Consider the following 140,317-nt stretch of genomic DNA (forward strand, 5'->3'; position numbering starts at 1 on the left):
ATGTCTTGACTATTGTATATAATGCTATTATGAGCATGGGGGTGCAGATATATTTTTGAGTTATTGTTTTTGTTTCCTTTGGATATGTTCCCAGAGGTGGAATTGCTGGATCATATGGTGGCTGTATTTTAATATTTTGAGGAACCTCCATACTGTTTTCCACAGTGGACGTGACAATTTACAATGCCACCAACAATACACAAGGGTTTCCTTTTCTCCATATCATGACTAGCATTTATTATCTCTCAACTTTTTGACGATGGTTTTTCTAACAGGTGTGAGGTGATATTTTAGTGTGGTTTTAATTTGCATTTCCTTAATGACTAATGATGTTGAGCCGTTTGTATATCTTCTTTGGAAAAATGTCTCTTCAGGTCCTTTGCTGCTTTTTAAAATGGATTATTTATTTTTAACTCTTATTGTATGAGTTCTTTATATATTTTAGATATTAACCCCTTATCAGATATATGGTTTGCAAGTATTTTTTTCCCATTTCATAGGTTGCCTTTTCACTTTGTTGATGGTTTCTCTTACCGTGCAGAAGCTTTTCAGTTTGGTATAGTTCCACTAACTTACTTTTTATTTTGTTGCTTGTGCTTTAGGTGTGATTTCCGAAAAATCGTTACTAAGACCCATGTCAAGGGGCTTTTTTCTTATATTTTCTTCTAGGAGTTTCATGGTTTCAGGTCTTACATTTGTCCACTTGTCCCTAATTCATATTGAGTTATTTTTTGTGAGTGATGTACAATAGGCGTTTTTATTCTTTTACATGTGAATATCCAATTTTCCCAGCACCATTTATTGAAAAGACTGTCTTCTCTCCATTGAGTATGGCTCCTTTTCAAATATTAGTTGACTGTACATGTTGGGGTTTATTTCTGGTCTCTCAATTCGATTTCATTGTTTTATTTGTTTGTCTTTATGCCAGAACCATACTATTTTGATTACTGTAGCTTTGCAATAAAATTTGAAGTCAGGAAGTGTGATGCCTCCAGCTTTGTTCTTCTTGCTCAAAATTCCTTTGGCTGTTTTTAGTCTTTCTTGTTTTCATACATGAATTTTAGGTTTTTTTCCCCTATTTTTGTGAAGAATTTCCTTGGCTTTTTGACAGGAATTGCACTGAATCTGTTGATTGCTTTGGGTAGTATGGCATTTTGACGATATTAATTCTTCCAATCCATGAACACAGGATGTCTTTCCATTTATAGCTTTTAAAATTTCTTTCATCAACGTTTCATACTTTTCAGTATACAAGTCTTTCACCTCCTTGATCAAGTTTATTCCTAAGTACTTTATTCTTTTTGATGCTAATGTAAATGAGATTGTTTTCTTGATTTCCTTTTTGGATTGTTCATTGTTAGTGCATAGAAACAGCTGAAATTTGTATCCTGTAACTTTACTGAATTTGTTTATGAGTCCTAACAGTTTTCTGATGGAATTTTTAGGGTTTTCTAGATGATCTATAAGATAAAGTCATCTACAAACAAATAATTTTATTTCTCCCTTTCTAATTGAAAGCCTTTTTTTTTTTCTTTTTCTTTCCGAATTACTCTGAGGAGAACTTCCAGTACTATGTTGAACAGTAGTGGTAAGAGTAGAAATAATTGCCTTGCTTTGGATCTTAGAGGAAAAGTTTTCAGCTTTTTACCCTTGAATATAATATTAGTTGTGGGCTTTTCAAAATGACTTTTGTTGTATTGAGGTACATTCCTTCTATATGTAACTTATTGAGAATTTTTTTTCTTAAAGGGTGTTGAATTTTGTCAAATGCATTTCTTGCATCTATTGAGTTGATCCTGAAATTTTTATCCTTCATTCTATTAACCTGGTGTATCACACTGATTGACTTTCATATGTTGAACCATCCTTGCATCACAGGGATAATTCCCCCTTGTTCCTGATGTATGATCCAGAGTTAGTTAAAATTAATTAGTTAATTTCCAGTTATGTCTCTTAGTCCTCTGAGGGTCATCATTGTCTAGCTCATTATAGAACTAGTACTTGTGGCAATATTAAAAATGATTCAAAAAAGAAATCACTGCATTGTGTATATCTCACCCCCTTGCTCCTAATTAGTGAAAACCTCCTGTGCAGGTGAACATTTAGGTCCAGAGTGAAATTTTCCATCACTGCTGCTGAATGCAGAACTGGAAAGTTTAGTATCTGCCAAGCAAACAAGCCCTTTATCTGTTCCACAGTCACTAGGAACACACCAAGAATGAACGTTCACTACCTTTCATTCACCGTGATGCTTGCATCGGGTATCCCCTGCTTTTGCTGAGTCCATCAGTGTGGGAACTGCCCTGTACACTTGGAACTCACAACTCATCCATTTTCCCAACTGCTTTGAATTCTTGCGTGGTACACAGGCCTACTCTGCTACTATTTGTGGACAGAAAGTGCACCTGCAAACATGTTTGCGGGGACATAGGCTCTTTCTGGAAGGTTACTCATGAAACTAGAAGCAGTGGCTGACTCTAGGGAGAGAAGCCGGAGGCTTGGGAACCCCTGTGAATTTCACATCATGCGCTCCTTTCCCTGGGACACATAAATGAATTAATTGAAATGGAAGAAAAGGAAGAAAGATGGAGAATTATATCATGGGTTGATCAACAGTGACTTAATGGGTGAAAACTGAGTCCATGAGGGTGACTGTACCTTTTATGGCATCTGAAAGGTCTAAGAGATCACTGAGTGTTGACCTCTATAGTAAAAAAGAAATAAAAAATTGAAGACCCATATTTTGACTGAGGCAGATTACATTGGTGTGCTACTCTGTGCTTATCCGATTGCATGAGTGTTATCGTGTTCATTTATTCACTCATCCAACAAAAACTCGTTGTGGTTTACTATGTTCCGCACACTGGGCTGGGTGTTTAGGATAGACAAAAGACAGAATAAAAAATTTAATAAAACAATCTTTGTCCTCAAATAGCTTATAAGATGGGGTAATCCTGACAAAGCAGAGACTTCATGAAGACTGAGGGGATGGAGAAGTATGTCCTCCCAAGGCGCCAGCCCTCTCCCCTCTGGGCCCCTGCACATCCTCTTCCTGCTACGTTCTCCTAAAGCCCTAGAGCTCTCCCACATCCCACCTCTTACTGTTTTCCTATCTCGCTCCTTTCAGCTCTCAGCTGAGAAGATGTTTCTTTAGAGCAGAATTCCTAACCTCTCAAGTCCAAGGAGATGTCTTTTCACATGTGGCCCAGGGCCCCTGCTTACTCCTACCAAACACATGACACTGATGGTAACACAGCTGGTTTATGATGTTAGACCCTGAGCTCTGCTCTTTGCTAAATGTCAGGATCTGGCACAATTTCTGACCCTTAAATATTAACAGAAAGAAGGAATCAATGGTGGCTATTCAGCTTGGACAACAGAACCCTTGCAGGACCAAGGAGTCAGGTGATCTTGCCTTAAACTTGTGAAGTCCTGTCATGGGCTTTGCGGCAGGAGGCAGAATCAAACTGATGGGTGGAAATTCAAAAAGGCAGAGTTTGCCTTTGTATCTGGAATGTTGTCATAATCAGAACTAACCAACTATACAGTAGGATGTACGAGGGAAGTAGAAGTCTTTCATCACAGGCATTTTTAAAGTAAAGCCAAGAAATGGATGGTGCCAAGGGTGTGTTCAATGTTTGCTGATGCCAGAAATACAGTTATGGTTGATCAGTTAAATCTACTGGAAAGTTCATGGCAGGTTTTTTTTTTTCATATTTGTTTTAAAATACAAGAGTAACACCAGTCCATACTGAAGAATTTGAAAATCATATAACATTAAAAAGAGAAAAATGACAACAACTGATAAGCCTATTAACAAGGATAAACTCTCTCAAATTTTGGTTGATTTCTTTCCTATCTTTCTTTATATGTTTATAGTCAATGTAATAATGTAATGTAATAATAATTTTAAAGTTATCTGATTTTTTCACTCAACAATATACGTTTTTCTTATGTCATTCTTTTTAGTTACGATTATCAATTTTAGTGAGTATTACTATTTAAAAGAACCATATGCTTTCCCCTCACCATTCTTTTTTTGAATTCTTGGCTAGTATTTAATTTTTCCCTAATATAAATAATGCTGAGATGAACAGAATATGCAGATTTCTAGTCATTTTTAAATGAATGTCATGTAAGTAATGCTTAAAGAATGTTACAGTCATAATTAGCCAATACAAGGCTTAAAGGGATTATTTTTGAACATTCCTTCTTAAATGTGTTCTCTAGGAGGTTTTCCTGATAAATTATTGTTAAATTGAAAAGGTGACTCTTTCTGACCTTGTCTGATAATCACAACTGGTGAGGAAAATGGAAAAATCCAAGAAATTCTTTGCCTTTAAGTGCAGGGAAAGAGTACCTTACAGCGACCAAATAGAAAATAAAAAAATAAATTAAAGCCCCAGCCTTTGTAACGATCGCATGTCTTCCTCTAGTGGTCAAAGTGGGTAAGTGCAACTTCTCCAAACACAAGCACCAATATTGCTTAATTTATATTTACAGACTCACGAGATGAAGAATTAGGAGGAATCCTAGCGAGTACGTAGTTCAATTTCCTCATTTACAAAGGAGCAAAGCAAGTTTCGTAAGAAGGAAGTGACTTGAGCAAGGCCATACAGACGTTAGGAACTGAGCTCAGAACAGAACTCTCGTTTCCAAATGCCGTGGTTGATGCTTCCGGACGGTCCAGCCCTACTCCAGATGCTGCAACTCTGTCTGGTTTCCTCCTCACCACTCTTTCTGGACCTGAGAGGTAGGTGTGTGTGTGAGTGTGTGTGTGTGTGTGTGTGTGTGTGTGTGTGTGTGTGTGTGTGTAGCAAGGAGGGTAGGCATTAGGAGTCCTTCCTTGTCAATAATCTGAGCATAGTATAAATAAGCTGCTACCTGCATATATGCAGCTTTCCTAGCTACACCCCACCCACAACTTCCCCCAACGCAACTTCTTCTCCTGATATTGTATTGGGACTCTCATACAATCTGAAAACAAATGTTGCCGCAGGGTCTTATGGTCCTTCCCACGGAATATGACCTGAGCACCAGGCCCTCCCCCTCCCCTCCACCCCCGCTTCCACCAGCATGAGGAAACCTCAGCGGGGCTCCTGGTGCCTCATTCTCACCTGGGCTGCAGGGGTGCTCTCCAGAGGTAGGGTCTCACAAAATGAGTTGTGCATTCATTTCTCATACCTTTAAACTCTGAAAAGCTCACGTAACTTATGGCAAGACAGGATTCTAGAGGACCAGGATCTTATTCTTCACAAAGATCATTTCTATTGGGTATTAATAAATCATAATGGGAGACTTTTCCTAGGCCGCAGTTTCCCTGGGAACAGCAGGGCTGAGGTTAATTTTGGAGGATCATGGGTTCCTACACAGAGTTCCAGGTGGATCCTTTGCTGGATCACAAGCACACTCTATATTTAATGGAGCTTTCGCATATGCAAGTCGACTGGGCAGAGGAAGAAAGAAAGAGAGCTGAGGAGAGAGTCCAGACGTGCCAACATTTAAAGGGAGAGCAGAAAAATGTATTCAGTAAAAGACAGCTAGAGCCATCAGAGAGGAAGTAGGAGAGTTAAGAGAGAAGAGACTCACCCAAACAAAAGGAGAGGATTTGAAGGGGGGATGAGCAACAGTGTCTGATGCTGCAAGCGGAGCAGGTAAGAGGAGGGCTAAGACATTGGAATTGGTGGTTGCGTGGCCATCGAGGATTTGGCAATGGTGATTTTGCAGTTTCAGTGACGTGGTGAGGGCGGCATTCAGTAGCAGCTTGAGGAGTGAGAGGATGGTGAGGGACTGGAGGCAGTGTAGACAAGGCTTTCAAAAAATGCTCTTTTTTTCCAGTTTATATATATATATATTTAAATTAATTTTTATTGGAGCACAGTTGATCTACAATGTAGTGCTAGTTTCTGCTGTACAGCAAAGCGAATCAGTTACGTCCACTCTTTTTTAGATTTTATTCCCCTATAGGTCATTACAGCGTATTGAGTAGAGCTCCCTGTGCTGTACAGCAGGTCCTTATCAGTTGTCTATTTTATGTACAGTTGTGTGTATATGTCCATCCCAATCTCCCAGTGTATCCCTCCCCTCCCCTTTCCCCCTTGGTAACTATAAGTTTGTTTTCTCTATCTGTGGGTCTATTTCTGTTTTGTAAATAGTTTCATTTTTTTTAGATTTCACATATAAGTGATACCACAAGATATTTGTCCTTGTCTGACTTACTTCACTCAGTATGACAATCTCTAGGTCCATCCATGTTGCTGCAAATGGCATTGTCTCGTTCTTTTTTATGGATGAGTAATATTTCGTTGTATATGTGTACCACATCTTCTTTACCGATTCTTCTGTCAATAGACATTGAGGTTGCTTCCACATCTGGCTACTGTAAATGGTGCTGCAATGAGCACTGTGGTGCATGTATCTCTTCGAATTATGGTTTTCTCTGGATATATGCCCAAGAGTGGGATTGCTGGATCCTGTGGTAGCTCTATATTTATTTTTTTAAGGAGTCTCCATATCTCCATAGTGGCTGTACTAATTTACATTCCCACCAACGGTTTAGGAGGGTTCCCTTTTCTCCACACCCTCTCCAGCATTTATTGTCTGTAGATTTTTTTGATGATGGCCATTCTGACCATGTGAGGTGATATCTCCCTGTAGTTTTGATTTGCATTTCTCTGATAATTAGTGATGTTGAGCAATGCTCTTAACTTAGAAAGTAAAGGGAGAGAAAGAAAAAAAGTGTGGTAGCCACAGGGAATCACAAATCCAGGGCAAGCAGGCTGATATTTGAGCATTTTGTTTAGCTTAGGAGGAGAGGTCAGTGAGGGGACGGTTGAAGATGCTGCAAAAAGGGGGACAGTGGATAAGGTAGATCTGGAGGGGCAACGGTGGAGGGACAGCCTTCTTGTGAAACCAGAGAATGGTTGGGGGCACTTCCTCTTCTCTTAGAATCTTCCATACTCACTTTCCTCACGCAGGACCCAGAGCAGCGGGATACAGGAAGCTCATCTGAGTCTCCACGTCTGTGCTGTTATGTGCCTGAGGCTGATACCTGGCCAGCTGGGCCAGCAAGGATGAGTAGGAGGAAACCAAATAGCCCTTCCCCTACCCCTTAGCTTCTAGTCGGGTGTGAATTGTGTAGACTAAAGAAATCATTCTTTGATCCTGCTGGTTTAGGTCTCAATTTGCCTCCTCAGCTGAGAAATCTGTTTCCACTCAATGCTATTAACTAATTCATCTCAACTTTGGGGGTCTCATTGTATGGAATTTATCTTTATTAAGTACTTTCACAGGTCAGCATGTTGGTGAGGGATATCATTCTATTTTTCAGGTGATGCTTTCTTCCAGAATATGTTCTGTCTGTATTTGGTAAGCATCCTTCTTTTCTTACAGTATGTTTCAAAGTTGCATTTAAAAAACTGGCATAGAGTGAAGTAAGTCAGAAAGAAAACATCAAATATCGTATATTAACGAATATATGTGGAATCTAGAAAAATGGTATAGATGACCTTATTTGCAAGGAAGAAATAGAGACACAGACGTAGAGAACAAACTTATGGATACCAAGGGAAAAGGGGGGGGGTGGGATGAATTGGGAGATTGGTATTGACATAAATACACTATTGATACTGCGTAAAAAATAACTGATGAGAACCTACAGGATAACTCAGGGAACCCTACTCAATGCTCTGTGGTGGCCTAAACAGGAACGAAATCCAAAAAAGAGGGGATATAGGTATATGTATAGCTGATTCACTTTGCTGTACAGTAGAAACTAACACAACATTGTAAAGCAACTATACTCCAATAAAAATTTAAAAAATATATATGCACATATATGTATATTACACTTCCTATCTATTTTTATTTTTATTATTTTTTCTTTTTTGTGGTACGCGGGCCTCTCACTGTTGTGGCCTCTCCCGTTGCGGAGCACAGGCTCCGGACGCGCAGGCTCAGCGGCCATGGCCCACGGGCCCAGCCGCTCCGCGACATGTGGGATCTTCCTGGACCGGGGCACGAACCCGCGTCCCCTGCATTGGCAGGTGGACTCTCAACCACTGCGCCACCAGGGAAGCCCTACACTTCCTCTATTTAAAAAAAAACCTGGTATAGCTCTTTCTAATGACTCTCTTGGCTCTGATGCAGCAAATCTTCTTGAATCCCTTTCTGTTATATCTGGATCATTCCTTCCTTTCTAAGTTAAGGTTTGAACTCTGACTATTGGATTCTGGACAGGTTTCTGTCACTTGATGGCATGGGGACAGGGGAGAGTTCTCATACAACCTTGGTCTGGGGACCCAAGAGTTGCTTTCCTTTCTCTGTCTGTATGTGGGTTCACACAACCTATGTGGTTACGAGAACTGCTCCAATAGAAGGATATCCCTGGGGTTCAGATTATTACCTCAAAATCACTTTGGACCTGGAAATTCTCACTTCTACAAGAGGCACACTCCTGACAGTTGGAGTTATAAGTTTCACCAATTTTCCTTTATCACCCATGTCTTGTTTTCATGAATTTTTCTTTCATCACCCATGTTTTGTTAAAGAAGAATCAGAACTGGGCAGTAGTTAAGTGATAAAAACAGGTTTTGTCCAGGACAATGGCAATAGGGGAAAAGAGACCTCAGTGCGGAGGTTCAGCTCTGAATACAGACAGCATGGACAAGAAGTGTGGCTACAAACTCTGTGGATGAAAAATTACTAAGAGGAAACATCAGGGGTAAGGGGATGGGATGGTCTGGCTAAATCACCCTAACAGAAGTCTTGTTGAAGGAGTCTTGATGAAGACATCACCTGGGGGACGGTGGAAGATGAGGAACCTGATTAGGTACTGGGGATGGAGGATGGGGGATTCTTGCTAAAATTGGATAATGCAGAGACAAACATGGAATCTAAAAGTCTGTATAGCACAGGGAACTGTACTCAGTACCGTGTAATAACTTAAAATGGAAAAGAATCTGAAAAAGAAGATATATATGTATAACTGAATCACTTTGCAGTACGCTTGAAACTAACAACATTGTAAATTAACTATACTTCAATCAAAAAAGAGTTTTTGCAGAAAAACAAAAACAAAACAAATAATCAGGGCCTATTTGAAGAAGGGTTCAGGGGAGCCTGAGTAGAGTTTGGACAAGGAGAGAACCTTAGTTAGTTAGTTACTTAGCTAATTTTATTTCCTATCAGGTTCACTGGGGAGAGTGCTGTGCCAGGTGAGGACAGGGGACCTCTCTCAGCTGCAGGGGAGGAGCAGGGATTGGGGGTGGGGAGACCTGTGATCCGCTTGATCGGTGAGATATAAGGTGAGTGAGGGTGCAGTCAGTGTTTCCCTAAAGAATTGTGAACCCTCATAAAAAGACAAGAGGTGAAGAGCAAAGCCCTGCCTTTAATCCTGGGAGAGTTATGAGAGTACATGATGCCCAGAGCCACTGCAGCCCTCTTGAGTCCATGAGGTACTAAGCCCAAGATCAAAACACCAATGAGGTGAAGGTGGCCAAGCAAACATATAGAAAGAAACGAGGACGTTTCTGCTGTCACTGAGCTGCTGCATCAACTCTACAAGCTCCAAACCTCAGGCTTCTTGTTATTGCTTAAACTTTGGTTATCGTTTTTTAATTTGCTTCTAAATTTATTCTAATTTATACAGAAAGGCAGGTAAAAGGAAGAGGCTGGCGGGACCTTAGATCTACTCTTTAGTAGAGAAGAGTCATTATCAACATGTGTGTGAGTGCTGGTGGGGATTTGGAGGCATAAAGGCAGGAAACATAAGTAATGCTCTCCCAGGCATGTCATGCTATGCCCATGGCTAGAGAAACCCAAACCACTCTGAAGAGTTCATGAATTCTACTCTTTCCCTATCTTTATTTCTCTTCTTATATCTTTAGGATGAAACAGCCTCTTGTTCTCCTTAATCCCTCCATCCTCCAGGGGTCATTCAAATAGAATTGTGGTCAAGAAACAGGAAAAGTTGGAAAAGACCAAGTCTGTGGGATATATGAGTCTCTTCAACACCAAAATTGTGTTCCAGGTTTTCCCTCCATTCTCAGCTGTTCCTGCAGGGGAGATGCTGACTCATCCTGCCATTTCCTATCAGGGTGCAATCTGAGGATTTACAAAGAAAAATGAATGCTCGATTCCTGGGATGGGGAGCGGGAAGATGGTTCTGGATTTAGGATTCATAGCATGGAGGAGTCCAGAGTGAATTCTGAGAGGGGCTATGCATGTGGGAAGAAAGAACTTAGACCCCAGACCTACGGCCACAGCCTTAGGAGCTGGAAGGTGAGGCCACTGGTCAAAGAGCCTCGGGGATCTGAGTTGGTTCTCATCAGGAAGTCCATTTCAACAGTGGACATGCCTGCTTGTCTCTCTTGATCGATGCCTCCACATGGTCCCCGAAACAATGGCTGTCAGGTCCCTCAGTGGAGGTTGGATGGATCTCTCTGGACGAAATAGGCTTTACCCAGGGGTGTGTGTGAGCTTGAAAGTGAGACCCCATTCAGAAAGCAGATGGGTTGCTGGTCAATAGAATAAAATAACAGATGAGCATAGGAATTCCTCAAGAGTTTATACCCATTGTACTGACATCTTCTAAACTTCAGGAGTTTCCCACTTACAGTCAATCTACTCTGTAGCTGTTGAAATCTAACATCTTGTGTGATTCTGGGCTGGCTAAGAAGAAAAGTATCACAGGAGAGCTAGTTCTTGCCTTTTTCTCCAAGTGTGGTTAGGATAGAAAAGTTCCCTCCTAAATAATCTGTTTTCTTTACAAGGGTTCCGGCCCCCATCTCAGATCAGAAACCCCACAGCCACAGAGGGCTATCTGAATCCTTTCTTTGGTGCCTCTTCTTTTGCATCCCTCCCCTGTCTGCTACACCAGCACACCCTCTGCCCAGTCTCTCTGTATGGGTCTGATGCACTCCCCAGTCTCTGAGCACTTCCTACCAGGATGTTACTGCGGACTTAGGGGCAGCTCCTCTGGAGCCTGGCTTTCTGGATAGCAGGTCAGCAGGGAGGCTGTGGGGCGAGACCAGATTAGTAAACCCTCTCTCTTAAGTGAACACGCATGCTCTGTGCATGTCCCCTGCTGTGCACCATGAATGCCACTTTATTATTTTAATTTGTAGCAGTGAGTGGAGACATCATCCTGACCCAGATGCCCAGACATCAGGACAGAGAGTCACCATTTCCTATCAAGCCAGTGCCAATGTATACAGAGAAATACCTGGATCCGAATAAAATGTGGACAAAGGTTTGAGCCCTTTATATCTCACATCTCTACCTTGGCCCCTGCTGTCCCAGCCCAGCAAAGCAGCAGGGGAAGTAGAACCTACTAAGCCTTTAGCATCAGCGCCCTGGAGCCTGGGGACTCCGGGCAGTGTTACTGCAGGCATGACTGCAGGTAGCCAAACCACAGTGGTGCAGCCTGTGCAAAAACACTCCTGCTGCCTTAGGGCCTGAGTTTCTAAGGAACCTGCCTGCCGCTAGGCAGCCAGTATCCTGTACCAGAGAGATGCAGCTCACATGGAGCTCCTGAGTGAAAATACACATTCTTTTGCAGGTGGATGTAGAAGTTGCTGTTGGTACCCTCAGGCTTTCCACTTCCGTGCGCCTCTGCTGACTTCCTAAACCCCATCTGTGCCTCACTGCTCACGCTGAATAAGGGGGAAACAGCTGTGCCTGCATGTGTCGCAGGTCAGAGGGCCTTGGAATGAGCACCTCCTAGGACAGCCCTCAACAGAAGGAGGTGCGTAAATACCTCAGCGCCCTCACATCTCAGGTGGAATAACTCAGGGACATTCACCTTGTTTCCACGGTGGGGTTGAGGTCCAGTCAGCCTCAACAGCAACAGGCCTGCTGATGTGTGCTGTCACGGTCCATCTTCTCTTCCCTCCTCCCCTGGCAGTGCTCCCTGCACCTCTCACATATGCTGCCTGCACGGACATCCTTGCCGCTGGCGACTCAGCCTGACCATGGGCAAGTTCTTAATCTTGGAAGGCATCTCTGCTCTGGATTTTTTCCATTTCTCCTTTACTGATGAATAGGAAAACTTAGGAAACATTTAACTTCCCCTTACCAATCTCTCTTAGATTAGGTTTAAGTAGCACATTTTTTCTTCTGTGGCACTAAATCAGAGGAACCTCTGCACAGACGGTTATGCCCTGTGAATTCCTCACTAGAGGAGTCTCTCAATCCCTAAGACCCACAGACCAGAGGGCCCCTGAGTCTCAGATTCCTCCCAGCTTTATGGCTTCACATATCTGTGTATTGCTCCCCGTTCTCTCTTCCTCCTACCCATGTGCTTTACGATGTTCATTTAGGGGAGAACTAATTTATGTTCTGGCGATATTAGAGGGGTTGATGATCTGAATTATGTCACCCCGCAGTTGCCAAAGATGTCCACATCCAAATCTCTGGAACTTGTGAATGTCACCTTCTATGGCAAAAGGATCTTCGCAGCTGTGATTAAGTTAAAGATCTAAGGGGATATTACGCTGCATTACCTGGTGAGGTGGCGCTAAGTGATCACAGGGGTCTTTATAATAGGGATGTTGGAGGGTTAGAGTTATGGAGAGGAGAAATGATGGAAAGAAAGGCCAGAGGGATGTGAGGAAAAGGCCATGGGCCAAGGAAAGAGAGTGGCATCTAAAAGCTGGAAAAGGCTGGGAACAGATCATTCCATTTCGCTGCCACAAGGAACACAGTGCTGTCGGCCCCTGATTGCCAACCAGGGAGACCCCACCAGACTTCCCACTCACAGAACTGCAAGGTAATAAGCTTCAATTATTTGAAGCCAATAAGGTCGTGGTGATTTTTTATAGCAGGGAATTTATATGAGGAGAGGGAACATCTACTGCATCTCTGGGTGGATAGATATTCTCTGTTCTCCCAAAAATTTCTGACTTTTTATCATTTGGTGTCAATTTTGATAAGAGATGGAGAACATTTTACTGCAGGAGAAGCAGAATTTCTCTTAGGGAGAAAAGTCTCTTGGATAAGATGCCTTGCTTAGCTCTTGTACAACCTGGGTATCTGAGAGCCTGGGGTTAGCTCCCAAAGCACATGTGAAAAGGGGGAAGTTGTTGTTATCTTTTTTTATTTATTTTTATATTATGCTGGATTATCTGGGGAGGTTGAATTTTTTTATAGGACACAATCTTAGCAGGGAGAGACAGAGGTGGAGAAATGGGAAGGACACGTGGAGATGAGGAATCGAGGCAATGCAAGAAGTGCCTCTTCTCACAATCTGGAATAATGTCACTGAGAGTTTGCAAAGGTTTGGAGAGAGTTGTGCTTTATAGGAGAAACCGCTGAGGGCTGAGTTTAAGGTGAAGGTCAGCATGGTGTGGGGCAGGAGCCCCAGGGAGCTGTAATCTAACAAGGTCCTTCTGGTTTTGTCTTTTCTCCTACTTTATAGGCCATGAGCTCATTTATGGGTTGGATGTGGCCTCATGGAAGGAACAGATTTAATGTCACACAGATCTGACTTCGAATTCCAGCCCAGCACCCGCTGACCATGTGACATTGGCCAAACCACACATGCGCTCTGATGAACTCTTCTCTTATCTGTGAAATAGATCACTACACATGTAAAGGGGTGTTGTGAGGGTTAACCAGATGATGCACCATGATATGTGTGTGTGTGTGAAGAGTACCCAGGTGGTCTATTTTACGCACCCTTGAATATTTTAGAATGAGGGTGCTATGGAAGATATTACTAGCCATATATTATCATTTCTACTGAAAGTCATCAATATTATTCCACAAAATAAATACATCCCTCACTGTAGCCTGTGACATTTCATGTGCATTTTTTCTACCGTAAAATCTCTTTTCCAGAGATTTTTCTTTTCTTTATTTTTAATGAGGAAAAGGGATTTTGAGGGAAGGAGGTGGGGAAGACAATTAGCTTTCCCAGGCAGCAGATGGGGCAGTGAACTTCCCTCTTCCCTAGAGCATCACAGGACCCTTCTTCCCCTCGCCTCCAGAGCCAGGGGTGAGGCTCCCACAAGAATCACCCAAGGGGCAAGCTCCAAGGGGCACACTGAACTCCCTTTTTAGGCCTCTGTTTTCTAGGCTTTGCCAAACTTTGGAAAAAGTCTGACTCTGCTTTGAATGCTAGGGAATTCCTCAATTTAGATAGATGAGAATCTCAGTTTCCAGTGCTCAGGGCATTTCTTATCAAGAAGGGGATAATTACTGAGGAGCTGTCACCAGACCACAGGCACTGTGTGTAAACCCAGCCTTCACCCTCCTATCCTGTGTCCTGCAGAGCCTGTCCCATTCCCTGCAGGGCTGGTAGTCTCAGAGCAGTGAGCTTGGTTCACTGACCTCATATCTGGTGGTCAGTGTTGGCTGTTGGCTGAGGGGCCTCAGTTCTCTTCCACATGGCCTCTCATCCTCCAATAGGCTAGATCAGCTTTCTTATATCCAAGAGGGAAGGTGGAAGCTGCAAGGTACTTGAGACCTAGACTCCAGAACTGGCACAGGGCTCCTGTCATCACATTCTGTTTGTCAAAGTGAGACCCTAGACCCAACTTGATTCAAGACATGATGAATTAGACTGCAGTCTCAATCGGAGTAACATATTTTCTGATCTACCATAATCGTCTTATAACTTTAATTATTAATTATAAGTTTAACAAACATAAAAGACCCCAAATAGCCAAAGCAACCTTCAGAAAGAAAAACATGGAGCTGGAGGAATTAGGCTCCCTGACTTCAGACTATACTACAAAGTTACAGTCAGCAAAACAGTATGGTACTGACATAAAAAACAGACACATAGATCAGTGGAACAGGATAGAAAGCCCAGAAATAAACCTATGCAACCATGGTCAATTAATCTATGACAAAGGAGGCAAGAACATACAATGAAGAAAAGACAGTCTCTTCAATAAGTGGTCCTGGGAAAACTGGACAGCTACATGGAAAAGAATAATACTAGAGCATTCTCTAACACCAAACAGAAAAATAAACTCAAAATTGATTCATGACCTAAATGTAAGACCAGATACTATAAAACTCGTAGAGGAAAACATAGGCAGATCACTCTTTGACATAAATTGCACTATCTTTTTTGATCCACCTCCTAGAATAATGAAAATAAAAACAAAAATAAACAAACGGGGCCTAATTAAACTTAAAAGCTTCTGCACAGCAAAGGAAACCATCAACAAAACAAAAAGACAACTTTCAGAATGGGAGACAATATTTGAAAATGAAGCGACTGACAAGAGATTAATCTCCAAAATATTCAATCTACTCATGCAGTTCTATGTCAAAAAAACAAACGTCCCAATCAAAAAATGGGCAGAAGAAAACGGGGGTGGAGGGAGGGAGGGAGGGAAATTTAAAAAAAAAAAAAAATGGGCAGAAGATCTAAATAGACATTTTTCCAAAGAAGACATACAGATGGCCAAAAAGCACATGAAAACATACTCAACATCACTAATTATCAGAGAAATCCAAATGAAAACTACAAGTTATCACCTCACACCAGTCAGAATGGCCATCATCAAAAAGTCTACAAACAATAAATACTGGAGAGGGTGTGGAGAAAAGGGAACCCTCCTACACTTTTGGTGGGAAAGTAAATTAGTACAACCATTATGGAGAACAGTATGAAGGTTCCTTAAAAAACTAAACAGAGAACTACCATGTGATCCAGCAATCCCACTCCCGGGCATATACCCAGAGAAAACCATAATCCAAAAATATGTATGCACCCCAGTGTTCATTGCAGCAGTGTTTACAATAGCCAGGACATGGAAGCAACCTAAATGTCCATCAAAAGAGTAATGGATAAAGAAGAAGTGGTACCTATATACAATGGAACATTACTTAGTCATGAAAAAGAATGAAATAATGTCATTTGCATCAACATGGATGGACCTAGAGATTATCATACTAAGTGAAGTAATTCAGACAGAGAAAGACAAATATCACATGATATCGCTTATATGTGGAACCTCAAAAAATGGTACGAATGAACTTATTTACAAAACAGAAATAGAGTCATGGATATAGAATATAAAAGTAGCTTTAATATTTATAACAATTTCTCCATTTTGCTTCATATTTGTTTGTATTTCTTTCAGGTGCTTATCTTTTGACTTCTTTCACTACATGGTTGATTAGAGGGCTGGAATTTCAGGATAGGAGCCTGCTACCTAGTAGAAACACCTATTTGTCTTGGTACCTTCATAAGCCAGGAGTAATACCCAGAATCTTTTTGCTACCATCATTAAAAAAAAAAAAAAAACAGGTCAAGGAAAGCAAAAACTTTAAGAAATAGATAAAATGAAAGAGGAAATAATATTTTGAACAGTGAAATATGGAACACATGTAATTCTACTTGTACCTCTACACCATGGCTGATCTCCGTTAACGAGATTATTGCCATAGGGTTCAGAGTTTAAAGATGAACATAATTTTTGCTCGGTTATTTTTTCAGCATTGTTTCAAGATTTTATTCTTGAATATTTCCCAGAGAATATTCAGACCAGATGTTCTTGTGGAATCTTACATAGTATCGTATTAGTTAATTTGTCTTGGTCGATTAAGTCTGACTTTGGATTTAAATTATCCAAACTTTAATAAGATGGCAAAGTCAAATTTTTCAATTTCTCCAAGGTTTTATTTTCAAGACAAAAGCAATTTGACATTGGCACTATGTTTCAGGAGCTGTTCAATTCAACATGACCTGCACCAGGCTGACACATGAGAATAGTCGTGTTGTTTTCCTATTTAATGAAAGCTGGTGTGACAGACTGATGCCCTGAGCAGTGGTGGTCTGGAACTGTGTTCCATAATGACCATTCTTAAATAAAAGCCCAGGAATGTGTCAATGATAGACATAGGCTGCACTGAGACGTTAAAATAAAGGATCCAGGGCTTCCCTGGTGACGCAGTGGTTGAGAGTCCACCTGCCGATGCAGGGGACACGGGTTTGTGCCCCGGTCCGGGAAGATCCCACATGCCGTGGAGCGGCTGGGCCCGTGAGCCATGGCCGCTGAGCCTGAGCGTCTGACGCCTGTGCTCCGCAATGGGAGAGGCCACAACAGTGAGAGGCCCGCGTACGGCAAAAAAGGAAAAATAAATAAATAAATAAAAATAAATAAAGGATCCAGTCATTGCTTTTCTCAGAAAGGGCATCTCCTTTTGAAATGTAGACTCATGGCTGTGGCTTCCTACATAATGGCTAGTGAGAACCTTAGGTCCTCACACAGAGCTGACAAGACCCAGGAAACCCTGCAGGACCTGGTTCTACCAGGTGAGAAAGAGTCAACAGGAGATGAGTTTTTCTAAGCACCACTCAGAAAAAATAATATAAAATCGTTGTTTTTTCATTATGTTCCATCATCCCAAGTGAATTTTTTCCTTTGATTAATCTGACATGTATATGTGTATATATATGTGTGTGTGTGTGTGTATGTACAAAACATATATATATATAGAGAGAGAGAGAGACAGAGAGACAGAGACAGAGAGAGAGAGGGACAGAGACAGAGACAGAAAGAGACAGAGAGAGATAGAGAGACAGAGAGAGACATAGAACTATGATAGATTATTCACCAGAGTAAAACAACTGGTTTTCAGGTATTTCATTTTACTGTCAAGTTCCTGTGATTTAAGTGGTCTTTGAAATATAATTCATGAGGTCTCAGGAAAAGACCAGTTCTAACACCTGTTTCTAACATTCTTAAACAGGTAACCTGGGAACTGCACTTACCTGACGGCTCTTGAAACAGCTTGACTCTATGCAGTTATTTGGAGAAAGTTCTGATGGTCAGTACTAGTGGGGAAGGAGCTGTTCTCTTATCTAGATCAGCCTGGAAGAATCAGAGCAAGATGACTGTTCCCCTCCCGGATATTGACCCTGGACACACATGTCTACACCTCAGGGTCTCTGATGCTTTCTTAGAGCCGCAGGCCACGTACACTGGGTTCTTGCAATCAATCCGGACTTTCACAGTGGAATTCTTCTTCCCACTATTCCAAGAAGTATGGATTTTAGGTGTTCATTTTATTCCAAACACAGAAGGCCTTTATTTCACTTTGCTCAAAGTTGGGCCCCTCCCTCCCTCCCCCTGGCTCTTTCCACACAGCTGCCCCCCTCCCCCACCAGGGGATTTGCATCTTGTTCCCGAGGGAGGACCTTCCCCTGCAAGTGTGAGATAAAAGCTCAGCTCCAGTCTTGCTCTGACTTATCAGGACTCATCAATTCCAGCTTCTGAAAATGGGGTTCCCTGCTCAGCTCTTGGGCCTCCTTATGCTCTGGGTCCCAGGTAAGGACGGAGGGGAGATGAGAAGGAGGGTGGGAAGGTGAGCTCTGGGGGCACCACTGCTTTTCATGTGTCTTTGTCCACATGTTAGATGCATACCATACCCTCTGCAAAAGACATGTGATGTTTAGTGATATGAGAATGAGGATGAATCTGGAAGGAACAAGCAGTGTCTGTCCTCTGGTGAAGATGGTGGCATAGAAAGAGCGGTCAAGTGTACATGACGTCTAGAGAACTCTTTGCATCGTAAATCTTGGGTTCTTTTTGAAATTGGGTATTTTGGGTATTCTTCGGAATCAAAAAGAAAAAAAAAAATAGCCTGACGTCAATAACAGAAGACAAATTCTGAAACTGTTTCATAAATTTTGTCCAGAACTTTGTTGTTTTCTTTCATTATTTTAGGATCCAAGGGGGATATTGTGCTGACCCAGACTCCACTCTCCCTGTCTGTCATCCCTGGAGACCCGGCCTCCATCTCCTGCAGATCCAGTCAGAGCCTCCAAGATAGTGATGGAGACACTTACTTGAATTGGTACCTGCAGAAACCAGGCCAGTCTCCACAGCTTCTGATCTATGGAGCTTCCAACCGGGCCTCTGGGGTCCCAGACAGGTTCACTGGCAGTGGGTCAGGGACAGATTTCACACTAAAAATCAGCAGGGTGGAGGCTGAGGACGCTGGAGTTTATTACTGCCAGCAAGGCATGGAAGATCCTCCCACAGTGGTACAGCCCTGAACACAAACACCCCTCTCCGAGTGGCCCAGCTGCCCACATATGTTGATTGTCTGGGGAGCAGGCAGGCAGATTCTCTGAGTCAGTGTAAGAGGAAGATGTTAGAGAATCAGAGGAGTAGTTTGAAGCTGAGGCCTCTGGACCATGAAAGCCTCCTCTACTCCTCACAGACACCACAGGTTAAGGCCCCATCAGCTGCAGAGCCTTGCCTGACAGAACCAGCAGAAGAACGGAAGGGTCTAAGTGCCCTCTGAGCAAACAGACCTGAGGAAGGAGAGGTGAGTGAAAGTTCATCCTACTTCTCCCTCCCTCATGTACAGGTAGGTGTCAAATAAATGTAGTCAGTGTAACAGGTGGACAACTGAGGCAGATTTATAGCAACATAATGGGTTTAGCAGTTTTTGATATATTTTTTAAGATAACATGTCATAATATTCAAGAATATTTTTCCCCACTTTCCCCACTTTCTGATTCTCCTTTTTACTACATATCTTCCTACTTGTTTACCATGTTCTAGACAGCTGTCTTCAGGGGGAGTTAGCTGAGAACATCAGTAAGACTTTGGGGTTACGAGTGTCTAAATAGTCGATTGTAAATCCATAGTCCATAAAATAGCCTAATGCTAAACATATCTGATTTGTCTCAATTACCTTTCACAGAAAGAAAATGTGAGATATTAAAATTCCAAAAGTAGGGATTAAAAAGTAAATAAACTGTAGGGCATAGAATTTACCCTGTAGAACACTGGAAGAATACAGAATGATATGAGGTGTTTTTTTTCCACAAAAGTTAAGAATTTTAAAGTGTGGGAAGACTGCAGGAATGGAAACACAAAGAGAATCTAGTTGACACACACACAGTTGCTCTTTGGCTTCTATGTGGTGGGATTAAAAATGGTGGTGAGGGCTTCCCTGGTGGCGCAGTGGTTGAGAGTCCGCCTGCCGATGCAGGGGACACGGGTTCGTGCCCCGGTCCGGGAAGATCCCACATGCCGCGGAGCGGCTGGGCCCGTGAGCCATGGACGCTGAGCCTGCGCATCCGGAGCCTGTGCTCCGCAACGGGAGAGGCCACAGCAGTGAGAGGCCCACGTACCGCAAAAAAAGAAAAAAGAAAATTACCAGATTATAATGGAAAACTCAATCACGAAGCTACTTCACTTCCAAGGCTGTATCTAGCAAGCATCCCTGACATTCTGAGAGCTGATTTTTTAACATTGTATAGTTCTTTTTTTAAATTTCCTGAGGGTGGCACGGTCTTGCCCTAGAACCCTAGAAATCTATGATGTGAGCTCTATACAGTTTATAGAATGTACACACAATATCCTTATCTATCACAGATGTATCATGCAACAACATATGTACTGGATCGTATGGCCCAAGTGACACAGCCACTTATATATCATGACCTGAACCTGATGCACAGACCTCTCCTCCCTGCGCCAACTCAGACCTGGCAGCTTTCTGTGTGAGCCACAAATGGGTGGTGTCTTGTACCCAAGTGTGGAATGTATTGTGTCAACATTCCACCGAGCCCACAAACGCTCTGCCTCACCCTCGGTGGTAGGAGGACAAGGTTCAATTTCTTGTTCTTTACCCTGGATAACGTGTGCCAGTCTGAGATGCCTCAGGCATCTGGACCCCTGCCATATCCACTGATTGGCAGCCCATGAATTTTGGTAGGATTTACATCGCATTGTCTGGAGCACGTATATATATATATATATTTTTTTTTTTTTTGGAGCACGTATATTTTTACCAGTCATTTACTGTCCTGGCAATTTCTTGCCCGTCAAGTCTAATGAACGTGATGCCATCAATCCAGTCCTGCATTATACGACACACTGCGGAATGTCCAGACAATCAAAGTTTCTTCAGCCTTCACTGTGACAGAGAAAAAGAGAATTAACACTGTCCTGGGGGAGAACTGAGGATGCGAACTGCTTTTACTCTAGATAAACACAAACTATACCAGAAGACTGTATTCGTTTGTGTGTTTTTATTCTCCTGCTCAGCTCTGCATGTGATCAAGCATGGACAAACCTTTTCAAAATAATGAGTATAAAGTCTCAGCTTTGAGATGAGTGAGATCCAGTGAGCTGCCGTACAGCTCAGTGCCTAAAGTGACAGGACCATATAATGAACTGAATTGTTAGGAGGGGAGATTTCAGTATTATCATTAAAAATGAATAAATAAAATAAAATGTAAAATCCTAAACAACAACATACCCAACGGGATGTGATGAAAATTTTGAAATTTTCAAAATATGTCTAAAACTTTGATTGTGGTAAAGATTTCATGAGTGTATATATCCAGACTCACCGAATTGTCTACACTGAACACGTGCGGTTTATTGTGTATAAATAAAGGTTGTAGAAAAAATCTTAACGTGTCTCAACTCTAGATCACCAGCAGAGGGAGACATAATTCACTCAGAGACAGGACAAGGGCAGGTGCTCTCCTGACAAGCACTCCTGACTATTTAATCCAACATGAAATACCCATAATCTGCATGTATCCTTCCTCTTACCTCTGCCTCTCAGAAGAAGGTGAGAAATCATGATAGATACATAGATAGACACATAAATATAGATATAGATAAGAGCTCTTATTTCTCCCATTGTACCAAGTCAGCCATAGTTAACATTTATAACTTTATATTATCCACTACCCATGTTCCCACTGCCATATACAACAACCCCTTCGGTGTATAGTAACTCAAATCTTTTACTCATTAATGGATTAACCAATTTGACGTTTATGTATTGTGTTACTGTAATCTTCTATTAACTGTTAAATTTTACTTCTGTACCTGAAAATACTAAGGGGCACTCCAAGAAATGTGCCCAGCCCAAAAGATGCATTTGAAAACTCTGCTTTAGATCTACTTCTCACCAACCTTGCAGTCATGGTTAATCCAATCTTCTGACCATTTGGCCAAACTGTTAATCACTGCTCTTGAATTAGTAAAGACCTCTGACACAGGTTATCTCTGTGCAAGGCAAAGTGGATTAGAGCACATAACCCCAAGTCCTGCCCACTGAGATATTTTCTTCCTGCTCCGTCTTACCCCACTATTCTTAAAGTAGGCTTCAATGCTATAAAAATCTACTTTGAAAAGATGAAAGCATATATGACATAAATTTGATCTGAATTATTTTCTTCTTCCATCAGTTTGCTAAAAGGAATCCACAGAAGTCTGTAGGTACAGCATGAGAGAAAAGGGGGAATTCTGCAAGTGTTGGTGCCAAGAGAGTTTGAACAACCTACAATGGGTAAATCCTGTGTGCCTGGGGGACAGAATCAAGCCCTGGCCTTAATATCCCACTTCTACCTGATGATAGAATGCTCTTTTGTATGCATATGTTTATAGACTAGTGGGTCAGTTACCACTCAATTCAGAAAGAGCAACTCAGGTCTGGGCTCCTTTTGGGCCTATAGACAGCATGTAGTCTCTACAAGGAATTAATAGCAAATCAGAACCTATATCAAAATAAGGGAACTGGGGGCTTCCCTGGTGGCGCATTGGTTGAGAGTTCGCCTGCCGATGCAGGGGACGCGGGTTCATGCCCCGGTCCGGGAGGATCCCACATGCCGCGGAGCTGCAGGGCCCGTGAGCCGTGGCCGCTGGGCCTGCGTGTCCGGAGCCTGTGCTCCGCAACGGGAGAGGCCACGGCAGTGAGAGGCAAAAAAAAAAAAAAAAAAAAAAGGGAATCGGTATCTTCAGAAGGGATTATGGCATTATTCCAATACTCTGGAGATCTGAACTGTGCTTCTCCCGTGCTTTCTGCAGCCTCCATACACTGTCCCTATCTAAGCCCAGGCACTTTAGCTTCACTGGTCCACTAGGTCATAAAGTCCACTGCAGGTTGTACTTAGTGCAGAGTCTTCTCTTCTGGGACTCGCTCAGAAATGGCAACCTTACAAGTTATTAAGTAATCAGTCAGACCACTGACTCCAAAATATACATGTAACTTTCAGAACCCAAAGAAGAGTAACTAGTGTTGACTCTATTTTTTTGTTATGAGTGCTGTGTTTTCATTTTGAAGATAATTTCTTGATATTCCCCCAGCCATTCAGATGCTAGAAACTTATTTGCAACTACAGCCAGGACCCCAGAGGGAGCGGTGGGTAAGTTGTGTGCTTTTTCTCAGCCTTCTGCAAATTCAACCACTGAATTCAGGTTTTCGCCTGATCTTGATTTTTAATTATTGAAGCCCTGGCTGTGATTCTTTTTAACGTGGAAAACTGTAGACAATATTTTCTCAGATATTCTTTTGTACTCCTGTCCCTACTTCTTCCTCTCAAGACTTTAATTATACACACAATAGATTGCTTGAAATTGGCTTGCAGCTCACTAATGCTTTGCTCATTTTATTGTATTTTTTCTCCTCGTGCTCGATTGTGGATACTTTATATTGAGAAAGTCACTAATCTTTTCTTCAGCAATATCTAACCTTGTTGGCTGAAACTGTTTGAGTCTAATGGATTTTGCTTTTAATCTTTATTAGGAAAGACCTGAATGGCATCGAGGATACAGATAATTTTGCCCTCTACTGGCACAAAGCCTTTTGGAACATGCAACCTGACGTCTCTCAAATGATGAGACTTTGTGCTCTGCCTGGTGGAAACAACTAATCTTGGCTCTGTGTGAGCTCTGCAGGTATTTTCCCTATAATAAGTTCAGAGAAATTTTTGTACAACATCGGTAGACCCTGCACATTCTGCACGTGTCTGGGTCTGGCGCATCGTTAAATACGGATGGGAAACGTTGTGGTTACCCTATGCTCTAGCTCTCTAATAATAATTTATCACTCCAAAAGCATCAGGGAATCAGGTCAACAGAGAAGACATTCTAGCTTCAATGATATCCCCGGGTACCAAATGCAGAGATCGTGTAAAAATTCTTGCAGCTTCTTGAAGTATATCATCCACGAGAGAACCCATATTAGATGGAAAGGTAGCAAAAAAAAAAAAAAAATCGTGTTATGAACATTGGAAAGAACAAAAGAACAGTAGAGTAATTCAAGTCTCTGGCCTCCAGGGAGAAAAGCATTGTCTGCAGTTAAATCTGAGCTGCTCTGATCAGACTTGGGCATCTGGGAGACACGGCCCCTGTGCGATGTTATTGAGATTGGCCATCCCTGCAGCTGTGCCCAGCTCTGCCCCATCCGCTACTGATTTGCATGTTACTGGAGAACAACCCACTGCCCTGGAGACTTATTAATGCTCTGATCATATCTTGTGCAGAAATCAGTCCCAGTCAGGACACAGAGTGAACATGAGGGTCCCCACTCAGCTCCTCAGCTTCCTGCTGCTCTGGCTCCCAGGTAAGGACGGAGAGCTCTAGGAATTTACTCTGCCTGTGTGGTCATTACTGCCTGGTCCTACAGGGCAGTCCTCTTATAACTTAGTAATAACATGGATATTTGTTTTTTGTGTTTCCAATCTCAGGTGCCAGGTGTGACATCCAGATGACCCAGTCTCCATCCTCTGTGTCTGCATCTCTAAGAGAAAGAGTCACCATCTCTTGCCGGGCCAGTCAAAGCATTAGCAAATATTTAGCCTGGTATCAGCAGAAACCAGGGGAAGCTCCTAAGCTCCTGGTCTATGGTGCGTCCAGTTTGGAAACTGGGGTCCCATCCCGGTTCAGTGGCAGTGGATCTGGGACAGATTTCACCCTCACCATCAACAGCCTAGAGGCTCAAGATGCTGCAACTTATTACTGTCAACAGTATGACGAAACACCTCCCACAGTGTTACAAACCAGAACATAAACCACTAGGGGATGCAGATGTGTGAGGCTTGACTGCCCCAGCTGCTCTTGCCGCCTCCATCCACTGGGAACATTTCTGAGATGCGCCCACTTTTTGAATGTGGCTAGAAGTTTTGGTAGAAGTGGCAGGAACAGCACTCTTAACTCTCCTGCCCCTCTTCAGTGCCAGTGGCACAGACATGATGATGCCTCTTCTGATTTATATAGGACAGATGATTATACCTGAGGACTTTGGTTGGAGGTCTTTCAGCAAAAGAAAACCAAGTCTACATCTTGCAAGCAAGGATTTTTTTTTTAATACATGGAATGTGAGTCTAAACTATACCCTTTTAAAGTCTGGGGAGTGTGATACTAAGTGAAGCACTATTAGAAATAAGTGATGCCCTGGTGTTCCCACAGAAGCTTGAACATATCTGCCACTGGAGATACAGGCTGTAACCAAACCATGTGGCCTGTCTGTGATGCCCAGGGGTGGGTGTGCTGATGTTGCAAGCTGCCTGCAGCACCTCAGACGATTCTCAAGGTCTTGCCTGTGGCCATGCATGGAGCTGGAGGAATCAGGCTCCCTGACTTCAGACTATACAACAAAGCTACAGTAATTAAGACAGTACGGTGCTGGCACAAAAACAGAAATATAGATCAATGGAACAGGATAGAAAGCCCAGAGGGAAACCCATGCACCTATGGTCAACTAATCTATGACAATGGAGGCAAGAATATACAATGGAGAAATGACAGTCTTTTCAATAAGTGGTGCTGCAAAAACTGGACAGCTACAGGTAAAAGAATGAAATTAGAACCCTCCCTAACACCATACACAAAAGTAAAGTCAAAATGGGTGAAAGACCTAAATGTAAGATTGGACACTATAAAACTCTTAGAGAAAGACATAGGAAGAACACTATTGGACATAAATCACAGCAAGACCTTTTTTGACCCACCTACTAAAGCAATGGAAATAAAAACAAAAATAAACAAATGGGACCTAATGAAACCTAAAAGCTTCTGGGCAGCAAAGAAAACCATAAACAAGATGAAAAGACAACACTCAGAATGGGAGAAAGTATTTGCAAATGAATCAACAGACAAAGGATTAATCTCCAAAATATATAAAGAGCTCATGCATCTCAGTATTAAAGAAACAACCAATCCAGAAATGGAGAGAAGACCTAAATAGACATTTCTCCAAAGAAGACATACAGATGGCCAAGAAGCACATGAAAAGCTGCTCAACATCACTAATTATTAGAGAAATGCAAATCAAAACTACAATGAGGTATTACCTCACACCAGTTAGAATGGGCATCATCAGAAAATCTACAAACAACAAATGCTGGAGAGGGTGTGGAGAAAAGGGAACCCTCTTGCCCTGTTGGTGGGAATGTAAATTGATACAGCCACTCTGGAGAACAATATAGAGGTTCTTTAAAAAACTAAAAATAGAATTACCATATGATCCAGCAATCCCACTACTGGGCATATACTCAGAGGAAACCATAATTCAAAAAGACACATGCACCCCGGTGTTCATTGCAGCACTGTTTACAATAGCCAGGTCATGGAAGCAACCTAAATGCCCATCGACAGAAGAATGGATAAAGAAGTTTTGGTACATATGTACAATGGAATATTACTCAGCCATAAAGAGGAACGAAATTGAGTCATTTGTTGAGACATGGATGTATCTAGAGACTGTCATACAGAGTGAAGTAAGTCAGAAAGAGAAAAACAAATATCATATATTAACGGATGTATGTGGAACCTAGAAAAATGGTACAGGTGAACTGGTTTGCAGGGCAGAAGTTGAGACACAGATGTAGAGAACAAACGTATGGACACCAAGGGGGGAAAACCGTGGTGGGGTGGGGATGGTGGTGTGCTGAGTTGGGCGATTGGGATTGACATGTATACACTGATGTGTATAAAATTGATGACTAATAAGAACCTCCAGAATAAACAAACAAACAAAAAACAACTAATACTAAACTTTCTTTGGGTTATTTGTTTGGAAATATGTGAATATAAATGTTTCAGACATTACATGAAATTTCTAAAAATCTTATATGGTCTGGTATAATAAGTCATAATTCTAGTTATTACTTTAAAATGTGTATCTCAGAAATAACTAAATTTCCTTGTCAATTGCATTATTATGAACTTTCATCAAATCTTTAACCGTGGTCATTTTTAAGTCTTTTGTCATTTACAGACAGTTCTGGGTGTACTCTGATGCTTTTGCAAAAATGTTCCTATAAAAGGGTTTCATCTTCAAGGAATTCATGGAAAAGACTCTGACAAGCACAGGTTTCTGGTAACTGACTACACTGCTGAACTGAATGAATAAGTATTTTCAGAACTCTAGTTGAAAACTGATGAATTTATAAAAGTGCTAACAAAAGATCAAGGTAAAAAAAATTAATTACATGGGACTGAGTGAACAGATGAGGATGATTATAATTTTTGTGACTTTCTGTTTGAATAAAAAACAAATCCCACAAGGACTCAGAGGCAAAAAAATATACAAATCAATTTTCACTGCAAAGTAAAGGAGGTGTTACAGTAGAGGATTACTGGACTGAATGTCAATATTATGACATAGTATGAGTGTTTCGTGTTTGGTAATTGCAATCATTGTTGCTTTTGTTGTGGTCATCCATTTACAATGCTTGGTGTCAGTTTGTTTATCTCTTGTAAAAATAAAATACAGTGTTTGTGTGTGGGAAAAAAAAGAGTCATGTAAAACAAACAAACAAAAAAGAATCTGCCTGGCAATACAGGGGACATGGGTTTGAGCCCTGGTCCGGGAAGATCCCACATGCCGTGGAGCAACTAAGCCCGCGTGCCACAACTACTGAGCCTCCGTGCTACAACTACGGGAACCCGTGAACCTAGAGCCCGTGCTCCGCAACAAGAGAAGCCACTGCAATGAGAAGCCCTCGCACCACAACGAAGAGTAGCCCCCGCTCGCCGCCAACTAGAGAAAGCCCACACGCAGCAATGAAGACCCAACACAGCCAAAAATAAATAAAATTTAAAAATATATTTAATAAAATAATAAAAAATATAAACACATTTCTTTAAAAATAAAATAAAAATGAATGTTAAAAAAAAAAAAAAAAGACACATATTCAACACCGTAGAAGGGGATGTACATCCCCGTCCTGTTTATGAGGCACGTGCGACAGCTCTCTTACCAATGGGGGAAAATTTTTCCGTGTTATTTGGTGCCAGCTGTTTTGTGCCAGAAATATAATCTGGACAGCAACTCCAATAAAGGGAAATCAACCACAGGCAACAACCAGAATGTCACCCGACAGCCCCAAAAGTGTCCCCAACTCATTTCAGATGTCTTGGTTTCACACGATTTCTGGACTGGTGCTCCAGTCAGGAGGGCTTAAATGGAGATTATTATCTGTACTTGTACCTGCTTTCACCTGGTGAAAGAGTGGCGTGGACTTATATATACTACCAAATGTAAAATAGATAGCTAGTGGGAAGCAGCCACATGGCACAGGGAGATCAGCTCGCTGCTTTGTGACCACTACAGGGATGGGATAGAGAGGGTGGGACGGAGATGCAAGAGGGAGGAGATATGGGGATATATGTATATGCATAGCTGATTCACTTTGTTATAAAGCAGAAACTAACATACCATTGTAAAGCAATTATACTCCAATGAAGAGGTTTAAAAATAAGGACACTAGGGGGCAGTCAAGTCAAATTCTTAATACACATACATGTCTATCCTGTTGCGAGTTCTGGTCCTAAGTTTGTCTTTATTTGCCTATCACCTTGAAGATTTTGATGGTGGGAGGATGGTAATTCATATTATGGTTCCTCTCTCCTTCTCTCTCTCTCTCTAAATCTCTGTCTGTTCTCGTTTTTCTCTGCAAATGTTAACAGAGACAAATTTTGTAACATGTTTTTCATCCTCTCTTCTTTTTTCTACATGTTCTGAGTGTAGCGAACTCCTGTTATGACCAACATTAGAAGTTTAGTTTATATGAAGACAAATAATTTTACTGAATCTTGAAACATTATTATTCAGTCCCAAACAAAAAGGTGTTGTAAGTTGAGGAGTATTCAGGATTATTGTGACCAGCAATTATTTGCTTTATTTTAAAAATAGAATCAAAGAGTTCTCCTCTTTACATTTATAAAATAATAAAATATTTTGGTGCAATTCCCTGGAATAATATAGTTCTATACTTTCTAATAACGGCCTCAAATTTCACGTAAGGCTGTGAGGATTCCAGAATAGAGAGCCAATCTGTGGGTTGAGGATGTTCCCAGTTGACCAAGATAAGGATATGTAATGTAAGTAAGATCTGCGCAAGCACGTTTCCAGTCATTTATCATGGCCTATAGTTCCTTCTTAAACTTATAATATCTTCCTGTCTCCTCCGAGGAACTCAGATATTATCTAATTTTTTATTTTTTATTCATGTATTTATTTTTAATATCTGACCCTTAATCTCTGCTTGGTCTAGTCATTGCTTTAGAAGAGTCAACATGCAAATTTCTGGAAGCAGTAAAAGATGAGGGCATTGATTCTTCAAAGAGCATTTGTACTTTGAGTGATCCCTCGCTCTTGGTCAACAGTGACTAAGTGGACATGAAGCTTACTACCGTGAGGCCAACACTTCCTTAAGGCAGAAAATCACCATTTTCCCTTACTGATGCAGACAGTGTATTTTTATTCTAAGATAAGGAATAGCTACTAAACACTTCATTCATCCCTTGCGTTTCTCATGTTCTGAATTTTCCATTTATGTTAACGATAGGTGAAAAGGACTGGTTACAGAGAATTCAGTTGATTTTAGATATCAGTTTACGTGATTCAATTTGATGTTTTTTTCCAGAGGCTATGGAATATCTCTTTTTCAAAATTATACGAATTTCGAGAATCCTGAACTTGTTGAATAGGTAAGAAAAGCATTGAATTTGAGAATTCTCAGCTTAGAGTCTCCATTTTTTTCAGTTACACCTCCTTATCTATATAAAAAATTGGAGAAAATTATATCCTTTGAGATCTTGGATTACCATGCAGCCACATGGCACAGGGAGATCAGCTCGCTGCTTTGTGACCACTACAGAGATGGGATAGAGAGGGTGGGAGGGAGATGCAAGAGGGAGGAGATATGGGGATATATGTATATGCATAGCTGATTCACTTTGTTATAAAGCAGAAACTAACATACCATTGTAAAGCAATTATACTCCAATGAAGAGGTTTAAAATTTGCATGTTGACTCTTCTAAACTCTTATCCAAAGGCAGCTTCAACTAAAATTTAATAGACTAGAATCTTTCATTTGGTGCTCGGAATCTTCTTCTGTTCTCCACTCCCCACTTCTCAAGTGACCTAGACTTTCTTACAAGGTCAAACCAAAAAAAACCTCACATGTAGACAGTGGAAAAAATTATTAAACACCCAGAAAAGCTATGCCTTGTAAGGAAACCATCTTTGGAGTGCAAGGGTGAGCTCTGAGTGAAGATCCCAGAGGAGGTGAAGAACTTACAGGGCAGTGAGAGCTCAGGCAGGCAAATCAATGAAATTATTGCCTTACTTTGTCCAGTTAGTCTGTGGGTGAGTGTGATACAGAACATAGTTTAACATTTACAGACAAAAGTCTTCATCTCCAGCACACGATTTTCCCACTCATCTTATTGATCAGTTATATTTAACTATGGGATTTTTATCTTTATTCCAAGAGAAAGGAAACAAAAACGAGCCAAACATTTAGATACAGACTCTGTCATGAACATGGAGAGTAAGGTCTTGATTCAGAAAAGTCAGGCAGGGAATCAAACCTGCTTCTCCAGGTTGGGATAAATACATTCACAGAGCCATTCCTGAGGTCCTTATGAGCCAAAATGCTTTTCCATGGACTTTGCCCTCTGTTGGGTGAGAACTTGCTATTAGTTTTGAAAGGTAACCAGCTCCAATCACAGGTGCCTCAGGGCTCAGGATCCAGTCCAGCCCACCTTCAGCCGGAGAACTCCCTCTACTGAGTGGGCTGATCTCAACTCTCCCTTAAGGACAAACTCTCTCCTGTTAACACAGAGAACAGCCCTTTGGATCCAGGAGGTGAACAGGCCTCCGTGTGTCTCTAATCTTGTCCAAAGCACCATGGGTTTGGGCTGTTTGGGTGGCAACGTCTATGGAACACCCTGCACTGAGTGTGTAACAGTATCACAGTCTCCATCCCGCAGAGAAAGGACAGCAGGAAAACAAACTCAAACACCAACAAGACAGTCTTCCCAGGCCACGAATATCAGACACTGGCTTTCACTTTTAAGGACCTCAAGCTAATAGTATCTGACAAGAGACAAAAGTACAGTGAAGTTGCCTGCCTAAGACCTTCCTCGTTCAGTTGACTGTGGTCAAAATTAGAGACTCACAGAGGTCTGCTCCCCACCTGGAAGTCATGGAGGTCACTCATTCAACCCTGAAACACTCTTATTATTGGTGCGTGGTGTGCAGTGATTAGTGCTGGCTGCTCGTTAGTTTTGTTTACAGGCCTCAACATGGTTTTGTCACATACATGGGACAGAGAGCCTCTTTTAGAATCAGAAGTCTTATCATTTCTGTCTGAAGGGAGGAAAGGAATATTTCAAAGACTTTCCTGACCAAGAATGAGTTTTTAAGAGATTTTACATTTTCTGTATATTTTAGGACAGTTGGTCATAATACAACAAATAATAATTGGAGATTTTTTAAAGTTTTCTGGTAATTTCACAAAAGAGACAAATTCTCTTTGAAATTCATCCATCTTAAAGAATATTTTTAAAAAGGGGTTTCTGGAAAATTGATTTGTAACAAAAGAAAACACAACAGAATTCTCACTTTCACTTTTTCCCACAGTTTACGTTTCCATGTTCATTATTGGGTTTATTTGTTTCTTAAGGCTTCTGTAAGAAAGTACTAGGAATTCGGTGGCCTAAAACAACAGAAATGAATCCTTTCTCAGGACTGCAAACTTGAAGTATGAATTTAAGGTGTTGTCCAGGCCAGGCCCTCTCTGAAACCTGTAGGTAAGGACCCCTCCTTGCCTTTTTTTCACCTTCTGGTGGCCCCAGGTCTTCCCGAACTAGTGGTATCGTAAGTCCAATCACTTGTCTTCACGTGGTCTCTTCTGTGTATTGCTGTCTTTGTGTCCTTTCTCCTCTTCTTGTAAGGCCACCTGTCATATTCATTAAAGGCCCACCATACTGCAGTATGACCAGATTTTAATTACCTAATTATATCGACAATGAATATTTTCCAAATAATGTCACATTCTGAGGTCCTAGAGTCTAAAACTTCATTATAATTTTTAGGGGAACAGAATTCATTCAGTAAGAGTGCCTAAAAACAATTCCTAATTTAATACTTGTTAAAAGAATCGTATAAAACTAGCTTTAGTATTTATAATACCTTCTCCATTTTGCTTCATATTTGTTTGTTTTTTCAGATGTTTATCTTTTGACTTCTTTCACTGTATGGTTAATTAAAGGGCTGGAGTCTTCAGGACAGCAGCCTGCTACCTAGTGGAAACCCCTATTTGTCTTGGTACCTTCAGAAGCCAGAAGTAAGACCCAGAATCTATTTGCTAGCATCATGAAAGAGACCAGGTCAAAGATAGCAAAAACTTAAAGAAATAGAATAAAATAAAAAGGTAAATAATATTTTGACTAGTGAGATATGGAACATAACGTACTTCTGCATGTCCTTCTACACCACGATTTTTCTCAGAAAATGATATTATTGCCATAAAGTTCTGAGTTTAAAGGTGAACATAATTTTTGCTCAGTTATCTTTTCAGCATTGTTTCAAAATCTTATTCTTGAGTATTTCCCAGAGAATATGCACACCAAACATTCTTGTAGAATCTTACTAGTTAATTGTCTAGTTAATTTGTTAATTTGTCTTCATGGTCAACTAAGTCTAGCTTGGATTGCAATTACCCCAACTTGAATAGGACAACAAAGTCTACTCTTTCAACTTCTCCAGATTCTATTTTCAGGACAAAAGCAATTTGACGTCGGCACTATTTTTCAGGAGCCGTTCAATTCACCACGACCTGCACCGGGCTGACGTGTGAGAATGTCACATTGTTTTCCTATTTGATGAAAGCTGGTGTAACAGACTGACCCTCTGAGCAGTGGTGGCCTGGAACCATGTTCCCTATGGACCGTTCTTAAATAAAGGCCCAGGAAGGTGTCAATGACAGACACAGGCTACCCTGAGACATTAAAATAAAGGATCCATCATTGCTCTTCGCACAGACTGCATCTTCTTTTGAACCGTAGACTCACGGCTGTGGCTTCCAACACACAGGCAATGGGAGCTTAGGTTCTCACACAGAGCTGACAAAAATCGGGAAATCCTGCACGACCTGGTTCTACTTGATGGGAGTCAACAGGGGAAGTCTTTCTAAGCACCACTCAGAAAAATATATTCTAAAATAATGCTTTTTTCACATTGTTCCATCATCCCAAGTGAAGTTTTTCATCAAAAAAATCCTTTGATTCGTCTGCCCTATATATTTATATTATATATGGCATATATATATATTATATATATATGAAGAGAGACAGAGATAGAGATATAGATAGAATTATGATAGAATATGCACCAGACTGAAAAAACTGGTTTTCAGGTATTTCATTTTACTGTCTTAGGCATAAAATTCTTATACCTTTTCTTTTTTTTTTTTTTTGCGGTACGCGGGCCTCTCACTGCTGTGGCCTCTCCCGTTGCGGAGCACAGGCTCCGGACGCGCAGGCTCCGGACGCGCAGGCTCAGCGGCCACGGCTCACGGGCCCAGCCGCTCCGCGGCATGTGGGATCTTCCCGGACCGGGACACGAACCCGTGTCCGCTGCATCGGCAGGCGGGCTCTCAACCACTGCGCCACCAGGGAAGCCCTACCTTTCCTTATTGTCTTGAACTGAACTGTCAACTCTCTGAACAACAGACATATTTTTTCCCTGTTAGGCTTAAGTGCTCTTTGAAATTCCATTCACTCGGTGCCAGAAAAGACCAGTTCTAACATCTGTTTCTAACATTCTTAAACAGGTAACCTGGGAACTGCACTTACCTGACAGCTCTTGAAACAGCTTGACTCTATGCAGTTATTTGGAGAAAGTTCTGATGGTCAGTACTAGTGGGGAAGGAGCTGTTCTCTTATCTAGATCAGCCTGGAAGAATCAGAGCAAGATGAATGTTCCCCTCCCGGATATTGACCCTGGACACACATGTCTTCACTTCAGGGTCTCGTATGCTTTCTTAGAGCCACAAGCCATGTGCAGTGTGTTCTTGCAATCAACCGGGACTTTCACAGTGGGATTCTTCCTCCCACTATTCCAAGCAGTAAGGACTTTTGCTATTGGTTTTCATCTAAACACAGAAGACCTTTATTTCACCTTGCCCAAAGTTGAGCCCCTCCCTCCCTCCCCCTGGCTCTTTCCACACAGCTGCCCCCCCCCCCAGGGGATTTGCATCTTGTTCCCGAGGGAGGACCTTCCCCTGCAAGTCTGAGATAAAAGCTCAGCTCCAGTCTTGCTCTGACTTATCAGGACTCATCAATTCCAGCTTCTGAAAATGGGGTTCCCTGCTCAGCTCCTTGGGCTGCTAATACTTTGCACCCCAGGTAAGGATGGAGGGGAGATGAGACTGAGGATGAGCTTTGGAGGCAACACTGCTCACCATGTGTGGTCTGTCTGCATGTTAGATGTGTACGAGTTGTCCTGCAGACTGGCATGGGATGTTTAGATCTGTGAGAGTGAGGAAGTTTCCAGAAGAAACAATTACCTGGTCTTTGTTCAGGACGTGACAAGGGAAGTAGGGATGGTGTAGGTAATGTTTAGAGGCCTCTTTGCACTTCGCTGATGTCAGGTTCATTACTGTGACTGTACAATTTTGTTGTATAGATGACAAGCACAGATAATGAGAGTAAAACAAAGTCGCATTTTAGATAAAATAAATAAGAATTGGAAATGATAAAAATGGCTGCTAATATTTTCATGGAACTTGGTACTTTTTGTCATGATTTTAGGATCCAGTGGGGACATTGTGATGACCCAGACTCCACTCTCCCTGACTGTCAGCCCTGGAGAGACTGCCTCCATCTCCTGCAAGTCTAGTCAGAGCCTCGTACATAGTAATGGAAACACCTATCTGAATTGGTTGCAACAGAAACCAGGCCAGTCTCCACAACAACTGATCTATAAAGTTTCTAACCGTGACTCTGGGGTCTCAGACAGATTCAGTGGCAGTGGGTCAGGGACAGATTTCACACTCAAAATCAGCAGGGTGGAGGCTGGGGACGCTGGAGTTTATTACTGTCATCAAGGTACACAAGCTCCTCCCACAGTGGTACAGCCCTGAACACAAACCTCCCCGCCTCCGGCTGCTCAGCTGCCCCAAGTGCACCTTCTCTGGGGAACTCACAGCAGGTTCTCTGCGTCTGTATAAGAGGACGATGTTGGAGATCTCAGGGGAATAGTTTGCAGCTGAGGGCTCTGGACCACGAGTGTCTCGGCTACATCTCAGGCACCACATGTTAAGGTATCAGTTGCACGGCCTGGTCCTGGCAGAAGCAGCAGGGGAAGGTAGGGGGTCCTGTGTCCTGTAGCAACCAGTTACGTGAAAGGGAGACTGAGGGAAACGACAACCTCATCCTCTCTGCCTTGTCTACGTTTGTCAATTAAACGCATCCAGTCCAATAATCAGACAAATGACACTAATACATGGCAACAAAAGTTTAACGCGTTTGCAAATGCATAGTCTGGGGTATATTTTCCTCAGGATAAATTTTGGTAATATTGGTAAATTGGTATTCTCCCTCTTTTTCAACTTCCTACTTCTTTATACTTAGATGACCTCCTCCTCTACCATGTTCCAGAAAGTATTCTACACAAGCTGTCCTCAGGGAGACTATGAATGAGAATAATCGGTAAATATGTTTCATCTTTGAATATTTAAATAGGCTCTTTGAAATTCACAGAAAATAAAAGATCTCAATGCCAAAAGATTTTTTTTTTTTGCCTCTTTTTTCTGAGTGAAAAGGCTTGCAATTTCAAATGTGGGCTTTGACTATAAACAGCAAAAAATGAATAATGGAGGACATAAAGTTTACTGCATGTACAACAGGAAAAACCTAGATATGACATGTCTCTTTTTACTCCCAAATTGAAAACAATATTGAGAATATTTAACCGAAATAGTATTTTAGATATGACAAATTTGGTAGTATATTGTCATAAGAAAAGTTTTCAAACAATGAATAAGTTCACTGTTTTCACATGACATAGTTATTAACTGAAAATAAACATGAAAAAATGTATTTTAGTTGGAAATGTACATAAAATGTATGCATGGCATAGATTTCATTTACAGTAGTGACCCAGGTGAAATCTGACCGAATAAGGGGTCCTGCCACTTAAGTGTCAGAACACAGTGTGATAGAATTATTACAAGGATGAATGGATGAACAAAACAACATGATCTTAATTCTCGTTAAGAAAATGAAGTATTTTAGAGTTGACTGTCTATTCTAAGAAAATGGACTCCATGGCAAGTGTAGTGAAAATCCCAATGTGTCAATTGCATTAGGTTTCAAGGTGTATGGGAAAATATATATAGAAGTAAGCGGACAGGAGCCTTCAAACTGAGGAATTTAAGACTCAATAAATTATTTGAAAATACTAGTTCATCACTGAGTTGAAAGAGATTGTGGAATGCACTGGGAGAAAAAGGAAGCGAAAGTAGGAAGAGTAGGACTTAAACTTTTCCACAGTCATCTGATCCGTCATGAGATTGATAACACCCGGAGTTTCCAGGCTCAGAGAGGAGATAAAACCAAAACCAGCGCCAAGGTGGTGAGATAAGTAAAGGAATCCTACGGAACACGAATACCCCAAATGGCTAGATTCTCAAAATGAAATGATCTCAAAAACTGAAAGGGGAATTTGGGGGGAATGACTGTCTGGATTTTTCCTGTGGTCTCCAGTGTCCCTCAGTTCAGATGTGCAGACATATTTCTCTCAGTCTCACAATATGTGGCCGAAAACTATCACTTCGTGAGTAGCAGAGCTAATTACCTGGGCAAAATAGTAAATATTTGGATTGCCTATCAGTCTATGGACATATATTACCACATACTGATACAGCTTTAGAATATCCTACAGAATCTTCAGGTAGACATATACTAGGAATAAGAAGGAATAAGTTTCTAGGAATAAGAAACTTTGTTACAGCAAGGCCCCAAATTGCATGACAGGAAGCAGGCATTTCCCAAATTGGTCATTGTGTGTAATGATGAAAGAAAGAGCTTGCTATAAATTTCACCCTTGGATCAAACCTATTCATTCTTGCTATCATGGTCACTTTTTCAAAATATACAGAATATCTTAATGGAGAGTCTCCTAAGTCTACAAGATGCCACACCTAAGCAGCCTCCTTTGTGTAATATTGTGTTTGGTAGGATTAATGGATGCTGTGATCAGACAGATGTCTATTGATATATGACTTTTTTCACAAAGTAAGTTCCTTGATCCAGTGGCTTCTCCTATGGGCAAACCACAGGCTCTGTGAATCCGTAGATAGTAACAGCAACTGAGGCTCTGTGGGTAGGGAAGGCTAATCTCTATCCGGATGGCAACTAATCCCAGGAGCAATGCATCAAAACTTCTCGGGGAGGAAGTGATTTGGGGTACAAAATACCACCATGTGGGTGCTGGTATTGATGCCTAATGCTGGGAACACTGATATCCAAAGATGACAGTATGAGATCTACACTGCTCGAGGTGGTGGACGTGGTGGACATGGGCTCAGGCTGTCGGGCCTCTGCACAGCCTCCACGCATGTCACCAGGGCTGCTCTATTCATGGACACGCAGAGGAAATACTGTAGTAGTTGTGACAAAGTCTGGGGCTACTTCATCTGCTCAGGTATGTAAGAATCTTCTGGTGCTTGGTTGTTCGGAGTCTTGTCTGTGGCAGATGTTCTGCAGATTTTTGTGTGTGTGTGTGGTACACGGGCCTCTCACTGTCGTGGCCTCTCCCGTTGCAGAGCACAGGCTCCGGACGCGCAGGCTCAGCGGCCATGGCTCACGGGCCCAGCCGCTCCGCGGCATGTGGGATCCTCCCGGTCCGGGGCACGAACCCGTGTCCCCTGCAACGGCAGGCAGACTCTCAACCACTGAGCCACCAGGGAAGCCCCTCTGCAGATTTTTGACATAACACAAAGTTACAATTACATCATGCCCACGTCCTTAGGTTTATCTACATTCCTTTTCCCCAGACTCCTAATCTCTGATCTGCCAATCTTCTCTTTGATTAACCAGCTACTTTGAAATAGCTGTAAACCCTTATCTCGGGCCAGTTCTCTATGCAGACTAAGATGATAACCAGGGGCACTGCTCATGTACCTGCCAGCTTAACATTTTATTTCAGACCCTGCCATTGATTGGGCTGTAGTGTGGGAACTGTACATCTTTGCTCAGACCAACACATGATACCAGCAGAGCCATGGACAAAGCCTGGAGGGTTTTTTTTTTTCCCCTATGGAATTAGCTGGTTTACCACTCCCATGAAGCCAAAATATAAGCCGATGCAGAGGTGTTAGGGCAAGATTGGAAAGTGATACGGGGACCTGGGATACTTGTCCATGGAAATGAAGTGTGCCTGCCGAATTTGCTCAGGCCCAATCCTAAATGAACCATCTCCTTTCTAAGACTGACTGCGGTTGCGACCCATCCACCCTGATCATTTGATGAGTGTGAAATGAGCAGGTTATAGTAGGAAGCTCAATCACACAGCTTCTTAATGTCCCATAGACACATCTACCAGAGGTCTGTGACATCCTGTGAGCTGATTCTTGAATAGTGTATAATATTTTGATTTTTTAAGGATGTCACGATCTTGCACTACAAGTCTACAAATCTAAGAGGTGAGTTTATAACAGAGCTTTTCAGAGCGAGCTCACGATATCCTTATCTAATCCAAATGTAACCTGCAGCAGGTGATGTGTTAGATCATTTGGTCCAAGTGATGGAGCTGCTCATATTGCCACCCGAACCTGACGCGGAGTCCTCTCCTGCTGTGGGCCTCCTGCGATCTGGAAGCCTTCTAATATACCTGATCAATGGGATGTGGTAGTCCCCCTACCTCCTAAGAATGCAATGTGCTCTCTCAACATTTCATGAGGCCTACAAACCTGTGTGCTTCACTTTCTGTGGCAGGAGACGCAAGGTGCGATGACTTGCTATCTATCTTGAAGAACATGTGCCATCCTGCCTCAGACCTCTGGACACGAGCCATATTCACTGATAGGGCAGGTCATGACTTTTTAAAGTATTTGCATTCCATCCTCTGACCTTGTATATTTACAAGTCACCAAGAGTTCTTGCAATTTCTTGATCATCGGGTTTACTTAAAATGTTTTGATCGGCAGGTAGTTTATAGTGCAACACGCTGCAGGACGTCCAGATGATCAAGGTTTCTTTGGTCTACATTGTAACAGAGAGCAAGACGGTTAACACTGTCCTTGGACAAGACTGAGGATATGAGCTGGTGTTCATCCTAGATGCAAGCAAACTATATCAGAGGACCACCTTAGATTGTGTGTCTTCACTCTGCTGTTCTGTCATGTAAATGATCGAGTATGGACAAAATTCTATTAAAATAATGGGTATAAAGTTTTAGTTATGCAAGATGACTGCGTTCTAGAGATGTGATCTAAAACACAGTGCCTATAGTTAAAGTTTGTTAAGAGGGTAGATCACATGTTAAATATTCTTACCGAATGTACACATACACACAAACACACACCCACAGCTAACAGCAGCAACAACAAATAAAATGGATGCAAGGAATCTTCTGAAGAATATTTAATATATTACATTTTCCCCTTTAGGTTGTTCTTTGCTTAACCATTTGTAACATTTTGTAGATTGTCGATACTGGAAAACTTGAAGAAATGTAACAGGTTACCTTATATCCAGCAGTGACCAAGGTGCAGTAAGAATGAATCTTAAGTCAACCTGTGTCTTAATGGCCTCTAACAGAGAGATGCCGTGTTTCAACCACTGAGGAGTAGATCACTTATTCCAACGACCTCCTTTTACACATGAAGACAGAGAAGCCAAGAGACCTGCGCTCCTTGGAGATAAAAGAATTCACTATTATTTCTTCTCGTTGTAAGATGAATCCTGAGACCCCTTTCATGTCTGTGAGTGCCCTGAGAAATCACTGAATGGGATGTGCTTAGTCTCAATGATATTTGTGATCATGTGACTTTAAAAAAATTAAGTTGCCAGTGGAGACTTGTGCTCACCTAATTTGTAACGTCCAGTAAAAGCTTCAAGAGAGAAAGTCACCACCAGCTGCAACGTATCAACATATTAGTACCCACTTGAGCAGACACCAGTGAAAACATGACAAGTCCCCAGTCTTCTCAAACCATACGTCCATCCGTCCCCTGGTATCCTTCTTTGGTGTCATTACACTGAGTCTGAGACAAACTTCACCTCTGCAACCATTAGCCTAAAGGCTCAAAATGCACCGTATTATTACTACCAACAACATAAGAATTTGTATCTCAAAATGTGACAGCCCTGAACAAAGAGAGTCCACTGATTCAGTTCTTTCTTCTTATCCAGGTTACCAGTGTCTAACTGGGGAGATCTGGTGGAAAGCTCAGGGAAAGGGACTTAGAAATGTTGTTTATTCCCATCTCAGATGACAGTGGCTGGAACCATATATCCTTCTGTTTTTGCAAGATGTTATATATTTCCAGGTCAGATTAGGACCACTACTAGAAGCTATTTGGTGTGTACAATTAACCACGCAAGAATGAAAACTATACTCATTACAGATACGTTTATGGGACATTCCAGGATAACATGACAGCTAGTTTGGAACAGTCACAATAAACAGGACCCTCTGTATACAACATGATCACCTATAGGATAAAAGGCAACTAAACATGTGTTGATGCACTACATAAAAGGGTGAGAATTTTATAATTTTATTTCAAGAGATCTTGATATACTTGTTTCTCATAAAAACAATTATGGATTTAAGATATAGATTTGAATTTTGCAGCAAACTGTAGCAAAAGGCAAGTTAAAAGGATAAGTCACGGCTTCCCTGGTGGCGCAGTGGTTGAGAGTCCGCCTGCCGATGCAGGGGACACGGGTTCGTGCCCCGGTCCGGGAAGATCCCACGTGCCGCGGAGTGGCTGGGCCCGTGAGCCATGGCCGCTGAGCCTGCGCATCCGGAGCCTGTGCTCCGCAACAGGAGAGGCCACAACAGTGAGAGACCCGCGTACCGCAAAAAAAAAAAAAGGATAAGTCAAATGGAAGAATAATGTTTGAGGAGCATATCATTTTCTGTTCTTCATCCTTTGCTCCATTGGCAATTCTTCTGCCATAGTTCATCCCCCAATATTGTTAAATGCCATATCTGCTCAGTGAGGGTTTTATTTTTTCCCCTGAATCTAACAGCCAGTGAGGTAGATTCCTCATATCAAATTATCTATATTGATGTTGACACTAAAAAGTACAGTTTTTCTTATTTAATACTTGAAATAAAGACAAAAATCTTATTTTAAGACTGGGTGTTATTTTTAGTTGGCTACTTATTTCTATACCCTCATTCTCAGGAGCTAAATCCCCATTGGGGAATGAAGTTCTGTCTCATCTATGTGTGTGCATAAAATGACTGAGCTTCCTGAAGCTATGGCTTTGGAGACAACATCTATCAGTGTCCTCTACCAGAGTCTGCATTCCCCTGCCTGGGGTGGTGAAATATTATTGTGGGCCTTAACTCTATTCTTGAGATAGATCAATTCCTTATTTTCTTCACTATTGAGTCTTAGGAAACACAGAGACGGTATGAAAGCTAGCTGTGTCTTTGTCATATTCTGCGAGTTAGATTCTCTCTTTTTTTTTTTAACATCTTTACTGGAGTATAATTGCTTTACAATGGTGTGTTAGTTCTTGCTTTACAACAAAGTGAATCAGTTATACATATATATATGTCCCCATATCTCTTCCCTCTTGCATCTCCCTCCCTCCCACCCTCCCACTCTCCCTATCCCACCCCTCTAGGTGGTCACAAAGCACCGAGCTGATCTCCCTGTGCTATGTGGCTGCTTCCCACTAGCTATCTATTTTAATCCCGACTTGCCCCTAGGTTCTTCTGACCATTTTTTTTTCTTTTAGATTCCATATATACGTGTTAGCATACAGTATTTGTTTTTCTCTTTCTGACTTACTTCACTCTCTATGACAGTATCTAGGTCCATCCATCTCACTAAAAATAACTCAGTTTCGTTCCTTTTTATGGCTCAGTAATATTCCACTGTATATATGTGCCACATCTTTTTCCATTCATCTGTTGATGGACACTTAGGTTGTTTCCATGTCCTGGCTATTGTAAATAGAGCTGCAATGAACATTTTGGTACATGACTCTTTTTGTTTTTTGTTTTTTACATCTTTATTGGATTATAATTGCTTTACAATGGTGTGTTAGTTTCTGCTTTATAACAAAGTAAATCAGTTATACATATACATATGTCCCATATCTCTTCCCTCTTGAGTCTCCCTCCCTCCCACCCTCCCTATCCCACCCATCTAGGTGGTCACAAAGCACCTAGCTGATCTCCCTGTGCTATGCAGCTGCTTCCCACTAGCTATCTATTTTATGTTTGGTAGTGTATATATGTCCATGCCACTCTCTCGCTTTGTCAGAGCTTACCCTTCCCCCTCCCAATATCCTCAAGTCCATTCTCTAGTAGGTCTGTGTCTTTATTCCTGTCTTACCCCTATGTTCTTCATGACATTTTTTTTCTTAAATTCCATATAAATGTGTTAGCATACGGTATTTGTCTTTCTCTTTCTGACTTACTTCACTCTGTATGACAGACTCTAGGTCCATCCACCTCATTACAAATAACTCAATTTCATTTCTTTTTATGGCTGAGTAATATTCCATTGTATATATGTGCCACACCTTCTTTATCCATTCATCCAATGATGGACACTTAGGTTGTTTCCATCTCCTGGCTATTGTAAATAGAGCTGCAATGAACATTTTGGTACATGACTCTTTTTGTTTTGTTTTGTTTTGTTTTGTTTTTTCCAGTACGTGGGCCTCTCACTGCTGTGGCCTCTCCCGCTGCGGAGCACAGGCTCCGGACACACAGGCCCAGCGGCCATGGCTCACAGGCCCAGCCGCTCCGCGGCATGCGGGATCCTCCCGGACCAGGACACGAACCCGTGTCCCCTGCATCGGCAGGCGGACTCTCAACCACTGCGCCACCAGGGAAGTCCACATGACTCTTTTTGAATTATGGTTTTCTCAGGGTATATGCCCAGTAGTGGGATTGCTGGGTCATATGGTAGTTCTATTTGTAGTTTTTTAAGGAACCTCCATACTGTTCTCCATAGTGGCTGTACCAATTCACATTCCCACCAGCAGTGCAAACAACTAGGAATAAACCTACCTAAGGAGACAAAAGACCTGTACGCAGAAAATTATAAGATACTGATGAAAGAAATTAAAGATGATACAAATAGATGGAGAGATATACCATGTTCTTATTGGAAGCATCAACATTGTGAAAATGACTATACTACACAAAGCAATCTACAGATTCAATGCAATCCCTATGAAACTACCATTGGCATTTTTCACAGAACTAGAACAAAAAAATTCACAATTTGTATGAAAACACAAAAGACCCCAAATAGACAAAGCAATCTTGAGAACGAAAAATGGAGCTGGAGGAATCAGGCTCCCTGACTTCAGACTATACTACAAAGCTACAGTAATCAAGACAGTACAGTACTGGCACAAAAACAGAAAGATAGATCAATGGAACAGGATAGAAAGCCCAGAGATAAACCCACGCACATATGGTCACCTTATCTTTGATAAAGGAGGCAGGAATGTACAGTGGAGAAAGGAGAGCCTCTTCAATAAGTGGTGCTGGGAAAACTGGACAGGTACATGCAAAAGTATGAGATTAGATCACTCCCTAACACCATATGCAAAAATAAGCTCAAAATGGATTAAAGACCTAAATGTAAGGCCAGAAACTATCAAACTCTTAGAGGAAGACATAGGCAGAACACTCTATGACATAGATGACAACAAGATCCTTTTTGACCCACCTCCTAGAGAAATGGAAAGAAAAACAAAAATAAACAAATGGGTCCTAATGAAACGTCAAAGCTTTTGCACAGCAAAGGAAACTGTAAACAAGACGAAAAGACAACCCTCAGAATGGGAGAAAATACTTGCAAATGAAGAAACTGACAAAGGATTAATCTCCAAAATTTACAAGCAGCTCATGCAGCTAAATATCAAAAAAACAAACAACCCAATCCAAAAATGAGCAGAAGACCTAAATAGAAATTTCTCTAAAGAAGATATACAGATTGCCAACAAACACATGAAAGAATGCTCAACATCATTAATCATTAGAGAAATGCAAATCAAAACTACAACGAGATATCATCTCACACCGGTCAGAATGGCCACCATCAAAAAATCTACAAACAATAAATGCTGGAGAGGGTGTGGAGAAAAGGGAACACTCTTGCACTGCTGGTGGGAATGTAAATTGATACAGCCACTACGGAGAACAGTATGGAGGTTCCTTAAAAAACTAAAAATAGAAATACCATGTGACCCAGTAATCCCACTACTGGGCATATACCCTGAGAAAACCATAATTCAAAAAGAGTCATGGGGCTTCCCTGGTGGCGCAGTGGTCGAGAGTCTGCCTGCCGATGCAGGGGACACGGGTTCGTGCCCCGGTCCGGGAAGATCCCACATGCTGCAGAGCGGCTGGGTCCGTGAGCCATGGCCGCTGAGCCTGCGTGTCCGGAGCCTGTGCTCCACAACGGGAGAGGCCACAACAGTTAAAGGCCCACGTACCACAAAAAAAAAAAAGAGTCATGTACCACAATGTTCATTGCAGCACTATTTACAATAGCCAGGACATGGAAGCAACCTAAGTGTCTATCGACAGATGAACGGATAAAGAAGACGTGGCACATAAATACAATGGAATATTACTCTGCCATAAAAAAACATGAAATTGAGTTATTTGTAGTGAGGTGGATGGACCTAGAGTGTGTCATATAGGGTGAAGTAAGTCAGAAAGAGAAAGGCAAATACCGTATGCTAATACATGTATGTGGAACCTAAAAAAATATATTGGTTCTGAAGAACCTAGGGGCAGGACAGGAATAAAGACGCAGACATAGAGAACAGACCTGAGGACACAGGAGGGGAAGGGTAAGCTGGGACAAAGTGAGAGACTGGCATTGACATATATACACTACCAAATGTAAAATAGATAGCTAGTGGGAAGCAGCCACTTAGCACAGGGAGACCAGCTCGGTGCTTTGTGACCACCTAGAGGGGTGGGATAGGGATGGTGGGAGGGAGATCCAAGAGGGAGTAGATATAGGGATATACGTATATGTATAGCTGATTCACTTTGTTATACAGCAGAAAGTAACACACCATCTTAAAGCAATTATACTCCAATAAAGATGTTTTTTAAAAAAAACTCACAGTCAATATTTTTTGAGACTCTGCATTGAAAATTTTATGAACTGCTGTATCGCAAACTGCCGTTAGATGGCAGACATATGCTGAATAAACACAAGACATAATTCTGTTCTCAGAAATACTGAGAAGGTAAGTGACACTGTACCATTTTCAACAGGAGCCCCTAAGGCTTGAATAGCTTCTGGCGTGGTGGGGACACCTGGGGAGGAGCTGTCTTCTGCTGAGTGGTGGAGAAACCCTCCTAAATGTTTTGTGCTCTGTGGCTGGAAGCCCTGCCTTGTCCCTCCCCTCTGTGATGGCTGTGTCCCCAGTGCCTATCTCTACCCGCCTCAGGAAGCACCTCGGGAAAATGGGGACGCCAGCTTTTTCTCCTCTTCCTTTTGCTGTTCTGACTCTGGTGAGGAAGGAGGACTCAGCCTTCAGCCTCAGTTTCTCTGCATTGAACATGCACATGCCCTTGAAGAGGAAGTTGTTAGTCTGTTATTTTCTGATCAGAAATGCATCAAATGGAATGAGCTACCTACATGCTTCGTTTGCATATTGGGGATGTCAATGTTTGCTCTCCCACTGCGAGGCCACTGGGGACACTGTGTGGACACCGTCTCCAGCCTTCCTCCCTGTGTCCCAGGAGAGAGGGGCCCCATCACCTGCAGGGCCAGCCAGAGAATTCACAGCATCATGGCCTGACATTAGCAGAAAGCAGGACCAACCGCTGAGCTCCTGCACACTGACACTTACCCCTGGTCATGAGGCAGTGGGTCTGCACAGACATCACTCTTAGAACCAGCAGGAGAACTGCCTTCAGGAGTCCCGGGACACTCCTCCTGTCATCACTCTGAGCCCAAGCCTAACCCAGCTTTCTCTCCTGGAGCTCTTAAGCTTCCTTGGGCCATCTCAGGGGAATAAGGCTGGGCCAACCCCCTCTCCTCCTGACCCTCCCTTCCCACCTCCTCTATGGGCACCTCCAGTGCATCTCACCTTCATCACTGAGTGAATCACTTTGGTGTGTTCTATCGACCTCCTACTCTGAATTCACTGATTTCAATTCATCTTTATGTCATACACATGCATTCTCATCTTGAGATTTGAGGCCCTTGTTCCTCACATCCTGACCCATTGTTATCCTGTAGTTCTAATTCCACTCCATGAATCCTTGTGGAGGAGTCGTTGTTGGCAGGTTGAGGTTATTGGAAACCATAAGGTAAGATACAAATACTCAGATGCTAGCAATAAGGGACAGGGGAAGACCTGGCCCATTGAGAACAGCAGTCCTGGCAGCCATGAGAAGCAATGAACCCCGGGGCAGGGGGGACATCCCTCCTCACTCCGAGTCAGACCCAAGGCTGAGAACAGGCTTGAGTGTTCTCAAGTGGAGTGGTTTTGTCTGTGTGACTACACTTGCACCTGAGGTCACCTGTGCTGCTCTTAGGGAAGGAAGCCACCAGGGGAGGTTCTGCCTATGGGATGAGCTCTGGAAAGAAATATTTCTCCTCTTGAGTCCCTGGCACACTACATATCTCCCCCAGTGCCTACAGCTTCACAGGGTCCCCCAGACCTCCCTCGCATCACTCAGAGTCCTCAGCAATGAGCAGGTCCCTGATGACCCATCAGGAACGTGGGTGTGGGGTCCTGGGCTTCATCACCATCAGGCTCTGTAGTGGGGAAGTGGCCATAGAGCAATGAACTCACTGTTGATTTGAAAGGTTCATGCTCATTTTTCAAAATATAAAATCATTTTTATGACCACCTAGAGGGGTGGGGATAGGGAGGGTGGGAGGGAGACGCAAGAAGGAGGAGATATGGGGATATATGTATATGTATAGCTGACTCACTTTGTTACACAGCAGAAACTAACACGCCATTGTAAAGCAATTATACTCCAATGAAGATGTTAGAAATATATATATAAAATCAATTTTATAATATAATTTAGGTTATGGTAATTTAGCAAAACAAGGGAAAACAAGAAATGTGTCACACTTATACCAATTTGAGGATGTTGATTTATGTTACTAATGTATGTAACTTTAATTGATTTAACAGTCTCTGCCAAAATAGACTTTATTTCCTATAACTTAAAATGTTTATATATGCTGAGAATATAAAACATAGGTAAAAGACATTGAAGATGATTCAAAGAAATAGAATATATCCCATGCTCTTGGACTGGAAGAATTGACATTGTTAAAATGGCCATACTACCCAAAGCAATCTACAGATTTAATGCAATCTCTATCAAATTACCCATGACATTTTTCACAGGACTAGAACAAATAATCCTAAAATTTATATGGAACCACAAAACACCAAAATTACAAAGTAATCCTGAGGAAAAAGAACCTAGCTGGAGGCATAACCCTCCCAGACTTCAGACAATAGTACAAAGTTACAGTAATCAAAACAGCATAGTATTGGCACAAAAACAGACCAATGGAACAGACTAGAGAGCTCAGGAAAAAAGCCACACACCTACTGTCAATTAATCTTCAGCAAAGGAAGCAAGAATATTCAATGGAGAAAAGACAGTCTGTTCAGCAAGTGGTGTTGGGAAAGTTGGACAGCTCATCTAAACCAATGAAGTTAGAACACTCCCTCACAAAACACACAAAAATAAATTCAAAATGACTTAAGGTCCTAAATATAAGACATGGCACCATAAAACTCCTAGAAGAGAACATAAGGAAAACATTCTCTGATGTATATTGTAGCAGTATTTTTTCAGATTAGTCTCTCAAGACAAAAGAAATAAAAGCAAAAGTAAACAAATGGGACCTAACCAAACTTACAACTTTTGCACAGAAAGGAAACCATAAACAAAATGAAAACACTACCTACAGACTGGGAGAAGATACTTACAAACGATGTGACCAACAAGAGCTTAATTTCCAAATATACAAACAGTTCATACAACTCAATGTCAAAAAACTAACAATGCAATCAAAAAACTGGCAGAAGACCAAAATAGACACTTCTCCAAAGAAGACATACAAATGGCCAACAGGCACATGATAAGATGCTCAACATTGCTAATTATTAGACAAATACAAATCAAAACTACAAAGAGATATCACTTCATACCAGTCAAACTGGCCATCATCAAAAAGTCTACAAATAGGAAGGAGCTTCAAGATGGTGCAAGAGTAAGATGTGGAGATCACCTCCCTACCCACAAATACATCTACATGTGGAACAACTCCTACAGAACAGCTACTGAGTGCTGGCAGAAGACCTCAGACCTCCCAAAAGGCAAGACACTCCCCACGTACCTGGGTAGGGCAAAAGAAAATACAGAGACAAAGAATAGGGACAGGACTGGCACCAGTGGGAGGGAGCTGTGAAGGAGGAAAGGTTTCCACACACTAGGAAGCCCCTTCGTGGGCGGAGACTGCGGGTGGCGGAGGGGGAAGCTTCGGAGCCACGGAGGAGAGCGCAGCAACAGGGGTGCGGAGGGCAAAGCGGAGAGTTTCCCGCACAGAGGATCGGTGCCGACCAGCACTCACCAGCCCGAGAGGCTTGTCTGCTCACCCGCCGGGGCGGGCGGGGCTGGGAGCTGAGGCTGGGGCTTCGGTTGATCGCAGGGAGAGGACTGGCTGCCTCAACACAGCCTGAAGGGGCAAGAGACTTTTTCTTGCCTCTGTTTCCTGGTGCACGAGGAGAGGGGATTAAGAGCGCTGCATAGAGGAGCTCCAGAGACGGGTGTGAGCCGTGGCTATCAGCGCGGACCCCAGACACGGGCATGAGACGCTAAGGCTGCTGCTGCCGCCACCAAGAAGCCTGTGTGCGAGCACAGGTCACTCTCCACAACTCCCTTCCGCGGAGCCTGTGCAGCCCGCCACTGCCAGGGTCCCAGCATCCAGGGACAACTTCCCCGGAAGAACGCACGGCACACCTCAGGCTGGAGCAACGTCACGCCGGCCTCTGCGCCACAGGCCCGCCCCGCACGCCGTGCCCCTCCCTGCCCCCGGCCTGAGTGAGCCAGAGCCCCCTAATCAGCTGCTCCTTTAACCCCGTCCTGTCTGAGCGAAGAACAGACACCCTCAGGCGACCTACACGCAGAGGCGGGGCCAAATCCAAAGCTGAACCCCGGGAGCTGTGAGAACAAAGAAGAGAAAGGGAAATCTCTCCCAGCAGCCTCAGGAGCAGTGGATTAAACCTCCACAATCAACCTGATGTACCCCGCATCTGTGGAATACCTGAACAGACAACGAATCATCCTAAATTGAGGAGGTGGACTTTGGGAGCAACAATATATATATATATATATATTTTTTTTTTTTCCCCTTTTTCTCCTTTTGTGAGTGTGTATGTGTATGCTTCTGTGTGTGATTTTGTCTGTATAGCTTTGCTTTTACCATATGTCCTAGGGTTCTGTCTGTCTGGGGTTTTTTTGTTTGTTTGGTTTTCTTTTGTTTTTTTTAGTATACTTTTTGGCGCTTGTTATCATCGGTGGATTGGTTTTTTGGTTGGGCTGCTCTCTTCCTTCTTTCCTTCTTTTTTTCTTCTTTCTTTTATTACTTTTTAAAATTGTTTCTAATAATTATTTTTTATTTTAATAACTTTATTTTATTTTATCTTCTTCTTTCTTTGTTTCTTTTTTTTTTCTCCATTTTATTCTGAGCTGTGTGGATGACAGGCTTTTGGTGCTCCAGCCAGGCATCAGGGCTGTGCCTCTGAGGTGGGAGAGCCAAGTTCAGGACACTGGTCCACAAGAGACCTCCCAGCTCCACGTAATATCAAATGGTGAAAATCTGGCAGAGATCTTCATCTCAACGCCAAGACCCAGGTCCACTCAATGACCAGCAAGCTACAGTGCTGGACACCCTATGCCAAACAACTAGCAAGACAGGAACACAACCCCACCCACTAGCAGACAGGCTGTGTAAAATCATAAGGCCACAGACACCCCAAAACACACCACCAGATGTGTACCTGCCCACCAGAAAGACAAGATCCAGCCTCATCCACCAGAACACAGGCACTAGTCCCCTCCACCAGGAAGCCTACACAACCCACTGAACCAACCTTAGCCACTGGGGGCAGACACCAAAAACAATGCAAACTAAGAACGTGCAGCCTGTGAAAAGGAGACCCCAAACACAGTAAGATAAGCAAAATGAGAAGACAGAAAAACACACAGCAGATGAAGAAGCAAGGTAAAAACCCACCAGACCTAACAAATGAAGAGGAAATAGGCAGTCTACCTGAAAAAGAATTCAGAATAATGATAGTAAGGATGATCCAAAATCTTAGAAATAGAATGGAGAAAATATAAGAAACGTTTAACAAGGACCTAGAAGAACTAAAGAGCAAACAGAGATGAACAACACAATAAATGAAATTAAAAAGACTCTAGATGGGATCAGTAGCAGAATAACTGAGGCAGAAGAACGGATAAGTGACCTGGAAGATAAAATAGTGGAAACAACTACTGCAGAGCAGAATAAAGAAAAAAGAATGAAAAGAATTGAGGACAGTCTCAGAGACCTCTGGGACAACATTAAATGCACCACCACTCGAATTATAGGGGTCCCAGAAGAAGAAGAGAAAAAGAAAGGGACTGAGAAAATATTTGAAGGGATTATAGTTGAAAACTTCCCTAATATGGGAAAGGAAATAGTTAATCAGGTCCAGGAAGCACAGAGAGTCCCATACAGGATAAATCCAAGGAGAAACACGACAAGACACATATTAATCAAACTATCAAAAATTAAATACAAAGAAAACATATTAAAAGCAGTAAGGGAAAAACAACAAATAACACACAAGGGAATCCCCATAAGGTTAACAGCTGATCTTTCAGCAGACACTCTGCAAGCCAGAAGGGGGTGGCAGGACATATTTAAAGTGATGAAGGGGAAAAAGCTACAACCAAGATTACTCTACCCAGCAAGGGTCTCATTCAGATTTGATGGAGAAATTAAAACCTTTACAGACAAGGAAAAGCTAAGAGAATTCAGCACCACCAAACCAGCTTTACAACAAATGCTAAAGGAACTACTCTAGGCAGGAAACACAAGAGAAGGAAAAGACCTACAATAACAACCCCGAAACAATTAAGGAAATGGTAATAGGAACATACATACATATCGATAATTACCTTAAATGTAAATGGATTAAATGCTCCACCCAAAAGACACAGACTGGCTGAATGGATACAAAAACAAGACCCGTATATAGGCTGTCTACAAGAGACCCACTTCAGATCTAGGGACACATACAGACTGAAAGTGAGGGGATGGAAAAAGATATTCCATGTGAATGGAAACGAAAAGAAAGCTGGAGTAGCAATTCTCATATCAGGCAAAATAGACTTTAAAACAAAGACTATTACAAGACACAAAGAAGGACACTATATAATGATCGAAGGATCAATCCAAGAAAAATATATAACAACTGTAAATATTTATGCACCCAACATAGGAGCACCCCAATACATAAGGCAAATACTAACAGCCATTAAAGGGGAAATCGACAGTAACACAATCATAGTAGGGGACTTTAACACCCCACTTTCACCAATGGACAGATCATCCAAAACAAAAATAAATAAGGAAACACAAGCTTTAAATGATACATTAAACAAGATGGATCAATTAATATTTATAGGATATTCCAGCTAAAAACAACAGAATACACTTTCTTCTCAAGTGCTCATGGAACATTCTCCAGGATAGATCATATCTTGGGTCACCAATCAAGCCTTGGTAAATTTTAGAAAATTGAAATTGCATCAAGTATCTTTTCCAACCACAATGTTATGAGTCTAGATATCAATCACAGGAAAAATTCTGTAAAAATACAAACGCATGGAGGCTAAACAATACACTATTTAATAACCAAAAGACCACGGAAGAAATCAAAGAGGAAATCAAAAGTACCTAGAAACAAATGACAATGCAAACACGATGACCCAAAACCTATGGGATGCAGCAAAAGCAGTTCTAAGAGGGAAGTTTATAGCAACACAATCCTACCTTAAGAAACAAGAAACATCTCAAATAAACAACCTAATCTTACATCAAAAGCAATTAGAGAAAGAAGAACCAAAAAAACCCAAAGTTAGCAGAAGGAAATAATCATAAAGATCAGATCAGAAATAAATGAAAAAGAAATGAAAGCAAACATCAATAAAACTAAAATCTGGCTCTTGAGAAGATAAACAAAATTGATAAACCATTAGCCAGACTCATCAAGAAAAAAAGGGAGAGGACTCAAATCAATAGAATTAGAAATGAAAAAGGAGAAGTAACAACTGACACTGCAGAAATAACAAAGATCATGAGAGATTACTACAAGCAACTCTATGCCAATAAAATGGACAACCTGGAAGAAATGGACAAATTCTTAGAAATGCACAACCTGCCGAGACTGAGTCAGGAAGAAATAGAAAATATGAACAGACCAATCACAAGCACTGAAATTGAAAGTGTGATTAAAAATCTTGCAACAAACAAAAGCCCAGGACCAGATGGCTTCACAGGCGAATTCTATCAAACATTTAGAGAAGAGCTAACACCTATCCTTCTCAAACTCTTCCAAAATATAGCAGAGGGAGGAACACACCCAAACTCATTCTACAAGGCCACCATCACACTGATACCAAAACCAGACAAAGATGTCACAAAGAAAGAAAACTACAGGCCAATATCACTGATGAACATAGATGCAAAACTCCTCAACAAAATACTAGCAAACAGAATCGAACAGCACATTGAAAGGATCATACACACACAGCAAAAGAAACCATAAACAAGATAAAAAGACAACCCTCAGAATGGGAGAAAATCTTTTCAAATGAAGCAACTGCCAAAGGATTAATCTCCAAAATTTACAAGCAGCTCATGCAGCTCAATATCAAAAAAACAAACAACCCAATCCAAAATGGGCAGAAGACCTAAATAGAAATTTCTCCAAGGAAGATATACAGGTTGCCAACAAACACATGAAAGAATGCTCAACATCATTAATCATTCGAGAAATGCAAATCAAAACTACAATGAGATATCATCTCACACCAGTTAGAATGGCCATGATCAAAAAATCTACAAACAATAAATGCTGGAGAGGGTGTGGAAAAAAGGGAACCCTCCTCTTGCACTGTTGTTGGGAATGTAAATGATACAGCCACTATGGAGAACAGTATGGAGGTTCCTTAAAATATTAAAAATAGAACTACCATACCACCTATCCCACTACTGGGCATATACCCTCAAAAAGCCATAATTCAAAAAGAGTCATTTACCACAATGTTCACTGCAGCTATATTTACAATAGCCAGGACATGGAGGCAACCTAAGTGTCCATCAACAGATGCATCGATAAAGGAGATGTGGCACATATATACAATGGAATATTACTCAGCCATAAAAAGGAACGAAATTTAGTTATTTGTAGTGAGGTGGATGGACCTAGAGTATGTCATTCAGAGCGAAGTAAGTCAGAAAGAGAAAAACAAATACCATATGCTATCACATATATATGGAATCTAAAAAACAAAAAAAAATAGTCATGAGGAACGTAGGGGCAAGACGGGAATAAAGATGCAGACCTACTAGAGAATGGACTTGAGGATACGGGGAGGGGGAAGGGTAAGCTGGGACAAAGTGAGAGAGTGGCATGGACATATATACACTACCAAACGTAAGATAGATAGCTAGTGGGAAGCAGCCGCATAGCACAGGGAGATCAGCTAGGTGCTTTGTGACCACCTAGAGGGGTGGGATAGGGAGGGTGGGAGGGAGGGAGATGCAAGAGAGTAGAGATATGGGAACATATGTATATGTATAACTGATTCACTTTGTTATAAACAGAAACTAACACACCATTGTAAAGCAATTATACTCCAATAAAGATGTTTAAAAAAAAGTCTACAAATAATAACTTCTGGAGGGGGTGTGGAGAAAAGGGAACCCTCCTACACTGTCGATGGGAATGTAAATTGATGCAACCACTATGGAAAATAGTATAAAGTCCCCTAAAATAAAAATACAGTTACCATATGATACAGCAATCACACTCCTGGGCATATATCCAGAAAAGATGAAAACTCTAATCTGAAAAGATACATGAACCCCAATGTTCACTGCAGCACTATTTATAATAGCCAAGACATGGAAGCATCCTAAGTGTCTATCAACAGATGAGTGGATAAAGATGATGTGAGATATATATAGATATAGATATAGATACAGATGAAGGAATATTACTCAGCCATGAAAAAGAACAAAATATTGCCATTTGCAGCAACACGTGTGGACCTAGAGATTATAATACTAAATGAAGTAAGTCAGAGAAATACAAATGTTATATGATGCCACTTGTATGTGGAATCTAAAAAATAACACAAATGAAATTTGCAAAACAGAAACAGACTGACAGAAATAGAAGACAAACTAATGGTTACCAAAGGGGAAAGGGGTGGGGGAGAGATAAATTAAGACTATGGGATAAAGAGACACATGAGGATCTTAAAACAGGGAAATTATCCTGGATTATCTCTGGTTTACCCCTGCTGGTGAGTCCTTGTTCACTCAGGCTGGGGCTATTGACATTTGATAGGTCCTATAGATAAAAATATTGAAAACTTTAGCCCTTGCTTTCAAGGAAGACACTGCCTTTTGGGGAAGATGATCCCTTAGATATACAAATGATTACAGCATAACTGATTTAGGCTGTGGTTACAGGTAAAGACAAAAGGGACTGTAGTGGAAAAAGGGTGGAACACTGCACAAAAGAGACACTGCATGAGGAAAGTTTTTACAGAGGAAAAGGGATTTTCATGGGTATAAGATGGGGAAGAGTATTTCTTTTCCCCGGGAAGAGGTTGGGGTAGCATCTCACTGCTGTTTTGAAGTCTCACTTTAGGGATGTCCCTTCCCTAGGGCATCACAGAAATATTCTTCACTCTTGCAAGGAAGCAAAGTAGAGGGAGGCCCTACACTTCTTTCCAAGAACCTCAGCACCCTTGAAGGGTCAGACTGTGTTCTTTTTCTCATGTCTCTGTTTTCTAGACTATGGCCTACTTTAGGGAAAGGCTGACTCAACTTTGGATGCTGAGGAGTTCCAAAATTTAAATGGTTGAGAATCTGTGTTTCCAGTGGGCACGCCATCTCTCACATGGGCAATGACCACGGCGGGGGGTGGGAATCAAGGAAGGGAAAATTTTTAATTAAAAAATGCAGTATATATATATATTCCATTTTATATATAATATATTCCATTTTATATATTATATATATAATATATAAAAGGAGGTGTGAAAGGAGGAAAACCTGCCGTTTGCAACAACAGGGATGGACCTCGAGCACATTACGCTCAATGAGGTAAGTCAAAAAGAGAAAGACAAGTACTGTATGATATCACTTATATGTGGCATCTAAAACAGTTAAACTTGTAAGAAAGGGATGATCAATCAGGAGTTTTCACCAGGCCACATATACTTGCGCAAACCCAGCCTGCGCCCTCTGCTCCTGTCTCCCACAGAGCTCGTCCCATTTTCCCGCAGAGCAGTGAGGTTGCTTCCGTCACACATAACACATCACTCAGGTCCTGGTCCTGCCCCAACAGGATCAACAGGGCTGGGTATGGAGCTGATGCTCTGCTGACCGCTGGCAGGTCTGCCGCAGAGAAGGCTACTGAATCTCTCTGCAGCTTGATGCTGGCTCTCTCTGCTCCAAGGCTCTGGTACTCGCATGGACTATTCTGTGGGGGTCAGGGTGACATCAGTGAGCTGTCACCTCCATGACCACACAGGGCCACACAGAACTCCTCCCACTCTCAGACCCCAGGCTCATTTTTTCCATTAAAATCGATCTCAAACTGCTGATTCCTTTCTTTGGTCACTAAAGATGCTTTTGTAGAATCAGCAAAAGTCCCTACCTACAGTGAGGAAAGAATATTCCAGTTCAAAACGCTTCCTTAAATTCCTGAGGATAATGAGATTGTTCAGCCTGCTTGTTTGCCCAGGTCTCATGTTCTCTGGGAACATGTAGTTCTAAAGTCAAAACAGTCAGAGTGACCACAGGACTGTGTCCTGTCCCTGGGGAACTGCCTACCACCTCATTTCCCTGCTGTGTTCGGTTCACCCCTTATGGTAACGGACAGGGTCCTCCTAAGGAAGGTTGCCCACAGACAGATAGACCCACAGAAAGAAAGAAGGGGCCCAGACTCAACCAGACAGGCAGGCGTGCTCCATGATGGTGCTGAAGACTAAAGGAGATGCCTGACATCCCAGGAGGTCTTCACAAACCTCACTCCCATAATCATCACTCAGTCTTGTCCATGAGAGCCCCAGAGCTACAAACTTGTCCCAAAGACCTGAAAATAGTACAGAGGACTTGATCTGAGACCCTGAGACTCCCCAGCTTACAACACACAGGAGAGAACCCAAGGGCCCCACTGTGGTCTCTGAGGGCAGCACATCATCCTTCCTCTGGAGACGTGGGCTGGACAGGCTACTGCACTGTTACGTCAGCAACATATACCCATATGCTCTCCGTCAGTATGTGGCTTCCCATATTAACGTTTTCCCTCAGCAACAACTTAATTTTAATTGCCAGTCTTTGTCGGTAGTGGTTGTGTATATTTGGAAATACATTCTCTGTGATGAAGCCTGGCTGACTTGGCTTTCCTGTGATACCTGATTGGCTGGTTTGCTCTTCAATCAAGGGTAAATTTGGAAACTGGTTAGAGCAGAAAGTAAAACAAGCCCCCATTTCTGTAAGAACAGACCCTTGGGTGACCACTCCGCAGGCATCTGGCTGGCTCTGGAGTGAGCTCTGTCCCAGCCTCTGGAGAGGAGCCTGTGAAGGGGGCAGCCTCACTGGTACCGCCCAGTCCAGCCTAAGGGTCTTTGGGACCAGAGGCACCTCCCTCACCTCCAAGTCCTCCTGCAGCTGTAGGTGCAGTAAGCCTGCTGCCCTCAGAGGGCTCTAGAGAAGAGTTCTGGTCAGGCCATCAGACATGCAAATCAACTCCAAGGAAGCCTGTGTTTATTTAGTCCCAGGGCTCAGCCTCAATTTCAAAGCAGTACTATCTCCTGCCCTTTGGTACAGAAGCAACGGATTCCGAGGACACTCCAAGATGAACTCACAGACCCAGCTCCTTTGTCTCCTGGTGATGGGTTTTCAGGGTAAGCATGTTTCCCACTGCAGATTCTGAGCTAGAACTTTAGCCCTTGACAAAGAGATCATGTGCTCATAGGGCTTTAGAAATTACCATGCAATATGTAGAGTTGGTTTTTTTTGTTTTGTTTTTTTTGTTTTTATTTATTTTTGGCTGTGTTGGGTCTTCGTTTCTGTGCGAGGGCTTTCTCTAGTTGCGGCGAGCGGGGGCCACTCTTCATTGCGGTGTGCTGGCCTCTCACTATCTCGGCCTCTCTTGTTGCGGAGCACAGGCTTCAGACGCTCAGGCTCAGTAGTTGGGGGTCACGGGCCCAGTTGCTCCGCGGCACGTGGGATCGTCCCAGACCTGGGCTCGAACCCGTGTCCCCTGCATTGGCAGGCAGATTCTCAACCACTGCGCCACCAGGGAAGCTCCCTGTAGAGTTGTTTTGACTTAACTCTTATTAGCATCCAAGGCAGAGCCCAAGGTTGACAATGAGGCAGAGGCACAAAGAACCTGGAACCTGTCCTCTTCCCCTGAGGACGATGGAGCCCTCTGTCCATGCCCCCAGCCCATGTCCACCCTCTCCTTAGAGGTGCACCAGGGACCCATTTAGACCAGAATGAATGGACTCATCCCTCAGCCCCTGAGGATGGGACTGTCCCATGTTCTGTCGCCTTTCACAGCTTGCCCTTGTCCTGAGGACATATCAATAGCCACTTCGATGTGGATTCTGAGTCTTTGAGAAAAGTAACACTTTGTGTTGCCTTGGTGGGGTGTCCTTACAGGCTGCTGGGGACAGATCACACTGACCCAGACTCCAGAGACCCTGGCAGCATCTCAAGGAAGCTTTGTCTCCATAACATGTAAGAGCAGCATGGAGGTAGGTACCTCCATGGCCTGGTACCAAAAGAAACCCAAGGAGCCTCCCAGGCTGCTCATCTTTGGAGCTTCTGCCCGGGCCTCAGGAACCCCGTCCAGGTTCCAAGGAAGTGGCTCTGGCTTTGACTTCTCCCTCGCCATCCATGGAGTAGAAGCTGAAGATGTTGGGGTGTATTACTGTCAGTGGCAAATCAGCCCGCCTCTCACAGTGACAGGCCCTCAAACAAAAATATCCTTTCTGGTCTAATGATGCCCACTTGGTGAAAAGACACCTGCTTCCTGCAAGAAGCCACGATGTGCGATGTAAGATGTCCATATTTTAGATGGCCATGTTCTCAGAGTCGAAGTTTCTGTGCTGGGTGAAGCAGGGAAATGCTGAAGACTTATTACCTCACATTTAAACTGGATCTACATAGGGGAAAGGGGGGAGGAGACTGGAGCCAAGCTGTGATCCAGACAGAAGCTTTAAATTGATTTTGTTGTTGTTGTTATTTCCATTATCAACTGCGGCATAAAAGAACACCCCCCAAATCACAGCTTAAAAAAGCAACAGCTTATTATTTCTCGTGATTCTGTGGGCTGGCTGGGTGCTTTCTCTGTTGCTTTGCCAGGGGCTCACCCATGCTGCTGCAGTCAGCTGAAGGTCACCCGGGCTGAAAGGTCCAAGCTGTTCTCAGCCACAAGTCTGCCTATTGGTTCTGGTTGATGAGTGGGGAGTCTTGGTTTTTCCCTTAGGCACATGTAAGGGAAGTGGAGGTTGGTGAGAGACCTGCACCTCAGGTGCAGGCTCTAAACAGTGAATTGACTATAGAGAATTTTAAATGAATAATAATGCTACTTTTTATTATCACTGTGCACAGAAAATTCTGAACAATTCTCCTCCCCGCAGGAAGGACCACTCCCACTCCCCTAGCCATCCTTGTCATGCCACTGGATGGTGGTCAGTGCCGGCTGTTTGCCCAGAGCCTCAGTTTTCCTCCATGTGACCTCTCATCCTCTAATAGGCTACATTTTCTTTCTTACATTCAAGAGGTGAGATGGAAGCTACAACACTATTTGAGACCCGCTATCCAAAACTGGCACAGGGTTCTTTTAACCACATTCTGTTTGTCAAAGTAAGACCCAAACCCAACTTGATTCAAGGCTTGATGAAATAGACTGAAGTCTTGATTGCAGAAACATGCAGCCATGTTTTTCTGATCTACCATAACTGCCTGAGTTATAAATTTAAGGACGACCAAGAAGAATGGCTGCGATATTTATCAAATGCTTATTATGTTCCAAGAATTGAGCTAAGTCTTGGTATGAGAAGGATGTCTTATTCCCATCTTCCAGTAGAAAACGCGGTGGCAGAGAGAGGTTATAAAATGTGTTCAAGGTCATCCAGAGAGTAAGGACAGATTCTAATCAGAAAATCTGATTCATAGAAGGGAGTGAGTATTATGAGAACACAGAAGGATTCTGTGTAGGTAGCTGATTGGAAAGATTCTGTGAGAGGAAAGGACACTGGTACTAGACAAGGCTCCACATGTAACTTGCTGAGGACAGATTTTGGGATCTCTTAATACCTTTTTTTTTTAAATCTTTGTTGGAGTATAATTGCTTTACAACGATGTGTTAGTTTCTGCTGTGCAACAGCGAATCAGCTATATGTGTACATATATCCCTATATCCCCTCCCTCTTGAGCCTGCCTCCCAACCTCCCTATCCCACCCCTCTAGGTGGTCACAAAGCACCGAGCTGATCTCCCTGTGCTATGCAGCTGCTTCCCACTAGCTATCCATTTTACGTTTGGTAGTGTATATATGTCCATGCCACTCTCTCACTTTGCCCCAGCTTCCCCTTCCCCTCCTGTGTCCTCAAGTCTGTTCTCTACGTCTGTGTCTTTATTCCTGCCCTTCCACTAGGTTCATCAGTACTCTTTTCTTTAGATTCCATATATATGTATTAGCATATGGTTCTTAATACTTTTTTGTACCTTCATTGACAGTTCTGAAACTAATCAGTGTGACCGACTAAGATGACATTTGATCACTTAGAACCAGAGGGAAAATGTGATATTTTATTTTATTAAGATGATGACAAAAAAAAAAACAACAACAAGAAAATAACATACAAGCAATAGAGAAAACACTAGGCTGAAGCCTTTTGATCAGAGATTAAGACTCTTAGTAGGGAGTAAACTGACCTTCTCCTTGCAGAAGACAGAGAAAACCAGGAAAGGAGATGTGAAACAAAGGTACAATCTTGGTTACTCAAAGGAAACCTAAGAGGAAATGATGATTCTTTTTCCTGAGTGCCAACAGGCAGAAGGAATATTCTCATTCAAAAATAAATAATTAAGAGTGATTATAGTTACAGCACACTCAACACAGTAGGCTGGGAATCCTGGAGCAAAGAGAAGTGGACAAATAATCCCAGATCTCCGATATATCCCAAATCTGACCACCCCTGATCACCTCCACCTTCACTGCCCATCCTGGTGCAAGCTTCCATCATCTTTTACCTGGACAAGGGCCACACCCTCCCCAAAGATCAACATGTCTATTCTCAAGTCAGCAGCCAGGGCAATCTTTTAAAATGTGAGTTAAGCTTGTCCTCTGTTCAAAATCTTGCACTAGATTCTACTTCACACAGAGGAAAAGCTCAAATCCTTACAATGCCTATCAGGTTCCAACTGACCAGGACCCTCCCTGTTACTTCTCAGACCCCATCTCCTATGGCTCTGTCCACTGACTCACTGAGCTTCAGCCTCACTGGCCACCTGGCTCTGCCTTGAACAAGCCACACACAGTCCTGCCCTTGGACCTCTGGTCTTACTGGTCCCTCTGACAGCAAAACATTTCCTCTAAACACGCATTGTGTTAACGCCTCATCCGTCAGTTCAGCCCAAAGCTTCCCTTCTCAACGATCACCCCGATCCTGCATGAATAGTACATCCTGCTCCACACTTTTGTTCAAAGCACTTCTCAACTTTATTTATTTCTTTTTTTTACATTTTTGGTCACACCCTGTGGCTTGCAGGATCTTAGTTCTCCAACCAGGGATTCCACCCTTGCCCTTGGCAGTGAAAACTTGGAGTCCTAACCACTGGACTGCCGGGAATTCCCAAGTTTATTTATCTCTTTTTGATGTTTACCCTTTAGAGTGTGATTCTCTCTGGTAGAATTTCAGCTCCATAGGGTCAGGGACATTTGTTTCCTGTGAGCATTGACGTATCTTAGCGTTACACAAGAGTACCTGGCATATTCAAGGTGCTCAATAAACATCGCTGCGTGAAGGTTGTACATTCTCGTTAAGAAAAATGACCACAAAGAAAGTAAAAGCATCCCCTCTAAGACAGTGTATCATTAAGGTATCAAATTTGTGCTGTGGTATTGCGCTAAAGTAAGCAAGAAACAGAGTAGCTAAGGAAAAGCCCATGCATCTGATACCAGGAAACCTGGTAAGTCCAGAGTAAGCTAGAGTGAGGATTTCAGAGGTGATATAAAAGCACACGAAAGGGCTTCCCTGGTGGCGCAGTGGTTGAGAGTCCGCCTGCCGATGCAGGGGACACGGGTTTGTGCACTGGTCAGTGAAGATCCCACATGCCGCGGAGCAGCTGGGCCCGGGAGCCGTGGCTGCTGAGCCTGCGCGAGCAAAAAAAAAAAAAAAAAAAAACAAACAGGCTGTGAATTTAGTCCTTTCATGTACTTTTTTTTTTTTTTTTTTGCGGTATGCGGGCCTCTCACCGCCGCGGCCCCTCCCGTTGCGGAGCACAGGCTCCGGATGCGCAGGCCCAGCGGCCATGGCTCATGGACCCAGCCGCTCCGCGGCATGTGGGATCCTCCCGGACCGGGGCACGAACCCGTGTCCCCTGCATCGGCAGGCGGACTCTCAACCACTGCGCCACCAGGGAAGCCCTATATGACATTCTTAATGGAAAGACGAGATAATAAAAAGGTCAGTGGTTGCCAGAGATTGGGTGCAGTGGGGGACAGAAATGAATAGGCAGAACACAGAGATTTTTCAGGACTATGAAAATACTCTGTATAATATTAAAATGATGTATAACATTTCATTAGACATTTGTCCAAACCCACAGAATGTACAACACCAAGAGTGAACTCTAAGGTAAATTATGGACTTTCAATGATCTTGATGTGTCAGTGTAGGTCCATCAATTGTAAGATGTACCACTTTAGTGAGTGATGTTGATAATGGGGGCGGCTGTACATGTGTTGGGCTGGGGGCATATGCGGAATCTCCTTACCTTCCTGTCAATTATTCGACCAATATATTTTAAGCGTCATTTATGTTGGTGGTGTGGCAGTAATTTGTTCCCTTTCACTGCAGAATATCTTATATATGAATATATCAAAATTAATTTATTCATTCTGTAATTAAGGAGTTGCTTTCAGCTTTTATGAATATAGTTGTTTTTGGAATATTCTTTCAATGTCTTTTGTGGACTTACGTACTCATTTCCCTTGGGTACGTTCCTAAGAGTGGAAGTGCCAAGTCATAGGACTGGGATGGGTTTGGTAAAATTGCAAAATAGTTTTCCAAAATGGTGAACATATTAAAATCCATCAACCATGTATAAAAGTTCCAGTTGCTGCAATCTTCCAATATGAGGTATTGTCAAACTTTTTTTTAAAATCTGTATTGGTAAACCTGAAGTGATGTTGTATTTAAAATTTATATTTCCCTGATGACCAATCATGTTGAATGACTCTTTATACATCTACCTATACATGTTTATGCATATTTATGTAATATGAATCACATATAATACATAAATTATATATCATTTGAAATTCTTAATTATAAAGCACTCTATTATCTCTTTTGTTCTCTTATGTTTGCTTCATGTGTTTATGTGTGTGTTCTGTTCAATAAATTTTTGCCTACCTTTAGGGCCTAAAGATATTTTCCTATACTTTCTTCTAGAAGCATCAGTATTTTACCTCTCACATGAAGACTATACTCTAATTCATATTTTTGCCTGGCATTAGATGGGTCAGAATTTCATTCAAATTCCTCATGTGATTTACATTTCCATATCTAACAGCTCCTCACCATTTATTGTGAAACAAAAACAAACAAACAAAAAACAAACAAGCAGCTCAATATCAAAAAAAAGAAAACCCAATCAAAAAATGGGCTAAAGATCTAAATAGACATTTCTCCAAAGAAGACACACAGATGGCCAAAAAGCACATGAAAAGATGCTCAACATCACTTATTATTAGAGAAATGCCAATCAAAACAATAGTGAGGTATCACCTCACACTGGTCAGAATGGCCATCATCAAAAAACCGACAAACAATGGATAAGAGTGTTACCAGAGGAGGAGGAACCAAGATGGTGGAGTAGAAGGACGTGCTCTCACTCCCTCTTGTGAGAACACCAGAATCACAACTAGCTGCTGGACAATCATCGACAGGAAGACACTGGAACTCACCAAAAAAGATACCCCACATCCAAAGACAAAGGAGAAGCCACAATGAGACGGTAGGAGGGGCGCAATCAGTAAAAATCAAAGCCCGTAACTGCTGGGTGGGTGACTCACAAACTGGAGAACACTTATACCACAGAAGTCCACCCACTGGAGTGAAGGTCCTAAGCCCCACGTCAGGCTTCCCAACCAGGGGGTCCGGCAATGGGAGGAGGAATTCCTAGAGAATCAGACTTTGAAGCCTAGTGGGAATTGATTGCAGGACTTCGACAGGACTGGGGGAAGCAGAGACTCCACTCTTGGAGGGCACACACAAAGTAGTGTGCGCGTCGAGACCCAGAGGAAGGAGCAGTGACCCCAGGGGAGACTGAACCAGACCTACCTGCTAGTGTTGGAGGGTCTCCTGCAGAGGCGGGGGGTGGCTCTGTTTCACCGTGGGGACAAGGACACTGGCAGCAGAAGTTCTGGGAAGTACTCCTTGGCATCAGCCCTCCCAGAGTCTGTCATTAGCCCCACCAAAGAGCCCAGGTAGGCTCCAGTGTTGGGTTGCCTCAGGCCAAACTACCAACAGGGAGGGAACCCAGCGCCAACAGTCAAGTGGATTAAAGCTTTACTGAGCTGTGCCCACCAGAGCAACAGTCAGCTCTACCCACCACCAGTCCCTCTCATCAAGCCTCTTAGACAGCCTCATCCAGGGCAGAGAGAAGAAGCAAGAAGAACTACAATCCTGCAGCCTGTGGAAGAAAAACCACATTCACAGAAAGACAGACAAGATGAAAAGGCAGAGAGCTATATACCAGATGAAGGAACAAGATACAACCCCAGAAAAACAACTAAATGAAGTGGAGAAAAACAATTACAGAAAAAGAATTCAGAATAATGATAGTGAAGATGATCCAGGACCTCAGAAAAAGAATGGAGGCAAAGATTGAGAAGATGCAAGAAATGTTTAACAAAGACCTAGAAGAATTAAAGAACAAACAAACAGGGATGAACAATAAAATAACTGAAATGAAAACTACACTAGAAGGAATCAATAGCAGAATAAATGAGGCAGAAGAACGGATAAGTGACCTGGAAGACGGAATGGTGGGATTCACTGCTGTGGAACAGAATAAAGAAAAAAGAATGAAAAGAAATGAAGACAGCCCAAGAGACCTCTGGGACAACATTAAACACAACAACGTTTGCATTATAGGGGTCCCAGAAGGAGGAGAGAGAGAGAGAAAGGACCCGAGAAAATATCTGAAGAGATTACAGACAAAAATTTCCCTAACATGGGAAAGGAAAGAGCCACCCAAGTCCAGGAAGTGCAGCGAGTCCCATACAGGATAAACCCAAGGAGAAACATGCCAAGACACATAGTAATCAAATTGGCAAAAATTAAAGACAAAGAAAAATTATTGAAAGCAGCAAGGGAAAAACGACAAATAACATACAAGGGAACTCCCATAAGGTCAACAGCAGATTTCTCAGCACAAACTCTACAAGCCAGAAGGGAGTGGCATAATATACTGAAAGTGATGAAAGGGAAGAACCTACAACCAAGATTACTCAACCTGGAAAGGATCTCATTCAGATCCGATGGAGAAATCAAAAGCTTTACAGACAAGCAAAAGCTAAGAGAATTCAGCACCACCAAACAAGCTCTACAACAAATGCTAAAAGAACTTCTCTAAGTGGGAAACACAAGAGAAGAAAAGGACCTACAAAAACAAACCCAAAACAATTAAGAAAATGGTCATAGGAACATACATACCAATAATTCCCTTAAATGTGAATGGATTAAATGCTCCAACCAAAAGACACAGGCTTGCTGAATGGATACAAAAACAAGATCATATATATGCTGTCTACAAGAGATCCACTTCAGACCTAGGGACACATACAGACTGAAAGTGAGGAGATGGAAAAAGATATTCCCTGCAAATGGAAATCAAAAGAAAGCTGGAGTAGCTATACTCATATCAGATAAAATAGACTTTAAAATAAAGAATGTTACAGGAGACTAGGAAGGACACTATATAACGATCAAAGGATCAATCCAAGAAGAAGATATACCAACTATAAATATATATGCACCCAACATAGGAGCACCTCAATACATAAGGCAACTGCTAACAGCTATAAAAGAGGAAATCGAAAGTAACACAGTAATAGTGGGGAACTTTAACAACTCACTTACACCAATGGACAGATCATCCAAAATGAAAATAAATAAGGAAACAGAAGCTTTAAATGACACAATAGACCAGATAGATTTAATTGATATTTATAGGACATTCCATCCAAAAACAGAGATTACACTTTCTTCTCAAGTGTGCATGGAACATTCTCCAGGATAGATCACATCTTGGGTCACAAATCAAGCCTCAGTAAATTTAAGAAAACTGAAATCATATCAAGCATCTTTTCTGACCACAACGCTATGAGATTAGAAATGAATTACAGGGAAATAAATGTAAAAAACACAAACACACGGAGGCTAAACAATACATTACTAAATAACCAAGAGATCACTGAAGAAATCAAAGAGGAAATCAAAAAATACCTAGAGACAAATGACAATGAAAACACGATGATCCAAAACCTATGGGATGCAACAAAAGCAGTTCTAAGAGGGAAGTTCATAGCTATACAAGTCTACCTCAAGAAACAAGAAAAATCTCAAGTAAACAATCTAACCTTACACCTAAAGGAACTAGAGTAAGAAGAACAAACAAAACCCAAAGTTAACAGAAGGAAAGAAATCATAAAGATCAGAGCAGAAATAAATGAAATAGAAACAAACAAAACAATAGCAAAGATCAATAAAACTAAAAGCTGGTTCTTTGAGAAGAAAAACAAAATTGATAAACCATTAGCCAGACTCATCAAGAAAAAGAGGGAGAGGACTCAAATCAATAAAATTAGAAATGAAAAAGGAGAAGTTACAACAGACACCGCAGAAATACAAAGCATCCTAAGAGACTACTACAAGCAACCCTATGCCAATAAAATGGACAATCTGGAAGAAATGGACACATTCTTTGAGGCCACCATCACCCTTATACCAAAACCAGACAAAGATACTACAAAAAAAGAAAATTACAGACCAATATCACTGATGAATATAGATGCAAAAATCCTCAACAAAATACTAGCAAACAGAATCCAACAACACATTAAAAGGATCACACACCATGATTGAGTGGGATTTATCCCAGGGATGCAAAGGTTCTTCAATATATGCAAATCTATCAATGTGATACACCATATTAACAAATTGGAAAATAAAAACCATATGATCATCTCAATAGATGCAGGAAAAGCTTTTGACAAAATTCAACACCCATTTATGATAAAAACTCTCCAGAAAATGGGCATAGAGGGAACCTACGTCAACGTAATAAAGGCCATATACGACAAACCCACAGCAAAAATCATTATCAATGGTGAAAACTGAAGGCATTTCCTCTAAGATCAGGAACAAGAAAAGGATGTCCACTCTCACCACTATTATTCAACATATTTTTGGAAATCCTAGCACGGCAATCAGAGAAGAAAAAGAAATAAAAGGAATACAAATTGGAAAAGAATAAGTAAAACTGTCACTCTTTGCAGATGACATGATACTATACATAGAGAATCCTAAAAATGCCACCAGAAAACTACTAGAGCTAATCAATGAATTTGGTAAAGTCGCAGGATAAAAAATTAATGCACAGAAATATCTTGCATTCCTATACATTAATGGTGAAAAATCTGAAAGAGAAATTATAGAAACACTCCCATTTACCATTGCAACAAAAAGAATAAAATACCTAGGAATAAATCTACCTAGGGAGACAAAAGACCTGTATGCAGAAAACTATAAGACACTGATGAAAGAAATTAAAGATAATACCAACAGATGGAGAGATATACCATGTTCTTGGATTTGAAGAATCAATACTGTGAAAATGACTATACTACCCAAAGCAATCTACAGATTCAATGCAATCCCTATCAAATTACCAATGGCATTTTTTACGGAACTAGAACAAAAAGTCTTAAAATTTGTATGGAGACACAAAAGACTCCAAATAGCCAAAGCAGTCTTGAGGGAAAAAAAACGGAGCTGGAGGAATCAGACTCCCTGACTTCAGACTATACTATAAAGCTACAGTAATCAAGACAATATGGTACTGGCACAAAAACAGAAACATAGATCAATGGAACAAGATAAAAAGCCCAGAGATAAACCCATGCACCTACGGTCAACTAATCTATGACAAAGGAGGCAAGGATATACAATGGAGAAAAGACAATCTCTTCAATAAGTGGTGCTGGGAAAACTGGACAGCTACATGTAAAAGAATGAAATTAGAACACTCCCTAACACCGTACACAAAAATAAACTCAAAATGGATTAGAGACCTAAATGTAAGACTGGACACTATAAAACTCTTAGAGGATAACAAAGGAGGAACACTCTGACATAAATCACAGCAAGATCTTTTTTGATCCACCTCCTAGAGAAATAGAAATAAAAACAAAAATAAACAAATGAGACCTAATGAAACTTAAAAGCTTTTGCACAGCAAAGGAAACCATAAACATGACGAAAAGCAACCCTCAGAATGGGATAAAATATTTGCAAATGAATTAACGGACAAAGGATTAATCTCCAAAATATATAAACAGCCCATGCAGCTCAATATTAAATAAACAAAGAACCAAATCCAAAAATGGGCAGAAGACCTAAATAGACATTTCTCCAAAGAAGACATAAAGATGGCCAAGAAGCACATGAAAAGCTGCTCAACATCACTAATTATTAGATAAATGCAAATCAAAACTACAATGAGGTATCACCTCACACCATTTAGAATGGGCATCATCAGAAAATCTATAAACAACAAATGCTGGAGAGGGTGTGGAGAAAAGGGAACCCTCTTGCCCTGTTGGTGGGAATGTAAATTGATACAGCCACTATGGAGAACAGTATGGAGGTTCCTTAAAAAACTAAAAATAGAATTACCATATGATCCAGCAATCCCACTACTGGGCATATTCCCAGAGAAAACCAGAATTCAAAAAGACACATGCACCTCAGTGTTCATTGCAGCACTATTTACAACAGCCAGGTCATGGAAGCCACCTAAATGCCCATCGACAGACGAATGGATAAAGAAGAAGTGGTACATATATAAAATGGAATATTACTCAGTCATAAAAAGGAACAAAATTGGGTCATTTGTAGAGACGTGGTTGAATCTAGAGACAGTCATACAGAGTGAAGTAAGTCAGAAAGAGATAAAGAAATATCATATACTAGCGCATATATGTGGAATCTAGAAAAATGGTACAGGTGAACCGGTTTGCAGGGCAGAAATTGAGACACAGATGTAGAGAACAAACATATGGACACCAAGGGGGGAAAGCGGCGGGGGGTGGTGGTGGTGGTGAGATGAACTGGGCGATTGAGATTGACATGTATACACTGATGTGTGTAAAATTGATGACGAATAAGAAACTGCTGTATAAAAAAAAATTTTAATAAAAAATAAAAAGAAATTTTGAACAATGTAGAGGAGACATAGCTTCTCCTATGGCTAAGGGAGAAATAGGGCTGAGCCGGAAGGAATCAGCTGGTGCAGCAAATCCTCACCGGCCCGTGGCTCTGGGGAGGAGGTTTATGTTTGAGGCTGAAGCACCGTAAGAGGCTTGCTATAATACTGCTGGCAATACTAAACTGCCACAACTTCAGGCCGGACGCTGCCTATGGTGAGAGGGAAATCTGTTGTGGACTCACTGCCACTAAATCCATCAGGGCTCCCAGATGCCTGGATGGATGCCCAGGAGATGAGCAGCTCAGGAGACTGTTCTGGTTTCTGCTGGTACCAGGCAAAATAGGTTTTCTGGTTGGAGTACAAAAGATTCTGGCTGGACCTGCAGTTGATGGTGACCCTCTCCCCTGTGGACACAGCCAGGGAGCTTGGAGACTGGGTCATCACGATGGCCCCAGAGATACCTGCAATCACAATGGACCAGTGACCATATATTGCATCATAAATATATTAAAATATATATCTTAAAAGTGTACGGTTTGTTCTTTGTCAAACCTAATCACGCTGTTTTAGGTAAAATGGTTTATTCATTCTGCATTGTAAAATCAATCTTTAGTTTTATAAAGATATTTCTCCTTTAAATCTCTCCCCTGAGACCCAGAGAACCAGGAAGATGAGAAGTCGTGGCTCTGGCATCATCTTGATGCTGCCCACCCGTCTGATGCGCTCAGGCCCCATTTCCAGGAAACCCCATGAATAGAGCCTGACCAGCCAGCCTAGGGCTCCAGGAGCCTATGCAAAGCATCAGAGCATGAAATCAAAAGTGCCTGTGCAGTGAGTTGTAAATACAAATAATGAAAATAAGGAGACAAAAATAGCACTACCCCAGGAAATGTGATTGCATGCCTAAAAGAGGCCCAGAAACCAACTTAAAACTGTGATTTTCAATACAATTCGCCAAAATTCCCAAATGTAAAATTTTCTTAATACAGCTGTACTTTTTCAAAACAGTTGAAGGAAACTTGGAAACATTAATTAACTTATAATAAATAAATTAATTGTGAGTATGTCTACAGGACTTATTTAAAACATATAAATATGGCATCAGTATATAAAATATAGTCATGTCACTGAACGGAATGAAGATATTATGCACACATTTGTATCTCTCTCAGATTCTCTTTACAATTTTAAATTCATATTTGAAGTTCCTCTTGGACAGCTCATAAGCTCTCAATACATCCAAATTATATCTCTCATATTTCCCTCAACTCATATGCTGTATTAGAAAATGAATCACCACATACCAGTGAACTACCCTTGTTACTAATCTTTAGGTCAATCAGTTAGTTTCTCAAATATCATTTTAAGTCCTCTCAGGTTTCTTTCTCTAACTGACCTAAAGTAAATAGCTTCAGCTCCCAAGCACTGCTAGAGCAGTTCTTTATTTATTCCTACTCCAAATGAAATATATATATATATAGAATTACACAAATAGCAAACAGTATCATGAACTCTCCTAGGCACAGGACATTTTGAACAACTCCATCAGAACACTTGACCTCAGAGAGCTTTCAGTCTAATGGGAGGGACAGATAATAAAGAAATAAGCTTTCTGCTGTTCCTCCTGGCCTCTCCCTCTGAGATTCCTCCCCTGAAGAAATGTCATCACACAGGGTGAATGGGGCAATGAATGTGCAGGTGCACTTATTTTATCCTCATCCTGCATTCATAAAAAAGAGTCAGAGGAAAGCGGAAAAAATCAGTACAGTTTAACACCTGTGTTTCCTGGGAAAATAAAGTCAATTGTAGTCTCATTAATTGTCAGATATCCGAATCATCTCCTGATTACAAACAGTGGTCTTTCAGTTCATCATGTCTCTGCAGCATGAAACTATACAAGACACAGGTTGGTGACAAAAATCAATACACTGTATACAAAAATGACCTGGATCTAGTTTTAGGAGAGCACTTTATGTTTAATATTCATGTCTCGTAAAGGGAACCTTCCTCCATTTTACCCTTCTCCATTTTTTCTTGAAAAATGAAGTTTTCCTAGATGAAAGAGACATCCACTTATTCTTTTTGTGCCTCCCTGAGGCACTTACATATTCTTCTTGTAATCCTTAATTCAGAGCCTCACTCCTTGGCTTGCAAATTGCCGTCTTCCCTCTGTGTCTTTACGTGCACTTCCCTATGTGTGTGTGTCTGTGTTCCAATTTCTCCTTCTTTAAGGACACCAGACATACAGGATTAGTGGTCACCTCTCATTTTAACTTAATTACCTCTTTAATGATCCTATTTTCAAATACAGTTACATTCTGAGGTAATTACCACTGGCTATTACAACATATGAATTTGGGGGTTATGATTCAGCCCGTAACGTACAGCAATGTCCTGCTCTACTCACTGCATCCTATCAGGTGGTGCATGATTTCAATCTGTCCCATTACTGATGATGTTTCCTTAGAACCTTGAATGAAGGTAGTGTCTCCCAGACCTCTGAGGCATAGTTACTTTTGCCCCTTTGTACTTAATAAGAATGTATGAATAAGTTCTTTGACACTATATGAATCCGTATTCCTCATCAAAACATCAATATGAACTCATGGATTCCTATTTTCATCAATGGGCTATAATATGTTACCATCATTAATTATTTTGGTACTCAAAGTTTCCCAGATTTGGCCAGTTGGTGAACCATCGAAGTTGGCTTCTATTTCCTTCTGCCACGACCCCATCATTCTTTGAGCATTTCTTTAGTTTCTGGAACTAGATGGTCCAGGCTCATCTGGCTTTTTTCCTGTCCTAAATCCAGAATCAGACATTTCTCCAAGAATTATTGGTTCCTTTTAGTGGAGAATGGTATTTAGACACCAAGATTTGAGCACTATGGATGCTATTTGGGACCGGGGTGTCATTGCTTCCAGCTTAGGGAAAATTTATCTATCTATCTATCTATCTATCATCTATCTATCTACACACACACATGTATATACACGTGCACATTCATATCTGTATCTACAAAGGCCCAAGGGTTTACACTATCTCCAATTCCAATCTACACCATAGAGTTTATTCTAATACTCTCCTTCGATTATTCATGACTCTTTCTCTAACGCTGATAATTTGACTCCAAGTATCATTATTGTGTTTAATTACTTGATCAAACTACTTGATCAAATTGATTTGAAATCAATCTCCAGTGGTAGCCGTCCCTTCCACCTCCCGTGCAGACAACTCCACCTCCCTCCCACACACACGTATACCTTGCTCCAGCTCTGATAGCCCTCGCACAGCCGCCACCATTTTGTGCCTCCTGCATGGGTGGGCTCCTCACCCAGTCTGGGCTCTGACTCCTGCACTGTGGGCCCCCGCCCACGTGAACATCCTCCCAACCACCCACCAGCTGGCACACCCAAACTGGGAAAATAGTGCCATCATTCCCTGCTCTAGCCCCAGCAACCCATGTTGCACTTCCAGCTCCACCCCACACAGATGCCCTTTCCATATTATGGGCTCCCAACCCCACAAGGGTCTTCCCCCTTCATTTTCCTATGTGGTTGCTTCCTCATCATGCTTGGGCTCTAATGTCCTAAATGCAAACATTGAAAACTATGTTCTCTTAAGATCTGGCAAAGATTTGGTGATAATATGGTAGAATATGCAGGTTTAGGGAACATAGTAGATGCAAGGGTATACATGAACATTTGGTCTAAGGAAGACCTTAACTTCTAGAGAAGAATAGCTTGGGTTGAGAGGGAACAGAGAGCAGTGATGAGTGCAATGCAGAGAGCATCTAGCATGTAATAGCAAATAGAGTTAGGAAGGCGGCTGATACTTCTCAGATGTAGAGAGAGAAAATCTCTGACCTTGGCTGGCCTTGATGGAAATTGTGGGACAGAACATCCATAAGTGCTTAGCTGGAGGTGAGCAGTTGGTGATGACAGATAACCAGTGCCTGGTCCTTTCTTTACAAATCACGGCCTTGCATATTTTTATTGCTCTTCTACTTCTTCGCATCTCTCATTGGTACCGCTAATAATTTATCTTATTAAGAGCATCAGAGAGTCAAAGAGAAAGCCTCTCTGGCCTCAGTATCCATAGGTTCTAAGTTGAAGGAGGTTATAGAATTCCTTGCAGTCTCTGGTGTTGTGTCATACCTGAAAAACCCTGCCTTAGTTGGAGAGACAGCAAGAAAAGCATGTTCTGAACTCTGAAGAGAGCAAAATATCACTCTAATCATAGGACCGCAGACAACCCGGCATCATCACTAGTTCCCCAGCTCTCAGAATTTTAAGACAGGGGACGGACCAAACTCTACTTGAATGTGCTTCCAAGAATCATCAGCAAGTTTGGATTCATAGCAAGAAAACTTCATCAAGTCATAGATTAAACAGAAAAATGAGCAAATTGCATTAACTATATAGCAATCATTTGACAAACGAATGCAAAGTGACCATACTAGGCTTCAAATCTGTCTTACTAGTAGTATGGTCTATGTGACCTGTTGGTTTGTCTGGGTATGAGACTATTTACCCTATACATATGTAATACTGTGAAAAGTGTGTGACATAAGCTTCTCCTTAACAAAACTGTGATCCGTGATCAAGAACCTCCTCCCCACAATACAGAAAAAATTTTACTCTTAAATGATACAACTCGTATTAGTACAAATATTAAGTACAAATTCAGATATGTCCCCATAGCTCAGTGGTATAAAGAAGATAAATAATATTAATAAATGTGAGGGCTTCCCTGGTGGGGCAGTGGTTGAGAGTCCGCCTGCCGATGCAAGGGACGTGGGTTCGTGCCCCGGTCCGGGAAGATCCCACATGCCGCGGAGCGGCTAGGCCCGTGAGCCATGGCCGCTGAGCCTGCGCGTCCAGAGCCTGTGCTCCGCAACGGGAGAGGCCACAACAGTGAGAGGCCCGTGTACCGCAAAAAAAAAAAAAAAAAAAAAAAATGTGAAAAGGCTCTAAATTCTTAAAAATCTATTTGACAAGGAATGAATAATCCATTCACTACAAAATAACCTAGTAATCTTCCAGAAGTAAATCTGACATATTACATCTTTCTCCTTCATGATAAATACAGAGTAATTAACTCTGCCTGCATGGACAGTACCACTGTCTGTCTTCATGTATACGGTATCAGTACACTGGAGGGGGGAGGGAGGAGGGGAGAGCCAGGGTCCTCATCATCTGTGCAGTTGTCGTTACCCTTACAACCATGTTGCCTGGCCTAACCTGACATTACTCTTTCCTAATTCTAGCAAAGAATAAGGTGACTTCTTGGGAAGCGCCCTTGGGAAGTAGCACAGTGCTGCAGATGAAAGGTGTATCTGGAACGTGAAGTTCCTATAAACTTCTCAATCCATTTTGACCCAAGCATGCACCAAGGGAGACATCCAGGCATAGTGCCGGTAGAAAGAGGAAAACAGAACCAAAGGCATCTATTTTGTTCCCAGCAGGCTTATACCAAACACCATCTCTCTGAATCTAGGTGAATAATGAAGTGAAAGGACACGGGAAGGAAATTCTGTGACCAGAGGAGAAAAATTCATCCCTCAGACTAAGTCAATAGGCTTTTCTGACTTGACCACCTGGGGATGGGTTGCTCGAGTGTAGAGAAGAGGAGGCACGTGGTTTCTGCAGCTGGAAGCCCAGCTCGCCCCACCCCAGCTGCTTTGCATGTTCCTCCCAGCCCACCCTGTTGCCCAAAGCCGATATCTATGCCTGAGTCAGTGCTCTGGGGAAGATCTGCCTCAGATCTGCCTCTGAGTGGATCATGGAAGCCCTAGCTCAGCTTCTCTGCCTCCTGTTACTCTGGATCCCAGGTGAGAGGAACATGGGATGGTTGTGCATGTCAGTGAAGATTTTTGGTTCATGCAATTGGGTCCTGCACCTTTGCTCAGCAAGCAAAAAATTAAAGCTCAGTGTAGATCGATGACCCTAGCCCTGTTGGGAAGACAGTAAGTAGGACCTAGATTACATGAGCGACTTTTTTGTTTTATTTCCAATCTCAGATACCACTGGAGAAGCCATGTTGACAGTCTCCAGCATCCCTGTCTTTGTCTCTGGGGGAAAGCGCCACCCTCACCTGCAGGGCCAGTCAGAGTGTTAGCAAGTACTTAGCCTGGTACCAGCAGGAACCTGGGCAGGCTCCCAGGCTCCTCGTGTATGATGCAACCACCAGGGCCTCTGGCATCCCAGGCCGGTTCAGTGGCAGTAGGTCGGGGACAGACTTTACTCTCACCATCAGCAGCCTGGAGCCTGAAGATGTTGCTGTCTATTACTGCTATCAGTACTACAGCGGGTATCCACAGTGATTCAACGTGAAACAAAAGCCTCCACAAAACTTTGAGGGTGTTTCATTATACCAGCTGTTTCCTTTATAAGCAGCTGCTGTGATGGCTGTGCAGTTTTAGCATCTCTACCTCTATCTGGAAATCTTAACGTTCTGAAAAGTAACCCCATGACAAGATTTGCACGCGGATTCCTGGAATTTTTCTCGGACTTAAAGGCACAGCCAGGTTTAGGCACAATTTCTCTGCCAGTGGCATTGGATCAGATGCACATGAGTGGATGCCTTTAAAAATATACCTGTCCTGGCCAGTGCAATAAGGCAACAATAACAACAACAAAGAAGAGAACTGGAAAGGAAGAATTAAAACTGTCAACATGAGTGGATTGTGTGCAGAGAAAATTCAAAATAATCTACAGAAAAACTACTGAAATCAATAAAAGAAATAGCCAACCACTGGATTCAAGGTGAATATACAAAAAAAAACAAAAAAAAATTGATTTCTCTATAACTGCAACAAATTATAAAAATTAAAATTACGAAACACACCATCTACAAGAGCATCCAAAGCATCATATATTTAGGAAAAAATAACAAAATACACTGTAGACTCCAGAATATTATTCAAAGAAATTGAAAAAAACCTAGTCAAAATCAAAATCTCAACGGGATTTTTTAAAAATCACACTTGCTGTGTCATTCAATAGAGATGAATAAGACCCAGATAGGTAGGTGGTAGGAGCTGTTCAAGGTCATCCACCTAGTTGAAGAGCATCACAGATCATTCTAGTAACTCCATTTTAGGACAAATTTCTTTCTCAATAATTCAAAAAAACGGATAATCTTTAAATGTTCAAAACACATCTCAGAACACAAAGCCCCAGGCTTACAAATAGCTCTTTCGGTTTCTACTACTCACATATTCTTTTTTTTTTTTTTTTTGCGGTACGTGGGCCTCTCACTTTTGTGGCCTCTCCCGTTGCGGAGCACAGGCTCCGGACGCACAGGCTCAGCGGCCATGGCCCGTGGGCCCAGCCGCTCCGCGGCATGTGGGATCTTCCCGGACCGGGGCACAAACCCATGTCCCCTGCATCGGCAGGCGGGCTCTCAACCACTGCGCCACCAGGGAATCCCTACTCACATATTCTTGCCGTTCCTTGCCGAAGGTCTCTTCACTCTTGAAACTCTAGACTTTTTGTTAACACCTTTATGGCATTATAATTCATATACAATATAGTTCACCAATTTATCTTGTCCACTATGATGGACTTTAGTGTAAGAGTTGTGCAATCATCACCGCAGTCAATTTTATATTTTCGAAAAGAAATCCCGTACCCATTACCAGTTACTCCCCATTTCCTCCAGCATCAAACATCCCCAAGTCCTAGGTGACCACTTACTGTCTGTGCCCATGGTGGACATTTCATATAAACAGATCATGCTGCATGCTGTCTTTTGTGACTGGCTCACTTCGTTTACCATAATGTTTGCAAGGTTTTTCCATGTTGTAGCTTATTATAGTACTTTATGTCTTATTATGGCCAAATAGTATTTCATTATACGAAGAGGCCACATTTTGCTTTTCCATTCAACACTTGATGGACATTTGGGCTGTTCCCACTATTTGGTGAATTCAATGCCTCTGCTATGAACAGTCTTTTACAAGTTTTTGTGTGGGTATCAGGTAAACAGAATATGATTAAGGAAAAGAAAGACACTTATCTTACTTTCCTTTCAAACTGACAGTAGCAATGTAATGTCTCACCCTTCATCTTTTTTGCCCTATTCTTTAGCTGTAGTTCTCAAGTTTCCACTTTCAAATGCAGCATGTAGTTTTTTCTGAAATGTAGACGGGTGGTATACAAGGAAAATTATTTTAGGTTCTACCCAGTACCACCGAGTAGACATGAATTCACCTGAGTCAAAAGAAAATTTTAAAATTTTAATGTGAAAAAATCTCAGTGTAAGTAATTATGGTTCAGGGTAACTAATACGTGTGTAAATGTTGGGACAGAGAGCTGAGTAATCACGGAAGCAAGTGTGCAGTTGGAAACAGCATTACATAGACACCTCTCTGAATCCTGTATTCAACCACGATGTGAAGTAATTATGGTCCTGAGCGTGTAACCCGAAAAGGGGGGCAATGGTTGATGATGTCAGGAGTATTGCCATGGTATCTATCACCCCAGTTAACTTAGCATCAGAATGGCAGCAGATGGAATGAATACTGAATACTGCAGAATAATGAAAAGTCTGGGGGCAGAAAAGCAAAGCAGAGGAAGGATGATGCTACTTGCCCAGGAGCTTAGATTTTACTCACAGCCCTTTTGAGAGTAAGGAAAGCTCTGACAATATCACCATGGACAGCTCATGCAGGAAGTTTCACACTGCCAGTTAAACACTGCCTGCCCATCCCACCACCACATACCATGTAATTTGCATACTGCTCCCATACATAAGTCCCTCAACATCTCAGAGGCCGTAGAATGCGTATTGTTCAACTGGTGAGGACGCTGACGACAAGTGAACGCCAGGCCAAGGCTATGAGCTCCCAGGCTCCCCTCATCTTTCTGCTCCTCTGGATCTCTGGTAAGAGAAATAGTTCCTCTTTTTGCAGCACTTAAGTCCTCTGAATCTTGACCAAAAAATATAGCATTTGTATATGAAATCGGTTTTTTTCATTCTCAACACACATGACGCTTTTGATTTATCTTTTCTCTTTTCCTCCCTAAACAGAGACCAGAGCAGAAACACCCATCACACAATCTCCAGCATTTGTGTCAGTGACTCCAGGAGACAAAGTCACTGTCACCTGCAAAGCCAGCCAAGACATTGATGTTTTTTTTGTTGTTGTTGTTTTTGTTTTTTGCGGTACGCGGGCCTCTCACTGTTGTGGCCTCTCCCGTGGCGGAGCACAGGCTCCGGACGCGCAGGCTCAGCGGCCATGGCTCACGGGCCCAGCCGCTCCGCGGCATGTGGGATCTTCCCGGACCGGGGCACGAACCTGTGTCCCCTGCATCGGCAGGCGGACTCCCAGCCACTGTGCCACCAGGGAAGCCCAAGACATTGATGTTGACGAGCACTGGTACCAACAGAAACCAGGAAAAGCTCCTAAGCTCATTGTGAAATACGTTTCTACTCTCATCTCTGGGGTTCCATCCCGGTTCAGTGGCAGTGGGTATGGAACAGATTTTACCCTGACAACTGATGACGTGAAATCTGAAGACGTTGCATGTTATTTCTGTCAACAAGATGATAATAAAAATCTCAGAGTGATATATTCTGTTACAAAAACCTCCAAATGCCCTCAGTGGAGTGACCTCAGCTGCTACTCAAAATGTTCAGAATATAGAACTAGGCAACCCACAGGGATTTATCAGGTTCTCCATGTACACGCATACTCACTTCCTTCTTCTATTTGTTTCCATATTTTCTGCTGCCTCTAGTGCTATGCCTGACACACTTGATATGGTAGAGACTCTTACAGCCTTCAACCACATTGTCCAGCTGTTTCAATGAGCTCACGCTGAAGCAGAGATAAATCCACGTGGCCATGTCCCTATCTTTTGCCACATCTTTCATTTCCACCTCCAAGAAGAAACGAAGGCAATGATGGATCCAGCTTAGGTTTTCAATTATAGCAGTAAAAGCAATCTTCTCCCACCCTCTAAACTCACCCACACACTCATTTAGACTCTTCCCTACTGACTTAGTTTTCGCCAGCTCCTTTTTAATATTTCCTATGATACAGGGGAGAGCAAGTGATAGCTGTAAGAACTCAACTTACATAAGATGCAGGTCCCAAAAAAACACAGTCCTTCTTTAGAGTCCCGGAATTTGTCCTTTTACTATTTGCCCTGGGTTGCTCTTGAAACAATGACCACCAGAATGGCACTTAATTAGTACTTTTTTAAGACCTTTGTTCTTTTGTGAAACAGTTCATTTCCATAATCCCAAGGTTAAAAGTGTATCCCCTAGGGCTTCCCTGGTGGCGCAGTGTTTGAGAGTTCGCCTGCCGATGCAGGGGACACGGGTTCCTGCCGCGGAGCGGCTGGGCCCGTGAGCCATGGCCACTGAGCCTGTGCGTCCGGAGCCTGTGCTCCGCAACAGGAGAGGCCACAACAGTGAGAGGCCCGCGTAGCGCAAAAAAAAAAAACAAAACCCTAAAAGCTGGTTCTTTGAGAAGATAAACAAAATTGATAAACCATTAGCCAGACCCATCAAGAAAAAAAGGGAGAAGACTCAAATCAATAGAATTAGAAACGAAAAAGGAGAAGTAACAACTGACACTGCAGAAATAGAAAAGATCATGAGAGATTACTACAAGCAACTCTATGCCAATAAAATGGACAACCTGGAAGAAATGGACAAATTCTTAGAAATGCACAACCTTCCGAGACTGAACCAGGAAGAAATAGAAAATATGAACAGACCAATCACAAGCACTGAAATTGAAACTGTGATTAAAAATCTTCCAACAAACAAAAGCCCGGGACCAGATGGCTTCATAGGCGAATTCTATCAAACACTTAGAGAAGAGCTAACACCTATCCTTCTCAAACTCTTCCAAAATATAGCAGAGGGAGGAACACTCCCAAACTCATTCTACGAGGCCACCAACACCCTGATACCAAAACCAGACAAAGATGTCACAAAGAAAGAAAACTACAGGCCAATATCACTGATGAACATAGATGTAAAAATCCTCAACAAAATACTAGCAAACAGAATCCAACAGCTCATTAAAAGGATCATACACCATGATCAAGGGGGGTTTATTCCAGGAATGCAAGGATTCTTCAATACATGCAAATCAATCCATGTGATACACCATATTAACAAATTGAAGGAGAAAAAACATATGATCATCTCAATCGATGCAGAGAAAGCTTTCAACAAAATTCAACACCTATATATGATAAAAACCCTTCAGAATGTAGGCATAGAGGAAACTTTCCTCAAATAATAAAGGCCATATATGACAAACCCACAGCCAACATCATCCTCAATGAGGAAAAACTGAAACCATTTCCACTAAGATCAGGACCAAGAAAGCATTGCCCACTCTCACCACTATTATTCAACATAGTTTTGGAAGTTTTAGCCACAGCAATCAGAGAAGAAAAAGTAATAAAAGGAATCCAAATTGGAAAAGAAGAAGTAAAACTGTCACTCTTTGCAGATGACATGATACTATACATAGAGAATCCTTAAAGATGCTACCAGAAAACTACTAGAGCTAATCAATGAATTTGGTAAAGTCGCAGGACACAAAATTAACGCACAGAAATCTCTGGCATTCCTATACACTAATGATGAAAAATCTGAAAGTGAAATTAAGAAAACACTCCCATTTACCATTGCAGCAAAAAGAATAAAATATCTAGGAATAAACCTACCTAAGGAGACAAAAGACCTGTATGCAGAAAATTATAAGACACTGATGAAAGAAATTAAAGATGATACAAATAGATGGAGAGATATACCATGTTCTTGGATTGGAAGCATCAACATTGTGAAAATGACTATACTACACAAAGCAATCTACAGATTCAATGCAATCCCTATCAAACTACCAGTGGCATTTTTCACAGAACTAGAACAAAAAATTTCACAATTTGTATGGAAACACAAAAGACCCCGAATAGCCAAAGCAATCTTGAGAACGAAAAATGGAGCTGGAGGAATAAGGCTCCCTGACTTCAGACTATACTACAAAGCTACAGTAATCAAGACAGTATGGTACTGGCACAAAAACAGAAATATAGATCAACGGAACTGGATAGAAAGCCCAGAGATAAACCCACGCACATATGGTCACCTTATCTTTGATAAAGGAGGCAGGAATATACAGTGGAGAAGAGACAGCCTCTTCAATAAGTGGTGCTGGGAAAACTGGACAGGTACATGTAAAAGTATGAAATTAGAACACTCTCTAACACCATATACAAAAATAAACTCAAATTGGATTATGGACCTAAATGTAAGGCCAGACACTATCAAACTCTGAGAGGAAAACATAGGCAGAACATTCTATGACATAAATCACAGCAAGATCCTTTTTGACCCACCTCCTACAGAAATGGAAATAAAAACAAACAAATGGGACCTAATGAAACTTCAAATCTTTTGCACAGCAAAGGAAACCATAAACAAGACCAGAAGACAACCCTCAGAATGGGAGAAAGTATTTGCAAACGAAGCAACTGACAAAGGATTAATCTCCAAAATTTACAAGCAGCTCAATATCAAAAAACAAACAACCCAATCCAATAATGGGCAGAAGACCTAAATAGACGTTTCTCCAAAGAAGATATACAGATTGCCAACAAATACATGAAAGAATGCTCAACATCATTAATTATTAGAGAAATGCAAATCAAAACTACAATGAGATATCATCTCACACCGGTCAGAATGGCTATCATCAAAAAATCTAGAAACAATAAATGCCGGAGACGGTGTGGGGAAAAGGGAACCCTCTTGCTCTGTTGGTGGGAATGTAAATTGATACAGCCACTATGGAGAACAGTATGGAGGTTCCTTAAAATACTAAAAATAGAACTACCATACGACCCGGCAATTCCACTACTGGGCATATACCCTGAGAAAACCAGAATTCAAAAAGAGTCATGTGTCACAGTGTTCATTGCAGCTCTATTTACAATAGCCAGGACATGGAAGCAACCTAAGTGTCCATCGACAGATGAATGGATAAAGAAGACGTGGCACATATATACAATGGAATATTACTCAGCCACAAAAAGAAATGAAATTTAGTTATTTGTAGTGAGGTGGATGGAGCTAGAGTCTGTCATACAGAGTGAAGTAAGTCAGAAAGAGAAAAAGAAATACTGCTAACACATATATACGGAATCTAAGAAAAAAAAAAGGTCATGAAGAACCTAGGGGCAAGATGGGAATAAAGACACAGACCTACTAGAGAATGGACTTGAGGATATGGGGAGGGGGAAGGGTAAGCTGTGACAAAGTGAGAGAGTGGTATGGACATATATACACTACCAAACGTAAAATAGATAGCTAGTGGGAAGCAGCCGCATAGCACAGGGAGATCGGCTCAGTGCTTTGTGACCACCTGGAGGGGTGGGATAGGGAGGGTGGGAGGGAGGGAGACGCAAGAGGGAAGAGATATGGGAACATATGTATATGTATAACGGATGTACTTTCTTATAAGCAGAAACTAACACACCATTGTAAAGCAATTATACTCCAATAAAGATGTTAAAAAAAAAACAAACCAATGGGTTAATGATAAAATCAAAGAGAAAATCCTAAGAATGGAAACTAGCTCTTTTACATTGTTTGTCTAATTTTAGACTTCATTACTGCCTAAGGATTCTCATATTACAGGATCATTTTTCTGATAACAAAATTGGGGTCAAAAAGAATAATTTGTCCACAATTACACAAGAAAGTATTCTAACCCAGGTTGGCCTAGTGACAGGGTCTATATTATTTCTATACATCATATTCCACAGCCACTCCTTAGAGCCATCTTATATAACCTAAGTTAACTTAAGTTGAAATACAATGGTATTAGTTGACCAAATATTTCATGATCTATGAAATATAGCCTATATTACAGTCAGAAAATCTCTTAAGATATGGAGCTCTTTCTACAGACTGAACTAAAAGTGGTGGTCATTATTATACAATTTTTAAAAGCAAAGCTCAAAATCATAGTCAAAAGTGTGCAAATATGTATATAATACATATATGTTAAATTAAAATATACATACATATGTTAAACTACAGATAGGGAGATAAGAGAGATAGAGGTAGAGAAAAAGGAAGAAAGAGAGACACACAAAGAGACCAAAATGTTTATATAGGGGTAATAAGTTTACTGGTGTATAGGGGTTTTGTTTTATTTTACTTTTCTACCTAAATTCTCCATAAAACATTCATCAATCTCATATGGTTTTTAAAATAATTTAAGATTGCTCTGTACCTGCTTTTTTTCTCTGCAAATCTTACCATGACTTTTTGACTAAAGACAATAAAATCTGACGTGGCTTGTAATACTGCATTTGTTATCTTGCAACCTCAGGGATCCAGGGAAGACTAGGTGACCATTTGCAGTCTTCTTGGCTTATACAGCATTGCTATCTACTGACAGAACTTCATAACTGCACCCTGACTTCAGCGTGAGGCGAGTCACAGTCAGCCATGTGACACTGTTTCTTTTAAATTATTTTAATTTCTAATGTTTATAGAAATGGTCAACCTTATACAAAGATATATAAAACACACATACATTGGAGTATTTTGAAGCGAAACCATTAAGAATTTCAGTACACTGCTCACTGATGAGGACCTTTTCCCAAGCAGCCACCACGCCACTATAATACAGAATTAAGAGCAATTCCCTAACATATCTAATAACCAGTTTCTATTCAAATTCGTTGATTCTCTCTAAATACGTTGTTACAGAAATTTCGCTTCGGTCAAAGTCCAGGTCCAGATAACTGTATGGTTAAGTTTTACCAAAACCTCAAAAAAAAAACACCGCAAGACCCTGTATTTTATGAAAATTGTCCAGGGGATAGTAAAAAAGAGGAAACTACCAGTATTTAGAACTATAAATCATGTCATGAGGCTAGGATAATCTTGAAACCAAAATTAAAGACTGAACATGAAGAAAGAACCCAAACACATTTATCGTCCTCGATGTAAAACTCTAAGTATTAGAAAGCCGTATCTGTTAGAATTTCAGTTGGCTGCACACAGTTGGAATCTAACCAGGGAAACTATAACATGAGGGAGTGTTCTTTTCTCACAGAACCTGGGGCAGGGGACTCAGGGATGGAACAGGCTCCTTTCCCTCCTGCCCCCTCACCCTAGTTCGTGACCTTCACCCTACTTATCACAAGATGACTTTTCCAGTGTTCCAGGCAGAACCACTTGGACTTTACCGGTGTGGGTGGAGGTGGGGCCACTGTCTTTTCTGTGACATTTGGCTGTCTCCGTGGTTATTGTCTAAAGGTTTTCTGTCTTTCTAGGCTGCCCCTTTCCTAGTCCTTTGGCAAGAAAGAGCCAGCATTTGTTAAAGCTCTTTCTTGTCTAAGCCCATTTGTGTTCCCAAGTTGCTAGTTTCTCCAACACCTGCTCTGTGATATATGAGGCAAAAAGAAAACCTAGGCAGTTTTCTGTCATTTTTCAGATCCCAAGACCCCTACATGGTCTGCCTTATTCTCTCTACCTGTGTTAAATTCCTAGGGTCGCCATAACAAAGTACCAAAAACTGGGTGCCTTTTAAAGCCACAAACTGGGTGACTTTTATAACAGATACCTATTCTCTCACAATTCTGGAGGCTAGAAGCTCCAAATAGGGTGTGGGCAGGGCCATGCTCCCTCTGGAACCTGTCAGGGACAATCTTCCCTTACCTCTTCCTACATCCTGGCAGTAGCTGTCAATCTTTAGCATTCCATGGTTTGCAGCTGCATCACTTCCATTTCTGCCTGTCATCACATGGCATTCTCCCATCTGGGTTTCTGTGTATTATCTTCTTTTTATAAGAACACCAGTTGTATTGGATTAGGGACCAACCCTTCTCCAGTATAACCTTATCTTAATATAATTAATCATATCTGCAACAACCTTATTTCCAAATTAAGTCACATTCTAAGGTACTGGGTGTTAGGACTTCAACGTATCTCTTGGGAGGAACACAATCCACCCCATAACATCACCTTTCAGAGTATTATTGTTTTTAACAAGATGCCTGGGGTTTTTAGCTGTACTTGGTGGGAGGAATAAGGAAAAGTACTTCTTTCTTTTGGGAAGTGGAAGTCACCTTGTATATTTTTTAAGCGTTCAAAAACAAAAAATAGCAGCAACAATAGAACAAGGAACCAGTTTCAGCTTTAGGTGGAATATTCAATGGTCCAAATATACATCCACAGTTCAATAGTGAAGACAACTGAATATCCAGGGTTTTTAATAAATTTATATGCATAACTACTCATATAGTAAAAGCTGAAGGCATCTTATATTTACTAAGCACCTATCTTGTTCTTGACAAGAAAGCAAAAACCCATTCCCTGTAAAAGGTGACTTAGCAGTTCAGCTGCCAGGTCACTGGAGGGCAAAGGAGAGAGGGTGGTACCCTTGCCCATCCACCCATGACAGGATTCGTGCTCTAGGAACTGAATCATCAGTTCCTTAACAATTAAATATTGTTTGTTAAGAACATTAAGTGTTTCAATAATTAAATGTTGTTGCTGAATGCCTTAAAAATAACAGGGTGTCCAGTCGTTTAAACTTCCCAGGTTTCAAGTTGAGGATGTGAACCAGTTAAAATGTAGCGACTCTATAAAACAATCTCATTCTAGCTCCATATAGTTTTGTTTTGTTTTGTTATCTTTTTATGCCAATACCATACTGTTCTGACTACTAAAGCTTTGTATTATAGTTTGAAGTCAGGAAGTATTATGCCTCCAGTTTTATTTCTCTTTCTCAAGATTGCTTTGGCTGTTTGGGGGTCTTTGTGTTTCCATACAAATTTTAGGATTGTTTTTTATATTTCTGTGGAAAATGCCATTGAAATTTTGATAGGAATTGTATTGAATCAGTAGATCACTTTGCCAAGACTATGAGAAGGAGTCAATCTCAAAAAGACAAAATAATCAGCAGTAATTTTTCTAAGGCTATAATAGTAAAGACCTGTCCAGAAGAAAGAATTTTCTGTATTTGTCATCTCCTTTCTGTTTAATTATTCCATGTAAATCTAAGTGCTACAATCTCTCTCCCCACCTCAGTCACTGCCCTACTGCTCTGGGAGGTATAAATAGGATGTGGCAGCCCTTGGGATGAAGCCTGCATGGCACTGGACAGGAGAGACCCTGCACCCATCTAGAGAATATTTGATAAGATATGTGGTTCTCCATGTTCTTCAAGGATCTGTACATATTTTGTCATACCTCATGACATTATGTTACTGCTGTCTGCACAACAGTGGACCCCAGCAGTACTAGTGTGGAGAAAAAAGGAAGGAAGGAAGGGAGGGAGGGAGGGAGGAGATACTTGTTGATTTATCCATAAACATTCTAATTTTTCTAATTAAATTATATATCCAAGTAGTTTCAATGTGACATATTCCCAAATATACATATTTATCAAATTCAGTTTGAAGAGCAATCACTGAGTACTCAGTACAGAGGCACGATGGCGAATACAGAAGTATTTCAAGCTGTTCAAATATGATTATAAAATTCCATGATGTAAGGCAGGATGTGGGAGGTATGATAAATACCACTTTACCAAAGTGATTGCCTACCTACCTGGAGAGTTTGGGTCACTCGGGTTTTACCCTCTCCTTCAAAAGCCAAAATCTCTTAGGCAGCAATGGAGAACTTCATTATGTGTAAAGCTCACCATCCACAAAGCCTCCATTCTAGCCTGGAACTCCAGCCCGATTCAGTGGCTGACTGTGAGGCCAATTTTCCTTTCCTAATCAGTAGTCTTGCAACTCATTACAGGAGCTTTAAGCTGAAGATGGCCTTTGTCAGCCTGTGTCCCTCAGAGACAGCATGGGACAGAAACCCTACCCTCCACTGCCAATTAGAACTTCACACAAGTGAAAAACAAATTTCCAGTGCATTAAGTCACTGAAGCTTTGGATCGTATCTATTAGAGTAGCTATCACTGCTCTTAGTTAATGCACTTATCAGGCTGAAGATTATTGCAACTAGCAGCGTTTAGTGGAAATCACAAACTGGTTCTTAGAAGGCAAAGGTTTAGACCCTGACTGTGCTCCTACAACCTCAGTATCATTAAGGGGGCCTTTGTTTCCTCAGTTATAAAAGTCAATAGTTAAGGCTCTTTTCTATATTAAATGGGATGTTTGTATCCTGACTGAGTTCCGGAGCAGCTGTCACGCTGAAGAAAGAAACGTGTTTTCATGCTGCACAGACTCATTTTTCATTCTGTCATTGGATTTCAGAAAATGCATTAAAATGTCTCCTCCGACTTAAGGGAAACAGATGGCAACTGTGCAAACAATTTTCCTGGTTTACGAAGGTTTTGCAAAGTGCCTCAGGAAATTTAATGGAAGTACTTTAATTGGGAGGCAAGGCTCTACAAAGACCCTCCAAGATCACACTAAGCCTATATACTATTCAGTCTAACATGGTCCCAGGCTCAGCTGCAGCCCAGACAGTCCCAGTTAAGGCACCACCTTCAGAAGCAGTTTTCAGGGCTTCAGAAATTACCGAAAGTGATCACCAGAGGGCGCGCCAGAGCAAGAGAGGAGAAAACAGCAAGTACCATGTGACTGCTGAACAATCCTTGTTCATTTCACTCATTCATTTGGGTAAACATGTATTGGACACCAAGTGTATGCCAGACACTTGTTAATCACGGAGAGTGCAGCGGTGAGTGCGATCCCTCATGAGATGCCTGTGCGATGCAAGAAATAATGAGGGATGTGAAGAATATTCTTTTTCATAGAAGTGGAAGATATGATATCCTGGGCAGAGACAAGTGTCAATGATACGTTGTGCGTGGTTATTTCTGCGATCTTGGTTTTTCCCTAGGTTGATGTATCCCGGTGTACGTGCCTTACATTTGGGTAGACTCCTCCTGGTTTCTGGTATTAATTTCGTCAGCTACTCCTTGTCTAGTACTTATCCAAATTCCCAGCCACGCCAATTACAAGATTGATTAAATATTTACCCTTTCTCCTCACTTCACTTTAAAGGGCCATGAAATTTGCGGTTCAAGGAATAGAGATGAGCCTTTCTAATCTGTAAGGGTCCTAGGTTTCATTTGAGGACTGCTCCAGTCCACTTGCAGTATCACAGTCATGCCAACTCAGAGAATAAATTGAAAAGTATTCCATATCTGTGTATCTCCTTGACATAGGACTTATCAGTTTCAAAAAAAAAAAAAAGCTTATAAAGAAACTGCTTGAAAACTGTCTTGTATTAGGTTCTTTTGGAGGAGGTAGGTCTTTGACAAACTCCTCAATTTCTTCTAAAATTAGTGTCTATCTCTTCTTGGGCGAATTACTCCATTTATTTTGGGAGATAAGGAATTGTGCCCTTCATTTAGATGTTCAAAAAAGCAAAAGCCTATCTGGGGGAAGGGGAAATTGGATGAAGGTGGTCAAAAGGTACAAACTTCCAGTTATAAGATAAATAAGTACTAGGGATGTAACGTACAACCTGATAAAGATAATTAACACTGCTGTGTGTTACATAGGAAAGCTGTTAAGAGAGTAAACCCTAAATTCTCATCGCAAGGAAAAGGATGTGTTTTCTACTTCTTTAATATTGTCTCTGTATGAGATGATGGATGTTCACTAAACTTATAGGGATCATCATTCCATGACGTTTGTAAGTCAAATCATGATGCTGTATGCCTTAAACTTACACAGTGCTGTACACCAATTATATCTCAATAAAACTGGAAGAAAATATTAAAAATTTAAAAACAAAAATAAAATTTTAAAAGAGCAAAAATGGCCTAGGGGGGCTTTAATCTGAATATGGGTAGAAAATGAGAAGAATAAACATTCTATCAAACCAACCCTGCCTAACCTAGAAACCCTGGACAAGTGGGTTTCTGGAAAATGAAGTAAGAGGACGAGTCAAGCATGAAGTGAGGAGGGGCAGAGAGAAGGCAATGGTACAGGAATCATGACAGCAGTCAGGGAGATCAATAATCCCATTGCAATAAGAATCTGAAACAGGAAGGGACCACACATTTGAGAAGCTTCTGAGAATCCTTGAAAAGGTGGAGCCTTCACCAACATGTCACAGGGGGACCCGGGCAGTTTTATTTGAATAACAAAAAAGGGTGAAATAACTGATTAATGAATAAACAAAATGTGGTATATCCATGCAGTGGGATATTATTCATGCTACAGCAGAGATGAACCTTGAAAACATTAGGCTAAGTGAAAGAAGCCAAACACAAAAGACCACCTATTATGATTCTACTTTTATGGACCGTTCAGAATGAGAAAATACAGAGAAACAGGAAGTAGATTAGCAGTTGCCAGCAGCCGGGAAGGATGAGAATACTAAGAGGTGGTAGAGAAGGAGAACGGGGTTTCTTTTTCGAGGTGATGAAAATATTCCCAAATTATGATGACGGTTGCATGTGTAGTGTGATATGGTGAATATACTAAAAAACACTGAGCTGTGTATTTTAAATGGGTGGATTGTATGGCATGTAAATTATATCTCAATAGCGAGGTTACCCCCAAGTCACTACCAAAAAAGGAAATGGAAAAAAATAATAGTGAGGATGGCCCAGAAGGCTGGAAGAATGCGGGAAATCCAGGCAGCACGTGCTTTAATTCTTTTGTTTTGTTTTTTGTTTTTTTTTTTGTGGTACGCGGACCTCTCACTGCTGTGGCTTCTCCCGTTGCGGAGCACAGGCTCCGGACGTGCAGGCTCAGCGGCCATGGCGCATGTGCCCAGCCACTCCGCGGCACGTGGGATCTTCCCGGACCGGGGCACGAACCCGTATCCCCTGCATCGGCAGGCAGACTCTCAACCACTGTGCCACCAGGGAAGCCCTGCTTTAATTCTTAAAAGCTTTTTGGTATGCTGTAATCTCTTTCTCATTCTCAATGTCTATATGTGTTTTTCTCTTTTTCCTTGGTCACACTGTCTAGAAATTTGTCTATTTTATTGATCATTTTCAAATAAATATCTCTTGGTTTTATTCACCAAAATAGCTTTGTCTTTTATGTGCTTCTGTTTTTATTTTTACTAATTATGTCCTTCTACCTTCTTTTGGTTCATCTTGTTCTGTGGCTAGCTCCTTGAGTTTAATGCTTAGTTTATTATGTTTGATCTCCTGGCTCTTTTTCTTTAATAAATTTATTTATTTTATTTTTGGCTGCATTGGGTTTTCGTTGCTGCGCGCAGGCTTTCTCTAGTTGCGGCGAGCTGGGGCTACTCTTCGTTGCGGTGCGCGTGCTTCTCATTGCGGTGGCTTCTCGTTGCAGTGGCTTCTCTCGTTGTGGAGCACAGGCTCTAGGCATGCGGGCTTCAGTAGTTATGGTGCGTGGGCTCAGTAGTTGTGGCTCGCGGGCTCTGGAGCACAGGCTCAGAAGTTGTGGTGCACGGGTTTAGTTGCTCCGCGGCATGTTAGTTGCTCCAGCATGCTTCCCGGACCAGGGCTCGAACCCGTGACCCCTGCATTGGCAGGCAGATTCTTAACCACTGTGCCACCAGGGAAGTCCTCTTGGCTCTTTAATCAGTAAAGAAAACACATTTTCATTTGAGACCCACTTTGATTCCATCCCATGAATTTTAATATGCAGTATTAAATACTAAGAGCATTTAATAAATACTTAATATTTAATAAATAAAATACTGCATTTTAATATGCAGTACTCTCACTGTTGTTGACGCTTCAATAATTCGTTGCTCTGTAATTTGATACATTTCTTTTTAAGATTTTTAGAGTGGTCATTTTTTAATTTCCAAGTCAGTAATCTGTTAGTTGGCTACTTTATGGCTAAGTTCTAGGTTTATTGCGTTGTGGTAAAGATATTGTGACCAAAATGATTTCTACTTTGGGACAATGTATAAATGTTTCATTCTCTTTTTGGCCCAGTACACAGCTAAATGTTATAAATATTCCATAGGCATTTGAAAAGGTTATGTTTTCAATGTTATATACCCAATTATCTACTGATACATATGTGTGTGTGTGTGCGTGTGTGTGTATTATATATATACGCATATATATTAAAATGAATTGAGACATATATCTTTTTCTTTTTCTAATGGGGGTCAGTGTGTGGATTAGAAAGGATCTATTTGAAGCTTGTGCTTCTCCACCAGGGAACTTAGACAGAAATATTCTCAGCTACTTTTGGAAATGTGCCTTATTACATAAACACACTTGGGAAAGAGGCAAATAATCTTTAACATGTTGATGCCGGCAAAATTATTTCACACTATTGTCAGTTCTGTTATTCCACACCGGATAGGATGATGGGCCTGGGAAGGAATGAAGAAGGGAGAGAGATTCCAGTTTTCATTGTGTTGGTCCCAACTTCTTTGTCTATATAGAAAGTCTTCTTCTCTGCTACTTACTAAATGTAACCTTGGACAAGTTACTTAAGATCATCCTACACCAGTTTCCTCATCTCTTACATGAAGAAAGCAACTATCTAACAGAATTAATCTCACAATCAAAAACAGTGATATATATATATAAAGCACTTAGCACAATACTGACTGCCAGTAATAGTTTAATAAAAACACCTATTATTCCCAATAGGCAGGAAAAAAAAAAAAGAAAGTCTTCTGGTGTAATCGTCATTTTCTCAAGTTCTTACTGTGTCTCTAATAAAAATTTTTAATGTATTTTGATGCATTTTGACTCAGTATAAAAGTCCACCACTATTAAATCTTCTTGGTAAATTGTATCTTTTATCTATAGTCAAAATATCCTAATTCACCAGCTGAGGATTCGAAATACACGGAAGAACAGACAGCAATGGACATTCCGTTTCCTAACTGCATCCTTGCACTTCCTAAGAGCAAATGACCCTCCCCTTTTGAGGAATTACTTCTTTCTGATTAGGTGGATTCAGCTGAGGATGTCATGGGACCGACACTTTCCTTAGCCAAGGGGTAGCCCTTGACCCAAGCTAGGCTAAACAAACCTCCCCGCTTGCTGAATCTGGAGGAAAAGGACCCAGAGGCTGAAAGCATTTCATTCTATCTAATCACTCAACCTGAGCAGGCTGTTCCTGACATAAGAACATTTGAGGATGAACGTGAACATAAGTTAGAGTCTTGGAGGCACTGCCGTGACTTCAAGTGAGTTTTGACCCTCCCCACCTTCCTTCCCACCACGGCCACCACCAGCCTCTCTCTCAGCCCCTAATGGTCCCTGAGCCCCAAGGGACACAGCCCTCCTTGGGCCCCAAGCCCACCCATTTCCTGTCCTTGGGAAAACTGGCAGTCTCAATACCCAGTGCCTTGCTCTCATGCTTTGCAAATGAAATTCACAAAAACAGAACAATCTGATATAAACGTATTTCGCGCGGTCTGAGCTCTTCAGTCTTTTTATTATATCTGATTTTGTCCCTGGAAGTGTTCTTTCCTCTAATTCTATTTCTCCAGTATTACACATTGTCCTTCCTTCAGTTAGCAGTTGACAATCCTCATCCATTGCATTAGTCGTTTCAATCATTTTATGTATTAGTTTTAAATACATCTCTTTTCAACAACATAGGGCCGGATTTGTGGGTTACATTCACTGTTCTTGGTCTTTCGGTTGTAAAGTTTTTCTCATTTATATTGTCAAGGTACAAATTTTTCCAAAACAATTAAAGTTCTCATGCATATAGATCGTGAGCATGTATCAAAGATTCATTTAATTTATTGATGACAGAACCAGATGATAAAGCTGGTGAAAGGAGGCCAAAGATACACACACACACACACCTATGAAGGCTAGAATAAGATTGCTAAACAAGATTCAAAACTGGTTAACGTCCTACAGAGCAATAAAACCATAAGGCTTGGAGTGGTCTTCCCGGACAAAAATCATTTGTCATTTTCATGATATCAGTTTTTTCTAGGCTAATAGCTAACTTTTTGGAATCTAGTTTTTTTTTTTTTTTGCGGTACGCGGGCCTCTCACCGCCGCGGCCCCTCCGGTTGCGGAGCACAGGCTCCGGGCGTGCAGGCTCAGCGGCCATGGCTCACGGGCCCAGCCGCTCCGTGGCATGTGGGATCTTCCCGTACCGGGGCACGAACCCATGTACCCTGCGTCGGCAGGCGGACTCTCAACCACTGCGCCACCAGGGAAGCCCTGGAATCTAGTTTTTAATCAGTAATAAATACAAGTCAAACAAACTTTATTTCTCTAGCAAATCAAAGGACCTTGAAAGGACATATAGGGTTGAAGAAAAATCATGTATGACAGTTATTAAAGAATGGTAAGGCTTTGGAATTCCCTGGCAGTCCAGTGGCTGGGATTCCTCTCTTTCACTGCCAAGTGCCCAGGTTCGACCCCTGGTCAAGGCTCCCACGAGCCACGCAGCACAGCCAGAAAAATAAAAAATGGTAAGACAGACCCTATTCCAGACCATTACCATCATAAGTGTAGGGACCACCACGCAGCAAAGGGGTTATACAGAAGGGGAGAGAGATTGGGCTTCAGATACAAGGACTAGTGGGAATTTATAGCCAAGGAGCAGGGTAGGGGTCAGTGGATAGACAATTTCTAAGAGGAAACATCAGGGGTAATTCTGATTCTGGCTGAACCAACCTGATGGGAGCCTTGCTGAAGGCAGACCAGGGTCCTCAGACATTACCTGGGAGATGATGGAACATAAGGAACTCAGTTAGATACCAAGGAGGATGCAGGATGGGGAATTCTGGTTAAATTGACGTAGCAGGATTCTTGCTAAAACTGGACAATGCAGTGATAAACACAGAAGCCCAAAATTCAGGGCCTGCTTGAGAAGAGAGTTCAGAGGAGCCTGAGTAGAGTTTGGTCAAGGAGAGAATTTTTCTCAGTAGTCATCATTTTGCCTTATCTTCAAGCTTTGGATAACTTAACTTTTATTATAGTTTGTTCTATTTGGACTTGGCCTGCCCATCTTATTTTATATTTCAGTTTATCATTATTTTTCTCTTGATTTTTTATTTCCTTGTCCTGAATTTTGCTACTTTGGTTTATTAATTTTTTTTTCTTCTCCTGGTGCTTTGGAACACTTTTTTTTTTTTTTTTGCGGTATGCGGGCCTCTCACTGTTGCGGCCTCTCCCTTTGCGGAGCACAGGCTCCGGACGCGCAGGCTCAGCGGCCATGGCTCATGGGCCCAGCCACTCCGCGGCATGTGGGATCTTCCTGGACCGGGGCACGAACCCATGTCCCCTGCATCGGCAGGCAGACTCTCAACCACTGCGCCACCAGGGAAGCCCTGGAACACTTTTATCCCATTGTTGTTGAATGCCTGTCACTTGACCCCTTTTTATTTCCGTCACTAGTCACATGGCCTGAAGGGCAAGTGTCAGGCGTCCGGGTGTTACTCCACATTCCACCAGCCCCCATCCCACTTCCAGTCCCAATGTCTTTTAACTCTGAGGTGCATGTGATTTTTTTGAGGGCTTTGTGGGGAAAACTAGTGTTGGCTGCTTCAAGGGCCCCTGCCTATTTTTGTGATGGAATGGAAGATTCTAGATTCCAGTTGCTCCATCATTTCAATAATGTAATTTAAATCTGTGCAGTTTCCCCCCATTTTTTTTTCTCCTAACAGGATCCTTTGTGATGCTGCAATCATGGACTCCATTTATTCTCATTTTTATATTTTTTCTGTCATTGCAAAGGGAGCTTGAGAGTGGTAGACAGGTCCAGCATATTAAATGTAAAAGTCCACATTATTCCTTGCTTCAATTGTTGGGTTTCTTGATTTTTCTTTTTGTTTCTTTGTTGTTTGTTTTCTCGCCACCCGGCCCTCTTCCCATCCTTCCCTCTTAGGTTCGGAACTCTAGTCTCAGCCAGGATGATCAGGGCACTTTGGGGTGGAGGGTGCATTGAGGAGAAGGGAGTGATCTGTGCCTCTTTCCCCAGCACCAGACTAATAGCCCTTAAATGCGATGCTGATTAGTATCGGGAGAAGAGCCAGGAACCAGCCTAGTTTAACCCCACTTAGAACCCAAAGGAGCCAACTTAAGAAAGATACAGTTTAAGATGATGAATTAAACTCACACATTCAATCACAATACGCACTTGTTTAAAAAAAAATTAAGGGGCTTCTCTGGTGGCGCAGTGGTTAAGAATCCGCCTGCCGACGCAGGGGACACGGGTTTGAGCCTTGGACCGGGAAGATCCCACACCTCCCAGAGCAACTAAGCCCGTGCGGCACAACTACTGAGCCTGCGCTCTAGAGCCTGTGGGCCACAACTACTGAGCCCGCGCGCCGCAACTACTGAAGCCCGCGTGCCTAGAGCCCGTGCTCTGCAACAAGAGAAGCCACCGTAATGAGAAGCTGGCGCACTGCAACGAAGAGCAGCCCCCGCTCGCCGCGACTAAAGAAAGCCCGTGCGCAGCAACAAAGCCACAACGCAGCCAAAAAGTAAATGAATAAATAAATTCTTTAAAAAAACAACAAAATTTAAAAAAACCTAAAAATAAATTTTTTTTTAAGAAATTATTTTAAAGAAATAAACCCACAGGGAATTCCCTGATGGTCCAGTGGTTAGGACTCTGCACTCTCATTGCCAAGGGTCCGGGTTCAATCCCTGGTCAGGGAACTAAAATCCCACAAGCTTCATGGTGCAGCCAAAATAATAATAATAATAATAAACAAACCTACAAGGACAAGAAGAACAGGGCAGAGTCAACAGCAGCAAAATATCAGGTTGAGTGGTAACCGCCTTAACTGACCTGTGGAGCTGAACAGAAGCTCAGCTTCTCAGAAGAGCTGGTGGAACTAGAAAGCAAAGAGAGATTGAAATCCTTTTGAAATGGGATCAGGATATACATATTAAGGGTATGAGGCAACATCGCAGAGTGGGCAGGAAAGATGCAGAGCCCAGGTCCTTAGTCAAGATAAGCAAGACTGGGGTGGGGGTGGGGCATGGTCAGAGGGGTGGGAGGGGGCACTCAGTGAGGGTCCCTGAGCCAGCACAAAGCAGAGTGGAGTGTCCATAAAGGACCTGAGGATTTTGACAACAAAGGCAAAAAGTGTGAAGAGCCAAACCTGAATTCACGTAACTCCACAGCTGCCTGCGGAGCTGGTCCGCGATGGGTTTCTCTGAGTAGGGTGAGAGGAGACGCAGGGCTGGATGCCAAGCAGACAGACAGGGAGCCAGGGAACTCCAGGGCCGAGCTCAAAGGGCTCATCACTAGTGGAAACCCGCTGCAAACCACAAGCCTCAATATGTAAATCTCCAAGGGTCCATAAGCCCTGGTACGTTGCTGCTGTTGTCTCTTTCACTCTAGAACGTCAAGAAACACCTGCAGCCTTAATGTCCTCGTGGAAACAAGATGAGTGTCTACATTTCCCAGAGTGGGACCAAAATCTTGAGTCATGTTTACGGCACACGCATTTGCACATGGTTGGGCAAAGGACTTTGCTTCTCTCAGCATGTCTCTCTTCAGAGATGAATGGAAAGACACAGCTCCAAAGCAGCGAAGCAGCAGCGAGTTTTCAAGTGACCTCCTCTGCCTCCCTCCTTCCAGGCTAATGGAGCCATCCTTGCCCCCTTGGAGACACAGGGCAGATGTCCATCTGTGGCACTCTAGCCCGAAGACCGGCAATTGATCAGATTCTGAGCACCACTGAATGTGGACTCCAGAATTTCCTCCTATCCTTTTGGAATATCAGCTTAAGTCAAGTACAAATGACAGACAATATGATCCTAAGGAGGGAGGGATCAAACTGAAGTCAAAAGAATCACCTGCCTGGGACTCTATTGTGAACGATGAGCTGAAGAAAACCTTTGAACCACAGACTTCAGGATGGATTATCAGACACAAATATTCAGCAGTCAGGTAGGAAAGCCCCCATCCTTCAACCTTTGCGAAGAGCAAAGTTGTGTCATTGTGTCTCTAAAATGCTGGGTGATTTACTCTATGGTACTGGTGGGAGGCAGACCTCTCAAATAGGCTGGTTAATCATGTCAAATAAAAACCAAAAAAAGGTGTTTTTTGAAATATTAGACCTGAGGAACATTGATAAGATAGCTTATCAAGAGTTTTCAAGGTGGGGCTTGCCTGGTGGTGCAGTGGTTGAGAGTCCGCCTGCCGATGCAGGGGACACGGGTTCGTGCCCTGGTCCGGGAAGATCCCACATGCCGCGGAGCGGCTGGGCCCGTGAGCCATGGCCGCTGAGCCTGCGCGTCCGGAGCCTGTGCTCCGCAGCGGGAGAGGCCACAGCAGTGAGAAGCCTGCGTACCGCAAAAAAAAAAAAAAAGAGCTTTCAGGGTGACTTATAAACATGCACTTAGCCTCTCCCTCTCTCTCTCTCTCTCTCTATCCCCACAAACAGTTTAGAATTTATTCTAAGAATCTAACTTTGTTGCGGGCCACATGGAAAGCAGCTTCAGTGATGAGTTTGCTGGAATTCTCCCCCAAATTTTCTATTTCCATCACTCATGCATAAATCCAAGAACCTCTCAGGCTAGTTTATTGACACGGCCTTTCCTCAGTAAGTCAATCTTATCGAGGTCCATCCTGGACACTCTGTAGAACGGTAGATGCTCACAGATGCTTCTAAGACATCCTTTGCCTTCAAATAATCCATATTACATGTCCTCGTGGAAACGAGATGAGTGTCTGCATTTTCCAGAGTGGGAGCAAACATCCATATTAAGGATCTCAACCACTTCTCAGTGATACACGTGATGTCACAGCAAACATGACAACAACCATCCCTATTGATCCTACTGAGTAAGAGCAACAAACTGGCCTGTGCCACAATGGTTCTTATGACAGCCATCTTTTATCAGTAGCAAATTCTGCTTTATAATTCACTTTCTGCTTGCACGCTTCACTATGTCTCCGATTTACTCACTTAAGAATATACATTTTCCAGCCACACCCACATCTCCTGCACAGAACCAGGAAAACCCCTACCTTTTTGTATTCTTAATCTAAAGATTATAAAAAAATATTTGAAAAACAAAGAAAACGTAAGAATATGTAGATATTATTTAAAAATTATATTTGCACATAAATACTGAGAATTCTACTGGGCGATATCAGACTTTACTTTTTATCACAATTGGTACAGCCTTGGTGTTTCTGAAAGCCACAAAACGAATGTATTCATATAATTTTTAAAAATCAAATAATCTGCAATATACAGGACAGTAGAAAATGTCACTACTCCCCTTTCTTCCACAACAACACACCTCTGTAATCGATTTCAGGAGATAACCACTGAGCACAGTTCATTGTATTCCCTTCAGCAATTAGCCTGTATTCATATCCATACATATTCAGTTAAAATGGGATCACAATATCATACAATACAGACCATTCAGCCTACATCTTTACAATCACCTTCCATGTGACTATACGGAAACCTACTTCATCCTCTTATTGGCTGCTTTGTGCTCCACTGCAAAGCTCTATCATAATTAGTTGATGGTGAAGATGTCAGTTATTTTCTATTTTTTTACCTTTTAAACAACATCTCAATGAGCAGTCTTGTATATACCTTTGAGACTATTTTTCTACTCATTGCCAACCCGGGGACAATCTAAGGAGCTTCTTTTTTCTCCCCTCACCCCAGTGTTTTCTGCCAAGTGTATTGCTTCCACTGGGTGACTTCATTCCCAGGGTCTAATCTGCAGACTGGTGCAACTAAGTGCATGAGCTCTGAGTTGAAATCCCAGCTCTGTCACTCATCACTGCCATGAGCAAGTCACTTAATCTCTCTGCACTCAAGTTTCCTCATCTACAAAATAAGGGATAGAGTAGTTTCTAGTTCCTAAATTTGGAGGGATAATTAAATGTGGTGATCAATGTACAATGTCTGGCACTTCATAAATGCTCAATAAATTTCAACTGTTTTGATTGTTATTGCTTGCATCTCTGCAGAGAAATTCACTTTCTGTCCTCTTTAACATCCATGTTGACTGTGTCCTCAGTCAACTGTTTTTTACACTTAATTTCCACTCTCCTCTCTATCTCCAGTTTGCTTTCTTTCTTCATCTTCTGGTGAAATTCACTGCTGATTCTGCTATTCAAGGTAACTAGCAAAGCTCCCAGTGTCAAAATCAATGAAGGCTACCCTAATCTTCAGAATTAGTATTACGATTTCTTTTGTAAAACTTACTATTGCAGTGGTCTGTATTAGTCCTTGGTCCATTATAATTTATCAGCTCTGATCTATTATTGATTTTCAACTATCTGTGGTAGGATTGTATTTTTGTTTTTCGGGTTTTTTTTTTTTCATTCATTCTGCAAATGTTTGTTGAGCATTTACCAAGTGAAGATGCTGGACTGGGCCTTCCAAATATAAGACAACGAAACATCAACCAGCTTACAATCCAGTAGGGTAGAAAGAATCTGACAGCAGATAAGAGCAACTAGGTGTTCTAGGCCCAGTGACCTGCCTCTGTACTCTACAAAATTGAGTCACTTGCTAGGAGATAACCCAACAGAAGGTCTCTCTTGAGTTGAGTCTTGAAAGACAATTTGTTGTTCACAAGCTCATGGAGGTGAGCAAAAGTGTCTCCAAGAAGAGGGAGAGTTTTGCAAAAGCTGGAGATCACAGAAGTACAGCAAGGACTTGAAGATGCTGGGAGCAATATATGCTAAGGTGGGAATGGAAGGTTAAGAGGGAAACAGGACTGCAATAAGCTGGACTCACAGCAAAATGAGGTCTTCAGGGCCCTTGATGCGGTTACTGTGGAAACACCAAGGCACGCCATGATTCCCTGGCAGCTCCAAAGACAGCATGCACCTGGTTCAGCTCATTGTGGCATGGTGGGTACCCCTCTCGCTCTACCTATCCTGTGACAACAGACAACCAACCAAGTAAAGTCTGCTTTTCTACTCTTTTGATCTTTGTTTTTGTTTCACAGGCCATCTATAGCTTCATTCCTAATTAGATTTCAAAATAAGACATGGGCCTTTGTTTGATATGTATTTAGCCATTTTGAAAAAACATGGTGGCAAAGGAGAGGTTCAAATAGGAAAACATTCTTTATTAATATTATTAACGAAAGAAGCTTAAAAGTTTCATAATGGCATTGAATGAGGTTTATCATTTGCAAAAAGCCCCCCACCCCACAAGAAGGTATAAAGAAGTGCACTTTTTTTTTTTTTTTTTTTTTTTTTGCGGTACGCGGGCCTATCACTGCTGTGGCCTCTCCCACTGCAGAGAACAGTCTCCGGACGTGCAGGCTCAGCGGCCATGGCTCACGGGCCCAGCCGCTCCGCGGCACGTGGGATCCTCCCGGACCGGGGCACAAACCCGTGTCCCCTGCATCGGCAGGCGGACTCCCAACCACTGCGCCACCAGGGAAGCCCAAGAAGTGCACTTTTTAAAATGAGCTTATTTATAAAACAGAAATAGAGTCACAGATGTAGAAAACAAACTTATGGTTACCAAAGGGGAAAGGCAGGGGAGGGATAAATTAGGAGTTTGGGATTAACAGATACACACTACTATATATAAAATAGATAAACAACAAGGTCCTACTGTATAGCCCAGGGAATTATATTCAATATCTTGTAATAATGTATAATGGAAAAGAATGTGAAAAAGAATATATATATATATAAATATATGTATGTGTGTATATAGCTAAATCACTTTGCTGTACACCTGAATCTAGCACAACATTGTAAATCAACTATATTTCAATTGCTTAAAAGTACAGGGTGGTTTTTTTTAATGTGCTTATCTTTCTTTGTAATTTATATTCAACCTACTTTCCAAAAAATAAACAAATTAATAAATAAATAAACAGCAGTCCAGATGTGGGAGACTGCTAAAATATGGGACCATCAGGCCATAGACATAAATAAATCATCTTCTAGGATTTTAGAGCTCACCTAAGAATGACAAACATTCTCTGTCAGGGAAGCCCCAGGGCCTCCACTCCTGCTTGAGAAGGGAGTTAAGCTTCAGTAGCTGACCCAGGGTTCTGCTCTTTGCCGTTTCCGTCTAATTGGTTGCTTTTTGTTCCTTTTTTCGCACGTTTTCATTAATTAGGTGTCAGGGATAAAACAAATTTCATTCCCAGATTAGGTACAGAGGAGGGGAAATTGTTCTACAGGAGGCTAACTGATGACTAATTTTTAAGATTTCCAAACCAAAATAACTGAATTGGGGAAGGGGGCTTGCTGCCCTGTCAGGGTAGGGTTTTGTGCGAGTGGAAGTTAAGGGGAATCACCATGGTTCACCTTCAGCCCAGGGACCACAGTGGAGATTAAATGTGAGCACATTTTTGCTCAGTTATTTGTGAGGTTTTTGTCCTGCTGTATCCTTTGTGCAAATTTGTGACATTTTGGTTAAATGAGCCATTCCTGGTGACCCAAAAGTTAAAAGGCAGAAAACCAGAAGATAGTCAATTTTTAAGCTGAACAGAAAAGTGGATGAATTTGTAAGGAGAGTAGGGTTTGTGGAGAGAAAGGGGAAGAAAAATCTGGATTTTTCTGTGAATTAGCCTTTTTCCTGTGATTGGCTTCAGAGGGAGGTTTTTGATCAGGGGGGTGTGTTAGCTCACTCACTGTGGCTTATACGTTCGGCCAGGGGACCAAGGTGGAAATCAAACGTAAGTGCACTTTTCTACTCCTCTTTCTTATAGAGTCGTGAAATTTGGGGGTTTTCATGCTTGGGGTGTGAGTTGAGGTCACTTTCGAAGAGAATGGGATTCTTCTGAAAATGAGATCAGAAAGGGACTGAAAATCAGGTTGTCTCAGAAGAGCAAAGAGCTAGTTAGTTGACGTGGCATCTAAATGGCCAGATTTTCTCTGTATCCGACAGTCAAATGACTTTAGCAGCAAAAACAGATTTTTGTTGAGGGGAAAGTAATTAAGTTAACGCTGAGGATCACCTTTGGCCAAGGGACACGTCTGGAGATTAAACGTAAGTAATTTTCCTCTACTACCTTCTGAAATGTGTCTGGGTCTAAATGCCAGTGTTGACTTTTAGAGGCTTAAGTATGAGTTTTGTGGAGATGGGTAAATGAGAACATTTCAGATTTTTTATCAGTTTCAGAAGTTAAACTCAGCTCCAAACCTGGGTTTGTAGACAAAAAGATTAATCTACACCGAATGACTCGAAGGGAAAAAAAATTAGTGTCGATGAAAAAGGAATACTTGCAGCTCTAAAAGAGTTAAAGCGAATTAATTTTCATTGAAATTTGCCAAATATTGTATTGATTTTTGCTTGTATGTACAACACGGAAAAGTAGAGAAATGTATTTCTTAGTCTGTTTTCTCTCTTCTGTCCGATATATTATTTTATAAGAATAAAAATCAATAGGATGCATTACGAAATCAGTAAGAAGTTAGAAAAGCATATTTATTTGTGTTAAAGTTGCCGCTTAATTGCGAATCAGAAGCACCGCCATTTTTAGAGGCTAAAATGAGTGCTGAACTGTCAATATTTAGAAATTCTATAGAGATTCTATACCTTAACAGATTACTCTTTTTTAAAAAGCCACATTTCTATATTAGACTAAACTGGAAATGATCTCTTATCATAATGGAGGAAAGACCATTTCCTACCATTTTTGGGTTGTCCCCAAAAGCTCAGTTTTGAAGTAATTTGTTTAAGTGAAGGAAAATAAAATAATTGCGTTTTTCAGATGCCCACGGACATGTAGAAAAATAGGAAATATTTTAATGAGTATGTTCTTTGTTATTACTTGCTGGTGTTTTTATACTGCAGAGGAGGCCGTGGCACAGCTAGGGTGGTCTGTAGACTTCTTGGCGGTCTCTTTTCGTGATTGAATGACGTTGGCGGCCGGGTCCCAGGGCTCTGGTGACGGCGCACCTGGCCGCTAAATGCCGCCAAAGGCCACGGCAACCCCGCGATCGCCTGTTCAGCTGTGCTGTGGCCCTCTTTCCTGACACAGTGATACAAATAATGTCGCTAACGGAAAAGAACAGAAATGTGATGGGCATGAGTTAACATGGGGAAAACAGGGAGAAACCTGATTTTTATTAGCGATTCCAGAAATGAAGTTCACATTATATCCTCTTAATAAAAATTTCCAGTAGAAGACTATAAAGAATTTAAAGCTATTTTTTTGCAGTGATATGTAATTTCTTAAATATCTTCTCATCAAATGTATTTAAGTAATAAAGGCTCAATCCAAATGAAATACATATATATATATGTATATATATATATAAAAATTCTTTCAGGGCAAAATCGACACCAGCAAAAATATAACCAAAGGCCAGCAACAATCTGGCCGTTCAGGTTTTGATCAATTAATTTTTACTGAGTTCAAAATAAATATCATTAAGATATATTTGCTGACAAAAAATCAGATAAATTTGTGACATGTTTTTAATTTTCAGAAATTTAATGGCTTCAGTAGGATTATATTTCAGGTGTACAAAATATCTAACCATATGTAAATGCCATTGATAAAAACTTAATAGAATATATTTTCCAATCCCCACATTCTGTGGTTAGAACATTTTTAATCGGGCTATTTTAATTATATACTCTTTAACATAGTTTAGTTATTTGTTATTGTCATTGTTGTTTACTCCAGGTAATTTCAAAAGCAATACTTGAAAAAGATTATTCTTGGTTTGTGACAACCTGACAGGACTATTTTAGGCCATTTTAAAACTCTTTTCAAACTATTTAAACCATGTAAGTATTTTAAACTGTTCTAAAACTGTATTTAGGGCCTTTTAAACACCTTTTAATAAATTTTAAACTCCATTAGAAAGCTAGTAAGAGGTCTTACAAGAGTTTCCATATCAAATATGCTAATTGTTTAATGCAAGATAGAAAGTTTAAAGCTATCAAAAATTGACCCAAATAGGATATCTTCATAGAATATTTCCTCTCCCTTTTTTCTAGAATTCATATTATTTTGCTACTAAGGCTATTTTATAAAATTCTCTGAAAAAAATAGTGATGATGGTTAAAAGAGAAGAAAGTATCAAAACATTAAAATTTCAGTATCTTATATTAAACTGCTTGGTTAACATGGAGGCTTATAGCTTTATAAAGGTTTATAGCTTTATAAAAATCTCTTCACTTATCTGTGACTTTTCACAGCAAAAGAAGAGTCTTGGTTTGTTATTTAACTCATGCTCTCCCACCTGAGGGCTTGAAGGCCCACAAAGGGGATTCCCAGCAGGCCATCTGCCAGCTGTTCATGGTCAGAAGTGAAGCTAGCCAGTTCCTCCTGGGCAGGTGGCCAAAATTACAGTTGACCCTCCTGGTCTGGCTGAACCTTGCCCCATACGGTGACAGCCATCAGGCCAGGACCCAGGTCTCCCTCTGAGGCCTTGGCGAGGAGTGGGTGAGTTGCTGGCCTGATCGCAGAGGGTGAAGTGGCCGATCCCCCCACCGACCCGGGCCCAGACTGAGTTTGGGGCTCACCCTGCCTGGTGGGTCTGACCCCAACACGCCCGAAGGAAGGCCAGGAAGTGAAAGGCAGCCTGATATCACTGCACAGAACTAGGAGAGGCACAGGGGAAACGATCTGTGCAAGTCCTGTTCTCACTTCTAAACTCTGACGGGTCCAATGAAGTGGTTTTGTTTCTTGGCCTGAAGCACTGGGTTCCCTGCAGGAGGCAGAGAACACAGATGAAGGAGAGAAAGGTAAGGTCAGAAGGGCATGCAAAGAGCTTCGAAAGGCTGCAAAGACTTCAAACAAAACAATTTAGAACTTTCTTAAGGGGTAGGGGCTAGGGAAAAATCTCCCAATCATGGCGATGAGAAATATGCTTCCTGGCTTCCCTAGTTGCTCCCTGGATGCCACAGAATAAGCATGCTGCCCTCTGCATGTCTGTCCCTTACAGTTCCAGGCTCACCCACAAACAATGCACCCAAGTGGAGAACTTCCCCGTTACTTAAACACCACTCCCTATGCTTCCTTCCTCAGGGTCTGATGCTCAGCCATCTGTCTTCCTCTTCCACCCATCTGAACAGCAGTTAGAGACCGGAACTGCCTCTGTCGTGTGCTTAGTGAATAGCTTTTACCCCAAAACTATCAAAGTCAGTTGGAAAGTGGATGGAGTTGTCCAAGCCAGCAACATCCAGGAGAGTTTCACTGAGCAGGACAGCAAGGACAGCACATACAGCCTCAGCAGCACCCTGACGCTGTCCAGGTCCGAGTACGAAAGCCATAGTCTCTATACCTGCGAGGTCAGTCACCAGTCCCTGGCCTCCGCCCTGGTCAAGAGCATCAATAAGGACGAGTGTTAGAGCGAGAGGCCTGCAGGCTCGTCCATCACCTGGGCTGGGTCCCAGCCCCCTTCCTCGCCTCTTCAGGCCTCGGGCCCTTTTCCCTATTGCAGTCCTCCAGCCCATCTCCCCACCTCACCGTCCTCCCCCTCTTTGGCTTTAATCATGCTAACGTTGGGGGGAAAATGAATAAATAAAGTGAATCTTTGCACCTGTGATTTCTCTCTCCTTCCTGAGTTAAGCTTTTTAAACATTGTTTTTCTTTTCCTTTTTTAACATGTTTATTGGAGTATAATTGCTTTACAATGGTGTGTTAGTTTCTGCTTTATAACAAAATGAATCAGCTACACATATACATATGTTCCCATATCTCTTCCCTCTTGCGTCTCCCTCCCTCCCACCCTCCCTATCCCACTCCTCTAGGTGGTCACAAAGCACCAAGCTGATCTCCCTGTGCTATGCCGCTGCTTCCCACTAGCTATCTATTTTACGTTTGGTAGTGTATATATGTCCATGCCACTCTCTCACTTCGTCCCAGCTTACCCTTCCCCCTCCCCATATCCTCAAGTCCATTCTCTGGTAGGTCTGCATCTTTATTCCCGTCTTGCCCCTAGGTTCTTCATGACCTTTTTTTTTTTTTTCTTTAGATTCCATACATATGTGTTAGCACACAGTATTTATTTTTCTCTTTCTGACTTACTTCACTCTGTATGACAGTCCATCCACCTCACGAAGATACACAGATTGCCAACAGACACATGAAAGAATGCTCAACATCATTAATCATTAGAGAAATGCAAATCAAAACTACAATGAGATATCATCTCACACCAGTCAGAATGGCCATCATCAAAAAATCTACAAACAATAAATGCTGGAGAGGGTGTAGAGAAAAGGGAACCCTCTTGCACTGTTGGTGGGAATGTAAATTGATACAGCCACTATAGAGAACAGTATGGAGTTTCCTTAAAAAACTAAAAATAGAACTACCATACGACCCAGCAATCCCACTACTGGGCATATACCCTGAGAAAACCATAATTCAAAAAGAGTCATGTACCACAGTGTTCACTGCAGCTCTATTTACAACAGCCAGGACACGGAACCAGCCTAAGTGTCCATCAACAGATGAATGGATAAAGAAGATGTGGCCCATATATACAATGGAATATTAGCCATAAAAAGGAACAAAACATTGTTTTTCTAATGACCCAGTTTATCTTCCAAGGCAGAGGTCCCCAGTGGGCCGTACGGTAGGAGGTGAGTGGCAGGCAAGTGAGAGAAGCTTTGTTTGCAGCTCCCCATAGCCTGCATTACCACCTGAACCATCCCCAACCCCTCCCCCCACCCCCCCCACCCCGTGAAAAAATTGTCTTCCACCTGGTCCCTGGTGCCAAAAAGGTTGGGGACCGCTGCCAGCAGTTCTCAGGAACTAAATATTGAGTTGCTAAAAACTACACCATCATTTATAAAAATCATCATCCTCCATTCTACCCTACTGTACTGTCCTCTATAAGACACTCTTCCATGAAACCCATAAGCCACCTATCTTCCCAGCCCTCTCCTGGGCCATGCTATGAGAGGCTTGCTTCTTTTTTTTTTTTTTAATTTATTTATTTTATTTATTTTATTTTTGGCCACGTTAGGTCTTCATTGCTGCACTCAGGCTTTCTCTAGTTGCAGCGAGCAGGCTTCTCATTGTGGTGGCTTCTCTTGTTGCGGAGCACGGGCTCTAGGTGCACAGGCTTCAATAGTTGCAGTGCGTGGGCTCAGTAGTTGTGGCTCACTGGCTTAGTTGCTCTGCGGCATTTGGGATCTTCCCAGACCAGGGCTCGAACCCATGTCCCCTGCATTGGCAGGCGGATTCTCAACGACTGCGCCACCAGGGAAGCCCCCTTTTTTTTTTTTTAATCGAAATATAGTTAATTTACAATGTTGTGTTAGTTTCAGGGGTACAGCAAAGTGATTCAGTTATACATATACATATATCCACTCTTTTTTAGATTCTATTCCCATATAGGTCATTACAGAGTATTGAGTACTGTTCCCTGTGCCATACAGTAGGTTCTTATTAGTTACCTATTTTATTGGGATTGAGATGCTTGCTTCTTTGATTCCCCTCTTCAGCAGGCCCTCAGAGTCCTTTTAAGGGTGATGGTTCTTACTGTCACATATTCTTTGATCCAGTCGAATCTAATTTACCAAAAGCAAATCTATCAAAAGAAGGGAACAGCTAGAAAAAGTCATCCATGTAAAATAACATCTATGTAAAATAACAAAACAATGATAACAACGTAAGCGAACAAGCAATAGGAAATGTTTAAGTCCATTATGGCACTTCAACTTAAGGGAATATGATGCCTTCGTTACATTTTACATACAGTACGTATTGAGGGCCTTCTATCTGCCGAAGACCATGCTGATTGCTTTCCACAACATAATTTAATTCTCACTACGTTACACGGTTAAAAGCGTTCATTAAAATGTGAGTCGGGTTCTATAAAGCTGAGAGATATTCATACTCTATAACTCAGCAATCCTACACCTGAATGACTGTGTCCCTGTCCACCAAAAAAGCTCATGCAAGAATTTTTCAGAGTAGCTTCATTAATAAAAGCCAAAAACTGGAAACAATCTAAATGTCCACCAACAGGAGAATGGGTCATTAAATTGTAGCATGTTTGCACATTGGAATACTATTCAATAAGAGAACTAATAAACTACAACTGTACCCAACAACAACGATGCATCTCATAAACATGACATAAGCAAAAGAAACCAAACACAAAAGACATGTCCTATATATTATCATCTATATAGAGTTCAAAACCAGGAAAAATACAACTAGAAGTTGAGATAGGGATTACTTTTGGCTGGGGGGTGGGGTGAGGTAGTGCCTAGGAGACAAGAAGGGGCTTATGAAGTTTTGATAATGCGATGTGTGCCACTTTGTGAAACTTTATCGAGCTGTAAAGTTATGATCTGTGCACCTCTCTGTATATACATTCTACTTCAAGATAAGTTCACATAAAGAAACATACTCAATTTACAGATAAGAGAGGCTAAGAGACATAAGTAATAGGTCAAGGCCACACAGCCGGTAAGTGGTGGTCCAGGAATCAAATCCCTACCTGCCTGATTCTGCTCTCTCTCTCTCTCTCTCTCTTTTTTTTAATACTTATCTATTTGGCTGCGCTGGGTCTTAGTTGCGGCATGCGGGATCTTTAGTTGTGGCACGAGGGATCTCTTAGTTGCAGCATGCGGGATCTAGCTCCCTGACCAGGGATCAAACCCATGCCCCCTGCATTGAGGGCGAGGAGTCTTAATCGTTGGACCACCAGGGAAGTCCCCTAATTCTGCTCTCTTGACACCTATACAATTCTGCCTTCCAGTACTTACACTGCTGCACAGAACAGAGGGTCAAATGCTACCTTCCCGGGGACTCCTCCTCTATCTGGCTAACCAGGAGCATACATACGTAGAAATGGAATGGACAGACATTCAACAATGGGCAAAGGATGGAATTAACGTGGACCAGGTATTGGGATCCCATGTATGAAAGGTTATGTGTTTGGGAAGCGGGGGGCAGGAGGGGCACATATAAAACCAACTTTGACTGTCCTCCCCCAGACCCCAGCCCTTCCCCTCTCACCTACTCATCCATCCAAACATTTACTGAGCACCTTTCTTAGCCTATACCCCGAAAGAGGTACAGAAGTAACTAAAATGCTGTCCTTTCCCTAAACAAATTTATAACCCAATTTTTCTTCTTTTTTCCTTTCCTTTGTCAGTCCTGGAGCAAGTGGGAAAGAACACTCATGGAAAGAAGTGGATAGAAGGACAACACTGACACTGTACCTCTTGAGAATATTCATTATTATCACGTCTTTGAAATTTTGGGGGTCTGAGTAGAGTTCAGAAAGACTCAGTAATGTCCCTTCAAATGACATAAACTTTCTCATTCATCTCTGGTGGCAAAACTCAACAATCAATGGCACGTCTGATCCCAAGCAAGGGTCTTCTCATAAAGCAAAACTCCGAAACCAGACCCACCACGACCCAAAGAAGTGAAGACAGGTGTTATGGGTTGAATTGTGTCCCTCAAAAAGATATGCTCAAATTCCCAGTCCCTATAAATGTGACCTCATTTCGGAATAGGGTTTTTGCAGATGTGAATACTGAAATGCTGGTGAAGATGCAGTGAACTGGATCTTTCATACACTGCTGGTAGAAAAGTAAGATGCCTCAGGCAACGCTCTAGAAAATAGTTTGTCAGTTTCTTAAAAAAACTAAACAAAATACACCAGCAATTGCATTCCAGGGCATTTAACCTCCCAAAATGAAAAAGTACATCCACACAAAAATCTGTACCTACTTTTCATAACAGGTTTGTATGTATAACTAAAAACTGGAAACAACCAACATGGCCCCCAATAGGTGACGCAAAAGGTGACTCAGTAGATCCCTCTACATGCTCCTCAGTAGGCTGAACAAATTGTGACACATCCATGTCATGGATGCCGCGTAGCAATAAAAAGAAACAAAGTACTGATACATGCAACAACTTGGATGATTCTGAAGTGTACTATACTGAGTGAAAAAAAGCCAGTCTCACAGGTCACATAGTACATGATTCTTTTTTTTTTTTTTTAATTGGGGTATAGTTGTTTTATAATGTTGTGTTAGTTTCTACTGTACAGCGAAGTGGAATTCCCTGTTCTATACAGCAGGTTCTTATTAGTTATCTATTTTACACATATTAGTGTATATATGTCAATCCCAATCTCCCAATTCATCCCAACCCCATCCCCCGCTTTCCCCCCTTGGTGTCCATACAGTGTTCTCTACATCTGTGTCTCTATTTCTGCCTTGCAAACCAGTTCATCTGTAACATTTTTCTAGATTGAACATATATGTGTTAATATACGATATTTGTTTTTCTCCTTCTGACTTACTTGACTCTGTATGACAGTCTCTAGGTCCATCCATGTCTCTACAAATGACCCAATTTCATTCCTTTTTATGGCTGAGTAATATAGTACATGATTCTTTTTCCGTAACTTTTTTTCTTTTTTTTTGGCTGGGCCAAAGACCGCTGGACTGCCAGGGAAGTCCCCTACATAACATTCTTGAAGTGACAAAATTGTAGAGATGGAGAATAGATTACTGGTTGCCAGGGGTGAGGGATGGTGGGGGGAAAAAAGACTGAATGTGACTACGAAGGGAGATCTTAGTGGTAAGGGAATAATCCTGTTTCTGGATTGCAGTGGTGGTTCCATACATCTAGACACGTGATAACATGACATAAAATGATACACACACATTGTACCAATGTCACATTGCTGGGTTCGATACTGTGCTGTAACCATGTTAAGAAGTAATCATCCGGGGAAACTGAGTGCAAGGCACACCAGACCTCTCTGTTCTATCTTTGCAACTTCCTGTTAATCTATAATTTTTTCAAAATAAAAGGTTTTAAGGACTTCCCTGGTGGTCCAGTGGTTAAGGCTCTGCACTTCCACAACAGGGGGTGCAGGTTCGATCCCTGTTCAGGGAACTGAGATCCCGCAGGCTGCGCAGCCAGTAAATAAATAAATAAAAGGTTTTTAAAAAAAGTTTTAAAAAAGGAGGTCATTGGGAGATTGGGATTGGCCTATATACACTACTATGTTTAAAACAGATAACTAATGAGAACCTACTGCATAGCACAGGGAACTCTACTCAGTGCTCTGTGGGGACCTAAGTGGGAAGGAAATCCAATAAAGAGAGGATGTATGTATACGTATAGCTGATTCACTTCGCTGTACAGCAGAAACTAACACCACATTGTAAAGAAACTATGCCCCAATTTAAAAAAATAATAAAAGAAAATGCAAATAAAAGAAAAAGGAGGTCATTTGGGATTCAGGTGGGCCCTAAATCTAATGCCTGGTGTCCTTCTATGGAGAGGAAGATTAGAGATACAGAGACACACAGGGAAAAAGCCAGGCAGAGATTGGAGTAACGCAGCTGCAAGCTAATTTACGTCAAGGATCATTGGGGAGCCACCAAAGCTAGGAAAGAGACACGGGGTGGCTTCTGCTTCAGAGCTTCAAGGAAGAACCACTTTAATTTCAGGCTTCTGGCCTCCAGAACTGAAAGAGAATAAATTTCTGCTGTTTTAAGCCACCCAGTTGGTGGTACTTTGTTACAGCAGCCCAAGCAAACTAACATAATGGGGATGACAGAGATGAGAGTTCGGTTCTCAACAAACTTCCATCTGTACTGACAAGTCAGCCTCAGTAAACCATTAATGCTCTTACAGTCTAATAGGACAGCCAAGTGGTGCACAAGAAGGTTACACCAGCCCCACGAAGCAACAGCATCAGATAGGAGAATGGTTTAGGGAAATGGGAAATGACCAGTAGTCTGTGGACCCGTGGCACCTTCTATGGGAAGATGAAGAGGCCTGGCAGGGACCTGAGATCCCTGGGGTCCGGGGTCTCAAGAAAGAACAAAGAGACTTGTTAGGCTGCGGACACAATGGAAGAGTTAAGACCTTGGAATTGTCAGTTCTTGAATGAAGCACAGTGTAAAAAGACAAACAGATAAACATCTATCTCCACTTCCCCTTTCCCTTTTCTCTTTCTACTAGAATAACCCAAGCAAGAGATGGTGCTGCTTTGAAAGTAGGGCTAATAGGACATGCTGACAGTGTGGATGTGGGGAAAGACAAAAGAAACAAGGGTGCATCCAGGGTTTTCTGCCTAAGGAATTAGAAGGATAGAGTTGCTCTAATGAAATAAGAAAGCTTACAGAACGTGCAGGTCTGGGAGAAAAGACAGGAGCTCAATTTTGATCCATCTGAAATGAATTTTGCATATAGTATGAGGTATAGGAGTCAACATACTTTTTTTTCATGTAATATCCAGTTGTTCCAGCACCATTTATTTTTAAAGACTTTCCTTTCCTTTGTTGGATTACTTTGGCATATTTGTTGAAAAAAATTGACTCCGTAAAGTAGGGTCTATTTCTACGCTTTCTTTCCCATTCCACGGCCTATTTGTCTATCCTGATACCAATAGACATTGCCTTGATTATTGATGATTTAAGAGCTCTATTTTGGATATGTTAAATCTGAGATGCCTATTAGACAACCAAGCAAACATGGCAGGTAGACAGCTGGATATAAGAACCTGGAATTTAGAAGAGAGAGGTCAGTACTAGAGACATAAATGTAGTGTCATCACCATGCAGATGGTGTTAAAAGCCATCAGATTGCAACAGACTGTGAGAGGGTACCTAGCTAGTGAGCATGGATAGAGAAATCCAAGCACTGAACTGGGAGGCACGCCAACATTAAGTGATTACTGAGATGAGAAGGAACCAGAAAAGAAGACTGAAAATGATTGGTCAGAGAAGAAGGAAAACCGAGAGTAGTGTTGTCCTGGAATCCAAGAGAAGAGATGTTCCAAAGAGGGAAAATCGATCAGTTGTCAACTGGAATGAAAATGGACCATTGGATTGAGTGACGTAGGGGGTCGTTGGTGAACAGATAAGAGCAGTTTCTATAGAATGGCAGGCAAAGGTCTGATCTGAATGGATTCAAAAGAAAATCGGAGGAAAGAAAGTGGAGACAGTGGGCATGAACAACTCTTTCAAGGAAAGAGTTGGAAAAGGGAAGAAGAGGAGTGAGGCAGTATCTGGAAAGAGAAGAGAAATGACAGCATTTTTGAATGTGTCGGGAGCAAAACTTGCCACCCCAAAATGCCTCTCTGGCATGTGGATTATTTTGAGCTGAAAACAATTAAGGCTCAAAAGACTCAGGAAGAAATGTTGGCCTTGCCCCTAACTGCCTAAAAAAATTTAGATTGAGGGCCTGTTCCCAGAGTAGAGCTATCACCAGACATGTCTACAAAGAACATGAGCTGCGTGTGGTGGGGAAACTCTCAGAGATCAGAGTCCACTCCATGTCCCATTATCTCTGCCTGGCCCAGCAAACATTTATTTACCCACCATTTACCTTTCCATCTCCATGTGAATTGCCTTCCGCCCCTTTCAAGTCCCAAGCCACTGCCCCCAACATCCTCTTTCCTCTTTAGCTGAAGATGGTAATTAAGGTGACGGTTGCAGCCATTTGGGCGAGTTGCTCAGTTTTTCTGGGTCTCTCCCACTTATGCAGGTTATTAAACTGTGTTTTTCTCCTGTTAATCTGTCTCAGGTCAATTTAAATCTCAGACCAGCCAGAAGAACCTAGAAGGGTAGAGGAAAATTTCTTTCTTCCTGACAAATGTTTATGAGAATCATCTAGTAGAGAAAGAAGATCTGGTGCTGTAGGAGAGAGAAGGGAAAACTACTGGAGCGTGTCCTTGAGAAGGTGAGGTGGGAAAGGGGGAGCACAGGTGGAGGTGTTGCCCTTAGCTAGGAACACAGACAGCTCACCCAGTAACAGAAGAGAAGGGGGTGTCCATGGGCACTGATGTCCTTGCCTCATGGATGAGGAAACTGAGACTAAGAACGTTATGTCAAGTGCTTAGTATTACAGAGCTCATGCGAGGTAGAACCATGACTTAAACTACGGTTACCAAGCCCAAACCACCATGTCTTTTTCATAGTTTTGCACGTGGCAGGTTCTCTGCAGGTTTTCAATGTTATTGGTTTGTAATCTTACCAGTTAGGCCTCAATCAACTCCTATAATACTAGCAAAAGTGTTGCGCTGGATGGTGAATAAGGATCTTCTCTCTCCATGAGTCCTTTTCAAGAAAGTATACAAGTTTTTATTTCATCAGGGGCTCAACAGAGCAAATGAGGAGCTGCCTCCAATCCACGACACCGTAACAACATGTTGATGGTCAAGGTAGGAAACAAAGAATACACAGAGAAGACCTTCCGTAATACTGTTGGTGGATCAACCCATGTTGAGTTGTAATAGGTTTGTACTCTATGATAGAGTAATGGATAGTAATGTCTCAACACTGACAGAGATCATGTCACTGAATCCTCCAACAACCCATGGGTAGTTTGTATTATAAGGAAACTAAGACTTAGAGTAAGCACTGTGTCCAAGTCACACAATCAGTAAATACCAAAATCAGTTCTCAAACTCAGGCAGCCTGATCAAGAGCCCAAACTCTAAAGCACAATCCCTTAATAACCACTATTCACAGCTGCCATTTTCAGGGGCAAAGAATCATTGAATCCTAGAGTGAGAGAAGCTTAGAAATCAAATCTCTCATTAACAGATGAGGAGACTAAAAAGCATGGCATAGCCTGGTCACTTAGAGACAGAATTGAGATTCGAAGCCAGTCTTCTAACTGTTTTGTTTTTACTAAATGTAACAATGAGCTCATTACAGACTTCTCAGGGGGAGGAATTCAAGACCCTCAGCAAAAATGGAGAGTCAGCCAAGCCTAAGACAACTAGGTATGTTGGTCTAGTTTGGAAAAATAACTCATTAACCAAACGTCCCTCTTAGCACCCCCAATGTTTTTCACATTCACAGTGCTGAGGCCCCAAAACCATGCCCAGACACCCCAACCCCAGATTGGTTCTTACTGAGTTTCATGGTGACTGGCCTGAGAAGACCAAAAAAATAATGACATCTTACAAAGGAGAGCGCCAAGGACCAAGATAGCAACTGTCATAGCAACGGTCACGCCGCTTTGGTCAAGAAGATCTTTTGGGGAACTGAAAACAGAACCTTGAGCACAGCTGCTGGTTTCACTCCCATCCTCCTTCAACAGGCTGGGTGGTACACTCCACGCCCTTACAGTACTTTCCACGGCCCCCTGCACCTGGGGCCCCCATAGCACCTGGCTAAGTCTGTGTCCAGCACTGGAATGGAAGTAACATGGACCCTAACCTTGTTTAATACCATTCTACCAAACCCCACTGCCCCATCTCCAGTCCTAGAATTCTCCTACTTGAAAACCTCAGCCCAGAATGGTCAGCATCCCCTAAGTGGTCTGATACAGTAATAGAATCTATATACACAGCATGTGAGAAAAAAGTTGTGGGCAAGCAGGTTCCTCGTGAGGCCCACAGAGGTCCTGGAAGTGTTTGAGAGCAGCAAGAAAAACTTCATGCTGAGTAGTTTGGGCATCTCAGGGATAGGAGGCTGGGAGGGATAGGGATGAGTCACAGAAACATTTCAGAACATATTTCATAAATTTCCTAGTGCCCAGGACAGAAGCATTCTCTGCTCTTGTACTATCTCCCCCTTCCATCCATGCGTGTAGCCATCCACACATCCATTTGGCCATCTGCTGGCCCTTACCCTAGGCACAGGGTTAGTTGTTTGCCCTTCTATCCCAAGCAACCCTAACTTGGAGGCCCACCTTCATTCATTCCACAAACCTTATGATTAGTATCTTCACTACTGGGCCCTGTGTAGCGCTATGTTCTGCAGAAACATAGTGAACAACACAGAGCTCTCAACCTCAAGGAGCTCCCAGCCTAGGGCAGAAACAAGTTAGCAGAAATCCCACACAGAGCAGTGGGATGGAGGGTGGGATGTCTAAAGAACCCTGTGGAACCACACAGGATCGGCCCATAATACACGTTGGAGGTCAGGAAAGATACATACCTTCATCCTCCTGCCCAAACATTAGTCAACCTGGGATTTACCTGACACCAAGGATATCCTCACAAATCACTCCAGGGCTCCAGCCCTGTGACCGGGAAGCCACAGGCTAAGGACCTCTGACATGGGGACTCATCACTTCGAAACTTAGTCACCTCCTCTTGGTCTTAGGTTCTTTGTCTATACTAAAGCAACAGAAGTAAAACCTCTGTCTCAGTATTACTATGAACATTAAATGAAATACTGTATATAATCCACTTAGGACAGGGCAGGTCACAGAGTATATGGTCAATCCATGATCTTTTCTGATTCTTAATTATTAATAGGTTCTCGGATTCCATGGCTGCGTTCAGTGGATATTCTCCCTGCAGTGATTCCACAAAGAAACCTTTTTTAGTTTGGTTTGAAATCTTCATTTCTTCCAATTGGCAATAAAACATCACAGTCCTTCTGCTCCTCTTTACCTATTTGACACGTAAAGCAAGAAAAATCTCTCAATCTGAAAAATAGAGAAACTGAGCCATGGAGTGAAGGAACTATTTGTTGCTACAATGTCTCACCCACAGGCCTAAGGATCAAGTTCAGTTCAGGGTATTTCCTCCCCCAGCGCATCGTTCCTGACACCGTAACGGAACATAAGAAGGTTGCAGGATTAAGGTGGAAGGTGCATTTCCCAAAAGAACAATATTTCATGCTGAAAGAAAAAAGAAAGAAATGTGCTCTCCAGATATCACCACATGGTTTCAAGTGTTCCAACCATTCAGCTGTCTTCCTCACCAGAAGGACAGTGAACTAAGAGCGTGTTTACAGCCTTGTGGAAAGGATACTCTGGAGTCTAAGGCAACACAAACTCTTCTTGGACGGAAGACCTGGCTTCCCACCCACTTGGTTCATGGGCAGACAGGTGATGGCTCATTTACTGAAATCCTCTAATAACCGAAACCGGGTTTTTTGCCCTTCCCTGTGGGAAAGAGACACATAACAAGGAAAAAACTAACATCACGGATAGAGAGGAATAAGAAAATAAACAGATCAAGAGCTTGGGGAATCAGAATATATTCAAGCCATTCTCTTACAACTTCTGACCCGACACCTATTTCTGGATTCTTTCGTTCTATAGACATTGACGAGCACTAGGGTCTGTGTCCTGGGGGCTGGGAGGTAGGCGAGGGAAGATGCACCGTGGAGAGGAGTACACAGCTGCCCCTGACCTCATGGGGCTGCCGCGTGACCTACAAACACTCACCTTGAGCCCTTTAAGATCCTCAGTCACCAAACAGAAGCTTAAATCTGTTCCCTGGACCTGAATAAAATGAGGACCTCCTCCTACTCCCATTCACTTCTCTATACTCTCCACAGACTCAAAGATCCACATATGGGTTTCCCACATATATTTTCTTTTTTTGGCCCACAATCCAGACATGAGGAAATTCTGGACTGAGGATCACCAATCCAAAGAGACAATCTGCCCCAGACTTCTACATTCCGGAGAGCTGTTTAAATTCTCTTCTTTTGTTTTAACAAATAGAAAATATTTCGTGTGTGTGTGTGTGTGCAGTGTTTTATTTAGCAAACTAATGTTTATGATTTTATTCCAAAGCGTGTTGAATTAAAGCACATTTTGTACAGGATTCGAGGGAAAAGGAAAATAAAGAGAGCTGGAAGAAAGCCAAAAGATAACAGAGATGGGAACAATGAGAGAGACAAAAAGACAGAGAAACAGAGAGAAATTGGGTAGGCTCTGAACACAGTGGTCACCAGGTCTTTCCCCTGAGGGCCCAGCCCATGCTGCGGGTTTCTGAGAGAGGCTGTGCATTGAGGTGATGATCAGCTGGTCTGCCATGCACTGTACCAGGGTTCCAATGCTAGATGATAATCTAGCAATTAAATAATCTAGCAATGATGATCTAGCAAAGAGTCTCCTATGACTTTATTGACTAGAGCAGCCACCCTGAGATGGAAAGATTTCCTCGGACTGCAGCAACTGCAAAGAGAGCCCCAAACCGAAGGGCTGGATGGGACTGAGCTTTCCTGCCCCGATGTGAGCTTGTCTTCTCCTCCCTTCCCCCTCCCTACTCTTTGAGGATTATAAATGCTTGAAGACACAGTGTCTCCTAAATTGACTGTAAAAATCCAAAGTTCTTGAAACAGGAGAAGCTTAACAGACAGATGTGAAAAATGATACAATGCAACCCTCCTTGTCCCCAACCAACACACACGCAGACCCACAGACACACGCTTCTGTCCAGAGCATTCCTCACCCCAGCCACTGGCTCCCTCCACTCTCAACCTCAACATGGTTTTCTAATATGCATTTTGCTCAGAAATATAGTAACCCCTAATTTTTAGGTAAGAAAAAGGAATGCACTTCTTCCAGTTACTGCAGTCAGAGTTAATAAGTAAAATCAAACAAGCTGTGTTTTCTCTAGGCCTATCTGATATGACAGTTGCAAATAAACTTCTCACCCGTGTTGTCAGATTTACGACACACTCCAAAATGATGAGGCAGGAATGGTTTGTTCAATGGAACAGTATCAAACTTGTTAACCTCATAAGTCATTCGTTATTTATCTGCAGGTATGTCTGAAAATCAATGAAAACTTGGTTCTATTTTCAGCTGACCTCCAGATATCCCCCAGATATCCCACCTTCCCTAAAAGATCATCTGTGAATAATGAGAAACTCTGCTGATTTCACCCAGAGTCTACTCTCTTGATTCCCCACACCACCGTGCTCGGTACATACGATCCATCACTTATGTATTTGACTTGTGTAAGACCCAAGGATCTCTGCCTTTATTTCCCATCAAAATATAAGCTCCTGAAAAGGAGGGCCTTCTGTCCATTATAAAGAAACTGGCACTGTTTTGCTCAAAAACTGTGCACCAAAACAATATTTGAGGATCACAATAGTAGCTGGAGAACCAACTGAAAGTCATTCTTTATTTCCATGCTTTGGTTTATGATTCATCTACCATTTATGAAGGACTTGAACTAGAATTTTCGCACCTTCATTTTTATGCAGTTGTATACTTGTTGCAGTGCTTGGCACAAGGCACAGTGCCTTGGTTGCAAAAGCGTTTGTTGAATAAATAAATGAGTGAATGAATAATGAATTGTTTACGGTTGATATATGTTGAGAGAACTATTATAGGGGTTGTTTTTCTGTGTGCGTGGTTGTGTTTGTTTGTTATTTGGATAGACCGACTCACAGAGCGTGACACTATTACCCCGGTTTACAGATGAAGAAACAGAACCGGAAAGACTGAGAGACTTGCCCAAGTGGAAAAGCCATCTCTCAGATACCTGCCCTCTGATTTCAAGCCTGTTCCTCCTTTTTCTCAACACAACCACCTGCCTGGAACAACATAATTGGATCTGACCATCCAGGTCCTCCTAAAGAGTCCCGCCTGGACTTGGAATCCACCTTCCAAAAGTGAACTTCAGGGACTGGTCTTCCTGTTGCTTTGCTATCCTTCTATAGCACATCTGCTCTATGCTGCCTTCAGTTCCAATGAATGTAAGCTCCGATTTCATGTAAGGACAGGAGATTGCACCTTCTGGAGCCAGCCACCTAGAAATGAAGTGTCATTTCTCACAATCCCATATCATCTAATCCAAATCCACCAACACCACACCCTACCCAGCACCATGCCATTCTCTCCACCTCTGTGCACGCACGGTGGGCACTTTCTCTTTGAGTGGAAAGGAAGTACGCTTTTGGGCAGAATGGTTTGACCAGAGGTAAGAAGTCATTGAGTTGACAGAAAAGAACTGCTTATTTGCACCAAATAACTTAGAATCACTGCTCTTTCACAACTGGAAATGACTGTTTGTGTTTCACACCAGACAGATTTATCAAACAACCTCATTTAGTTTTAAGAATAAATCTTTAAAAAAATTTTATGTGTATGAAGTTACTTCCAACATTTACTCTAAAAGGAAATATTGGAGCTATAAAAATTCAAGGATTTATTTAAATTTTGATAACTTTTTACCCTTGAGTGTAGAATGTTTTATAGACAGGGGACTCTAAAAGAAAGGAGAGACTCACCGAGAAGAATGTCATTTTTACAATGGCCCTAAAAGTTCAGGTCACTGTGAGGAGATATAAGGAAGTCACAAGTTCTACCCTCAAGAAGTCTGTGTAAAACATAAAACATAGGGCTTCCCTGGTGGCGCAGTGGTTGAGAGTCCGCCTGCCGATGCAGGGGACACGGGTTCGTGCCCCGGTCCGGGAAGATCCCACATGCCGCGGAGCGGCTGGGCCCGCGAGCCATGGCCGCTGAGCCTGCGCGTCCGGAGCCTGTGCTCCGCAACGGGAGGGGCCGCAACAGTGAGAGGCCCGCGTACCGCAAAACAAAAACAAAAAACAAACATAATCCTTGCCCCCCCCAAAATGAGTATAGACATGGGAAAATTAGAATAGTGCCAAATTGAGTGCTATCACCCCGAGAAGAGCCAGCTAAAAGTATCATAGTGATTGGGATTTGGTTTGAATGAATCAAGAAGTTTGGATAAAAGAGCTGGAGGTGAATTCACAGACCACTAGGACTGAAGAGAAGCAGCCAGAAAAGGCAGTCTACCCTCTTTAGTGGAATAAATATGGAGACTAAGCCCTCGAGAGATTGACTGACTTATTCAGCACTTTGTATTTGACTAAGTAGATAACTAGTTAACTTCCAATGACTTAGCAGTTGAAGTTGAGCTGAGACTAGAAGCCAGTCTTGAGGCTCTCTGCCCATTTCTCCTTCCTCTAGCAGACTCTGGCAAGGAGACCTTGAGAAGCTGGCACATCGAGTGAGTGGAAAAGGGCTCCAGGCTTCCCCGTGGTGGCAGGAAAGATTAGAGGGCAACCTGGGCCAGGCTGCTGTGTTAACTTCTGATTCGGGGGGAATGACTGATCCTCAGTCACTGGCCCAAAACACCCACATGTTTTCTGGACTGGTTAGATTGGACTAGTTTGCATTGGATGGGCTTGCACAGGGTCGAATCAATTTGACTTAAATCGAATTGAAAGCTGGAAGACTACTGAGGGTCCCAGTTGTGTTGCATCTCCTCAGATTCTTCCCCTTAACAAGAACCCTAAAAAAAAAAAAGGGTCAGGGTTAGGGTTAGGGTTGGTCAAGCTCTAGCAGAACCAGCCCTAAGTATTCATGACTTGACCTATAGGGCAAGTCACTGCATGAAAGCAATGTGTTCCTGAAAGGTCAATATATTTTTAAGGGATATTTATGAGGAATTCTTTTGAAAATAAAGGGTCCGTCTGCCAAAATAAAACATAAATTATCCATTTGCCAAGTTGACTGTTGGTATATTGTTTTTTTTTTTAACATCTTTATTGGGGTATAATTGCTTTACAATGGTGTGTTAGTTTCTGCTTTATAACAAAGTGAATCAGTTATACATATACATATGCTCCCATATCTCTTCCCTCTTGCGTCTCCCTCCCTCCCACCCGGCATATTGTTTTCTTCTTGAAGAGATATGAGCCTCTATTGGGGCCGACTGATTCATGGAGGACCCAGACATTTTCTAGAGAAGTAGCAGGACATATCCACGAAGTTCAGAATCAGAGCTCTCAGGGCCTCTCCCTCCTTTTGGATTCAATATCAGGTTGTAGGGAATTTAGGAAGAATTGTAAATGTAATGGAAGGAATGTAAATGGAAGAGGACTCCACAACCTACCGGATTTATACTTTTTTCTCTTTAAAAAAAAATCAAGTCATTCAAGACAGAGATCACGTTGAATATCAGAGAGGAAGTCCTACCCCAGAGAAGGATGGAGCCCTCACCCACGCACTGGTACAGTATTCAATCCGAGCCATTATTCAGTATGAAGTTATTCAGAATATTTGGTCTATGTCAATTCTTAAAAGTGAAAGACTACTAAAGAGAATGTTTTTGAAATTTATCCATAAATCCATAACCCTAATACATCTATTATTTTCATTCCTCACGTCATATTATTTTCTAATACTTATTTATGTATTTCATTCATAGTGACAGGGGTAATTCACATCATTACCACAATTTTGTGTTCAACTTCTTTCACTTGCTGTTTTTCCCAGCACTTCTATTTTTGACTTAGATATTACGTTGATGATTGTGAAAGATACACATCATTCTCTCTTACTGACACTGCATAATTTTACTTAGCCTTTTCCCCATTGTTGGAACCCACAACCTATGGCCTTGACTCTTTCTTAGAATGGTCAGCTATGCTGGCACACCACTCTCCTTGAAAACTTGACTCAGAGACCATCACTGTGAGAATTTGCCTGCTCTGCTTGGGGCATCTTATCCCCAGAGCAACAGCTGGTCATGTCCTGATTTAAGCTGTTCTCTAATTGCTTCATATGTTTATTTAGTCTCATTAAAATATTGCTAGCTTCTTGAGATCATGGGGCCAAATCAGTAGCTAGGCCAATCAACAGGTAGCACACATGAGCAGAAAAAATGTAACTTATTATCTGACCCTAAGTGAACAAACATTTTCTGTGTGCCTAATATGTGTCAGACACTTCCTAAGCAGAGCCACATCCTTTTTCCCATTTATTTCCCATAACGACCCCATGAAGGAGGCATTACTAGTCCTAAATTACAAAAAATGGAGAAGAGGACTCAAAGATTAGTTTGACCATCAGGAAAAAAAGCCAGAGGAGTTTTATAAATATCAATTTCTTAAAGTCTAATCTCTTGGGACTTCCCTGGTGGCACAGTGGTTAAGAATCCGCCTGCCAATGCAGGGGAAACAGATTCGAGCCCTGGTCTGGGAAGATCCCACATGCCGCGGAGCAACTAAGCCCGTGCACCACAACTACTGAGCCCACGTGCCACAACTACTGAAGCCGGCGTGCCTAGAGACTGTGCTCTGCAACGAGAGAAGCCACCGCAACGAGAAGCCCGCACACCGCAACGAAGAGTAGCCCCCGCTCACAACTGGAGAAAACCCGTGCGCAGCGACGAAGACCCAACGCAGCCAAAATAAATAAATAAATAAATTTATATTAAAACAAAAAGTCTAATCTCTTAAGATTTAGAACTTTTGAAAGGAATCTTTAATTCTTATGCCAGAAAGGAAAAGACAGCTCTCATGGAAGTAACCCTCCCTGATGTTAAATTAAATCACCTGTTGTTTTCTGTGATCCTATACGTATACGTGGGGATTTATTCAAGGTTTTGAATGGTGCTTTACACTTGTTGCCGATGCAGAACAAATGGGAAGTCAAGATAGTGGGATGACGTACTCTAACCAACGAGACTCATTTGTAGGCCCAGCTACTCCTGCTAGAATAATATTGCTGGGAGAATGAAACAAAATAGAGATGGTGAATTCCAAGATCTGAGCTCTCAGCAGAAGCACGGACACAGAATATCAAAGCTAGGAAGGATCCTCGAGGTTACCTCTATTTTACAAGTGAAGAAATTAGAAACGTCAACTGACAAACGAAAGGTCCCACAGAAGTCAGGAAAATGGCACGGTGGAAAACAGATCATCATCATTTCATGAATCTGAACAGCAGGTGAAGGGGCGAGGGGGTTTCCATGTGGCCACGTCACATGGAACAAAGGCTTCTATTTTAAGAGGCCAGCCCTGCACCTGCGCTATCCAGCTGGGCTTGGCAAGAGAAGAAATGAAAACAGGCTTTTTTCACTAGGGGGCCGGCATGAGGGTCCAGCTCACAGGTTGCTTAAGCCACAATGGAGGAAGCAAATGTTGCTGACGTGTACCCCACAGTGGAACCTTTTCTCCTAAGACTCCCAGTTTCAGTTACTACAGAGCTTTTCCCCATAACACCAAGGGGAAAGTAAGGAAAAGTCAGAGAAAGAGACTCTAATACTCTGGCTGATACAGGGGCTCCCCCAACCACTGTGAGCTGATTACGCAGGAGAAATGGGACACAGGAGAAGGCCCAGCCCAGCCATAGTTAGAGGAAGAGACGTTAAGAGCCCGCACATGTCCAGAAAAAGGAAATCATTCAATCTTGGAATAAATTGCCAAGAAAAGCAGAAAAATATTTTAATCATAGTTTTTTCAGCATGGTAATAAAAGTTCAATGAAAAGATTATGGACTTCAGAACAGGCGGACATGACCTTGAATCCAGCTCTACCATAACTTGGGTGACTGGCCTTGAGCAAGTTAGTGACACTCTCAAAACATCAGTTTCCTCGTCCGTAATTTGAAGATAATAACAGAGCACCTCTTTGAAGGTTACTGTAAGAACAGTGACAACATGAGAGCACCTAGTGCGGAGCCTAGGTAAAAGTAACCACTCTTGTTCCTTTTATCAACCTACACGCAAGCATTGCTTTACAACTTTCAAGCTCACACGAGATGCTTCACTGCTGTTTCTTCATTTCGGACCATACGCAATCAATCCCAGCCTCAGGGCTCCACTAATGATACAGCAGCCACTCTCTAGCACCCCCCTCCTCTTCTCAAGACACTGTCATTCAAATTCAAAGGATTCTGTGAATTTTAGTTTAAATCATGTCATTAGACCTCCTTGTTCTATCAACACTTGATGATATAAAATCTGCTGTGTGTAGTTATCAAAATTCACAAACCCTATTTCTTTCACAAAAGGTGAAAGAAGAAGCATCCAATGGAGGACTAACAAAATCGCCAAAATTTTTTAAGCAACCTCAGAAAATTCCCTGTTAGCTGCCTTACTTAAGGAATGGGTTATTCTAGTTAAAGTAAACAGATTTTAAAAGATCATGACTGAGGTGAAATAAAACCAGTAGATCTGGTTTCCTCTCTCTAGTAATTTTATTTCGTTGATAACTCAGAAGACACTTCAGAATCTCCCCAAAAATTACTGTAGTACTATAAAGGGGCAAAATGTTGGCCAATTAAGAAACTCAGAAAATAGCAAATAAATTTGATTTTACGTATTCATACTTCTGAGTATGAATTCACACTTCTGAGGGTGCAAGAGATTTATAAACTACAAAGGGCTTCACGGTTGTAAGGGGTTCCCATGATTATGAATATTGTATGCTTCTGATTCCAGAACTAGGGTATTTTTCTTTTTGTCTGCTCTCCTGTCATAGAAGAGCAAACATCAGGTGCTCCTTACACAGTCTTTAAAACAGTGGACTGGAATCCAAAGATGTGCTGGAGACCCTCCTTAGCACCATTTTGCTAACAATCTAGAGCAAGCCAGTGGGCCCCAGTTTTCCAGTCTGTAGGATGAGCAGGTTGAACTGGGTGTCTGTGAAGTTTCCTTCCACATCTAAGGTTCTACGATTCCTTCATGACAATATGAAGAATTTTTTTTTTTTTTTTTTTTTTTTGGCGTTACGCGGGCCCCTCACGGCTGTGGCCTCTCCCGTTGCGGGGCACAGGCTCGGGACGCGCAGGCTCAGCGGCCATGGCTCACGGGCCCAGCCGCTCCGTGGCATGTGGGATCTTCCCAGACCGGGGCACGAACCCGTGTCCCCTGCATCGGCAGGCGGACTCTCAACCGCTGCGCCACCAGAGAAGCCCAACGTGAAGAATTTTTAAGGTCCTTTCTTTGAACATGACTTGCTAAGTATAATATAGAAATAAATACTTTAATATGAAAAAGAGACTTTGCAGTATTCCTTTTAGCAAGGATTTTTAAAGTTTCAGCAGATGAAAAGGTGTATAATGAGGCACTGCTCTAAGGAACGTAACTAGCCAAAGAGAAAGTAAGACAACAGCTCCACCAGAGATGGACTGGGCCCACCATGCAGGTTAACCTATGACCCCCCTAATGTGTGGGCCTTGTACCAGGCCTCCAGAGACCTTTTAGGAGCTTATCACCTAAAGCAGGCCCTCACCCACATGGGTGTTGAGAATATGCCTACAGAGTGCAAGAGCGAAAGTAGGAGACTACCCAGATGATATAAACAATGCCGTCAGAAGGAAACAAATTAAATCTAGAAATCCCTGAGTATCCTGGTTTGGGTACCCTATCCAATGAGTCAACATTGGACAAAGTTGCCAAGGCAACTGATCTAATTTCCCCTTCATCTGTGCTGAGGATGCAGATTGAGAGATTTCTGCCCTCAAATGGCATGTTTTTAATAAGTGGCCTGGGACTTCCCTGATGGCACAGTGGTTAAAATTCCACCTGCCAATGCAGGCGATGCGGATTGATCCCTGGTCCGGGAAGATCCCACGTGCTGCAGAGCAGCTAAGCCCATGTGCCACAACTACTGAGCCTGTGTGCTGCAACCACTGAAGCCTGTGCACTCAGGGCCTGTGCTCTGCAACGAGAGAAGCCACCACAACGAGAAGCCTGTGCTCCGCAACGAAGAGTAGCCCCCGCTCGCCTCAATTAAAGAAAGCCCACGTGCACCAATGAAGACCCAACGCAGCCAAAAATAAATAAACAAGTGGCCTAAGATGGCAATAAAACCTACTAAAACCACACTGGATTTGAATACAGACTTTTGTACTTGGCTCTGGTTCTGCTCCTGTTCTGCTGACTGCGTTACTTAGTCCAGATAAAATAAGTCTTAGTATAAAATTGAGGATAAAAACACCTTATGTCCTGCACAGTGTTGAATAACGGTCACATAAACAATGTTTAAGAAAACTCCTGGCAAACTTATTGTACCCAGTCTTCTGAACAACAGCTCCCTCGGACAGGCACAGAATTCATTTCATAAAAAGCAACATGGTGCCACTTCCTGCCCCACCGGCAACATGAAGCAAAACTGTTTTCTCCATGTGTGGTGGGCTCACAGGCAAGCTCTCCTTCCTGCCTCCAGGCCGGGCACTTACTTAGTCCTGAATAATTACACGGGTGGGAACAATTTCCCTCAACTCCTTCTTTCTGGAGAGACACCTGTGATCATAGAAACAGAAAGTCGAAGTCTCCACTGTTTGCTGATGAGGGTTTGTGACCAAAAACTTACAGAATCGTGCTCTCAAAAAAGACCTAATGCCAGACTTGAGGCCGGGAGCTAAGTGGGTTATCTCTGTATTTCTCAGTGAGATAATATCTATAGAATTTAGTGAAGCTTAGACATTCACAGTGAACATACGGGTATTTGTGTATGTCTAGGTCTTCACCCTCAAGCCAGTTTTTTTGCTGGCTGTACAGGAGAGATACAGATGTGTGTAAATAGACTGTAACATAATTCTCCTATGGTTGAAAAACGACACTTGTGAAACACTTAATTGGCATTGTAAATTGGTACGACCTTTTGAAAATAAATTTAGTAACACATATCAGAAGCCACTAAAATCTCATTCCCTTTAACTCAAAAATGTCAAGAAGTCTAAAAACCAAACATTAGAAAACTCTTGCATGCCCAACAATAGAAATGGCCAAGGAAATTATGGAAAGCCAACTCAGTGAACTAACTTACAGTCATTTGAGAGGAGGCTTCTGAAGCCTGTACTGCAACATGGAAAACTCAATTAGTGAGGCATCTGTAAAGTGTAGAACTCTATATGCCTTACCATTAGCTTTCTATAAAAATACATGTGCCTCCGAACAAAGGCTGGAAAGAAAACGTGGACAAAATGCTAAAACTGTTATATTAAGTCCAAATTTGTGAATTTTCTTCCTCCAAAATTTTTGTTATTAGAATATCATTTCCCAATAAGTAATATTTAGGAACAGGAAAATATTGCCAAGATTGCACAGTGGAAGTCAGAAATAAATCGTTTTGTTTTCAGATTCAAATAGAACCAATACCTCCTGAGCACAAGCTCTGTGCCAGGCCCTGGGCAGATCATTCCCCAGCTGTGAAGATCCTGCCCCCAGCACCCAGGGTAAATAAAGCACTGTTATTTAACCAGACAAACATGAAAGCTTATTGCTTCCTAACAGTTTGGACTAAGTGATTTGAAAGGTTAAATTCTACCAGTTACAGCAAATAGTTCTCAGAATCTGAAATTATCCTTTATTGTCAAGTGACACGTGAACTATAAAAATAGGTTCAGTCATTCTGGATTGAGAACTGAAAATACTTTAGGTTTAGACAATTGTCTAAAATAAATTACCAGGGGTATGCTTGGGTGCAGACGCATGCTTTAGTCAATTAAGTTGCTTCTCTCTAATTTCTCACATCCATTTGTCTAGTTCCATTCTTGAAGGTACTTAAAAAGGCAGAAATAGGTTAATGAAAAACACTAAAGGGCATCAAGCATTTTACTGAAAATCTTTCCATTTGATTGTTAAAAAGGTAATCCATGAACTTGGCAAAACACTCATACAGTACAAAAGAAAAATCATGGGAAATAATTCTCTCTCCACCTCTCCATATCCCCCAGACTAATAAATTTTTAATAAAATATTTTAGTTCTCAAGTAGGTTTTTTAATAAAAGTGGACTGAAACCAAAAACTGGAATGTTAGAAAAGACATAACAAGAAGTGAGACCTCAAGGTACGTGCTACATAAACTCTCCTTACAGAGCAAACTAATTTTTGAACTACTTCCAAAACCAATACTTCTGGAATTCTTTTAGAATTTTCCTTACTATAAAAATTCAAGTTATCAAAGTGTTAATTATTTTAATTACAGAAAAGTATTCAAAAAATAAGTTCTAGGATTCAGTCTCTTATTTGGATAAATATTTGGGGTCATTTACTAATTGCCATTATTTATATCTGGTATACAAAAATGAGATGATCCACTGAGGTTCCTATGGATAGGGGTACACAGAAAATATATTTTGCCCCATGGAATGAATTTATAATTAATGAGAGTGGAGGGATAAATTAGGAATTTGGGATTAATAGATATACACTACTATATATAAAATAATCAACCAGGACCTACTGTATACCACAGGGAACTATACTCAGTATCTTGTAATAACCTATAATGGAAAAGAATCTGAAAAAAAAAAAAAAATATATATATATATATATATTTGTATGTATAACTGAATCATTGTGCTGTACACCGGAAACACTATAAATCAACTATACTTCAATTTTTTAAAAAGGAACAAAAAGAAAAAATTATAATTAATGAGTACTTGCCATAATTAAAAACAAAAATCTACAAGGTTACTTAGAGAAAGAGTCCTCTTTTCTCCTCAAAACTTTTAAACATAAATGTAAAAATACTTAAGCATACATCTTATATAACAGCAATCAATTTTAGGAAGATGAATGCATTGAGGTGAATTTTATTGTATGTGAATTATATCTCAATAAAAAATAAGAGTGCATTAAATAAAACCCAAGAAAATTGTACTTGAGAGAAAGGAGCTGATCTAAGCCATCAGCCCAGAGGACCCAGCTCTCAGCTCTGCAAAGTACCCCAAGAACTTCCCAGATCAACATTTATAAGCATTATCAGCCTGGATTCATGCTTAATCAGAGACTCAACTTTTCATGCCTAAAATAGTTTACTTTGATGAAAGTATGCTTATTTTTCCCGATTAAAATTGCATCTACCAGTTAAGGGAAAAGAATTTCAAAAAGAATATATAGGGCTTCCCTGGTGGCGCAGTGGTTGAGAGTCCGCCTGCCGATGCAGGGGACGCGGGTTCGTGCCCCGGTCCGGGAGGATCCCACGTGCCGCGGAGCGGCTGGGCCCGTGAGCCATGGCCGCTGAGCCTGCGCGTCCGGAGCCTGTGCTCCGCAACGGGAGAGGCCACAACAGTGAGAGGCCCCCGTACCACAAAAAAAAAAAAAAAAAAAAAAAGAATATATACATATCTGAATCACTTTGGTGGACACCTGAGACTAACACACTGCAAATCAACTATACTTCAACTTAAAAGAACAATAAAACTAAAAAAAAAAATGCATGTCACCCTCTTAACACTCATTGTATTTTGCTTGCGCAATCTCTTTAATTACATTTTACCAAAGCAATCTTTTCCTTAGAGGAGTTTTAACTCATTTCCCAAAACAGAAACGCATAAAGTCGCAAAGCATTCTATACTTCCACCTCACTGGACCTCCCTTGGATTTTCCAAGAACACACACACACACACACACACACACACACACACACAGAGCCTGGGTGGGACTCCAGGGCCCAGCTCTTACCCCAGAGTTTCTGCACAGGCAGCAGGTTGGCAGCACTCACTGTGGGAGGCCTAGTGGCAGCCCAGGGCGGCTCCTGATGGGGCTGCAGCTGCTTTCATTATCAGAGACCTGCTACATTTTTACAATGTCCACTATTCAGAATGTGACCCCTTCTCCCCCGGGGAAGCTTCCCCACTCCCCAGAGCAATCTCCTGTGACCCCTGGGGACCTGTATATAGGTGTCCAGAGATCATCTGCCTGAAGAGGTCATGGAGTTGCTTCGGGAAGGCAGGAATCCCAGCCCAGCCCAGCCCAGCCTGCACTTCCAGCCGTGAGAAAGCTCTGTGTACCCCGGGGAACAGGCAAAGATAAAGGTCAGGTGAACAGAGGTACCTTAATGTCAAGGTACATACAGCATTGACCGTCATATGACACCTAGGGCTGAGAGTCTAACCAGTGACCACTGGCACCTCCAGGAAAGTCCCTTTAGGCCAAGTATCAGCAGGACAGTGGGGCTCAAGATTCAATGGACACATGTGCCAAACACCCCAAAGGGACAACGAAAGCCCCTCCAGTTCCAGTGGTGCCTGTCTTGGCTTTCTCATGAATCTTGGCAATAGCTTGTCTAAAATGGAAGGGAGGGGCAGCTCTGAGATGGAGGCCTGAAAGAGACAAATCTCTTGGGGCCAGGCTAGTCAACAGAGCAACCTCTCCCCTAGGGTCTCACTCGGCAAGGGCCGCCGGAAACCCCAGCCTGCCAGCCAGCCTGTGCGCTGGGCTGGCGTGCCCCCTACTGGCTGCCATGAAGAGAGAACACCCAGCGCTAGGAGGAGCGCTCACTAAAGCCTGGAGCTTAATGAAAGAGACCCAGTATCTAAAACGCTGTTGTTTGACTGCATCACATCCATCCTCATGTACGTATTATCTTTGTAAGAATATCTGGCATCTCCCCTGAATATACTCACCATTGTTTTTAGTAATATTGTTTGGGTTCTTTAGAAAACACACAAAAAAACATGAAAGTAAAAGTCATATATAATTCCATCAGCAAAATATTAATTTTAACATCATTTAATAGGCACAATTTTCATCTAGTGGAGATCATACTCCATCTACTGTCAGATGCATTTCCTGCCCCAGGTTCCACTGCCGACTGACTTTGGCTGGTTGGCTGATGGGAGGCACTGGCAAAAGCTTAGAGAGTGGGAATTAGTCCCTCTCTGCTTCGGGGAGGAATTTTCCAGCAGTGGCTACGTCTCCTCTGTGGTCCTAGCTTCTACCAGGTGCCCAGTTTCTGGGTTCTGGTAACACCACGTCCTCCAGCCCTGGGAGTGCAGTGGCCTGTGGCTGTCACTCATCTCTGAGTTGCTTTAACATAAGGATTGATTCTCTGCCCTTCCATCTCGTGTGAAGCATTTCCCATAATGAGTTCCCTTTGTTTGAAATGCCTAGAGTGGTTTACTTTTCTGACTAGGTCATGACTGACATATGTCACTCACATCTATAATTTTTGGTTAATTTATCCCTCAATAATATTCTATAAAGTTTTTCTGGTATCTTTCACTATTTACAAAACTTTCTTAATGGCTGCATAATATCTCATGACATCACACGTTAACTCATTTGTGTCATTCAAATTTCTAATGTTTGCTAGATTATAACATTGGTATGAACATCTTTGTACATAAATTTCTATTCACATTTATAAGTATTTGATCAGACTAGATTCCTGGATGCGACTAAAAAGGACTGATTCATTTGAAGATTCTTGGTAAATATTGCCCCAAAATCCCCAGAAAGAAAGATTAGACCAGTTTTCAATCCTACCAGAGGTCTAAAGAGAGCTTGTCTCACCTTGCCCTCTGCAACACTGATCACCTTATTTGCTAATTTTATAAGCAAAAAAAAAAAAAAGGCATCTGGTGGTTACTGTTTTATCTTAGATGTGTTTTGTTTTTGTTGTTAGTGAGGTAGAACTTTTTTGTTTTAATTTACTTTATTTATTTTTGGCTGCATTGAGTCTTCGTTGCTGTGTGCAGGCTTTCCCTAGTTGTGGCGAGTGGGGGCTACTCTTCACTGTGGTGCGCGGGCCTCTCACTGCGGTGGCTTCTTTTGTTGTGGAGCACAGGCTCTAGGTGTGTGAGCTTCAGTAGTTGTGGCATGCGGGCTCAGTAGTTGTGGCTCACGGGCTCTAGAGCACAGGCTCAGCAGTTGTGGTGCACGGGCTTAGTTGCTCCGTGGCATGTGGGATCTGCCGGGACTAGGGCTCAAACCCATGTCCCCTGCACTGGCAGGCAGATTCTTAACCACTGAGCCACCAGGGAAGCCCCAGTGAGATAGAACTTTTTTGGGTGTTTATTAGCCATGTTCTTTTCCTCTTTGGTAAATTATCTATTTTACTATTTTACTGTACAGTCCTTACTGATTCTCTTATTGATTGGGGTAACAGGCAGAGTTCTTAGATATAAACAACAGAAGTTGGTTCTGGATAAATTAGGCGGAAATGGGATTTATTTAAAGAGTATAATGCAGCTCCAAAACGGATGGGAAGACTGGAAAATTAGGTTTAGAAAACAGAACCAAGGGTACCTGACACACTGGAAATATGGCCAAGATCTAACCCTAAAATGGTCTGAATACGATGCTATATTGTTTTTGTTTGTTACCCTGAATGTCATTCCTGGCCTTACTGCCACCCACCACTGAATTCTGGTTGCCACCAGCAGAAGAACATTGTGTCTATTTCTCCACCTCTGTGAATCTGGGCTGGCATTTTGACTTGCTTTGAGCAATATAAGTGAGAGAGACATTGTACAATGTCTGAGAAAGCCTTCCAGCTTCCACAAAAACACTCCTTCCTGGAATCCAGCCACCACGCTGTTAGGAAGCCCAAGATGGCCCAGGGAGAGTGAGAGGCCCAGGCATCTCCCAGACATTCCAGCCTCTGCCAAGTTTCCCCAGCTGAAGCGACATACAACAGCGATGAGCCATCCCCAGCAAGCTCTGCTCAATTTGCAGGACTGAGCAAATGAATGGTGGTGGTGGTTTTAAGCTACTACACTTTGAGGTTGTTCACTATGCAATAGATAGCTGGGACGCTGCCTTAAGGTTCAAGTCTTGGGCAGGGGCAGCCCACTGATCAAGCCTCAGTCCATGCCCTAGGAGCCAGGGAGTAGGAAGAATGGACATTTCAGCTGTGGTAGAAAGGGCAAGACATGCCTCACATCAAGTTCCCACAGTGAGGAATTCCCCAGATATATACAGGGAGCTCAGATGCTGGAGAAGGGGGAAAAAAAAACCTGTTAAACTCAGTACCTGCCTTTTATCTGCCTCTGCATATCTGGCTTTTATATATTGATCGTCCTCTAGAGACATTGATGATTGTGTCTCCTTCCCAAGTATCCTATTTCTTACTTCCACTTTATATCTCATCGTGTTTGGGGGGTTCCTAAACAATGGATCATTTTAACGGAAACACTTTGAAGGTAACTGGATTTAGGAAGTGCCAAAGTTCCTGCCTCCAGGGTAACCAGTGACGCTCAGAAAAAGTACCCACATGATATAGACCATTTCCTGGCATCTTGTACAACCCAGACTTGCTGTGTCCTGAAACTGTAAAGAAAACATTCTACCAGCCTTTAAAAAAAAAAAACACAAAGTCTTCAAATAAACTGGGAAGCCCTTCTGAACATTTTCTATAGACTCATCACTGATTTCTCCGGCCCAGACTCTGCCTTGTTCATCCCACCCTCCTCCCTGCCGCCAGCAATGACGGATCATAAGTCTCCGTTGCCTAAATCCCCCACTGTCAGGATTAAGACCATAGTCCATTGCTATGGTGAACATGGCCCTTCAGTAAGTGGTTCCTGCCTTCCCTTCTCTCAGCTCCTCCCCGAAGCCACCACCACCTGTCACCCATACACAGCTCCTCAAGTTTATCCGTACCCACCAGGTCCTCACTAACCCTTGCCTTTGCACATTCTGTTCCCCCTCCATGGAATGCTTCTTTCCACTCTTCCCCCACCCACCACTGCCTACCTGGTGGTCTTTTACTCTTCCTTCGAGATTCAGCAGCTAGAACAACCACTTTAAAAAGTCACTAAAATATAAACAGTAAAAAAGAAAACAAAAAACAGAGGAATTAGAACAGTAGGCTTTAAAATTTATTTAAATCGAAAGAAGGAAGTACAAACAGACAAGGAGATAACAAAAAACATACATTCACACAAAAACTTGTACATCACTGTTCATAGCAGCATTACTCATAAAAAGTGGAAACAACCCAAGTGTCTATCAACTGACGAATAAATTAAATGTGGCATATTCATACAATAGTATTCAGCAATAAAAAGGAATGAAGTATCGATACACGCTCTAAGAATGAACAAGAACTGAAAACGTTATGCTAAATAAGACACAATGAGATCATATATTGTATGACTCCATTTATATGAAATTACAGAAGAGGCAAATCTATAGAGACAAGAAGTGAATTCATGGGACTTCCCTGGTGGTGCAGTGGTTAAGAACCCGCCTGCTAATGCAGGGGACGTGGGTTTGAGCCCTGGTCTGGGAAGATTCCACATGCCGCGGAGCAACTAAGCCCGCGCACCACAACTACTGAGCCTGCGCTCTAGAACCCATGAGCCACAACTACTGAGCCGGCGTGACACAACTACTGAAGCCCACGCACCTAGAGGTCGTGTTCTGCAACGGGAGAAGCCACCGCAATGAGAAGCCCACGCACCACAACCAAGAGTAGCCCCCGCTCGCCGCAACTAGAAAGCCCACACGCAGCAACGAAGACCCAATGCAGCCAAAAATAAATAAATAAATAAATAATTTTGAAAAAAGAGGTGAATTCATGGTTGCCTGAGACTGGGGGGTGTGGGTGGGCGGCATTGAGGGGAAACAGGGAGTTGCTGCTAATGGACAAGGGGTTTCTCTTTGGGTTGATGGAAATGTTCTAGAATTGTAGCGACAGCTACACAACTCTGTGAATATACTACAAACTGAACTGTATACTTTAAGTGGGTGAATTGTATGGTATGTGAATTATATCTCAATAGAGCTGAAAAATTTTTTTTAAAAATACAACTAAATGACCACCTACGCTACGAGGCTTTCCCTGACTTTCCCAAGCAGAACACACACATACTCACACATCTCGATAATCCTATATGGCACTTCATAGGGGCATCTAAAATTATTGTAACAATGTTTTCTTTCAGCAAATTCCAGAACAAAAGTTGGCAAGCCATTTTAAGAAACATTTTATTATGGAAAATATCACACATTCGAGAGCAGTGAACCCCATGTACCTATGACTCAGTTCACTGTTTCCCCATCCAATGCGCCCCCTAATTATTTTCAGCAAGCTATTTTTGCACGTCCCAATGCTCTTCATTGTGAGGCCCAAGGAATCTAGAAAATATAAGTTCACAGCAGTCTAATGAGAATAAAACATTCAAGTGCTTTATGTGCCAATAACTGCTCGAAGCACTTGGCATGAATTAATTCATTTGATCCTCAAAATTACCCTAAAAGGTAACATTTTTATAGCCATTTTACACTGAGGAAATCAAGGCTTATGAGTGAAATAACTTATCCAAAAGTTAGTAAGTGGAAGAATGGAATTCCAAACCAAGGTTACTATCTTAATCATACTTACTTATCTCAGAAAAAATAGTATACCTCAACTAAAATAGTCATTTAACTCAGAAGCTGAAGGAATGGTATTCTCTTTCCTGGAGTTAAGGCCACTTACAAGGTCAAAAAAGTCATCTGCTCCATGGGAATTCCCTGGTGGTCCAGTGGGTAGGACTCCACAGTCCTAATACAGGAGGCCCGGGTTCGATCCCTGATCGGGGAACTAGATCCCACTTGCATGCCACAACCGAGAGTCAACATGCCGCAACTAAGACCCAGCACAACCCAGATAGATAGACAGATAGACAGTTAGATAAAGAGATGCCAAAAAAAAAAAAATGGGGGCAACTGAGTGGAGCCCCTGGGGAGCCCTCTATTTGACTCAATGCTCTGTGGGCTTTAAAAAAAATCTAGGGCCACAGGAGAACCCAGGCTTGCTCCTGTGAATCAAAGGAGGCTTTAAAAAGCCAGAACAAGGACAACACCAGAGTTCCACTTGAATTCTAGAACCTTGTTCCACAATCCTATAGTCACTACCGAGCACCTGAAGTGTGCCTAGTCCAAAATGAGATGTACTGAAGTAAAATATACATGATATTTTGAAGACTTAGTTAAAAAAAAAAAGAATGTAAAGTATCAACTGTGTGTTAAAATAGTAATATTTTGGATTCGCTGGGTTAAATATTTTATTAAAATTAAGTTGTCCTGTTTTTTGGTTTGTTTTTAATCTTTTTAGCGTGGCTACTAGGACATTTAAAATAGCATATGTGGCTCACATTTCCACTGGGCAGTGCTGTTCCTGACCATACCTGTACTGCCCTGGGTGCCAGCTCCCCGCGGGCTCTCGCCTTGTCAATGCTTCCACAAGTTCACAAAGAAACAGGAGGCCAGCACCACTAGCACAGGAACATGGGCCAAGCAGAGCTAAACTCAGATCAGAGCTCTAATCTGAATTGAACTCATCAGAGACTGGAGACTGGCCTAACACTCCACTAAGAACAGCTTCTGAAATAAAACGAGGATGCGTGCAACTCTCCTATTTGCAACTCAGGTTGGAACACCCTTGAACCTGGGAAGTCCCTCCAATGTATTTCTGTCATCAGGGAGACATTTGGGGGTCTTATTGCCCATGGGCTGAAGCTGATAGAGATGAAGGCAGCCAGGGCTTCCGTTCCCAGAGAAGCTGCTTCCTCTCCCACCTTGCTGCCGAGCAGAGATGTTCTCAGTGATGGAGTTTCAACACTGAATCAGGCTGCATAATGCATTGTCCACAAACACTGGGGTGGCCTTTGCAGGGAAGACCTTTCCCTTCCCCTCTGGATTCCACCTTACCACACTGCCCTCATTAACCATCACATTTCTATCCCTCTCAAAGCATCGTGAAAGATGTTTATTTGCAGAGGTCAACTTGGGCACATTTGAATGCGAGGCTATATTGGAGTGTTTTGCTGTCCTGCAGTACAAGCTGGTTACTAAAAAAGCAAAGGCACTGAACCTGTGTCAAAAACATCATCTGATTACTGGGTTAGTGGAGAGTGAAGGCTGATGCAATCCTAAATCTGGCTGGATCAGCTGCTAGGTGGGACAGGAAGTGAGCAAACTTCATGGCACCAATGAAGTCTTTGAAGGCTAGAGTCACATCATAGGGTATCTGTGGCCTGACTCTTCCATCCCAGTGCCCAGGACACAGAAAGTACTCAGTACCTGTTAACCAAAGGGAAGGGAAGAGTAGCTCATAGAACACTCAGGTCTCCAGACCCTGGGGTCAGAAGATCCTGAGAAAGAGAAATGCAGCCCCTGACAGCTGGGAACTGGCCAGGCTCTATAGCCCAGTCTTGGTGTTGCTAAGAGCTGGCCTGGCACCCCACAGCAAGGCTGTTGTGTTCTCCTGTACATCATAAACAATATCACAGAACACCATCAGACAAAGCCACTGTGACTGTGAGGACAAACACGACATGACTCCAAAATCATTTCATGTCTCCATAAAAGAGACAACACGTGAACGTCATCCAAACCACAAATAGGACCAGACATCTCCTCCCCTGGCTATTTGAGTGCCTGCCGCTTCGTTACCAATCCCAGCTTTAGCCTCACTCCGTTCTTCTTACCTTCGCAGTAAAAATTAAGATACCCGATCACAGAATTCTCCTGCTGCTTTTTTTTTTTTTCGGTACGCAGGCCTCTCACTGTTGCGGCCTCTGCCGTTGCGGAGCACAGGCTCCGGACGCGCAGGCTCAGCGGCCATGGCTCACGGGCCCAGCCACTCCGCGGCATGTGGGATCTTCCCGGACCAGGGCACGAACCCGTGTCCCCTGCATCGGCAGGCGGACTCTGAACCACTGCGCCACCAGGGAAGCCCTCTCCTGCTTCTTGATGACATCCATTCCAGTACAAAGCCCTCCCCCAAAGCCCCAGGCATAAGCCTAAATCCTCTAAGTCCTAACACCCTTGGACAGACTCCCCATGGCATGTGACGTCCTTCACTCAATGGGTCAATAAAACCAATTTTGTTCAACTACATGTTCTGAAGAGTCTTTGGCTACAGGGAACTAACAACCCTTAGCCATAAACATCCTCCCCAGGCTAGCAGTGCCTATGGTTGCCATTGTGTGTATATCTTGGAAAGGGGAGAAAGGAAACAAGCATGGGAGGAGAGAAAATCAGTGATGGCATTCAGCTCCTACAAGGGCCTTCCCACAGCCAACCCTAGGTTGTACAGTGTCCTGCTCCTTTCTCCCATTAAAAGAAAGCTCATTAGAGAACAGAAATTTATTAATATTATAGGATTACCCATGAGTCTATACACATACAGACATACACAATAAACCATTCACTAACTTCAGTACTTTAACAAATTACAAATTACTTGTGATTCGAGTTACAAATGATGGATACAACAATTAAGAACACCAACCCTTCAGAGTCCTACAACCACCTGCAACCATGAGCCAGAAAGGCCTGGCCTGCTTTCCAGTGTATGACCTGAACGAGTTACTTAAACTGAGCCCGTATCCCACTCCGCCAATGAAAAGAACAGACACCACCAAGTTGCTGTGAGACAACAGGCCAAAGGCCCAGGCCAGCACCTGCACGCAGTGAGTGAGGACAGGTAGGGCTCTGTCACCAGTCACCTGATAACTTTTCCTACCTCGTGGCCCCTCCTCCTCACTGTGCTGACAATTCCTCTATCTGTCTCACCCAAAAGGCTGGAAGCGTCTGGAGCACAGGAGGTGTCTCGTCTCTGTCCCCACGCTCCCCCACCACGGCCCCCGACTATTCCCCACTAAGAACTGGCACGTGATGGGGACTTGCTGATTGAAAAACACTTGATGATTGAAGAGTATCAGAACTTGATGAGCTCTAGCTGAAACCAAAGTAGAATCGATCTGATTCAAATCCAAGTGATTATTTTTCCCCTTTGATGTCTCCCAGAAAGGTGGCAACTTAACTCGGTTATAAACCTTTCCCAGACACTGGACTTGCAGCTTGCCCTGTGCCCCTCCAACTGATCACAAGCCTGCAAATTGTGTCCATCCAACAAGACCACATTTACTAGCAATTTTCTTGAAGAAACTTTAATCAAAATTGACCTTTAGAACAAACTGCTGTGTGCTACCTGAAGCACAGCAGGTGTTTTTTCCTTCTTCACGAGAAAAAAACCTCACATTCACACTTCAGGGAACTGCAGTTGGGTCACAGGTGTGAAGGCGTATGAAAGCCTCTGAGGATTTACATGTGCTGTGGAGCGTGCAGGCGTTTTTCAGGAGCCCAGTTTAACTTTGTTTATCTTTATGCCGGAATTTAATCCAAGAGCTTTAAAGGATCATTCCAAAAATCAGTTCTATCAAGTTTTCTCAGCTAAGACCTAGTGCCCATTTTGTGCAAAAATTACCTATCACCCAGACCAAAACAGTCTTGGAGAAAAATAAAGCGCTCCTAACAATAGGTCTTCTAACAATGTGTGAGGCAACGATTTTTAAACAGCACCTTAAGAGCAAAGAAGAGAAGGAATTCGGCAAAGAAAGCCTCGTCAGTGCTCAGTCCTGACTGATCGACTTTTTTCCTGCAACTTGATTTAGCAGGAATTCCAATGCCACTAAGTTTGGCAGCTATAATCCAAGCTTCAGAACAGAGGCCAAGGCGAGTGAAATGACTGTCTAAGGATCGTGTGAAGTCAGCTCGTGGCGGGGGGTGGAATCAGGGCTCTCCGCACAAACACCTTTGCAACAGGATGGATTCCCGAGTCCCATGTAGAATCATCACTGAGCTGACCACAGCCTTTCCGTTCCCATCGGAGGCTTTCTGGATGGTTCACTGCTCGTCAGGCACACTGCGAAGATTACAGACCGGGAGAACACAGAGAAAAGTCAGGTTACCCACTTTACTGCTCGTCGGCTTCCAGGATCCAAAGTCTGACTGGTGTGAAACTTAGGGATAATTTGTGACTTTTGTTCAGCCGTGTCATCCTCTGTTAATAAAGAAAACTAATGTCTTATTTGATAGAGGTCTCTGGAATAAAACTGACATCAAGCTCTCTCAGAAATAAAGGTAATATTTGTCTACTCTTTGGCTCAAGATTGCTTGAGTGAGTTCTACCCCTTATCAAAGATCCAATGTAAAGTGGGTGAGGAAAACTG

At 42.1% G+C, this 140,317-nt stretch overlaps 1 protein-coding gene, 1 non-coding gene and 1 gene segment (V, D, J or C); all 3 read left to right on the top strand.

Annotated features, from left to right (window-relative positions):
• The first annotated feature begins 17,199 nt into the window (after positions 1-17,199).
• Positions 17,200-19,021, top strand: LOC136134176 (immunoglobulin kappa variable 2-29-like). The segment is given in 2 exon segments: positions 17,200-17,275; positions 18,690-19,021. Coding segments are annotated over 2 exon segments (408 nt in total).
• Positions 19,022-24,296: 5,275 nt separating this feature from the next.
• LOC136133810 (immunoglobulin kappa light chain-like) lies at positions 24,297-105,509 on the top strand. The gene is made up of 5 exons (XM_065891181.1): positions 24,297-24,345; positions 24,470-24,749; positions 33,772-33,777; positions 101,825-101,877; positions 105,187-105,509. The coding sequence occupies exons 1-5, from the start codon at positions 24,297-24,299 to the stop codon at positions 105,507-105,509; spliced, it is 711 nt and encodes a 236-aa protein (XP_065747253.1).
• Positions 95,823-95,895, top strand: TRNAE-CUC (transfer RNA glutamic acid (anticodon CUC)). Its single transcript has one exon. It is a non-coding gene; the product is annotated as a tRNA-Glu (tRNA).
• Positions 105,510-140,317: the final 34,808 nt, after the last annotated feature.

This window comes from Phocoena phocoena, chromosome 14, assembly GCF_963924675.1.
Source record: "Phocoena phocoena chromosome 14, mPhoPho1.1, whole genome shotgun sequence".
NCBI lineage: Eukaryota > Metazoa > Chordata > Mammalia > Artiodactyla > Phocoenidae > Phocoena > Phocoena phocoena.

Bases quoted from the DNA above. Each gene is read 5' to 3' on its own strand.
- LOC136133810 (XM_065891181.1), top strand. From the start codon at position 24,297: ATGAGGGTCCCCACTCAGCTCCTCAGCTTCCTGCTGCTCTGGCTCCCA. The intron at 24,346-24,469 runs GTAAGGACGGAG...TTCCAATCTCAG, and splicing joins CCTGCTGCTCTGGCTCCCAG to GTGCCAGGTGTGACATCCAG. The intron at 101,878-105,186 runs GTAAGTGCACTT...TTCCTTCCTCAG, and splicing joins GACCAAGGTGGAAATCAAAC to GGTCTGATGCTCAGCCATCT.